Source organism: Mercurialis annua, linkage group LG5 (assembly GCF_937616625.2).
Source record: "Mercurialis annua linkage group LG5, ddMerAnnu1.2, whole genome shotgun sequence".
Classification (NCBI taxonomy): Eukaryota; Viridiplantae; Streptophyta; class Magnoliopsida; order Malpighiales; family Euphorbiaceae; genus Mercurialis; species Mercurialis annua.
In genome coordinates this window covers 13606538-13750716 of record NC_065574.1, presented here as the reverse complement: position 1 = coordinate 13750716, position 144179 = coordinate 13606538, and the positions used below count along the sequence as shown (strand labels likewise).

Sequence of the window (144179 nt, the reverse complement as noted above, 5' to 3'; positions counted from 1 at the left end):
AATTAAACACTTAAACTTAATCTAACCCTCACAGCCACCAGACACCCTCACCGCCGGACACCCTCACTGCCACCTGAAAATTACGCCGCCGACCGGCCATCAGTCACACTGAGAACAAATCGTTCTCAGGGATTGAGAACAGACTCTGTTCTCAGCAACTGAGAACGAATACGTTATCATCTGTTCTCGACTAAGAACAAATCCGTTCTCGTCTGTTCTCATCTGAAAACCGGTCTGTTCTCTAACGAGAACGGGTCTGTTATCTAACGAGAACGGGTCTGTTCTCTAACGAGAACGGGTCCGTTCTCAGTGACTGAGAACGGGTCCGTTCTCAGTGACTGAGAACGATGATAAGGACACCGGTGGGGGCGATGGCGGAGGTGTCCGGCGAAAAAGGGAGAAAACGGAGGAATCTGGTGGAAAAGAATTAAGAGTGAAGAAGAAGATAAAAAGGAAAAAAATTCTAAACTTTTATAAAAAAATAAAAAAATTATTGAATTTTCAAAATTGTAAAGACATAATTGAAATTTAAAAAATGTGAAGGATTAATTTAAAAAATAAATAAATTTTAAGGGTCTTTTTAGATTTTTTACATTTTTTTTGTTGAGAGTGTAACTCACTTGCTGGAGTGAGAGTGGGGAGGGGCTGATTTAAGCGAAAAACGCAAGTTGCGTTGACCCAAAACCGTACAAAATGACTCATTTGATATTTCGTGCCAAGTTGAGGGAGTGATTGATCCTTTGTACAATGAAATATAGATCGGTGTTTCAATTTGCTGAATATTAAAAATTTCTACTGTTTTTATTAAATTTTTAAAGCTTGTGTTTTGCCATCAATCCTAAAAAAAACAATTAAGAAGAAGAAACAAACGAAAAAGAGGGCTATTAATCACTCATGGCCCCTGATTTTTGGGTGTCAGTGCACAAAACCCCCTGATGTTTAAAACGGGCACATGATCCCCTGATCTTTGTGGCGGCACTCACAAAACCCTCCGAGGACGAAAATACGCCTGGCGCCGTCATTTTTAGTCAACTGTAATTTTTCAGAAAATAATAATATAACAACGCCACGTCATCTGCCACGTCAGCAAAATATCTTAAAAATTTCAAACACCCAAAATACCCCTAATTTAATTTAGAAAAAAAAACAAAAAAATCAAATCAATCCAATCTAACCTAAATCATTGGATTAACCCAACAGCCGACCAAACCACCACTCCCATCAACCACTGCCGGAAAATTTTATGGTCATCTCTGAATGAATGATGACCGGAAAATTTTCGGTCATCCAAAGCCTTGGATCTGTTCTTGAAACAGATGCACATCGGATCTGTTCAAGAAGAACATATCATCGAGGATATGTTTCAAGAACAGATCCACAACGAGGATGACCGGAAAATTTTCCAGTCATCATTCATTCGGAGAAGATGACCGAAATTTTTTCCAGCGGTGGTTGGAGTGGCGGCGGTGGTTGGGTGGTTGTTGGTTGTCGGTTGTCGAGTTAATCAATTGGTTTAGATTAGATTGGGTTGGTTTTTTGTTTTTCTCTAAATGAAAATAAAGGTTATTTTTGGTGTTTGAAATTTTTAAGGTATTTTGTTAACGTGGCGCTGTCAATTTTTTTTTTAAGAATGTCAGTTGATAGAAAAAGACAGCGCCATGGGTATTTTCGTCTCAGGGGGTTTTGTGAGCGCCGCCACAAAAATCAGAGGGTTTTGTGTATGTTTTTAAACATTAGAGAGTTTTGTACACGGACACTCAAAAGTTAAGGGTCATGGGTGATTAATAATCAAAAAAAAAAAGAGATGGAAAAAAATGAGAAGAGGTAGAAAAAAATATGAGCAATAAAATAAAAAAAATAAAAATTATTTTATAAATATAATTAGACTTTTTTAAACTATGCCCTAAAAATAGAGTACAAATGAATGGAAACCGGAATTCGATTGGGCCGGATGTAAGCAAGTGGTGGCCTCTCTAATCTCATAACAGAAAACACGACAGAAACAAGAAAAGCCTCGAAGTGAAGCTGAACCTAAGCACTTGCAAAATTATAGTACCAACCAAACAAGCAGTTGATGGTGTAACACAAACTTCTCACCGCCATATCCTCCCCTAAATTAATAAGACATAAGCACAAGCGCTTGCCCAGATTTTTTGTAATGGACCCATCTGCTTCACATATCTGAATTACTCATTAAGGTTTCTAATTCTTCCTTAATTGCTTTGATTTTGTTGGAATTCAATTTGGATGTGTTGTAATGATGCCAAAATGCTATGTTGTTTATTATAGGGTTCTTGGTATACTTACTAATATGTTTACTTACAAACAGGGCGCACCTAGGAAGAGCTTATGGTTATTATTTTGCATCTTTGAAAAAAATATGAATATATAAGTTTATAGTATAGTTTTTCCGCCTTAAATTTATAGCATTGCTCATCTTATAATTTATATTTTATCGATTTTGCCCATCTTACAAACTTTAGTACAATCTTGCCCACTTTACGAAAAATTTCTGGGTCTGCTGCTTACAAATATGCTGTAAAGGAAGTTTCTTTCTACCAAATGTCTTTGAGTAAGAGAGCAATGAATTTGTTGTCTATGTATGATGAAGCTCATTTGAATGGGAGACTACGACGAAAGAGAGTGGTGTCTTGTTTCCTAGGGTAATAATCTCAGATGGATGCATTTTTTGATCAAATTCTGTTTTCCTTGATATGGAAAATACTTTGAAATGGAAGTAATTAAAAACGCTGGCTAGTTCTTTCAATTTGCATTTTTCGGTTTCGAACTTCTGATATACTTCTTTGACATTCATGCGTATTTTTTGCTACTTTAGAGTATCTGCCAAACTGTCTTTCAATTTAAATACATGTTACCGATGTGCTGGTGTGATCCTGAAATTTTAATTCAGGAATTTGCGCAATCGATATAAGTATGCATTTATATCTTGTTATGCAACAGGAATTGGAAGTATAAAGCTGCAATGTATGCAAAGAGAATCAGCTGTAGATATCAGAGATGGGGTTCAGTATTTCTGCCGCCTAAGCATTGGATCAGGTCGAACTGCCAGGATCATGCTTGTTATCGACCTTTTAGCTATACAGCTAAAGTAGGAGCACCATCATCAAATATTACTTTTATCAGAAGATGTGTAGTAGATTCGTTTAAATCACAAGGCACTAGCCGCGAGTTTAGTTTTTCTGGTTTGCATTCAAGGCCTAATGTATGTTTCAGTACTAGACAATTACGATCATACAGTTCTGAAGGTGATGGTAGGAATGCCAGTGAGGATAAACAAGCATCTGTTAAAGATGGAATCAACTCTAATGGTGGAAAGACTCGCTGCCAAATGGCTAAAGAAGGAGTTCAATCTGCGCATGCTCAACTTGCAGAACAAGATCAAAGGGAATGGCTTACAAATGAGAAGCTTACCTTAGAAAGTAAAAAGAAGGAATCCCCTTTTTTGACTAGACGTGAAAGGTTTAAAAATGATATTTTGCGCAGAGTTATTCCGTGGGAGAGAATACCTGTTTCCTGGGAAACTTTTCCCTACTACATGAAGTAAGTCCTGGTTTTTGTTTTCTTGGGATACATGATATTTTAAAATTATCAGGCTTTACTGCTACTATATTTTGCATCTTTTAAGAATATGAACTTAATACCATGTGCTGTCTTGCAGTGAGCATACCAAAAGTGTTTTAGTGGAATGTGTTGCTTCCCATCTGAAACACAAGAAATTTACTGCTTCTTACGGATCTCGCTTGACATCGTCAAGTGGGAGAATACTGCTACAGAGTATTCCAGGTGAATCAATCATTCTGAAATATATCCACTGCATTACTGCTTACTCTGAAATGATTGATTGTTCATTCAAGTGTATAAACTTCCATGTTGATCAGTTTGCCATCTTCAGGTACTGAGCTTTACCGGGAGAGAGTAGTCAAAGCTCTTGCACGAGAACTGCAAGTTCCATTATTGCTTCTTGACAGCAGTGTTCTCGCTTCTCATGTAAGATCAGGCTAATTTGGGAATTTTACTAGTGATGTTCTCTATTTCTTATGTATAATTGAAATATATGATAATGATATTATTGATTGTGCAGGATTTTGGTGATGATTGCTCATCTGACTATGAATCAGATGATAATGCAGAATCTGGGGAAGGGTGTACCTCAGAGTCAGAAGTAGATGATGAAAATGATGCAGGTAATGAAGAGGAATGGACAAGCAGTGCTGAGGCAAAATCAGACTGCAGTGATGATGATGTAGTTGATGTGGAGGCAACTGCTGAAGCAGCTCTCAAGAAGCTGATTCCCTGCAGCCTTGAAGAGTTTGAGAAGGTATGTATTGTAATTTATCAACAGTGAGGATATTGTATTTTCCTGGTTGGTGGTGCATATCTCTTATTTAGGGGTTACTTTGTTGCCATGGCTGGAAGTTGTTGCCAGCAAGCTATTGGATGAACGGAAAATTCCTTTCTTTTGTTCAGTTTTCAGACATTATGATCCGGGAAAAATTGTTTGTGTTTGAAGCTAGCAGCTTACCCTTCTTTACATCTTCCACGCCTCTCCTAATTCATTTAAATTCTTAAAGAAATGACAAAGACTGTGTCAAGGAGGAGAGGAACACTAGTTCAGTTAGTAATCTTTGTACCCAATGTGTTCTTCTAGTATTCCGTGGTTTTGAGTAATTCCAGTTGGGAGTATTAACCTTATGAATTAGAATGCAAGTTCTCACACCCTAAAATAGCTTTATTTAAGTTTAAAAGTGGATATGCCGTTCAGACCTTTTATGAAGAACTAGATCATAAACTAGTCTAACATGGCCTCTAGGAGTATGAATGTCAAATATGGAAGGTAACAAAGCAAATTTACTTTGATTGATGCTTTGTTCGCCTCAAGTTTCTTTTGCTTTCATAACAGTAATATTAATATTTTTTGATTTGCTTGTAGTGAATTTGAAATAAGAAAACTACATGAAGCAAAGTTATAAATTGCAGAAAAGCAACTAAAAATTAACTCTTATTTTTTATTTTTATATTTTCTTTTGGACACAAAAATCATCCTGAAATGCTAAACTTTTCTTCCCCCCTCAGTTTTGCCTTATACTTTCTGAAGCACAAAAAGGATAATATAGTTACTTCAGAAAGTTTGTCAAACAAATCCTACAGTGTGACGCCCTTCATTTGAAATATAGAGTTGGATTTGGCAGTATGTGAAGTAGAAGGGGTTGGTGGTAGGAAAGACATTATAGCTCTTGGGATTTCTGCTTCGCTGTGAAAGGTAAGCAAAAAACGATAAAAATGACAAGCAGAAAAGGTTTAACATTGCAATTTCTCTATGCTAAATCTCCATTCTCCCTAATTTTCTTTTGGTGATCGGTTGAGTTCTCCCTGCATATAAAAGCTTTATTTATATTTTATGAACTGATAATTCAAGTCTTTGACATTCTATATCTGCCTAAAAATAGAAAAAAACCATAGAAGATCCAAGTCTTCCTACCACTTTGTATTTATGGTATTTCTATCTTGTAAAGCTTGGAACATTTGCGTTCTCTGTTTTGATATTTATTGCTACTTGTACTAAACTGTATATTAAAATTTTGTTTATTGGTTTGGAATTATGTTTGTTGCAGAGAGTCTGTGGAGAATCTGACAGTTCCTCTGAAACATCCAAGTCTGAGGCTGCTGAGCCCGCTGAAACCCCCAAACGGCCACTTAAGAAAGGTGACGATCTGCTTCATGTACTGACCATAAATTTTTCTATTTTCTACTTCAAAACTCCTTAATATACAAGATTCAATTCCTTTATTGTTAAAGTGTTCGATTAGTATTTTTTAGCTATTTCCCTTTAAAATGAAAATTGCAAAAGTAATTCAGCATTTTTTGCCTTTTCTCCCTCGGACTTCTCTATTTTTTGGTTTAATATTTGAGTCTGCTGTAATCTTTCAGGAAATAGTTAGGCTCTTGATAAACTTAATAATTACTTGGTTATCTATTTATTTACTGAGACTGATATAGCCTTTTAAGTGGAGCTCCTCATCTCTCTATCTGACATTATTGAAAATATTTCACAGTTGCTTGCTTCCATGAAGGCAATGCATTTTTGGCACTATAAATAAATCTGCACTGAGTGTTTGCTTAAATTACTGAACTCTACATCATGTGATTCTGGATTAATATGATGAAGAATTTAATATAATTTTACTCTATTGTCCTATGACGAGTTGCTAGTTAAGTAAGGTCAATGTTTATCATGTTTTGAACCTCTTTTTCTTCCTTCGACAAGTTCTTTATAATTATGCCAGGATGTAGAGTGAACTGTTTAAGTTTCTTTTAGAAGAGTCAGGATATAAGTGTTTATCTTGATAAATCCTGGTTGGGTTGGTTTATGGTTCAGCATTAGACAAACTAAAGCCATATCGTCTGATGGGACTATACACCAAGGTTTCTTTATTCCTTTAAATATTGGTTTGGGAATACAATGATGATGCTATAGGTGACATCCTGCTTGTGACAGCTTACCTTGCCATTCATTAACCTATAGCTTCTTAATGTCCCTCTCTATCCTTTTCCTTTCATGTGTTTTTGTTATATTCTTAATCTATCTATACTATCTATAAAAGCACGGATGGGGAGGGGGACATACACTTTTACCTAATAACCCTTCCCAATTTGTTACCAATTCATTACTTAATTAGAGGTTTTATGGTAATTACCTAAATAGTTATCTCTATCTATATTACAATTTTAACCTTCAATAATTAACAGTCAATAACATAGTTGTCAAATCGAGATTCGACTCGAAAATCGAAATTATAATTTTGTGAATCGAGAATCGAGAATCGATTCGAATCGTAAGATTCGGCTATTATAAATAAAAATAATATTTAAAAAATAATATATATAATTGTGAATATAAAATATTATAATAAAATAAAATACTCTAAAATAAACTAATATCATCTAATAGAAAAATTAAATAAACTAAACTAGATTATCAATAAAGCTAGTTCCTATAAGATTGTTATATTAGAATAGTAATAGGATTGTTATATTATAAAAATAATAGAATTTATTCCTAAAAGAAAAGAATTTTAGTATTTTTATAAACATTGCTTCGTAAATTACAACACTTTTGCTTTAATAAGATATAAGTTTTTTAGAAAAAAAAGACTTGATTTGACAAGTCAAAATATAAAATATGAATAATTACCTCTCCTACACAAAAAGTACTTCTATTTTCTCCCTCCTACACAAAAAGTACTCCTATTTGCTCTCTTCCACGTTTTTTTACTAATTCCAATAAAACTCTACTACTAAACAATATAATATAATAAAGTAAAAGAATCACATCATTATTCATCTTCTTCCTTAATGTTTCTTCTTCTTCTTCATCCTTCATCCTCCATTTTTATGCAATCGAATTCTTTTTAAACAAAATATATGGAGTTATGTGTTAAGAAATTGCTGTTTTCCGTATTTTTCTTCCCTTTTTCACGAAAAATGTATCAAAAATATGAAGTTTTAACTGAATCGGTTGTATCGTCCGAGTCGACCGAGTCGGACGATTCCCAACCGAGTCAGCCGATTCCCAACCGAGTCTAGCTCATCTCCGATTCACCCATAGAGTCGCATCGTTTTTGCTGTGACTCGGCTCGACTCGTTCGAGTCGACTCGTGACTCGGACGAGTCTAACAACAATGGTCAATAATAGTTGTATACAAGTCTAATTTCCACAATCCTAATACAATTATAATGTTGAGAAACTAAACGAATTATCAGTTCTTAACACTGGCGTATTATAATTTTCACAATCCTAACATGCCACCGGTTTCTTAACTTTTCTTTATGTTCCAAGTTAATATTAATTATACATGGAATATATAGGTATAATTATAATAAATTTAATTTATAATGTAAATTATAAATAAATGTTATTAACGTCAATTAATATATTAATAAATATTTGACGAGTCACATTACGAGCCATGTGTGAAACACGTAAAGCGACACTAGTGTTATAAATGTACTGCAATGTATCGGCAGTTGTAACAGTGTCTGGTTTGCTATTATTATGGACATTGAATGCGTGAATTGTGAGTGGAGCCTGTTACTAAGCAGCATTTGTTACCTAGCTCTCATGGAGTTACTTTTACGTTTTCCCTTTAGTTAAGGTTGTTGTTATGCTTTGATTCCAGGGAAGTTTGAATCTCTGCATATATATAACTGTTGTGACTCAAGTTGGTTATGTTCTTTAAATTTGTTTGTTTATTTTGGTATATACCCTCAATTTGGTTAAATTTTGGGTTAATTGCAAATTAATACACGAACTTTACCCTAATTTGCAATTACAACACGAACTTTGAAATTTGGCAATTTAATACACCAACTTTCATTTTTTTGGCAAATTAGTACACCGACCAATCATACAACAACACGTGGCTTTATATGACAATGTCCACGTTAGCGTTTTTCCAGTTCGGTGTATCAATTCGCCAAAAAATGAAAATCGGTGTACCAATATGCCAAGTTTTAAAGTTTGTGTTGTAATTGCAAATTAGGATAAATTTTGTGTATTAATTTGCAATTAACCCTTAAATTTTAGACTATTTTTTCTTGGGATGTCTTAGTCTGTGTGCATTGAATTTCTTATGTCTTTGCTTCATCCTTTGCACCAGGGGATCGGGTGAAGTATATCGGACGGTCTACTGTTATTAAAGATGATAAAAGGTATTTACAGTCCTTTTTATGCTTGTAGAAGTGGCATGTAGATGAAGGTTGATAAATTTAAGATATAGGCACATGCAAAATTTGTCAACATTGTGGTGCACAATTTTATCATACATATCCTCTCATATCCCAATTGGGTCTCTTAGTACCAATTTTCTCCAGTAACTTAACGGAGGTTGTTTAATCCACCCCAGAAATTTTATCATTTATACTTGTTAGAGGCCCTCTGGTAATGGTCATGGTCCCAAAGCTGAGTCATTGATCAATGAAATCCAAGAGTTGCAGGCTTAATGGACTCATTCAAGTCTGTCAGCAATGCTGAAGGTGAAAGTAACAATAAGGGAGAAAACCATAATTAAGCTGTTAGACAAAACTGCAAATATCCAATAAAAAATAGCAAGAACACACTTATATTAAAAATATCGAGATTGATAGTCTCGGAACGACCGTTGTGCTCTTTTGGGGTTTTCATTCAATCATTGCTTGTGAAATACCTGCTGGCCTGTTATCTGGACCATTGTGGAATTTATTGTATGTTACCCGTTATGGACCATGTAATTTGACTTCTACTTCTTATGTGTTAATGTCCTGTTAATACACACATATATATGAATATGATGATAGGAATATTTGTCTTATGCATCTAGCACTTTTTTTAAAATATTGGTTTCTTTTTCTATGGTCAGGATAGCTTTCCATACCTTTGCTTTTGAAGCGCAAATAATTCATTATGTGCCAGTCTATTAGAGACAAAATATTTATTGGTTTGATATTGAATATTCTGATAGGCAATCGTATCTTGACTGATGACAGGGTCTTGTCAATGATCTATCTTCAAAAACTATTCTAGCATAAACTTATCAACCACCTAAACTTTGACATCACAGGATCATATTGGGCAAGATACAAACACATGATGGTCTGAAAAATGCTTATACCTTGGTCAATGGCAGGTGGGTTGGTAAGTTATCTTGATATTTAGAAGAACCCATAAATGCGATTCTAGTCTTGGGATAAATGTGGAAATTCTTTTATCCATGGTGCTTCATTTTCCATACAAGTGGGTCCTTGATTCGTCCTTGGTATTGCTGGATATGTTTTTTTTGTTGCAGAACTATTTTGAATTTGGGGTGGGATTATGTGTTCACAGACCTTTAAAAGTGCAAGTGATTCTTGCATTGTTATCTTGATTTCAGGAACCAAGTATTTTTGACTTGACTCCCTCCTACAGAGTGTTCATGGGTATGATTAAGTTGTAAAAGTTATCTGTATCTCATCTGAAAATTTATTGAATTACCAAATATTGATCTAAGAATTATTCGTTTCTGTAGCTGTTCAGGGTATTATCATTTCATTGGATATTTACTTAAGGTAGAATGCAGTTGTCATTGTTGCCTATAATATTCGGGTCTTTTGGAAAAGAATCTTATTACTGCTTCGGCTTACTGATTTTTAAGGCTAATGACTTAGTTTGTGATAAGATGACTCCAAGGATCATTTATTTAAGGATATTAAATAAGGAAACTGGTGCTCAACTCTTGAAACAGATATGTATTGAGCACGCATCTCCTTATTGCATTTATCTAATTCTCTATTGCCAAGAGGTGGTGGAATAGAGGAGGATGCCAATCTGAGATTAACTAAGTACCACCTTAGTTGAAATGGAAGATTTATTGGATCTTGATTTCACTAGCTATGCTTATGCTTGAGTGCCTGAGAATGTTGGACCAGGGAAAATCAAGAGTCAATATGCACAGTAAGGTTAACATTATAGAGACGATGATTCTAAGATGGATTTTCAAAAATGCATGACTCATCTGTCTAGGTAATGAGTGCATTTGGAAGAAGCTGAGACTGGTAACTATTGATAAAGAAAGTTGAGGTGATTTATACATGTGCATCAAATTACATGTTGCACATGTACTAAAGGTCGAATATATAAGGGTTGTGAAATAGAGCAAAATGAGGGGGCATATGTGAGGTGATGTTGGGGAAAAAAGAGAATGAAGTAGTGCCTTAGATCTACTTGAAAAATCACAGGTTCTTAATATATTTGAGTAGAAATATAAGCTCTGTAATGTACCTGACAATTTTATAATCAAGGGTTAGTCAAGTTGGATTGAGTTTGTTTATGTTAGTTGCTAGGCGTCTGATTGCTTTTTAAATTAGCATGGCATGTCACTGAAAGTAGATGTCTGGAAAGCGGAAAACACCAAGTATACGGTGCCATCAGTGCTTGCATTTTCCTTAATCTTAGTTAACTATGTTACTTAACAAATATGTTCCCAATCACATATGTCTAGAGAGAGGGACCGTTCTTGTGGACTTGTCAATGATCAATTGTAGATATCTGGTCTGTGCTGCCAGCATGTAGTAAATCATTTCTGCATGCCTACTCTTAACCTCCTTGCTTTGGTTTGTTCACCTCAGCTAACATTTGTGGCTAGGGGTGTGCAGTATTCGGTTAAAACCGAATTAACCGACCGAACCAAACCGAAATTTTAATTTGGTTCGGTTTTTGGTTAATTCGGTTCGGTTTCGGTTTTCATTTTCAAAAAGTTTGGTTAATTCGGTTCGGTTCGGTTTTGGCTATGGAATTTCCGAATTAACCGAACCGACCAAAATAACCGAATTATATATATTAATTGTGTTATTTTTGTAATTTTTTAAAAAAAGTTAAGGTAATTTTGTAATTTTTTTAGAATTTAGTTACTAAAACCCCTAAAATTGTACTTAAATTATAAATTAGTATTAAAATTATTGTTTTTTATTTTATTTTTTATTAATTAATTTTAAAAAAATTTGGTTATTTCGGTTAACCGAAATAACCGACCGAACCAAAATATTATTTCGGTTCGGTTTCGGTTCGGTTTTAATATAGTTCGGTTCGGTTTCGGTTTTGGAAATTTCTAATATTTCGGGTTCGGTTAATTCGGTTTCGGTCGGTTCGGTGACCGAACCGACCGAATGCACACCCCTATTTGTGGCCATGATGGCGTTCTTGTTGTGTTCTTGCCTAGACTTTTGTTTAAGTGAAACATTCCCTGCTTAAATGCAAGCTTTTAGCGATTACTAGAAGTATGAATGTACTAATTTGACAATTTTGATCTGCAAAAGTAAGTGAATAAGATGTTTTAAGTTTTCTAAGGGTTCATCTTGGAGAATTAACTTTTCTAAATTTTCAGCATGTAAAATGTTATTGTTTGAGTTATGCTGAGTGGAAGTTCTTGTGGCAGGTTGATTTTATGCTAATGTGTATTTGGAATCGGTCATATTACCGGAGACTTTAATTAGATACTATAAACGGAATCTATTCTAAAACATTCAACTCTGAGTTTGGACTAGTAGAGAGTTGATGTTTGCACTGGAAAAACACTACTAAAACTAAAGAGTAATGCATTTACTTCAAAAAAATTGCAGTATACATCAGAATTTAATTGGAGTTTCTTACATTTTCAGGCCTTTACCAAGTGGTCAACGTGGGGAGGTATATGAGGTGAACGGAGATCAAGTTGCTGTAATTTTGGATATCATTAGTGATAACCAAGAAAATGGACAGAGGGATGAGAAGCTTGAAGAGCAGCCTGCAAAACCACCTCTTTATTGGATTAAAGGTAATATTACTTGCATCAAGGATTACATTACTGATGTAAATGGAAAAAGAAAATGTTTACCAACTGCATGAAATACTCTATTGTATTTTCATGAACATTAGGAGCTTGTTAGTGCAACATCAGAAACCAGGATGTTATATTGCCTGCCAATGATTTTCAGATTAATTATTTGTTTTTGTTATTGGTGTTATTTTGGACAGACTTGAGCTCATTTATTCATCTTCATTATGTGTAACATGCTTGGAAGAAAATAGATTCTTTGAACTGTCTGGTTAAATGCAAAATCTGTTTTACATTCTTTAATGTTCCTTGCATTTGAGCTCCTGCATGACAAAAATTGATGTGCGAATGGATATATTTTATGATGGATGAATGATGGAAATCTTATCAATGGAATAAAAAGAGAGTGATTACAATAGGATGATAAGGGGTTCTCGGTTCTCCTAGGTGAAATGGTTTATACAAAAGAGAGAGATAACTAATGCAACAGTCATAAAGAAAAAAACAATTCTCCAAAACATCCAAACCCTCAATTGAACAAATGCTTTTGAGATTCTAGATGTTGAACACTAAGGCTTAGAAAGATTTGTAAAACAAAGTGACTGGCTCCTAAAAACATACTTGGGATACATTTTGCTGATAGTATTTCAAAAGAATATACTTGGACTTGTGAAACTTCATGATTCTGGTTACAATGCTTAGCTTATACTATTGCTTTCTTGCATTCCTTTATACAGTATCTGATGTTTATGAGTTCACTGGTGTCTATTTCATTTCCACATATATGTAGCTTTTATTTCTTGTGATTTAAAACTATTTAAATTAGGTTAGAAAAGTTTCGAGTATGATTTTGCAGGGTCCTTTATCAGATCAGCTCTACACTCTGTTTCATTGTCTGTCTGTATGTTAGGGTGTGCCCTCCTTGTTTGTCTCTGATTATACTTATTAAAAATATATAAAGATTTACAGTTAAGTCAACTGTATACAAATATTGTGTCTCCTGACATGTGCCTCTCTTTTATAGCTAAGAACGTTGAGCATGATCTTGACATGGAGGCAGAAGACTGCTACATTGCGATAGAGGCCTTATGTGAGGTATGAGTTGCTCAATAATTTTACATTTCTGTCCATTTCCAGCATTCTTGTATGATCCTTGTGAGTTGGTGTTCGACTCTCCCCTCTTTGCAGGTTTTACGGTCCATGCAACCCCTCATTGTCTATTTTCAAGATTCTTCTCTGTTGTTTAGTGCACTTTCTAAGTCAAATCGCAAGGATTTTGTCCAGAAGGTGCAGGAAATGTTTGATCAAATACCAGGTCCTGTTGTATTGATGTGCGGCCAGAACAAAGTTGAAGATGGTTCAAAGGATAAAGATAACATTGTAAGCTACAGAGTTTTGTACCAACTTAGACACATGCATGTTTAAACCATTAATTGCATTGATTTGTGGTCTAAGCATAACATTCTTTCCTTCTTTTTCCCTTGAATAGACGATGATTCTTCCGAATTTTGCTCGTCTAACGAAGCTGGTAAGTCTTGCAAAATTTTCTTTAAGAGCAATATGGATTGAAACATTCAATACCATGTGCTCTTTCCATTCTGTGTCTAGCAATTTCTGCTTCTTGTTCTTGTCTCCATGTAAGCAGTAAATTCGAACTCGTATCTTGCAGCCTCTCACTTTGAAGCACCTTGCTGAGGGATTACGGGTGACAAAGCGGTCAGATGACTGTCAAATAAATAAGCTTTTCACGAATGTTTTGTCCATTTATCCCCCAAAGGTTAGTTCTATCTAGCTCATCCTAAACTGTAAACTTTGAAGTGTGTGTTCTAGAAGCTGGAAATATATCGTATCACAATATGCTTCCTTTTATGTTTCTTTCAATGAATCTAACCTACTTTCCCTCTCCACTCTGTTACTTTTTGTTTCAATTGATTTGACATTGATCTAGGAAGGGCTAAATAAAGTTCTTTGATAGTTTTTAGTAATTAGCAGTTTTTTTTATCAGAGTTAGAAACTTTGAAGTCATTTGGAGGCTCTAAATTTGTGTTTTGACAGGTTAAGCTCACCACACAGACAAATTTAGACAACTTTGTTGTCTTTTGTTACTTGTGTGCAGCTCTGGTCCAAGTAGAAAAAACATCAAGTTTGAGGGGAAATACAGTGTTTTGAAGTTTAGAAGTGCTTCATTGTGGGCAAGTGGGACTTAGTGCACCTCAGATTTGATGTAGAACCTCTGCTATTGCACCATACACATTTTTATTAAATCCAAATCTTTTGAATGCCTTAGCGGCAATGATTTTTGTACAAAGAATTAAGAACTAAAAGATCAAGTTTCTTAAGCCTATACTAGTTAGGATTCTAACATGAATTTTCAGTATCAATACTAGAAAGATTTTTATTATGAAAATTTGAAATATTCCTAAGTATAATAAAATTAATAGATAAAAATAAATTTGAAATTTCCTAGATAAGAATTTATATGACAATTATGAAGTCTAAAATTAAGAATTAAATTCTTAGTCTTCCTTTTAAGCATGCTTTATTTTGCAATGACATCAAACGAAACTACGATTGAAGATTATGCTGGTAGTGACTGTATAGTGCAGGAAAAAATAATTATCCTGTAAGCCTGTAGACTTCTATTGTAATTAAAAAATAGGGCTTTTATGATTTCTTATGATATTGTTTTATTGGTTTTTACATCTCTTTAATGGTTAGGCATTTTCTGTTATCAGTATCATATTTCTTCCTTTTCTGGTTTTGCAGGAGGAAGATCATCTTAGAATATTTAATAAACAGATTGAAGAGGATAGAAGAATTGTTATATCAAGGAGCAATTTGAATGAACTATATAAGGTATATGGTTAACTTCAGAGGTCTTTAAAATGAAGGTTACAATTTGAGCAGTTAAATTTGGTTTATAGATTATAATTGGTTTATGGAATGAACTTTCTTGCATGCAAGTTGATGTTTATACTCTGTTGTGAATTATTGGGAGTTGATGTTTTGAAATTACTGATTTAATTGTAATGCAGGTTCTTGAAGGAAATGAAATGTCTTGCATAGACTTATTGCACATTAATACAGATGGAGTAGTACTCACAAAACAGAGTAAGAAACTGAAACCTGTTTTAAACTAATTTCAGAAATTGCTTACAGAGATACTTCTATAAATAGACAAATTGCAAATGGAGCAGTCAAAGATAAGTTTTTACTTGAGTTGGTATGAGATTACCTTGATACAAATAAAAGCAGGCTCATCTAAGTTTATTTTGTTTTAGCGATCATTTCTTGAACTGTATTCTTGTAATGTAGCTATAAAAGCCATTTATTAGTGATTTAGTTTTGGCTAAATCTCATAGAAAAAAACTCATTGTGTTTTTAGAGTTGGTTTCTATTTGTGACATTAAGAACATTAAGTAATTCTTATGCTACTGTCAGATCCGAGAGGCTTTAATATTCTTATTAAAATCACAATTAGCCATGTCACGTGATGGCCATGACAACAATTTTTTACCATTAAATATATAAGTGCACGTTGAAATTTTGTTCCTTTAATCTGCTCAATTTTTATCTACAGCATTGTGTTCTTGTGGACTTTCTGAAAAATTTACTTGCTGCAATTGCAGTGTAATCAGTTGAATGCAACTCGCCATAGATAAATCTCTAGGAAAACTTATATTTCCATAATGTTTTTAGTCAATGCTTAGTCAAAAATTGTGTGCTTAAGGTTGTAAAGGATTTAAAAAAAATTCAGACCAAATCTCAGAGAATGCATTTGAAATTTACCTTTTAATAAACGTATCACAAGTGCACTTGAAATTTATGATGCATGATGTTGAATTTTTTCATCATTCGGTAATTCAATTCAATCAAAAAGATAATTATCATAATTATTAAAATTTATTGCCTTTTTCGATACTATGTATATGGGTTTTTCTTTGTTAATCATATTTCTTGCAAAATATTGCTAAAGGCATTTTATATTTTGGTGTAAAAAACAAATTATTGGTTGGTTAATTTTTGTCTCTGTTCATGTTACAAAAAGGATTTGTGTCTTTGGTGTCTTGTGTGCTGATAAGTCTTACCATTAGTTCGGAAAAAAGAAGAGTTTGTTTGAGAAATTTGAGTGTAAGAGTGGTGGTTGATCAATTTCCTTGTGATACATCATATTTTATTGCAGAAGCTGAAAAAGTTATTGGTTGGGCTAAGAATCATTACTTATCATCTTGCCTGCTTCCATCTATAAAAGGAGACAGATTGCTGTTGCCTCGTGAGAGGTATTCATTTCTTATATTTGTATGCCAATGTGATATCGTTTTGATGCTGACTGTGCTTTTTTTATGTGAAGCCTTGAAATTGCTCTTACAAGGTTGAAGGAGCAAGAAACTGTATCTGAAAAGCCATCATTGAATTTGAAGGTATGTGTTGACACTAGACATTTACTCTTCTTAGGAATTTCTGAAAGCTTTGGATACTGTTCTTGTTTCTAATGTGTTTCAATTTCACCAGAACCTTGTGAAAGATGAGTATGAAACCAATTTTATTTCAGCAGTGGTTCCTCCCGGTGAAATTGGTGTCAAGTTTGATGATGTTGGTGCTCTTGAAGATGTGAAGAAGGCATTGAATGAACTAGTCATTCTTCCGATGAGTAGACCTGAACTTTTTTCTCACGGAAATTTGTTGAGGGTAATGGCTTTTTTTGTGGTTTTTACTGGTGATGGTATCATTTTCAGTAATTGATTACATAATTTCTTTTTGCAGCCCTGCAAAGGTATTTTGCTTTTCGGCCCTCCTGGTACTGGGAAAACTCTTATGGCAAAAGCACTTGCAACAGAGGCTGGCGCAAACTTTATCAGCATTACTGGTTCGACTCTTACATCAAAGGTGTGCCAAAATTGATGCTGTATTAATTCAACTGACTCGTGTGTTTTAAAATCTATATTGCAGCCCTGAATCACATTTAGTGTGTGTTTGCAATTATTCTTCACCCTTGGAATCATTTCTAAAGTTAAACATAACTGTAGAGTTATTTAGAAAAACTGCCGAATAGAGTTTGAGAAAAGTTAAATTCCAAAGACGTACTTTTGGAGGGTATGATTTTTTTCTAAAACAAACAAAAAAATGAAACTCAGTTCTGAAGCTGGTTTGTATGATTTATATGCTTTTCTTAGCTAATTAATGTTTCACGACCTAGGTAACATTGCAGATTAGCTGCCACTCTTTTCATGTATAGAGAGATAAAGATCCACCTAGACTTGCAAAGGATGAAAACCTGTTTCCTAGCTTTGTAGAGAAGAGAACAAACATGTTATAAGGCTTGGCATACTTTTGTTTTAGTTTTTCCATCGATGATATACAATGGCATTAAACAGGCATAAGAAAAGCCAATCTCGTGATGACCCCTTGATTTCAAAAGAATCATTTGAAGCCTTAGGTACGACTCCCCACTGGTTTTCGGTCTAGCAAGGGGTCATCACGAGGCCCATGCTGCCAAATCGATCACCAAAATGGCACAAGTATATCAACTTTATCCAAAATGGCAACTCATATTCACTGAATTATATTTTGGGAAAATGTCCTGAATTAATGGATCTTAAATTATGAATGATATGAGTTATTGTAATTCTCTTTTAATGTCTGGAAATTAAAGTCTTTTGTAGATGCATACCATGCTTTATTATAAACAAGAGGTCATGTAGATAACTTTCAAAGTATAACCAATCATATGGATGCATTATCAATACCTAAATTGTGAGCAAAATAGGAACTTGGAAATGTGTGTGATGGCGATTATTATTGTATTCATATATGATAAATCACAATATATGTTCAATAGCAAACAAGGAAGATGTGTTACAATACTTCTGAGTGAGGAGTGCTTTAGCCAAACAGTTACAATGAGAGGAATTAAGTTGTAGTGAATTTAACTTGTTGACTTAAACTAGTTAATTTCCTTGATTTATCTTTGATTAACAAAAAAAAAAGAGGACGACTTGTGGATTTGCAGTGTAAAAAGATCTAAAATTTTTCAAACCTCCATAATTTCTGTCTTTCTGTAATTTTCCATTTGTCTTCGTAATTATATAATACATGTTTTTGCTTCTTCCCAATGCAGTGGTTTGGAGATGCTGAAAAGCTTACAAAGGCCTTATTTTCATTTGCCAGCAAATTGGCTCCTGTCATTATATTTGTTGATGAGGTTAGTCATTCTCTCTTGCATTAATATTTTGGTCATTATATCTAAGCGTTTAAGACGTGTCCATAAGTACAAGTTAGGACAACATTTTATAATCACATAGTTTGGTTGTTAATTCTTAGAATTTTGTAGCTGTTTTGGTTTTGCTGGATGGTTATATTTTTCTTATAACTAAAAAATGAAAATGACGGAATTAAAGAAAAAATGTACAGACATCCATATGTACGAATATTGGTGTCAATCTTCGCTTCTTGTAGAAATTTCATCTTCAATTCTTGTAGAAATTTTTAAACAAATTTTTTTTTGAAATGGATTGCTCAAGGCCATTATGAATTCCCACTATCTTTCTTCACATGGCTTAAATTTAATATTCTGTGGTAGATTTGTTAATTTAAAATTTATCAAAGTTTTTTATACTCTCCCAGTTTGAGGCGATTTCAATCAACAGATCTTTAACATTTTAACTTCTTTGGTAGTTGTTTCATATTAAAGGCTTGGATCAGTCGCTCTAACATTGGGCACAATGCTGTGTACTGGAATCTATATATGTAGGTTGACAGTTTGCTTGGCGCACGTGGTGGTGCTTTTGAGCATGAGGCTACTAGAAGAATGAGAAACGAATTTATGGCTGCATGGGATGGATTGAGGACAAAAGACAGCCAAAGAATTCTCATTCTTGGTGCCACAAATCGCCCATTCGATCTTGATGATGCTGTGATTCGCCGCTTGCCAAGAAGGTGAGGCTGGATGATATTTATTTTTTTAATACTTGGGAGTGCCATGTTCAACAAAGGCAGCAAATATTTCTTGTTGTATGCTGTCATTGATTGTGATGATATGGTTTCTTATGGAATTATGTTGGACCTGATTAGAATATACGTGGACCTACCGGATGCGGATAACCGTAAGAAGATCTTGAAAATAATTCTTACAAAAGAGAATCTAGAACCTGAATTCCCATTTGACAAACTTGCAAACGCAACGGAGGGATATTCTGGTAGTGACTTGAAGGTAATCCATTACTGATGTAGGTTAATGTGACTTGGTGATTTGTATTTGACATTTCTAATGTTCTCATTCTTTTGTTTTGTAGAACCTCTGTATTTCTGCAGCATATAGACCAGTCCAGGAACTTTTGGAAGCAGAAAAAAAGGTGAATATCGCATATATGCTCCCTTCATCCCAGTTTGATAAAAAAAAATTCCGTACTGACCTTTACTTAATATAATGAAACTCTCCTTTTCTAATTTTTAGCTATATAATTAGTAGTTGAGTGCCTAAAAAAAATAGTTGTTGAGACTTGAGAGTACCCTTGCTATTTGACTTGGTATTATCAATTAAGTTAAAATGTAATTGACTTTTTGACTAAGCAATAAACGTTTTTAGCTCATATAGGGGTTTTCAAAATAAAGGATATGGTAATTTAGGAAGAATGATAAATTAGCTAAAAGTAATTAAGTTTCTTGATCCTTGTCAAGTTAAGAAGGAAGGGATATGTTAGATCTCCTATCATGGCTTCTGAGATGTGACTAGCAAAACTTCTGTAGTTCTTGTTTTTGAACGACTTGGTTGGATGATGTGTTACAATTTGATATTAAACATACTTTACTGTCTTATTTCCTTCATGTGTCTACCCTTTAAATTCTTATTTTTATGTCGATGTGAAAGATGGTGACAATTGGTCCCCGAGAAGTTTTGCTCCCTCATGCTATATGAAACACGAACATGCCAACATTTATGATTTCTTTCCGGAAAGTTCTGTATCATAAGGATTATAAAGTGAAAAATGGGTTATGTATTGCCATGCAGGTTCACGGTGACGAGAGTGGTGTAGCTTCAGCCATAAGGCCACTAAATTTGGAAGATTTTATCGAGTCAAAAGCAAAGGTAACGAATGGATTTCGATTAGATTAAGCATACTAATGCTGTTTGTGTTGAAATCCAATGATAGTAATTGGAATGCGTTTCCATGAAAACTGAATATAGGTTGGCCCGTCAGTCGCCTTCGATGCTTCAAGCATGAACGAGCTCAGGAAATGGAACGAACAATATGGAGAAGGTGGAAGCAGACGAAAATCACCCTTTGGTTTCTGAAGTTGATGGAGCTTTCTCAACATTCATTTACTTTGGGGAAACCGAAGTAAGTTCATGTTCCCGCTGCAGTGAATACATTGTCAGGAGGGGAGGGAGGCATTAATGCCGCGTAATCGAAATCCTCCGTCTTCCTCTCAACTCTCTGGGCGGATTTCATCCATATGCATCAGCTGTTCCAAACATTACATAGATCTAGTTGATGGAAAATCAGCCTCAACAATTTTTTACACTCTGATGCACATTGTTGTCTTAATAACGTAGCAGTAATTTATTTTTATTATTTTTTCTGGTTGCAGTTCCGCCAGACTTCGACATTTTTGAGATGTTATAGATTAGAAGCAGGCCTATTGCTCTTTGGTTGTAACATTTTGCCTAAAATATGTTATAACCCATGCTCGGAGACGAGAAAGATGGAAGGCCGAGTAGTAATCAAATTATATAAATTTATTTTAATTCGGTTAAATTGATTAAATAAGAACGTATTGAATTTACTAAACTTTGAGACGAGGTTAGTTATGTATATAGTGTGCACATAAATCAATAAGTTTTTTCAAATGTTAACTGTAATAGGTAGAAAAAGGCAATATTTACTTTATTGAAAGCGAAATAACCATCTATATTTTTTTCGAATGTCTTTCACTTTTAAATCTGTTAACAATTTAGTTCTTCTGTCTATTTTTAGTGTTAGGTAATCAAATTAAAGAATATAGGAGTAAATTAATTTCAAATTTGAGGGACAAAATCATATACAAAAACAAACATGAGAGACCAAATTGTTTTTTTAAAATTAATTTTTTTTAATTTAATTCTCTAACTCGTTTGTCTAACAATAAAAATGGACAGAAGAACTAAATCGTTAGCGAAAATAAAAATGAAAGGTCAAAACGTGAATTATGACACATATGTGGATTTGACAGTAGTTTGCTCTATTAATTTTTAAATAATTTCAAACGCATTCCCACTAGAAAATGGGAATCTCAAAACGCAGCGTTTAATCCTCTTCTTAAACCCACCGCTATTCAATTTTCCGCTACTTTCCTCAAAGCCAAACTGGACTAGAAGAACTAAGAAGAAGAGAAGAAATGAGTAGCAGTTCAGCGTTAAGAAAAAAAATTCAAAAGAAATTCAAAATACGAGGCTATACCCTAAAAGTCGACGCTCTCGACGAAATTCTCTCGTTCGTGAACCGCTTTCCAGACGCCGAAGACGACGCCGTTGATGTCCTCTTAGACCGCCTTCAGTCCGAATCACGTAACTATCAGTTTTCTCTCTTATTTTGTCGTTTTTATTGAATTAAACTGAATAGAATTAACCTAGGTTTTACCAAGGCGCTCAGCAGTGTTCGGCTAAGTTCGTTGGTTCAATTATGAATATGTGATTGTGGATGCAGAAAATGTGGGAGTGAAGTCTTCCATAATAGATAAAGAGCCGATACAGCGTGTTATCAGCAAGTTAGTGGAAGCACTCGACACTGTTGAAGAGAGCACAAGTGGTTCAGTTTCTACTGCTACTGCTGCTTCTGCTATTCGTGTCGTTGATGTTTTTCTGGTCCCGAAGTTTAAGTTTGATCCTATCAAGAAGCAGTTTTATCAGTAAGTTAGTTTTGTTTTTGTTTCTGTATCCTCTGCATTAATTTCGAAATTTAACTCTGTTATTAGCAGCCAGCTCACTGTAGTGTAGAGATATTTTGGAATTCTATGGTTTTTGAATAGATGAGTATTGTGATTCATTTATAGCTTAATTGCTTTCAAAATTATGAACTTTAGTTAACACGAATTTTTAATATTGACAATCTGATAAATGAACTGTTATTTTGTTTACAATTCGAAACACCGAACAATTTTCCATTTTTAATGATGATGTGGACACCGGAATAAATATTGTTACCAAAATTGAAAGTTCATTTTATAATTACAAAACACGCTAAGTTTGTAATTTTTATAGCAATTAAACCTTCATTTGATTATAACATGATTGGATTGATTATTGTCGAGGAAAGTCGATTGGAGATTTGCACTAAGCGATTTTAGTTTCTTTTTGATTTGATGTTTTTTCAGTTTTTGTACTATAACTTGACCATGCTACAGCATTTGGAAATGCTTATAAATTTCTTTTTTGTTGCTTCTTCGTTTTTCCTGCTTACTAATAACTGTTATCCATCTTAATGAAAAGGCATACAGGAGGGCTATCCATTCATGGTGACTCCTTTGCAAAAGCTGCTTTGTACAAAGATCGGTATCTTTTACTTTTCCAACGAATATGTCGTGATCAGCATTTTTCCAAGCCTGCATTTGATTCTGAAATTTCCGATTACGGAAGCTGTGAGGTGCTCTCTCTTTTAAGAACCTAGTGACGTGATAATGCATCAAAGTAGAAATATCTGGCTTTTAGGGTTACTGGTTTATTGTATATATTCATATAATGTCTTTTTCGTGTATTTTCTAGATAGCCCCAATTCAGTCTTTGGTTGGTCAAACGGGAAGGCGGTGGGTCATGGGAGTGATATCCCAGTTGGAGGATGGTCATTTCTACTTGGAAGATCTTACTGCATCGGTGGAAGTTGATTTATCTAAAGCAATATCCTTCTAAATGTGTCTTATAGTCTTTACAAATCCCTTTAAGAATACTGATTTCATGATGTTGACCTCTCTCTTATATAATTATTTTCCATGAGACTTGAACTTAAATTATATTCCCTTTTCTTTACATCCATTAAGCATTTGGACTTCTTCTCTTAGGTATGGTTAAATTGATATCTTTTCTTTACATTTGACTCTAATGTATTTTTGTGATGGGACAAGCAATGAAGTTATAGGCTTATAGCATGAGTGAGTCGAGAAATGTGAACTGTCTGCATTTCTACCCTTAACTGGTGGCATGCTTGTGGTATTGTCAGCTTATTGATCTTTAGATATCTTCTTGCTTTGTCATTATCATGAATGACTATGAAAATTCAAAAGATAGACATCTGCTTTCTTAGACATGCAAAATGATGGGAAGCGAACCTCTCATCTGGAATAAAGTGATTTTGTGACATTTAAGAGAGACAGTGAATTCGGGTTAAATGTTATTTGTTTGCTCTCTTTGCAGAAGTATGGTACATTATCAGTACAGATGTTGACATGAATAGTTGTTTTCTTTTTCTGAACTATGATAAATCATTACTGTGAACTGTATGCTAAATAATTGTTTTCCTATATAAGTAATACAAAATAACTGCAGGATTTTTAGCAGAAAACACAATAGTTGTTGCAGAAGGTGAGATGCTCTTGGCTGGTGTTTTTCAGGTTAGTATTGTTTTTTCATGCACACATCTTTATTTAAAAGATCTTTGTTTTCATAATATATCCAACTTAGCTTGTCTTGATTGTAAGATTCCCATGCTTCAAAGAAGATAATACCAAGAAAGTTTTTTTTTCTGTTAGTCTACTAATAGGTTTTATACCAGCTTTTGAGACATTAGAATACGTTAATATGGTAAAATATTGATCACTTTTTGGGAAGGTCCTCTGTTAGCGATGTGTTTGTTGCTTTGCTAACTTTTTCAAAGAGGAGGTATCTTTTTCGACTTAAAATACTTAAAGAGTGGTTATGCTTTTTAATATGTTGAGAGCAGTAGTATTGATTCCTATGCCATGGTATTTGTATAATCTGCTTTTAGTGGTCTTTTCTTTGGGTGTACTAGAGGTAATTAATTTTGAGGGTATCTAAACTATCGCTTTTTTTGAACTTTGGTGACCAAACTTTGATTCGTTCCGATTTTGTTACTTTTGTTTCGTTCCAATTTGGTTATCAAACTTTGATTCGTTCCAATTTGGTTACCAAACTTTGATTCAATGCAATTTGGTTACCAAAAAGTTTGATATTTAATAATTATTATTAATCTTTAAATTTCTAAATCTTTTTTCAATTATGTTTTAATGTATATTTTTGATAGCGAGTTTCTGAGAAGGTATCACAGATTAGTATTTTCAAGATTAATCAATTTAATCTTCATCCTGATTATTTAATTTAATTATTAATGATATCTTAATTGATAGCAATTAAGAATTTTATTGTTTGAATATGTTAATTAATTTAATAGAAGTTACCAATAATTACCTCCATTCCACATGTTTGCTCAGATTAGTAGGGAATTTGTTTTTAGAGATCAGGTTAGTATCAATAACTACCTCCATGATTGATATACATGAGCATCAAAAATGAAAGATTATTAGAACATCTTTTAATCAATGCTAAAATAGGATATGTCATCTTTCAATCAGTGCTAGTCTGAGGCCGAACGTCATTGTTGATAAGTCTGGTCCTCAAAGATATTATTTATTAGTGACTGTGAAGCCCTCTTGTACATAGCAATATTAGCACATCTTTTCACTGCTCAATTTAGTTTAACAGAGTAAAAGCAATCACAGAAAAAATTCCATAACTGCAAGTGGTATCAACTCAATAGACACTTCTATACTGATCTCATTATCTTGTCACAACAAGTTAATTACTAATTTTCCAAGCGAGTGCATACCATAAACATGAGCAATTATGCATGTCGAGAGACTATATATATATATATGATGCAATGTTGAGTGGCACACCCAAGCCCATGTCAGCAGATCGCTGATACATTTGACATGATTACTCATTGGCTACACAGACTGCAAAAATTTTCAGATTAATATATAAGAAACAATTATTAACAGAACAACAAATTTGCTACTAACCTGAGCAAACATGTCAAATTGAGATCAGAAGGATTCTAAGCTGAAAGAATATGGCGGCATGGGTGGCAATAGGGGTGGGGGATAGGTGGGATAGCGGTGGCAGTAGGGGTTGGATATGGGTAACGGTAAGGTTGGCAATGATGGGTGGCTGTAGGGGTGAGGGATCAGTATAGGTTAGCCTAAAAATAACAAACATTTAGGTTAAAACTTAATTACAATTTTATTTAGATTAAAAATTAGATATAATTACTTACATTATTTTTTTATTATGATATTATTATTAATTACTGTAAATTTGATATTATTAATAAGTAAACTGATTACTTCGATTTTTTTAGATATTTTTGTCAAAATGTTATAAATTTGCCTCTTTTGATCTTTAATGTTAAGTTAAGGGGGTAAAATAGTCCTTTAACCGATGGGCCTCGCATTCATTATTCCTAAAGGTCGGTTCAAACATCAATTTGATATATATATTTGTTCATACACCAATTTCTCATTTTCGAACTAGTTTAGACACCGAATATATAATTATATATATAAGGCTTATGAGCCAAAAGAGGAAATAACGAGTTGTATACAGCCGTATTAATGCAGATAACTTAGCTGCTCCATATGGCAACAAATCAACAACATCTATACAACTGTTTATAAAATTCAGCAGTTAATCAACTGTAATAATCTAAGGAAATGAACATTAATAACAATCTATTGATACATTTCTGTATTCTTGATTGCTGGTATAATGCAGGACTTTCAAACTTGAATTGTTTCCTTGCTTTAAATAGTAGTTTATATAAATTGTCCACTAGTATTATATATGCATTGTGGTTGGCCGGATCTGGCTAAATCTGAATATAGGCTTGAGGGTATGGTTATGAACACGGTCATTTTTTTTATCTGTATGTATAACAACAAAATAATGCTAAAACAAACAAATACCATTTGCAAGTTTCATGCGAAAAATAGGCAGGACTATCATGTGCTCAAATATCCTATGTAGCAGAAATCTCTTTCATAGGATCATAACATAAGGGCGTCCAATGCAAATAGATGAGTGATCATAGAAGTTCCATCTGAATGACAGCTCTTTTACTATTACAAATGATAATTTTGAATGGCACACGATTTTGTATGGGATGAGGTATGAATATGGCTAACTAATATATTTGGAGTCTCTGATGGTATATCTGCCCAGGCTTGTGATAAACTTGTATCTGGAATTATGCCACACAATCCTGAATATAACCGAATCCCAGTCAAATCCATACTTAGATGTGAATCAAAAAAATTAATGGGTAAATTATACACAGTTCTCGTCCTCAAGAATCTCTGCTTGTGCGCTGCTTTCTTATGTAATAGTACTGTTATAATTTTGACATAGGATTCTCTCTCCAATGAGATTGGTTAATTTGCTGAGCACAATTTTGTTGAATATTAACTTCGAATGGTTGCATTATAGCGTCAGCTTGAAATTAATAACCACTTTTAGTTGTTTAGAGTTTAATAATTTATCAAGAAATGTTAATAGTTGCTTTCTCACGCAGGTACTTACATGCGGTTTTCCTCCATTAGAGGATCGAGAGAAATCACTAAATTTACTTGCACAACATGATTTCTTCGGAGGTGGTACTTTCACGAAAGAGGAAACTGTATCCTTATAAGCTTACACTGATAAAAAAAAATGAGGATCTTTTGTACTGGTGTTCGACATTTTTTGGCTTAATATTAGAGCATGTCATACTTGTAGCGATCTTCCTATACATTTCAACAGATAGGACTTGAAGAGCTGGAAAACAAGGCTGTTAATGACATGTTTGTCATACTCTCCGACATTTGGCTAGACAGCGATGAGGTGATAACAAAATCCTTTGAATTACATATGTAGTTAGATTTGGGGCTGGCTTGGTGTTGGTGGTTTTCTAGTGTAGCTCCGCCTGATCATGATATCGTCTTATCCTAAGAGAAGGTTATGGGAAAGCTTGAGATGGTACTTGACGGCTTTGAGATCCAAGAAGTCGTTCCTTCCTTATTTGTTTTTATGGGGAATTTTTGTTCTCGTCCATGCAATCTTTCCTTTCATTCGTTTTCAACTCTCAGGTGAGGGAGTTTTGGGTGATTTACCTGTCTTGGCTGCGAATAAATATGGTGACAAGATGAACTCAACTAAATTTAATGAACATATGTAGGTTACAATTTGGAAAGTTGGGGAAAATGATTGCAGCACATCCAAGGCTTAAAGAACAAAGTCGATTTCTGTTTATTCCAGGTCCTGATGATGCAGGTATGTAAAATGGTTTTGATGCGGTACTTTCAAGTTTCAACTCTTTCTAAAATGCTTGACATGAGACTACGGAAATGTTTAACTGTTTCAGGTCCGTCAACAGTTCTTCCCCGGTGCCCTCTACCAAAGTATCTAACTGAAGAGCTTCAGAAGCACATTCCAAATGCCATTTTTTCAACTAATCCTTGCAGGTTCTCCTTAATAATTGACTAATTATATAAATGTTATATTTGTTTTTCCCTCAAGATCCATTTTGTTTTAACGTTCTTTTAGAATTTGCATTTCTTAGATTTTGAGGGCAATATAGCAATGGGAATTTTGACATGGAAACCTAGTGTGCTCGCTGCAGTTTTTGTCTTGTGCTTAATTCCTCATATATTAATGCTTCAAAATTTAAATGCAGGGTCAAATTCTATACTCAAGAAATCGTATTTTTTCGTTATGATCTGCTTTATAGGATGCGTCGGTCATGCTTAATGCCTCCTTGTACAGAGGAGACTGCTGATCCCTTTGAACATGTTTGCTTCTTTCTCCTTCCCCAAACATAATGATGATGTGCAGTTGAGCTTATTGATGAATGAAACTTATAGGTTTTTACTTCTACAGCTGATCGCAACAATAACCCATCAAAGTCATCTCTGCCCACTCCCTCTTACTGTTCAACCAATTATCTGGAATTTCGATCACTGCCTCCATCTCTATCCATCTCCACACACGGTACTGCTATATCCTGTGTTATCCTATGCTTAATTTATCGAGTATTTGTTTGTACTCGAAGAAACATGATAATTTTTTAGATATATCAATTTATTTTTTCTTATTGAAAACTATTATGATCCATGAAAATTCGAATGAATAATCATTTCACGTTTACACAGATTGTTTTAGGTGACAATGGGGAGCAGAAGGCATTCAAATATACAGGAATCACTTGTTTAAATCCTGGATCCTTCTCCAGTGAAAGCACATTTGTAGCATATCGTCCTTGCACCCAAGAAGTTGAACTATCTGCTCTGTGACCCTAGGAATTAGTTGATATTTAGCAGACCATTGACTCTAAGCACTAAGTTAGACTGCCACCTTGTTCAGATGAAATATTACTTAAAATATGAAGTCTGGAATTCCTCCTAATTTAAGCCCCCCCACCAGTTACTTCGTGTTGTTTTTTTTCTACTTTTTTGTTGTTGATAGTCTTGGTAAATATATACCATAACTTCTCCCATTTCTGATTACCTTGTAGCAGTTTGAGGTATTTATACATATTACTTTTACTTGTAATGCACTTGTAGCTTGTAACGTGAGAGTTGGTATTGTGATTTCTTAATAGAAGATTTACTTTTAAACATAAGGGAAACCCTTAAAACTACCCGGAAACCTTGTCTAATTTGTAAAAAGATGTTCTAGATTCTTAGGCTAATAATCACCGACTAGATTTTTGGAGGTTTGTATGATCCTCCTCTAAGGAATAGACATGGAAATCAGTTTCTAATTCTTTTGAAATTTTAACTCTTTTACTTTTTCTGATCTCTGGTTTTGTATCATAGTAATCTCATTATTCCTGACCACAGGAACATTACTAGATGATTCGCTCCCACTATTTTCTAATTTAAAAGAAAATTTCCGTTCATAAAAATCAGCATCCACAGATTCAATAATCACTCGTGCGGTCAAGTCATAACATGTATAGGCTTTGTTATTGACTGCATATCCAATGAAAACACATTCATAAGCTCTGCTTGCTAATTTTATTCGTTTTGGATCAGGAATCCGTATATAGGCTAAACAGCCCATAATTTTCAAATAAGACAAATTTGGTTGTCTTTTCTTGAGAATCTCATAAGGTGAGATCTTACTGTTTGATTTAGAAACTATGTTGAGTACATAACAAACAGTCAACAGGATTTCGCCCCACCAATAAAAAGCAACACCATAAATCAATAAAATAGACACTACAGTTTCTGTAAATGTTCTATTTTTTTCCTCGGCTTTACCATTCATTTCAGGAGAATAAGGTGCTGTTCTTTCGTGTACTATACCATGCGAGTTATAGAAGTCTATAAACAAGTTTGATTCATATTCAGTACGATTTTCTTATTGAATTGATTTTCAATTTCTGTAACAAATAACTTAAACATGTCAAGTGCATCACTCTTATTTTTCATCAAGTACACAAAAGTAAAATCAGAACAATCATTAATAAAAGTGATGAAATAACGTTTTCTATTTTTAGTTAATGTTCCATCAAGTTATTACAATAAATTAAATCAAACGGTTCAGATTCTCTAATAACATATTTATGAGACGTTTTAGTTATTTTCGATTGACTATGAAATTCATAATTTTTTTTTATTTTAAAATCATTCAAATACATTTTAGGTATTAAACTCAAAAAAAAATTCATATAAAAAATAACTCTATTATCAACATGATAAATTTTAGTATGCCAAGCATTAAAATCACATAGCATATAAGCAGACGGCAAAATAATATTTAAATTAACAATTAATTTAAACATATTGTCAGTGGAAAAACCTTTTCCAATAAATAAAGCATCCTCAATAATAGTATAAACACTGTCTCGGATAGTTTGAATAGCTCTGGCTTTATTCAGGAGAAAATCTGACACACAACATTTTGTTTTTTTTTTCTCTCATATGAGTGTGCAACACATCCTCCAAAATCAAACTCTTTTCTGAAATAAACTTCAGTTCTAAATCGCCAAATCTGGCAGGTTTAGTGTTGTGGGTATCACCCAACAACACTTATCTTTATTAGCAATATATTTTTTAAACATAACACTGTCATAGCAGAAATGGTGTGATGCGTCTGTGTCTGCCCACCACCCACCAAATCTACCAATAAGGTTGATCTTTGAAATCATCATACTCGTCTTTTCAATCAAGTTAGTCTCTGATTCAAAACTAAGTTTGTGTCATATGACATGATTTATCACAGTTGTAACTCACAAGCTGGTCATTGTCATTTCCAATTAGTGGATCTTGTTTCATCATAAGTTTTAATTTATAATTAAACTTTGAACAAAGGATCACTTTACCCCCTGAACTTGGCGCAAAGTATCAAAAACGTCAAAATTAGCAAAATGGGGTCACTTTTACCCTGAACTTGTCAAATTTGGTACAAAAACCCCCCTCCCCACTCTCACTTAAGAGAGTGAGATACACTCTTCGATTTTCAAAGTGGTTTTCGGTTTCTTAAGGTGGTTTTTGATATAAAAAGGTTTAAAATGGTCCTAATTCTTTTTAAACCATTTTAAATTAATACCTAATAATTAAAAAAAAAACAATTTAGTCCCTCTAATCAAGAACTTAAAATAACAAATTAACCCTTTAAATTATACATATATAACAAATTAACCCCTAACTTTTTATAATTTAATTAAAAAAAAATTAAAGAACAGACCCACGGGTCTGTTCTTGACGACCCGTGGATCTGTTCATCACTTCCATTAAGGAAGTGAAGGATTTCTTCACTTCCTTAATGGAAGTGAAGAAGAGACCCATCTGGGTCTCTTCGTCACTTTGACGAAAGAGACCCAGATGGGTCTCTTCCTCTTCACTTCCATTAGGAAGTGAAGAAAATTAAATTTTCTTCACTTCCTAATGGAAGTTATGAACAGACCCATCTGGGTCTGTTCATCTTTTTCGTTGAAAAAGATGAACAGACCCAGATGGGTCATATCCGCTCCTCGAGGAGCAAATTTCTGAGGAGCTGTTGCTCCTCTGAGAAGAGGAGCAGCAGCTCCTGTTTTCCGGCGAGGAGGCTCGCCGCAATAAAAATAAATAAAAAAAGAAGTTGAAAAAAGTTAAAAAAGGCCCTTAGATTAATTAGAATTTAATTGTTATTAATTAGTGTTTAAAAGTGATTAATTAGAGTGAATTAGGTTTAATTAGTAACCCACTCTCCAATTAAGTGCCACGTCAGCATAAGGGGTGTTTTTGTACCGGTTTTGACAAGTTCAGGGTAAAAGTGATCCGGTTTTCTCAATTTGGACGTTTTTGATACTTTGTGCCAAGATGAGGGGGTAAAGTGATCTTTTGTTCATTAAACTTTCTAATAGAATCGTTTTGTGAAACAAGGACAACTTCACGATCAATATTTTGTTTTCGCAACCTCTTCAGAATTCATGGCAGCAACTGTTAAGGGGCACGTCTAAAAATTGTTGGAACAATTGCCAGTTGAAACATGAATTTCCGAAAAGGCTGAGTCGCGGATTAGGTCACTCTCTTTTAGACGTTTCGTGGCTCAACTCGGAGGTGCAAAGCTAGCTATCAACCATATCGTACTAGGATAAAACAACAGAAAAATACTGCCACCACTGCACTGTCACGATCCAAATTATTGAGCCGAGACCGACGCTAGGGAATGGGAGTTGTAGCTCCAAAACCCGTAATAAGCCTAAAATAATAAAAACTTTTTCGCAAATAACAACCATATAAAGACTAATCACACGGAAGCAAATAGATAAACATATATACAAATATATACATTAGTCGTTCTGTCAACATATGGGCTCTAACTTCCGTACCACGTACGTACTGGCCCCACGATACTATATACATACTGGTGTAACTGGTCATATCACCGGCAGCTGGCGTCGTGAAACAAAATACAACAAACGTAGCCTATAAAAAGATATGAATAGAGACAGCAAATATAACAAACAGAATGCACTGCTGTCAAGGCCACGACTCTGTCAACCTACTGCAGCTCTACGGAAGTCAGGAACTATACATACAACTGACAACTTCCGGACCCAAAAAGGTGGACTCTAGCCAAGTCCAGACATATGCACCTGAAATGTTTAAAAACAATGGGTCAGACTATGCTGAGTGAGATTACAAATTACTAACAGTATTATAAAAATAACATCGCATTTAAAACAACCATTTATACGATATACAATATAAGCCAAGCATTTGATCCAATCGAAACCCTAATCTTATAAACAATCATGAACTAGGACTTCCTAGTATTCATATGTAATACCCCAATTATTTTAAGATAAATAAGTCGTGCCACGTGTCGTAATTTCCGATAAGTTAAGTTAAGAAGAATTTAATTTAATTTTATCGGGAATTTAGAATAATGTTTAGAAAGCGGATTAGCGGGATTTAAAGATATAACTTCAAAAATTAATATAAAATAGAATATAAATCCCGAGCTAGTAATTATTTCGCCAAAGTCCGTGAAATAATTTATAGTATATGTGGTAAAAATCTCGAGTCGATCGGACGCCTTTTAAAATTTGGACGCGGATAGGTTTTGGACTAATTTGTAACTTTTGAAAAGTTTCAAGGACTAAGTTGCAAATTAGCCAGGATATATATGATATCAAAACCTTCATAAGGAAGGTTACAGAAATCATATCATCAACTTCATCTTTTCATTTTCTATCGACGAAACCACCGTTCCGTCGCTCGATCGTCGTTTCTCGTCCGTTTCTGACGTTTCTTAACTCGAATTGATCGTATTCCAGTGGTGTATCACGGTAAGCTTGACGTTTTATCGTTTGGACGGATATATTTTGAGTTATATCGATTCAAAGTTTTAGGCCACGAAACGATTGTATCGTTTTATCGATTATAGGATCGTTTTTGGATGTTTAGATGTTAGAATACGCGTTTTGGTTGAGTTTGGAGCGTTTTTACGTATATAGCATGTCGGAAACCCCGGAAATCGATTCCGGAGGATCGTGTACGATAGTACACGATCGTGTACTTGTGGTACACGAACGTGTACCATCCATGGTACACGAACGTGTACCAAGGTACACGAACGTGTACCAATATATGGTACACGACCGTGTACCAAGGTACACGAACGTGTACCTCCCTGCACGATCGTGCAACCCCCCCCCCCCCCGACCCTCGCATCCCCGATTTTTCGTATTCCTATTGAGTTAGTTTAACACTCGTCGCCGTACGCGCATGCCGAGAATTGAATGAAAAGTGATGTTCGATCCGTGAGCGAGTACGTGTGTGTTTATATCTCGAGTCTAGAATGTCTATCGAGTTAGACTCTCACTCGAGTTATGTTTGTCTGTTTCTTAGGTCCGGCAAGGCAACCAGCTACCGGACAAGGAGCTTGACGGAGGTCGCGTAATAAAGTTTTTGGGGGAAAAGCAAGCAGTGAGTTTATATGTGTTTACTTTTGATGTATTGAAAATGCATTGCTTTTAAACGTAAAATGATTTATATGAATTGCATAACACGATTTGTTATCGAAAATGCTTTGTATGAAATACATGCATCATTATCTTGAAACCAGTATGGATCCGATGAAACATGCTTTCCTATTGGGCGGCAATAGGAACTACGTGATCACTAGTTAAGTTCAAGTTGTATACTCCTTCGGTTGTGTTTGAAAATGTTTTGTTTGTTTGAATACGAAATTCATATCGATCGATCGTTGGACTTTGAGATGGACAGTCACCTTGGTTGAACTATCCCGGGACTGTACCAAATGGTATTGGTTGATCTGGTTGAACTATCCCGCAACCTACCAGCAAGATTAAGATATATCGTTTTGTTTGAAAGAAAGAATTTGGTTTTGATAATTCGATGAATCAAGGATTAGGGTTTCAATCGGAAGTTATATTTGGATGCATATGAATGAATGATTTATTGCATTGTTTTGTTTTATAGAATACTCAACTGTAAACTTATGAACTCACTCAGTTTCGACTGACCCCGTTGTTATAACCATTTTTCAGGTATATAGTCTTTTGACGTGACAGGCTTCTATTCTTGCTTCAGAAGTCTGCTTAGAAGTATGTATAGAAGAAGTATGTATCAGTAGTGCTGCAGTAGACCAGTCCTAGATATGTATATAGTTTTGTCAAACGGTCTAATGTATATTTATACTCTGATGTTTGTAAACTTGAATGGCGTCACTGCGCTTTAAACCGTTTGTTTTTGATATGCGAAACAGGGCAATGCTTGATGTGGCATCGCATTGTAAGACCCTAGTTTCTATTGATGGTTTTTCAGAAAATGTACATAGATGTTTAATATCTTATCGTTAAAAAGCTTTTCTGAAAACACTTACTTGTTTATATCGCAATAAGTTTGTAGTGGTTTTAGGCTTGCTACGGGTTTCGGAGCTACCACTCCCATTCCCTAGCGCCGGTCGCGGCTCGAGTTTCGAGGATGGAAATCGGGTCGTGACAACGTTGGTATCAGAGCAATGGTTTAGTTTCCTAGGCCATTGCCTTATGTTTTGTTTGTTATGTGATCCTAGGATTGACAATGCCTTTAGGTTAAGATAGGAACTACTGCAGCTATAGGATTCGAATTATGTCATTGAATTGTCTTCGTTTGTTTTCGCGCTTTCAACTCTTATCTATAGGATGTGAGTTTGTTGTACGTGTGATCGATAGTATACGGATGCCTCTGTTTGCATATATGATTAGTTTTGCGCTTGGAAGTAAGAATATGTTCATCGTATGATTGCTGATCGGGGCGTTGTTTGCTTTGGTCAGGATGGCTGGCCAGAGACAAACTAGATCGCGTAGCGCTATGGCACGAGCAATAGCTGGAGAGGCTCAAGATGAGTCTTCTGTCCAGGGTGGACAGCAGGAACCGGCTGGAGCAGCTGGAGGAGGCAGAGGGCAAGCTGCCAATGTGCAAGAACCAGTGCAGGCACCAGGAATGCCTCAACCAGTGAATTTTGGAGGATTTAATATGGAACAGTTTTTAACTAGAATTGCGACTATGGCAACAACTCATGTGGAGAACCAGACTATGCAACGGGAGCAATTGCTGCAACAACAGCAACATCTAATCGGGAATGTGGATAGAGATATTACTTTGGCTTACATGTGTCTTAAGCCAACTGAATTCAACGGTACTGGAGATGCGTTAGATTTTCTGGACGAAGTGGAGCGTAACGCTAGACGTCTCCAAGCTAATGAAAGGCATTCTATTATGATGATAGAAATGTCGTTGAAAGGACCAGCAAAGGATTGGTTTCAACGTGTTATTCAACCGACTATGGATCAGATGACGTGGGCCGAGTTCGTTAATCGCTTTAGAGAGTCCTATTTACCGTACTCAGTGACTGAGCTGCATCGTGATCGATTACTGAATTTGGAAAAGGGAGATAGGTCGGTGCAAGAGTATGTTACGGATTTTACAAGATTGAGCCGTTTTGCACCAGACCTGAATGTGGATCCGGTTAGAGTAAATACGAGGTTTGTAAAGGGATTAGGACCCGAGTTCGTGAGCTTGATGTCGAGTGTGACCAGAGATTTGGTTCAGCTTATTGATAGTGCTCAACAAATTGAGTCTACCCTGATTAGATACGGGAGACTTCCAGATCCCTCTGGTCGAGTACCGACTAGAAATGAGAATGTGCATGTGATGCAGAGTGCTCCAGTGCAGTCTCATGATGGAAACTTCCCTAGACCTCAGCGTAATCGAGAACGTAAAAGAGCTAGATATGATTCACAAGCTAATACGTTTGGAGAAGGATATAGTGCAAGGACAACAAGTGATGCAGGAGTTGAACCTCCTATTTGTGAGACCTGTAACAAGAGGCATTACGGAGTGTGTCATCTTGTCTCAGGAGCGTGCTTTAATTGTGGTCAATATGGTCACTTTGCTAGACATTGTCCGAGACAGATACCTCAAGGCTCAACGACCACTGTGATGCAACCTTCCTACAACCAACAGAGGACTGCATATCAGGCAGCATCTGGATATGGTCAGACAGGAAGTACTTTTACCGGCCAGAGAGGCCGTGGATATGGAAATCGTGGAGGAAGGAATGGTGGAGGTCGTGGTGCTGGTCAGACTTCACAGGCTGGTGGGGGTCAGGCCAGAGTTTTTGCTTTGAATTCGCCAGAGGCGCAAGAGTTTGACGATAATGTTCAAGGTACCTTTTATAACTCTTATGGACGTGTTAGTTTCTTTTGATAGGTACGTGAGCTAAAGTTATAAATTCGAGGACGAATTTATTATAAGGTGGGGTGAATGTAATACCCCAATTATTTTAAGATAAATAAGTCGTGCCACGTGTCGTAATTTCCGATAAGTTAAGTTAAGAAGAATTTAATTTAATTTTATCGGGAATTTAGAATAATGTTTAGAAAGCGGATTAGCGGGATTTAAAGATATAACTTCAAAAATTAATATAAAATAGAATATAAATCCCGAGCTAGTAATTATTTCGCCAAAGTCCGTGAAATAATTTATAGAATATGTGGTAAAAATCTCGAGTCGATCGGACGCCTTTTAAAATTTGGACGCGGATAGGTTTTGGACTAATTTGTAACTTTTGAAAAGTTTCAAGGACTAAGTTGCAAATTAGCCAGGATATATATGATATCAAAACCTTCATAAGGAAGGTTACATAAATCATATCATCAACTTCATCTTTTCATTTTCTATCGACGAAACCACCGTTCCGTCGCTCGATCGTCGTTTCTCGTCCGTTTCTGACGTTTCTTAACTCGAATTGATCGTATTCCAGTGGTGTATCACGGTAAGCTTGACATTTTATCGTTTGGACGGATATATTTTGAGTTATATCGATTCAAAGTTTTAGGCCACGAAACGATTGTATCGTTTTATCGATTATAGGATCGTTTTTGGATGTTTAGATGTTAGAATACGCGTTTTGGTTGAGTTTGGAGCGTTTTTACGTATATAGCATGTCGGAAACCCCGGAAATCGATTCCGGAGGATCGTGTACGATAGTACACGATCGTGTACTTGTGGTACACGAACGTGTACCATCCATGGTACACGAACGTGTACCAAGGTACACGAACGTGTACCAATATATGGTACACGACCGTGTACCAAGGTACACGAACGTGTACCATCAAGGTACACGAACGTGTACCTCCCTGCACGATCGTGCAACCCCCCGACCCTCGCATCCCCGATTTTTCGTATTCCTATTGAGTTAGTTTAACACTCGTCGCCGTACGCGCATGCCGAGAATTGAATGAAAAGTGATGTTCGATCCGTGAGCGAGTACGTGTGTGTTTATATCTCGAGTCTAGAATGTCTATCGAGTTAGACTCTCACTCGAGTTATGTTTGTCTGTTTCTTAGGTCCGGCAAGGCAACCAGCTACCGGACAAGGAGCTTGACGGAGGTCGCGTAAAAAAGTTTTTGGGGAAAAAGCAAGCAGTGAGTTTATATGTGTTTACTTTTGATGTATTGAAAATGCATTGCTTTTAAACGTAAAATGATTTATATGAATTGCATAACACGATTTGTTATCGAAAATGCTTTGTATGAAATACATGCATCATTATCTTGAAACCAGTATAGATCCGATGAAACATGCTTTCCTATTGGGCGGCAATAGGAACTACGTGATCACTAGTTAAGTTCAAGTTGTATACTCCTTCGGTTGTGTTTGAAAATGTTTTGTTTGTTTGAATACGAAATTCATATCGATCGATCGTTGGACTTTGAGATGGACAGTCACCTTGGTTGAACTATCCCGGGACTGTACCAAATGGTATTGGTTGATCTGGTTGAACTATCCCGCAACCTACCAGCAAGATTAAGATATATCGTTTTGTTTGAAAGAAAGAATTTGGTTTTGATAATTCGATGAATCAAGGATTAGGGTTTCAATCGGAAGTTATATTTGGATGCATATGAATGAATGATTTATTGCATTGTTTTGTTTTATAGAATACTCAACTGTAAACTTATGAACTCACTCAGTTTCGACTGACCCCGTTGTTATAACCATTTTTCAGGTATATAGTCTTTTGACGTGACAGGCTTCTATTCTTGCTTCAGAAGTCTGCTTAGAAGTATGTATAGAAGAAGTATGTATCAGTAGTGCTGCAGTAGACCAGTCCTAGATATGTATATAGTTTTGTCAAACGGTCTAATGTATATTTATACTCTGATGTTTGTAAACTTGAATGGCGTTACTGCGCTTTAAACCGTTTGTTTTTGATATGCGAAACAGGGCAATGCTTGATGTGGCATCGCATTGTAAGACCCTAGTTTCTATTGATGGTTTTCAGAAAATGTACATAGATGTTTAATATCTTATCGTTAAAAAGCTTTTCTGAAAACACTTACTTGTTTATATCGCAATAAGTTTGTAGTGGTTTTAGGCTTGCTACGGGTTTCGGAGCTACCACTCCCATTCCCTAGCGCCGGTCGCGGCTCGAGTTTCGAGGATGGAAATCGGGTCGTGACATCATAAGTAATAACAATTTCTTAATCCTGATGGTAGGCTACGGGATAGCTCAACCAAGCCAACCAATACCATCTGGTACAGCCCCGGGATAGTTCAACCATGGTGACTCGCACCAACACTTAAATCCAACGATCGATATGAGTCCGGGATAGTTCAACCATGACGACTCGTTAGATACAGGCCACGGGATAGTTCAACCATGCTAACCTTCGTATCTTTCACAAATAAGTTAGTCTAATTCTACTTGTTAAGACTTACCCGAAACTGGTGATCACACAGCCTATTAACACCCAATAGGTAGTTGTTCCCTCAGATCGCACACCAAATTCTTATACTTAAACAATCAATCAACGATATAATATACAAATCAAATCATATAATATGCGATAATAGTATTTATAATATATCAAATGAATTTTATGAATAATACACGAAAATAAAATATAACTCACTTGGACCGTTATCCAATCTACTATGTAATCGATACGATAATAAGCTTGTATTAATCCAAATCTGTCGACCTCGTAGTTTTCTGATACATCTGTTACATGTTTAGATCAAATACACGTTTAGTATATAAACGTGAACCTTGTAAACTAAACCCTAAGTTATAGACTTAGGTTAAAACAATCTTATTTCGTATTCGTCTTCTTAATTCCAATAAACTTTTAATTGACTTCTTATTCAATCGATATGCTTATACCGATTTTTTAACTTATCATAAAAACGTCCATTTCTATTATGTTTCCATTAACTTTTCATTCATGTTCTTTGTCATTTTCAATCATGTTTCGAATGCTCGACTAAACTGGTTTGAACTTTCGAAATGCCACGTTGGAGTAGGGCGTTTCAAGCCCTACGTGCATGGGAAGGGGCGGCCTTGCCCCTTCCTCATGTCGTGCCCTCCCCTAGCTGAATAGGGGAGGTTCGCGACGCGACCTGCCCTAGCGCGTCGCGCCAGGGCTGGTTGCAACCCCTCGCGTCGTGCTGGGGCTCGGCGCAACGCAATAGGCCAGATTTGGACTTGTCGCGCCGTGCTGATACCCAGCACGTCGCGAGGCACCTGCTGGACTCGTTTCCTGCAGGTGTGACAACTATTTTGACCCCGGGAACTCCTCGAATCCCTTCCGACATGCTAGCTCACGATAACTACACAAAACCCTACTCAAAGCTAGTCGAAAACACCAAAAACAACACGATTTCTACAAGTTCGATTCGACCGTTTCATAACATAATCAAAACAGACAACAAAACTTTGAAACCTTAAACCAAAAACTCATCCTTACCTTGTTTTGAAGCTTAAGGAAGATAGAGGATTGAATTCTGGAGAGATCGATATAAAGAACGCGCGATTCAGACGAAAAACGATCAAACCCTAGGCTTCATCACTTTTCCTTTGTTTTCACACTTCTATAACCTTCTTCTTTTTCCTTATGATTATGAATTCATATGAATTCAATATATATCATGGCTAAATAGCCACTTTAATCCCTCATTTCATTAATTTAAACTATTTCTCTTTCAAACTTATCCTTTTAATCAAACAGTTAATTACTCGCTTTAACTCAATTATATACGTATTATTTATATCCAAATAAATAATACTAATCCATAATTATAATTTTCCATCGATAATCTTTTAATTGCAATTCCCGAGAATTTACTTATTATTACCAATTTGGGACCCAAACTTTACTTTAACAACTTTTCTTACCGTTTTTTTTAGTCCCAAATTTTATCCTTTAATTAAATTCCAATATCAAACTTTCCGTATTAGAATTCTTAAAACCGACCTACTCAGGTCTTGTATATCCAATCACTTTTTCCGTATTAGAATTTTAACCGACATTCTCTTTTTCCATGTGGGAAAAAATGCAACTTTTAATTTTTTTAAATGTTTCACACATTAGTGTGTTCACACACTAATGTCAACATTTACTAATATAATTTAATTAATTACATGTATTAGTAATATAGTTCAATTATGTTAAATGATTAAACTCATTAATTTTTCAATGTTATGGGAAACAATCAGATGACTTCTGAAAAAAATTCAAAAAGAATTAGTGGATGCTTGTGCTATAGAAGTGAGAACTACCATTATTAAGGACATTGGATATCATGTTTTCTCACTTATGGTTGACGAATCTCGTGATAACTCAATAAAAGAACAGATGATGATTATTGTGAGATATGTTGGTAATCATTGAGAGATTCTCGTGAGGTTTCTTTTAGTGGAGCATGTAGCAGATAATTCATCACATACATCAAAAGAAGCCATTGACAATTTTCTTTGCAAAATATGAACTTTCAATATCTAGACTGCGAGAGCAAGCATATGATGGGAATTCAAACATGCGTGGATAATTCAACGGTTTAAAATCATTCATACTTAATGAGAATCTTTTTACTAAGTATGTTCATCGTTTTGCTCACCAACATTAATTGGCGGTTGTTGCTGTTGCACAAACCATCATGGTTAAAATTTTCATCAGATTTATAATGAGTTTTCAATAGAAATTTCTTTTATATGCACAATCTTAGTGCACCAAATTTGTTATTGTTATAGAAAACAGATCAAACTCTCTCCAAAATTTTGAAACTTATAACTGTTTTGGTTTTGTAATTTTGACATCTATTTTTAATGGAGGCAACATTTTATAGTGGTGGTGGTGGCGGTGACAGTTAATTATTTTTTGGTTATACATGTTAAATTAACTTAATTTTTTTAATTAGAATTTATAAATATTAGTTAACAAAAGAACAAAAATCTGATGTTGAAATTTCCATATGGCAGAATTGGTATACAATTCAAAACCATACATAAAATTCAAATATACCAATTTTCTACGTGCTCCTAAGAGCATCTCCACTCTAATGCCAAATTACCTCACAATACTATAATTTAGCATTTAGTATAAAAAATACATCTTCATTGCACTTCTATTTCATGTGCTAAATTTAGCATATGCTAAATTTTGTACCAAATTTGTTAGAAAGTTTAGCATATGTCAAATTTTATTATATGTAAATTATTTACAGATTTGCCATCAATAATGATAATCACTTATAAAATCATAAATTTAACATTTAATTTAGCATTTTGCAATGGAGTGAATTTCAATAATATGTGCTATATGTAGCATTTTATCTTATTTTGTGCTAAAAATAGCATAAAAAATACAACATGCAATGGAGATGTTCTAAGCCTTCTCCTTACTAAAATGGTATTCAGGGTAGCATTTTTACAACTATTTTTTTTCTCTCTCTCAATTCTTATTATATTTAGAGAATTAAATGTTATTTAATTTTTTTTTTAATTTTAAACTTTTTGAAAGAAATTATTTTTGATTACATTTCACAATTCAAACGCAGAAAATAAAAATAAAATAATTATTATTCTCTTTGTAAGGTTAAAATTTTTCTTAAAGACCTTTTTGTGTGGTTATTGTCCTCCTTTTGAGGTTATTATCCTCCTTTGAGGGATTAATATCTCTTTTGTGAGGTTAACTATTTTTTTAGGTTATTTTTCCTCCTTTATAAGTTATACAGGTACATTAATGAAGACATTTATCAAATGATTTGATGAAGATCAATTAAGAAGCAGCTTTCAATCTTAATGACTGGATTTATGCGGTTGGTATAATATTCGCATATTATTTTAAATTTTATTATTCATTATTGTATTTATTGCTTTTCATGTATGACACCTGAATTTGAGACTACAATGTGATGTCTAAAACATAAAGAAAAATCAGATTTTCGAACACAACTTATAGTTATTTTAAGGATTAATTTCTAAAAAAATCACGAACTTTACACGAAATTTCATTTTAATCATGAACTTTAAAAGTTGTCATTTAAAGGCACGAGCTTTCATTTTGTTTCAAATCTATCGCCAAAGTAAAATCCGGTGTATTTTATCGAACCAAAAATTCCTAATCCTATATAGTCTAACTAATTGATAATAAAATTTAATGTCGATTTATAATTTGGGTCTTTCATTAATGGTTTATTGAAGAATTTAGTCAACAAAAATACACTGAAATGATAGATTTGAAACAAAATGAAAGTTCGTGTCTTTAAATGGCAACTTTTAAAGGTCATGATTAAAATGAAAATTCGTGTAAAGTTCGTGATTTTTTTAGGAATTAACCCTTATTTTAAATGCCATTCGCTTATATATATACAATCTTTAATTAGACTTTGAAGATTTATTATGTTTTTTTTCACCATATTAATATAAACTTTAATTTTGTCAAAAAAAAAAAAACGAATGAAGGATCACTTTACCCGCCGAACTTGGCACAAAGTATCAAAAACGTCCAAATTACCAAAACCGGATCACTTTTACCCTGAACTTGGAAAAACCGGTTCAAAAATACCCTATGCTGATCTGACACCTTAATTGGAGAGTGGGATTCTAAATTTAAAATAATTAACTCTAATTAACTTAATATAATTAAACATTTAATTTTAATTAACTTAAGTTAATTAAATATTTAACTTAAATTTTAAAAATGATATATCCATCGGGGTTTTCTTTACACCACCACCACCGCTGTCCCACTTCCTCCACCTCCACCAACCACCACCAAAAACCATCAACCCCCGCCCAAAACACTACCCGCCATCGGTTCGTCGGCGTGAACCCAGATCTGAGCTCGTGTCTGCTGAGAGACGAACTGAGTTTGTCTCTTTGACGAACCCAAATCTGGGTTTGAGAGTGTCTCTGTTGAGAGACGAAATGAGACGAACTCAGTTCGTCTCAGAGACGGTTCGTCTCTGTTGGAGACGAAGCTCCTCGTCTTTGTCAGAGACGAACTCGTCTCTCACAGAGCGAGCTCGTCGTCTCTGTAAGAGACAATGATGAGCAGTTGCCGGAAAAGATTTCCGGCAGTTGCTCATCAAAATTAAAAAATAAGATTTTTTTTTGCAAAAATTACAAAAAAGCCCTTTATATTTTTAGTTAATATAATTTTGATATGTAAGGTTTTAAAATTAAATTATTTTTTAATTATTATGGACTAATTTGTACAATGTTCAAAAAATTAGGATCATTTTAAACCTTTAGCCATCAAAAACCACCTAAGAAAAAAAAACTACCACCAAAACTGGAGAGTGTGTTTCACTCTCTTAGGTGAGAGTTGGAGGGGGGGGTTGTATCATTTTTACCAAGTTCAGGGTAAAGGGGTTGTATCATTTTTACCAAGTTTAGGGTAAAAGTGATCCACTTTTCTTAATTTGGACGTTTTTAATATTTTATGCCAAGTTCAGGGGGTAAAGTGATCCTTTGTTTAAAAAAAACATATGGTAAACATTTAATAACTTATTTATTTATTTGACAATTTTTGTAATTTATTTTTAATTTATAGTAAATATTTTGTAAACTTATTTTATATTATGATTAATGTTTTTAATGGTTTATTCTGTCAAAGTAATCCCTGTTAATCGCATGTGTAAACCTATGGTAAACTAAATTTGACAGATTAAAATTTATAAATTGAAATTTAATTTCATATATCTAGAAATGCTGATGATAAATTGATAGTAAACTAAATATAATAGTGTTGGACCACGTCCTTTTGATATTTCTAATTTTGACCTTAGACAATTAATTTAAAAGTTTTAATATTGTTTATTAGTGTATAAGAACCTAACAAAACCATCGTGGATCGATTCAGAAGTTTATGGCGATAAAAAATTTCACAAAGCAACAATTAAGATTTCGCGTCCGTGATATAAAGGAGTCGCGGGCGCGACACATATGAGTAATGGGTGCGAAGATGATGGCTCACGAACGTGACACAATGGTTGCCACACACACAAAAGGGACTAATTACCGCGTGGGGATTCAATAATTATATGTAAAACTTCCCTAACAGATAAAAAAACATTTGGATGGAGCTGATCAGTATAACTGGCCAAAAGGTGTGTCGTGGGCACGACGGGCAGTATCACGGGCGTGACACTACTGATTCCAGCAAAAGTGAAGTCTTCACTTGAAAGACTTAGATGAGAGTTGTTGGGGTTATAAATACCCCTCAACCACCACATTTATGCAGTTAGACACTCTAAGAACAATAACTATAAACAATTAAATACTACTATTTATTTATTTATTGTGCATTAATTGATTGCTTTTTTTTGTTGTTGATTATTATTATTGATTAATCATTTAATGTTAGTGGGTTTGTAATTAGTATTAAAAAATCACTTTGTGAGTTTGAGATTAGCTCTAGAAAATCTCTTTGTAAAGTTAGATGTTTAGCTTTAAAACACCAACCCATTAGTGGATTAGCAAATTTCAATCTTTAATTGAGTAGTAAAGCAGAATCGGTTTGTGATTTGAACCACTCTAAATCTCTTATGTTTTTATCTCTAAACCCTAAATCTTTGTCTTAAACTTTTAAAAATCGCCATTAAACCTAATTCACCCCCTCTTAAGAATTTCAAATAGTTTATTATAACTTTGTAATTGGAAAAGTAAATTAATATTAAACTTGATTTTTAGTATACTAAAAGTAAACGATAGTAAAATAATAGTAAATTTGTTTTTTCTAGTAAATTAAAAGTAAACAAACTGAAACTAATTTTATATATGTTTTATAATACTGATAGTAAACTAAGCAATAATTACTTTAATTTTATAATCCAAAAAAATAAACTAATAATAAAAGTTTTTTTTAAGTAAATCGATAATGAATCAATAGTAAATTTATTTTTTAGTAAATCAATATAGTAAACTGATAATAAATATAAATTTATTTTTAAATAAATTTATTTTTATAAATAAAAACCATATTTCTCAATTTTTAAAATTCAAACATATTTTTGTAATAAATTTGGTCAACTTGTATTTTTTAAAATATTTTACACTTTTATGGTTATTTTCAAAAAAACCTCTAGTATTTACTTGTTATTTTGCGGGCTTTTTATATAAAATACTGATTTTGGCAGCCCATTTACTTTTATACAGTACAAGTTAAATCTTTACTTTACCTACCTCATTTTCTTACTTTAATAACTTGTACTTCAAATTTCTTTTTTTTATACGATTTTTCTTATTTCTCTCAATCATTCTTCTTCTTCTCCATGATTTCTTTTGAGATGTGAAAGAAATTTTCCACGATTTCTGCTCTTTCGCTTCCGCCGTTCCGCCTCTGCCGTTCCGCCTCCGCCGTTCCGCCTCTGCCGTTCCGCCTCTGCCGTTCCGCCGTTCCGCCTTTCCGCTTCCGCTGTTCCGCCTCCGCCGTTCCGCCTCCGCCGTTCTATTTCCATCGTTTCGTCTTTGTCTCGCCGCGCCATCTTTCTTTTATCTTTTTGATTTTAGATCTGAAATTTGTTGTTCTTTTTTTTTCATTTTCAGATCTGTAATTTGTTTATCTTTTACTGTTTATCCACCATTAAACATGTATAAAGAGTATATTTAAAGAATCTAATACTTATTTCATGTTATGTAGAATAATTTTGTGATTTTATATAATAAAATTCTGTTGTTTTCTGCATTTTTTGTGTTTTGTTGTATTTCTGCGTTTTTTTATTCTGCAGAACGATTTATTGATGATGATTGATTGCTGAATCATTGTAATGTTACAGTGTTGTTGATTTTATGTTGACTTTATGTTGATATTATGTTGATATCAACTGATTTTTTTTATTTTAACATTGACAAATAAGATAATATTGTCAGTGAAATAAACTTTTGTTGGATGAAATGAAATTGTATTATAACCGGCTTTGTCGAAATTTAGTTAGATATGAGAGGTGGAAAACGGAAAAAAATTATACAAGTGATATTGAAGGAACTGTGCGGCTGCTAGCTCATCAATACAATAATATAAGACTAATTTTATTTTTCTTTAAATGATTGAAAAATCAAAATATTATCAACAGTATATCAACAACATATCAACATAAAATTGAAAATCAAAAAAAGTTGAAATACTTATCAACATAATGATAACAATAAATCAACAACGAATCAACATAAGGAATAAAATAAAATATAATTTTTTGAAAAACTGTGACAATTAACAAAATATCAACAAGAAATCAACAACATGTCAACATAATAATGCAAACATATAATTTATTTTTCTTTCAATGATTGAAAAATCAACATATTATCAACAGTATATCAACAACATGTCAACATAAAATTGAAAATCAAAAAAAGTTGAAATACTTATCAACATAATGTCAACAATAAATCAACAACGAATCAACATAAGGAATAAAATAAAACATAATTTTTTGAAAAACTGTGACAATTAACAAAATATCAACAAGAAATCAACAACATGTCAACATAATAATGCAAACATATAATTATCTAGTATCAGTTAAATTTTATTTTATTTTATTTATTTCGCTGACAAAGTTATCTAATTTGTCAATTTAAAAAAAAATTCCAATGTTAAAATCAAGGAAATACTAACTGATTATCAACACAAAATCAACAACAAATCAACAACACTGTAACATTATAATAATTCAACAATCAACCATCATAAAAAAATCGAGCTGCAGAATAAATAAACACAGAAATACAACCAAACACAAAAACAAAATGCAGAAATAACAAAAAATTATTCCATATAACCATAATTGTATATTACATAACATGAAATTAACATTATATTCTTGAAATATAATCTATATACATGTTTAATGATGAAAAAACAGTAAAACAATTTTAGATCTGAAAAAAAAAAAAAAAAAAGAAGAAGAATGAACAAATTGTAAATCTGAAATCAAATAGATGACAAGACGAGCAGAGGAGATGATGGCGTTGGCGAAGATGACAACGGAGACGATGATGAGAACGATGACGAAGGAGCGTAGGAATAGAGGACGGCGAAGCGGAAGACGGCGGAGAGGAAGAGAGAGGAAGATGAGCTGAGAGGAAGAGAGAGAAATATGAGTTGAGAGGAAGAGAGAATTGAATGATGAGGAGAGAGAAAATAAATGAAATTATGATGATTGTGCTATTAGGGTTGAATATATAAGATCCGTATAAAAGTTAGAATCAGCTCCGTGTATGGTAGTTTAGTAAGTGAAAAATATGACATGTATAAAAGTAAACAATTAGTCAATGTAGGTTGTTTGTGTAAAAAACCCTTATTTTGCCAAACATATCTTTTGGAAAAGCCCTTATAATTAGCCCTATCAGAAAAGGGCTTATAAAATGGGCCGAAACACTACCGTCTCATACAAAAAAGTGTCTAAAAAGGGTTAGCGCACAACAATTTTCTTCAACTCTGTTAAAAAAAAATCCCAATGGCGACAACGAGCGTGGTACCAGCGGGAAGAAGCGCAAGGAGAGCTGCGGCGGAGGATGATAAGTTGATGTTCGAGACGACGGAGGGAATCGAGCCCATCGCCAGCTTCGACGAGATGGGCATTAAGAACGATCTGCTCCGTGGAATTTACGAGTACGGTTTCGAAAAGCCCTCAGCCATACAGCAGAGAGCTGTTATGCCGATGATAAAAGGCCGAGATGTGATAGCACAGGCTCAGTCCGGTACCGGAAAGACTTCTATGATTGCTCTCACTGTTTGTCAAACAGTTGATACCGCTAGTAGAGAGTATGTACTCCTTTTTTAATATTACTAAACCCTAATTTTGTTAATTGCTTGTTTTGGGTAGGTAAAGTGTTGGTTTTTTGTTGTTTGTTAATGATATAGAAACCCTAGTTTGAATTAGGTACTTGGTATTGAATGATTAATTTTAGGTAAAATCCATCCTGTGGTCCTTGTACTTTACAGGTACTGTAAACTTGTTCACGTTCAGGTCCCTCTACTTGCCCAATTTCGATTCGCACGCCCGGACTCGAAGACAAAACTTTGTAAGTAGAGTGACTGGAGGAAAACAGAAAAGGGCATGAAAGTCAAAATTAGGTAAGTAGAGAGACTAGAAGAAAATAATTTTACAGTAGGGGCTTTGTGAACAAAAGTGGTAAAGTATAGGGGCCTCGGGATGAGTTTAGCCTTAATTTTAAGTACACCTGAAGATTTATGTAGAGCATCATTACGTTTTCTTTCACCTTGTAAAAGAATGCCCTAGTTTATTTTCTAGCTTAAATAACAAAGAGGAGTTTATTTAATGTAGTTTACAGATTTATGAGTTTGTGCTTTGTTTGCCATTATATCGAGTTCTATTTTCTTTTAACAGGGTGCAGGCATTGATATTGTCACCAACAAGAGAACTGGCTTCGCAGACTGAGAAGGTGATATTGGCAATTGGTAGTTACATTAATATACAAGTACATGCTTGCATTGGAGGCAAAAGTGTTGGTGATGATATCCGAAAACTAGAGCATGGTGTTCATGTTGTGTCGGGAACGCCTGGAAGAGTCTGTGATATGATTAAGAGAAGAACATTACGCACCAGGGCCATTAGGTTACTTGTTCTTGTGAGTTGATGAATTTGCCTCTTGTGATTTTAACTGCTTCCGTCTGTTTTAAATATCATACGCTCCGAGTCTGGATGTGTGGTGCATGTCCAATCAGGATAGTATGTGAATATATTATGCGTGAGAGCATCTGTTGAAATTTTCTTCCTATTATTGTTATGTCTTGTAGGATGAGTCCGATGAGATGCTTAGCAGAGGTTTCAAGGATCAAATCTATGATGTGTATAGATATCTTCCTCCCGAACTCCAGGTGCTCATTTTATAATCCAATACTTTATCCCATGTATATTTATTCTGATTATGTAGCTGGTATTCTTCATATGCATGTATGAGATTATTATTTGTGATCTTTTTTCCTACCATCATGAATGTAAATTTGGTGTTTGTTTAATACATGTTCTTCAGTTTTTTCGCATTGTGTTCTTCATTGATTATTTGTGTTCACTAGGTGCTCGATCTAATTTAAAGCAGTGTTATTTCTATTGTGAGATTTGATTTGACATAAACTTTGGTAAATGTTTTCTGCTTATTGACATGACAGATTTATTTGTACAATGTTGCTACTATGGATTTGGGTTTTTCAGCTGTATGGTTATGAAACCTGAAGTGACCATATGTCGAGTATTGTGAAATATATATTTGGAAATTGTTAAAAACATGATAATTAGCTCTATTTAAACTTTAAAAGTCGTAACGTAACTGAGTCAACCTAGTGTTGATTTGGCATGATATCTGATTATATTTTTGGCAGGGTAAAGAAAACTAATAAGTAATAACTGACACGAAACATGGAATTTATATATTAAATTCATGTGTGCTTTTGCAGGTTGTCTTGATTTCTGCTACCCTTCCTAATGAAATTTTGGAGATGACAGGCAAATTCATGACAGATCCTGTAAAGATTCTTGTGAAACGTGATGAATTGACATTGGAGGCAAGTACTTGTTTGAGCTGTGCTTGAGCTTTTAACAAGCGAGAAAATTATTTGATACGATCTTGATTTTTGATCTGTTTTTATGATGGCAGGGCATCAAGCAATTTTTTGTAGCAGTTGAAAAGGAAGACTGGAAATTTGATACTCTGTGCGACCTTTATGACACTCTTACCATCACCCAAGCAGTTATATTCTGCAACACAAAGCGAAAGGTAATACTGTTAGTGACCAAATTTTCTTTCTGCTATCTGACATGAGATTTTTATTACTCAAGTGTATAGACTTTGGATTTTATAATAATTCTGTTGAAAATCCAAGTCTCTACAAACAGATTTACCATTATTATTCTGTTACCCAGATGAATTAAGTGATTTCTGTGTTTTTTGATAACTAGTTTTTTCTGGCTTACACTAGTTTGTTATGAGTGGGTTGCCTACAATCTTTCTGTGGCTGCATGTCTGTTGTCTGTATAATTTTTTGGACTAATATCTAATTTTTATGATATGTAGGCTGTAGCTAGATATTGAGTTATACAAAATTAGACATTCATTATTAAAATCTATTTGAACATAATCTGTTCAGGTGTGGATATTAAAATTTTATTTGAACATAATCCGATTAGTTGTGGAGGCGGCTTTTCTACTGTCATTCAATTTTTGTTGTTTGCTTCAAGTTTGAACTGGGTTTTGGTGCATGATGCTATACTATTCTTATGGAATATGAACTGAGTTGAATTCTTAGGAAATCAAACCTCTTTAGTGCTGATTGCAATTCAAGTAATTAATTAATGACTTTAAAAGTATTTGATTCTGTTGAGTCAGGACCAATTTGAGTTAAAATCAAGTGAACTTAATATTCTTTTGGATTTAATTCATTCTAATGCTGTTGTACAGGTTGATTGGCTAACTGAGAAGATGCGTAGTAGTAATTTTACAGTCTCATCAATGCACGGAGACATGCCACAGAAGGAGAGAGATGCAATTATGAAAGAGTTCAAGAATGGCGATACCAGAGTCCTGATCACTACCGATGTTTGGGCCCGCGGGCTTGATGTTCAACAGGCAAGTAATCTGATTTTATTTTTCAATTCAGCGTGCATCTTCATTCAGTTATTCGTAAATGTAATACATGCAGAAAGTCTAAATAAAAAACAAATAAATCTCAAGATATTGCCTCATGTGTTTAAGTTTCCAAATACCCCACTATCTCCTCTTTGACGTATATAGTTACTTTTCTGAAAAGAGTCAGTTTGGAATACCTCGTTAAATATATATCTGTTTGCATAAGATTGAATACTGAAACTCATTTTCACATTCCTGGCATCGGAAAAGAGAAGTGGAAAAGAAAGTTTATATAGCTTGAAGTTGTTCTTTTGGTGTTTGGAATTTTTTTGTTTTTCAGAAATAAGGTTCAATGTTAAATATCAATTGCAATTATTAAAGAACAACTCTTTAACTAAAAGACTCCATGATGAAAATATCTTGAATTTGATTACAACAAATGTCTCGGTGATTAAATAATTTTAATTCTGGTAAATTCCTTGTAACTGGCAAATTCTTAGTCAAAAAGACTCCAAGTCTGCAAAAGGAGCATGATTGCAGTGTTTTGCATCTCTTCTTTGTTCTTTTGCTACTGGGTGACTTAGTGCTTCTCATTTGTATTTTGCTTTTTTAGTTTTTTCAACTGTATTCTCGGAGGTATCCATCTGCTATGTTGTCCTTATTGTGCCAGTTTATTTTTCTCCTCAGGTTTCTTTGGTAATTAATTATGATCTTCCAAACAATCGAGAGCTTTACATCCACAGGATTGGTCGTTCAGGTCGTTTTGGACGCAAGGTATGTATTTTATTTTTGTTTTTGTTTTTGTTTTGCATAGATCGGCAATATGCGTTCTATTATAGTTGTTTTTCACTGACCTGTCATGGCCAAATCTTGATTTATGATGCAATATTTTGTGCATGAAATACTAGCAGATGCTTGTTCTACTTTATTATGATATGGTCTGATGGCTTAAGGTGCTTACCTGCTTGATTATTTATTAGTAATTCAATGACTTGTGTATTGTTTCCAGGGTGTTGCGATAAATTTTGTCAAAAGTGACGATATCAAGATTTTAAGAGATATAGAGCAATACTATAGTACCCAGATCGATGAAATGCCGATGAATGTTGCTGATCTGATCTAAACACTTCCTGAGTTGGATTGTATTGCCATCGAGATGGCGTTTGAAGTTTGTTTATTTGGCATTATCGTGCTCCATATCGAGAATGATTTGTATAATAGTGATTGGTGGATTGGCTTGTTGTGTCTGAGTTTTGCGTGACAAGAAACAAGGTAGAGTAGCATTAACTCCTTTTTGTGGTCGATTTTTTTTATCCTTGTTTTTACTCAAGACGGATTCTATAATTTGATGAAAGTAAAGTTATTTTCCAGGTTTTTCTTTTTCATTTGGATTCATTGAAGTTTTGAGTAACAACAATTTGTCTTCTCTTACTATCTGGCTACATGTTTGTTTGTAGGGGTGTGCAAAAATCAAACCAAACTAAATAACCTAACTGATAATTTGGTTTGATATTGTAAAAAATATAGTTTTTCAGTTCGGTTTGGTTTGAAATGTTAAAAGTTTACTTTATTTTTAGTTAAAACTGAATAAAAAATCAAGTGGACTAATTTTTTGAGTCTGTTGGAACAAATTAAAATTTTATAAACTCGTTTCAGTTTGATTTTGATAAAATTAGAATGATTCTAGTAGTAATTTTTCCTTCAATTTGTAAGTAATGATCAGTTAATACATAAATTAATTTTATAGACAATCATTCTATTTTGACAATTTACCTCCTCAATTTATGAGCTATGTTCCTTAAATTATCAACTTGCACCTCAACTTGCAAATAATTTGTCAAAAACTGGGTTAATTATCTATAATTAGCAAATTTATGACTGATGTCCGTAAAATTAATTTATGTGTTAATTGCTTATTGTTTAAAGTTGGGTGGGGGGGGGGGGGGGGTGATTGTTGTTTAAGTCAAATTAAATTTTCAGCATTTGTGTGACGTCACTGCCATTCTCTTAAAATATTGCAAGAAAGAACATGTCATTTTTTTTGTCGAAAAATAAGATTTCATTAGATGAAATAAATCGACTACGAAGAGTCTTAATAGTCACGATATTTAAACTAGAGATTACAACAACTTTACAAGGGTTTTTAGCTACTAAATTTAATAAACTCAAAAATACCTAAATCTAATAATAGATCTAGCTAGATGAGTATAAAATTACAATATCTAAATAATTATAATAAAAAGTCCTAGATATATAACAAAGGGGTACTGGCAAAACAAACCCTAATATTTTATTTTTTTGCGATTTAAGCCGAACGTTTAAAACTTTACGAAACAAATTTTAACCTTTTCAATTTTTTCAAATTGTAGTCTAACCCATTTTCCGACCATTATTTGCTTATGCGGCAGCCATATTATTGGTATATTAAATCCCAACGTTTTAAAATTTTGCAAATCAAATCCCAATGTTTCATATTTTTGCAACTTGTATCCTAAAAAAGATGCAAAATAGCTAGAATTAGAACTTGGGCTACAATTTGTAAAAATTGATAAAAAGGTGAAACGTTTGGATTTGCTCCATTAATACCCCTATAACAAATCTATAAATTAAAATAAGTTGTGACCATTTAAATTTGTAATATAAACTTCCAACTCGTCAAAGTATATCAGAGATGCTGAAAAATGCTGAGATGTCTACTTAAACTTTCCATTTGATGAAGATTCAAAATATCACCCATGTATGATAAAGAAGATAAAGTTAAGAAATAGAAGAAAAAATAAAAAATAAAAATAATCTAAATTAAAAACTCATCTATTTGCTAGAAATTGTAAATATTGGAGGTGGAGGTGATTTTAGACAAGTATAGTAAAACAAATCACCTCCCACCGTGAAGTGCGGCTAGAATTTGGACAAAGGAAGCTAGGGTTTGGACAAGGGAGTTGAGAGAGTTGAGGGGCTGTCCTATAATCCCCCGTTCGTGTAATTGATGTCGCCCAATTAAGGAAAATGCAATTTAACCCTCCATTTTGTACCATCTTCATTGTCCCTCCTTACGTGGCAGCATTTAATTCGTCCAAATCCCCTCCAAAATTGTATATCTCAAAAAACAACTTTTAATGCATCCGCTAATTTTTTGCCATGTCAGGTGGGTCAAAAAAGGTGGGTTAAAAAGGAGGGTTATATAGCATTACTCTGTATGTATATAGCAAATAAACTACACTACACATTTATATAAGGCCTAATTACTTAAAAACACCCTACGTTGAACTTTTTTTTCGTTTATACCCCGACTTAGGAAAATTTTCATTTGTACCCTGTTTTGGGTTTTTCATTTTCATCTCTACCCCAACTAAGGGTACAATTGATAATTTAAATATATAAAAACGTTAATAACAATTAAATAAAAAGATTATATCATATCTTTTCTTATTTGGAACAATACAAAAAAGTCCTTTATCTTTTAAAAGATTCAAATAAATCCTACTTAATTGTTTTTACAAATTTCATTAAAGAATTAAATTATTTAAAAAAATATTTCCGACATAGCATCATACTCCTCCGATTATAACCCCGTCACTAATATTTTTTTTGAAAACATTTAATTTTTTTTCTCGGTTCTCGTGCTCCTCCTTCCATAGAAGGAGGAGTACGAGCTGCTCCTCCTTCAATGAAGGAGAAGGAGTTCGTACAACGGAAGAAACCCGGAAAAAAATATTAATATATTTTATTTTACATAAATTTATTTATTTTTATTTTTTAATTTAATAATAATTATTGATAATTAATCTAAATTAAATATGTATTTTTAAGGTAAAAGGTGTTTTTGTGTAATTAATTACATTAACATCTAATTAGAATATATGCTAAAAATAAAGGATTATTTTAACCTTTTTTCAGATGAAAAAAAGATCAATTTAGTACCTCAGGGTAGAGGTGAAAACGAAAAACCCAAAATAGTGTACAATTGAAATTTTTCCAGGATCGGGGTATAAACGAAAAAAAAGTTCAACGTGGGGTGTTTTTAAGTAATTAGGCCTTTATATAAAAATCTTATTACAAAAGTTGATTGAGATTTGGTAGATATAAAAAATTTACAGATAAAAACAAAAAGAATTTTTCTTTAAACACAATTTTCTTTTCAAATTGAAATTTATAGAATATATATGATTGATACTCACCAGACTTTAATAAAAAACATAATAAAATAATTTAAAATAATAACAAAGCTAGCCAACTTTGACCTAATTTGCAATTACAACATAAACTTTTAAACTTGACAATGCCGGTAATGAACTTTGCACTTTTGGCAAATCAATACACCGATATTTTTTCGAGACATTTTTGCTGAGTTGGAAGTCGGGATTGACACGTAGGCTGACAAATTAGGTCGTCTTCCTTTGTTATGAGCAAGACGACCTGAGAGCGGAGGAAGGCGACCTGGTCGTCTTCCTCAGAACGACTGTCTTCCTCAGATCTCTGAGGAAGACGAACAACTCGTCTTCCTCGGATCTCTGAGGAAGACGACCTGTCTTCCTCCGTTCAAGTCGTCTTCCTCAACGGGTTCATGTCAGATTTTTTTTAAATAAAAATTATTTTAAAGTTAAAAGAATTATTTAATTTTTCAATATATTTTTGAATATATTTAATTGATTTATGTTGAATAAATTATTATTATTATTTTTTAAAAAAAATTAAGCAAGATAGTGGTTTTGTCCTAATTATAACTATGAGGACCATTTTGAATATTTATTGAAATTTGAAATATTAGAAAAAAGGTTAATTTAATGTTTAAGGGTGTAATTAAAACTAAAAGGTGGGAATTTTAATATTTGAGGGTGCAATTGAAAATGAAAGATCGTAATTTAGGTATATTTGGTGATTTTGCAACGTGAGCGTGCAAACAAATTATGGGTAAAAGGTGGGAGGTTTTTAAGGGAATAAGTTACCTGATATTAATAAAATTTCAATATATTTTAATTTGTATACTGTTGATATAATTTTAATATATTATAATTTAATTTTTAGTATACGATTTAATGTGATTTTGATAAAAAAAAATTATTTAATATTAATAAAATTTCAGTATGTTTATATAATATTGGTATAGTGTTAGTATACTTTTAGTTTATTAATATAGTACATTATACCAACATACACCATATATTTATAATTATTTTTTATTTTTTAGTAATTTTGAAATATTTTTAGATCAACTAAAATTTTTATAAATAAAAAAAAATCAACATGTAATTTTATAATTATTTTCTTTTTTTAATAAATAGTATAATTTCCTCCAAAATTAAAGGGTTTTTTTTTTGGAATCTTTTTTTTTTCAAGCCTACTTATTAGTTAATATGCAACAGTAAGAAATGACAGAAACGAATTCACTACAAAGCCAATACTAACAAACCATAGCCTCTATCATCATGAAACTCAAATCATCATAAAATTTCAAACGGTCATAATTCGAACATATACAAGTCAAAATTACTACCTATAAAGGGAAGCGGGTTAAGAAAAGCAACCCTACCCGAGAAGCCGAAAGCAATGATAGCAATTAAAAGAAGCTAACACTGGAAAGCAAAACAAAAAAGAAAACTCTGGCAGCTCCAAAGCAAATAGACAGCCACCTAGTCCTTTGAGACATTCTGAATACATAGAGCACAGCACACTCGTCGCATCGATATAAACAGGCAAACCGATATATGAAATAAATAAAAAAAACAATATTACTAAAACAATCAAAAAGGAATTTCCTAAAGAATAAGATGTACATATTGGAGCTGAGAAATGGATTTACAAAACAGTGTTGATGTGAAGAGCTTTGAGCAGAGATGTAGCCATTTGTTTGACCAATACTTGGCCGCCTGAACTCTGCCCATCTCTGCGCTCCTCTATCAAATTCTGAAGTTTCTGTGGCAAATCATTCTCCACAATTAATTGTTTTGGCCGAGGGTGATGCTCATAGACAGCCTGTCATAATGAACTTCAGTTAGCAATTTATAATGAAATTACTATCATAGTCAGACGACAACAAAATACTAAACCGGATTTAAATGGACCTCTTGACAGATTTGAATGCAATGCTTCATCATATATTGCTATTGTGAGAAACACATATTTTAATGTAAAGACATCCGAAAAAATCAGTGCTGAATAAAAAGACAAACTTAAGAGGCAATGACATAAGCTATACTAAGTCTACCAAATATTACATTCAGCTAAAGAATGACTAGTGGTAAACGGTATAGGAAGATGGGATAGTAACAACAGTTCCCATCCATTACCTAGTAATTTTACAGCGTCGTCCCCTATTTATTGAACAATACCAGCAGGCAGAACAAATAAAAACCAAGACAGAAGCCTACCCAACTACAATAAAAGCATAAATGCATGTAACACTCGTCTACATGTTATTTACCTTTTCAACACGGATACATAACTTACTCCTATTTAGTAGTATCACCACAGGACGAGTCGGTTTGATTCAAGTCGGTTTACTATATTAAAAGGGAAAGAAAAATATGGAGGACAAGTTTAGGTTTTCACCTTTATTAGTTTAAGCAAATTCAGACGAGCAATGGCATCTTGATGGTCCAGCCTTGCAATGAGTAAGGGTGTCAAACCATTAACAGCTAATGTAGTATTTATCCGGGATGATTTCCTGCAATCACACGATTAATAAGTGAGCAACAAAGACACAAATGGAGAAGCTGGTAGTCTAAAGAATTTGATTCTGAAAGGAGAAAATGTAGGTGTATCATCTTCTAATGAGCTAGATGAAGAAAAGGAATCAATGGATATATAAAAACAAGACCAAGCTTTCTAGCTGATCACAAGTATTACAATGACACGGTGACACAACTAGAGTCTTATCAAATGCCATCCTAGTATTACCATTATAATTTACAGTGACATGTTGTTAACGCTTTCTGAACCAACACAAATGGTGAATTAACAAAAAATATCAGACAAGAACGCATCTCAAAATATTAGAAAAAACACATTAAAAGACAATGTCACTGTTAGAAGTTAAAACAATCACTACATTCGAGCAATAGAATAAGCACCAGATACAATTTTAAAGAATGAGAAACAAATATGAGAGCTTTTGAGGCCACATACGTGATGATTTTCAAGAAAGGCTCCAAAATGTGAACAAATTGTTGTTCAGGACAGCTTTGGAAGAACTTCACTAATTTCTGAACTGCATCCTTTTTCAACAAGGCCTGTTCTACTTTGCGATTGTCATTGTCATGAGCCAAGCAAACAGCAATTGAATCTAAAGCTGTCACTGACCAATACATATCATCAAGCAGGCCTAAGTACACCTCCAATCCACCATGGGCCCTTAATTGCTCTCTTGAATTACGGGAGGCATGAGCCATATCACACAATAAAGGCAATGCATACTGCTTTAAATCAGAATCAGTCACAATAATATTCATCAAGTGTGGAATTATTCCATTTTCAGCAGCTTGTTCCTGTCTCCTCTTATTTATCTTGCAAAGATTAAATAGCGAATTGAGGACCTTCAAAAAAAAAAATGGGGAAAAACAATGATGTCGACTGCTGATACTATTTAAAGCAGTAATATGGCAGCTCATACATGTACTTGTGTTTACAATTCAGTGCTCTAACTAGATAACAATTGACATAAAACATAACTTTACACATCAGTTGCAATATACTTTGGTGTAAAACACATACTGTTCTCAAGACAAACACCAAGAACTTGCTCTGTAATTGAATAAATTCCATGGGAAGAGTGTTGGCCCAAGTCACAACAGTGACCATATCATATTAGTGTGACAACCAATTGGCTTATGCTAAGGTCCAATCTTCTCCACTTATATGCCGCATAAATAATTATAATTCTTCTATAGGGAATTATATTCCCCAACAGGAACACTAATTTGCTACTACAAACCAAAGCTTTGATCATAGAACAAATTATGCTTCTTTAGCCAAGTACAAGGCTCAGACTTACACCAATAGTTGACCTATCATTTGCTATATTAACAAATGTAGGAATACATCATTGGCTGTTGAAATCAGTAAAGATGTTAATATATTCACAAAGTGACTAATAAAAATTGACTTCTACGTTAACTTTTGAGCACCTGATACAACATCAATCTAACTTTACGAGTAGCTTATAGCAAGCCTCTAAATGCTTCTTTTAGGATTAAAATTATAAAGACTAACCTCATGATGAATTTGTTGTACGAGAGGTCCATCTTTTAGTTCAAGGTTTGGGATCAAGAACTTAATTGCATCAGCCCGCTGAAGATTCTCTAAGCAATTTGGATCAGTTGACAGATAATTTACGCACCTGAGGATCTGCAAATTGACATGGAGCAACCAATTAGGTAGCCTAGTTAGCAGATACATATAAAAGAGATATAGACAGAAACCCCCAGACAACATTATGATAAGGCCAAAAGATATATTCTCACATACCTTTAAGAGAATGGGTGGCTCAATTCTGTTGAACATCTGAAAAAGACGGCTAAGCAAACTTTGACTGCACATATAGGATTTTACAGTTGTATCTGCTTGAGAAAACTCAAGCAGAAGGTCCGCCACCTTTTCCAGATAATCCCTGGCAACTTCTGCATTCATTGTTGACACCATGTGGGAAAGTAAGCCGGATGATGTTGCGCTCCCTGCTCTAGCATTCAAAACACCTGAGCCAGACAATACACCTGACGTTGTTTGTGATGCAATACCAGACGTGGAAGCAGCTCCATCATTTGATCCCACTGCTCCCACTTTTTTGTTTACTGTCTTGTGCGAAACTCTAGGTGTCGAGTCTAGATTTCCATTTTCTCGTCCACGCCCAGTTACCTCTGCAAAAATTAAATCAGTCATTCACCTTCGAAGAAATGAATATCAGACAGTCGTTATATAATTAGTGTCACTAAACATAGAGAAACTAGATATAAAAGTATTTGAAACAGATTCACAAGCACAAAGCAAAATACCAATAGGCAAAAACTTCTAGATGTACCTTTTACTACAAATACATTATTCCAGTAAAAATATAAAGGGCATGTTAATGTCCTAACAAAAAAATTAAACTTCTTTTGGTGCTTCTACTACTAAGAACATTTCGAGTACAGCATGAAGGATGTCGATCTACAAAAGATTCAATAAGAGTCAACTGCTTACTTCATTCATTGAATATAATTCTAGCTAAGAACTTTCAACTCCTTGCTTCATTTTATAAATTCCAAATAGGCAAAGAATAAAATATGAATAGTAGTTACCTGCAAATTCTGCCATCAGAAAATCTAATTCACCATTTGTTTTCTTTTCACTAGCATGTAATAGAGGTAATATACTTTCATGTCTCTCCAACCCAGAGATATAGCGTACATACTCCAACTGACCAGAGAAAGGTCTTGAAGGTGGTTCCTTTTCCAACAAGCTTAGAAGAGGTCGAACTTGCTCTGGCTGAGCAGAGACCATAGAAGGAAGACCATTCGATGCACCTTCAATCAACTTTGGAGGCCTATCTGTAGATGTCCTGTTAACGGAGCCAGTGACTCGCTGCTGCCGAGCATCAATATCTACTCGAGATTCTTTCATCGCCATAATTCCAGCTTTTTCCAAAGCAACTGAAGTTTCCATAGCCACACTGCTTGACTGGGGTCTGTCAGTGTCTGTGACAAGGTATCTTGCATCTGGTTGAATGGCATCCAGCCTTGGAGACTGCGAGGTAGAAGCCCGGGAAGGTTCTTGAGTTCCCGTGGACAAAGGATGTTCAACCAATCCATGCCTAACCTTCAGGATATCAGGCTGATCAGATGCAGGAAGTGTTGCCTCACTCTGAACAAAAATAGGATGGCTGGGATCCAATGGACCAGAACGTGGTCGTTGAACTGAACCATCCAAAGGAAATCCAGTTGCTAGCCTAGTTGCCTCATTCAAGCTGTAAAGAGTATTGATAAGCCTCAGAAGTATTCCATTTTTTGCAGCTATTCGACAGAAGTCATTTCTTGGGGTGGATCTCTGAAGCTTAAAGACTTGCCACATGCCATCAATAGCAAGATGAACTGTTTCCCTGGATGTCAATACCAAATTAGTGCACTTGGTAAGACTAACCTGTTTATCATATGCATTCCATTTAATTATCGGTTCTACAAAACATACAAATGGTAGTATTAATTACTTCAACAGATATATTTGTTCTACCATTTAATAATTATTTAATTTTGACAAAATTCTGAAATATACATAAATATATAATGTTAGTTTTTGTGGCTTTTTCTAGAGTTACTTTGTTAATTTTACCATTGGATTAAAGTAATTATAACTCATATGATGGTGAAAAGTGAACAAAATAAGACAACCCCTAGGTTTTGTACCTTGGCAACCAAACTGAGATAGTTAAGGATTCAAAGCAGCATTACCAAAATATATTGCATCCAAGTGGAAAAATCATATAGATTCTAGGACTCAGTTTCTCTCGTAGCAAACTTCTTCCCTTGGACAAGATTTTGCAAAAAATAATTATATTTTGTTGTTTGGTTGAAAATAATTTTTTTGGCCATTGCAGATTAATTAGTATTGACTTGAACAACTCCAAAATATCTTGCCATTTCTAATGGATTTGTAAGGATGTGATTTAGAAAGCTCAGTGCCTATAATTACTCTCCCGCCCCTCCTAAGCTCTCTATTTCTTTCACTGCCTTTTCATAGTTCTACAACAATTTTCTTTGAATGCCAAAAATGAGCTACATGAACATTTGTCCTTTCCAATAAGTTAGGTATGTTCCTGCTCTTCATAAAAAAAGTAGCTTGAGTTGTACAATTATGAGATGAGAATTGGAAGAAAATTGCCAAAAATATTTGAGGAATTCGACAGTTCAAAACCGTACATTGGAAAGCCTATCATTAATAACATGCACCAAATTGCCATTACTTCCGAGGATAATAAATACTACTTTACAATAATAATAATAGTTGCATCATAAATTACAAACCTGTACTTAGCATAGTCAGCCTCCAGAAATCCAACCAAAATAGGTATCCCACGGCAGGCAATAAACATTTGCAGTGTCAACGGGCTGCATCAAAAGGTCATCATTCTCAACTCTCATCCAGGATCTTCACATAAATCATTTTCAAGGATTATAAAAAAACATGAGAAATCACCTTGATTGGCAAAGCTGCTGCAAGAAATTGGCTGCCTCCATACGAACTTCCCGAGGACGATCAGGTCCAGCGAAGCTCATTACAACTGGGATCTGTCATGCAACTCCAACAATAAATAAGATTGGATAAAATTCAAAAAATATTCTACTCCACGACCTGTGAAAAGAATAAAAAGATATTGGGAGAGAGACCCAAAAATAAACATAAAATACGTTTTCAGGCCCAAAGCTTATAAACAGTTACACAGCCATCACATTTGAGTGCAAATATGATATTAAAACTTTACCTTGACTTGTTTGACCACATAGTCTGGACTAGAATGCAACTCCCTTCGTCCCCTTTTAATAGAAAAAGTTACTTTGTGCATGAAGAAAAGTAGGTATTTTTAGTTAGTTTATTTTATGTTTCTAAAATACCCCTTCTTTTAAGGGAAATACTCTCCATCAGGCACACTATAAAGAGTATTATATACATTAGTCCCATGCATTGAAACTCAAAATTAATAACTTTATGGTCAACAAGTCAAGATAAAGTTTTAATATCATATTTGCACTCAAATGTGATGGCTGCGTAAAATGACACTCTTTTTGTGGTTTCTTAAAATAATGACATAGTCTGGACTAGAATGCAACTCCCTTCGTCCCCTTTTAGTAGAAAAGTTACTTTCCGCATGAAGAAAAGTAGGTATTTTTAGTTAGTTTATTTTATGTTTCTAAAATACCCCTTCTTTTAAGGGAAATACTCTCCATCAGGCACACTATAAAGAGTATTATTTACATTAGTCCCACGCATTGGAACTCAAAATTAATATATGTCATTATTTTAAGAAACCACAAAAAGAGTGTCATTTATATTTTAGGAGTAAGAGACAGAAAAAATGACCATTCAAGTAATAGGAAAATGTACAACTCTTATGAATTTCTAAATTAAGGTTCCCCACTAGACTTGTTTCATGGAAGAGAGCAGAAAATCTTGAATGTGCACATTACTTACAAGGCCAACAAGACAAGCATTTTCCTGAAAGTCTGTGTTTTCTTTTATGATCTGATTTATGAGTTGAAGAACAGAGCATATGACCTGCAACAAAGATCAAATTTTACACTCACAGTTATCAGTGAGTTTGCTTTAAATAAAATTCAAAACAATAAAAAATTACCAAATAATGAAACATTTATCCTAGTCGTCGTACCCGAGTTTTAGGAACTTCAAGCAACTCCATCAGAGGAAGCAATCCATGTTGGGTAATAAAAACAATTTTCTGCTCAGAGCGCTGGTGAAATATAACAATAAGTTTCTGACATGCAGACACAATCACATCTTCTGATTCCTCAGGTCTTAACGATCCAACTAATCTGCCAAACTCAACAGCCTACCAAGCAAAAGTTAGAAAAAGTTAAGAAAATGCTTCATAAGTCTCCCTGTTTGAGTGTGTGTGAAAGAGAGAGAGAATGTAATGAAGATTTAAATTAAAAAACTTCTTCCAAGTTCTCTTTCTGGGATTGAATAAACAGGAATTTTGTTGTCATTGGGAAAATTTTAAACTCCTCATAATTGCTGTTCTTCAGCTTCATAGATAAGGCTGTTTAGAGTTTTATATGCAAGGTGGTAGCCTAAGGTTCTACATCAAATAGCCACAGAAGAGTAGCAATAATTAATTCTACAACTTCATGAAGCAATAGCCAAGTGAAAACCAAATCCTACAATCACTGGGGGTTTGAGAAAACAATAAAAATAAAATAAAAAGCAGCACAAAAAAATATATATTGAAGATAATAGAAAAACGAAAAACATGTACTCTCTTAATCCAGCCCATCTGGTTTGTGCAACACAGTCAACTTGACATTATGTTCTGATCTCTTAAGGTAAATGCAGAAATGAGTAAATTCAAGAAAACAGTATGGGGCAATGAGATATATCTGACGGAGATAACGAATTACCCACCAAAAATGCGAAGTGAGTTACCCATCAAAAAAAAAGTGAAGTACAGATGAACTTGAACAATGTCCAGAAGGATTTGAAAAAAAATAAAAAAATTAAGAAAGTACGCTACCTTCCCTCCTTGTTTGGAGGAGGGATGATAACTGGAGGGAGAAGTTCTAATTGATTTGGTGAAAAACTTCCAAAGCCGTCAAACCTCCAGCCAAAATTTCAATAAATATGATACTGCTAGATTGGTATCCCCTTTCAAAACCAAACAAGTCCGACATCCCCATTCTTGCTGAACTGAATGTTAACATTTAGAAGATAAAAGCAATCTCAGAGAGAACTGAAACACAATCCAAATAGGAGAAAATGGAAAAGCAGTCTACCACATAGATGGCTCGCTACAGAAAAGAAGAGTGATAGAATACTGTTGAGATTTATAAGTTTAGGGTCTTATTAGGTAAAAAGATATAGGGACTTATTAGCAATATTGTAAAGTCTATATATATGCCTAGAATGTAAATTAATAGATACAAGAACTAATATCAAAAGAGAGAACAAATTCAAGATGGTATCAGAGCCAAAACCCTAGCTGCCGCTACAGTGACGCGGCTGCTACAGTGACGCGGCTGCTACAGTAAAAAAAAGGGGGGGGTTCAGTCTCGTACGATTGGTGTGAGAAAATCAGATACGAGTTAGTTCGATGGAAGAAATTCTTAAGAAGCTAGATTCTGCGGATGTGAAGACTTTGATTGAGCTCTTGAAGTTGTCGAAAAGCGAGGAGCTAACACGCTCACAACCTGTGAAGTTGGATCTCCCACCTGTAGATCTAAAACTCGATGGACCTGCCACATACTTGAGCTGGTCGCGTAGGGTCAAAGGGGCTCTAGCAGGAAGGAGCCTTGAGGGCTATCTGACGGGAGATAAGGTAGAGCCGGGAAGAGATACTGCCGAGTGGTCAGAGTGGAATGCCACTCACATGTTACTATACACATGGCTGCTCAACTCGATGGTTCCTTCTATTGCTGCCACAGTGGATGGCATTGAGAGTGTGAAGGACATCTGGGGAAAGTTGAGGAGGACATACGCTGGGGCAGGTAACAACCTGAGGGTGTTTCAGATAAAGCGAGAGATTGATGCTGTTGTTCAGGGAGATAGGACTATTCAAGATTATGCCATAGATCTAGAGCGCTTATGGGCAGACTATGACCACTTCTCGCCCATGGCAAGCTGTAATGATCCTGCGTGCAAGAGTAGAGAGATTTTTGCGCAAGAAAGGACTATGCAATTTCTGAAAAACCTCAACCCAATGTTTGAGCAGAGGAGTGGAGTGTTGCTAGCCCAGACAAGGATTCCTCCATTGGAGGAGGCTATTGCAGCCATGATGCAGGAGGAGAGTCGCATCGGATTGCAGGCTGTAACTAATGGACCACCGGGAATTCGATCGGCATTGGTAGTCTCCAACTCGGGTAACACAAGTGCACAGGGGGAGACCCGAAGGTGCTACAACTGTGGTGAAATAGGTCATCTGAGACCGGCTTGTCCAAGGCCACCTAAGGAGAGAGAGTCAGGCGGACGTGGACAGTTTGGAGGCCGTGGTCGTGGCCGTGGTGGCCGAAGAGGCGAAAGAGGAGGCTACCGAGCAAATCTGACGATAGCAGAGGATGGTGGAGAGACAAGTGTGGCCTTTACCGAAGAGGATGGTCAGCTCTTGGAAATGCTGAAGAAGAAGCAGAGAGCAGCAGGTGATAAGGACAAAAAGAGTGTGATCGAGGACACATACACCTCGTCTTCATCCAGGGGTAACACTGCTTCTTATGCTCACTCAACTAAAGGTAATTGTGATGCACATGCTCTTGCCTCTATATCCACTGTAAGATCACCAGAATGGATAGTAGATTCTGGCGCATCTCGGCATGTTTCAGGAACTGCTAGTGAGTTCTCTTCCTATACTCACTTAGCAGTCCCAGAAAGCATTCAGACCGCTGATGGTACTGCTCAGCCTGTGGTTGGTAAGGGTACTGTGAAGGGTACCAATTCGATGACTTTGTCCAATGTTCTGCATGCTCCTTCCTTTCCTGTAAACCTTTTATCCATTAGTGCAATTATACTCCAACTGAAATGTGTCGTTTCTTTTGATATTCCTAAGGTGATCTTTCTAGAGAAGGGGACTGGCCGGAGACTTGGGACTGGCACGTGGCATAGTGGATTATGGTACTTGGATAGAGACGGGATGGACTCAGCCTTAACATCCATGGTGGAGAGTGCTAGAGTAGAAACATTTGGGAGTAGTGTGGAAGATGTGTTGTTGTTACATCACAAACGCATGGGACATTCTTCTATTAGTCTGTTGAGTCGATTGTACCCATCTTTATATGAAAAGGCAAATAAGCAAAAACTTGTGTGTGATGCTTGTGAGTTTGGCAAATTTACTAGGAGCTCTTATGTTAGTTCTGGAAATAGGAGTTCTTTTGCTTTTGATTTGGTACATTCAGATGTTTGGGGACCTTGTTCTACAAGTTCTATGCATGGCTATCGATATTTTGTGACTTTTATTGATTGTTTTTCTCGTGTTACTTGGTTGTATTTGATGAAAAATAAAAGTGATGTGTTTGGCTGCTTTAAAGACTTTCACAGGGCGATTCAGACTCAATACAGTGCAGTAGTGAAGGCATTCCGGTCTGATAATGGGACAGAGTATACCAACAAGGCGTTTGAGGAGTACTTGTCAGTCCAAGGAATACAACATCAAACCACATGTGCATACACTCCGGCACAAAATGGAGTAGCAGAGAGGAAAAATAGGCACCTTTTAGAGGTAGCCCGAAGCATGATGATCTCGATGAATGTTCCAAAGCACTTATGGGGACAAGCGGTCTTGACAGCTGCTCAATTGATTAACAGGATGCCCTCAAGAGTATTGGAGTGGCAATCTCCTTGTGAGCTGTTGAAAGGAGATAATGGCGGAATCCTTCCATTGAAGGTATTTGGTTGTGTATGTTTTGTGAAGGACAACAGACCATCGGTAGGAAAGTTGGATCCAAGAGCTGTGAAGTGCGTTTTTGTGGGCTATTCGGCTACCCAGAAGGGGTATGTTTGTTGGAGTCCAATAGAGAAAAGATTGTTTGTGAGTATGGATGTAAATTTTAGAGAATTTGAACCATATTACACCTCGGAGGTGACCTCGCCCTTTGGAGACTCGCCAGATACTACGTGTATGAGGCGAGAGGGGGAGAGTACTGACCATGGGAGATTAATACATGTGGGAACGATACCTTGTCCTGTTTTGAGGAAAGAACCCTCTGTGGAGCCGGAAAATGAGAAGACTGAATTCAGAGGTGAGGAGATTGATAAGGAGATTGAATCCAGAGGTGGTGAGGTTCGAAATCAGGGGGAGTTGAGGGTGTATACAAGAAGGAGAAAACAAGATGAGGAAGCACTCGTACCCGCAAGTCCCTTGTCCCGGTCTTCCTCGACTCTTGAGACACCTACACCTACATCAGACTCTGATCATTCAGGTGATATCATTCCTCTCCCTTCCTCTCCTAATCCAATTACTTTGAGGAGGTCCTCTCGCAACAATGCGGGACTCCCTCCAAATCGCTTTGGTTATGACATTGCTCAGTTTGTCTCATACCCTAACATATCACCTATATATGGAGCATTCATTGCATCATTGGACATTGTCTCTATACCCAAGTGTTGGCAGGTAGCTAAGGAAGATCCAAAGTGGAAAACAGCCATGCAAGAAGAACTTGGGGCACTTGATAAAAACAGAACATGGGAGATAGTACCTCTACCAGCAGGGAAAAAGATAGTTGGGTGCAAGTGGGTCTTCACTGTGAAGCAGAGCCCAGAAGGGCGAATTGAGCGCTACAAGGCACGGTTAGTGGCGAAAGGATATAGTCAGACATACGGAATCGACTATGATGAGACTTTTGCACCAGTGGCTAAAATAAGTACAGTAAGGACGCTTGTCTCCTTAGCCGTGAATGGTGGGTGGAAGCTGCACCAACTTGACGTGAAGAATGCCTTTCTCCACGGTGATTTGCTTCAGGAGGTGTACATGGAAATACCACCAGGTTTCGACACAAATCAGACGGTTGGCAAGGTATGTAGATTGAAGAAATCCTTGTATGGATTGAAACAGTCTCCTCGAGCTTGGTTTGACAGGTTCAGAAGAGCTATGGTGGACATGAGCTATCAACAGATCAATGCTGACCATACAGTGTTTTTTAAACAATCTGGTGGTCATATTACTATGCTTGCTGTGTATGTTGATGATATGATTATTACTGGTGACGATGAAGAAGAGATTGCTCAGCTGAAAGTGAGGTTGGGTAAAGAATTTGAGGTGAAAGATCTTGGACAACTAAGATATTTTCTTGGGATCGAGGTAGCTCGTGGAGCAGAGGGGATCGTTCTATCTCAAAGGAAGTATGTTCTAGACCTTCTTTTAGAAACAGGCATGTTGGGATGCAAGCCTGCAGTATCTCCAATAGATCAAAAGTTCAAGTTAAGTGCAGATGCAGGAGAACCAGTTGATCGTGAAAGGTACCAGAGATTGGTAGGCCGACTGATCTATCTGAGTCATACTCGTCCAGACATCTCATTTGCGGTGAGTGTAGTGAGCCGTTACATGCATGACCCTAGGAAGGGTCATATGGACGCAGTGTATCAAATTCTGAGGTACTTGAAGAGTGCACCTGGAAAGGGGTTGATTTTTAGAAAGAATGGTCATTTAAACATTGAGGGGTATTGTGATTCTGATTGGGCCAGTTGTGCGGATGATAGAAGGTCCACCTCAGGATACTGCATGTTTGTAGGAGGCAACTTGGTATCTTGGAAGAGCAAGAAACAGTCGGTAGTGGCGAGATCAACGGCTGAGGCAGAGTACAGGGCCATGGCTTTAGGAGTCGCCGAGATGTTGTGGTTGAAGGCTCTTTTGGTAGAACTAAAGATGGACCAAGGAGCTCAAATGAAGTTGTGGTGTGATAACAAGTCAGCAATCAGTATTGCCAACAATCCAGTGCAACACGACAGAACCAAGCATGTTGAGATTGATAGGTTCTTCATCAAAGAGAAGCTCAATAGTGGAATACTGGAGCTAAGTCATATATCAACTGGAGAGCAAGTGGCTGACTGTCTCACCAAAGGGCTTAGTTCATTAGATCTATCTAGATTATGTAACAAGATGGGCTTAGTGAATATCTTTCGCCCACCTTGAGGGGGAGTGTTGAGATTTATAAGTTTAGGGTCTTATTAGGTAAAAAGATATAGGGACTTATTAGCAATATTGCAAAGTCTATATATATGCCTAGAATGTAAATTAATAGATACAAGAACTAATATCAAAAGAGAGAACAAATTCAAGAAATACCTTTCCTATGAGTTCTCCCCATAAAAGAGTACATCAAAAAGAAGCTGGTATAAAGCACATTGCATATCAAATAAAAGAATCATTAAAATTACATAGACAAGTTCAAAATATAAAAATCTTCCACCTTAGATAATTACATACAGTTCATAAGAGTAGACTATTTAAGTACCTGAAGGGGGAAAAGATTTTCCGCTGGCAATTTTTCATCAAAAACCTGACAATCAAAGCACATGAAAAATAACATACTGTCAACGACTCCAAACTACTTATCAGATATCCATAAAAATTAAAGATAAAATTGCAAGTCTGAAGACATACCAAACCATTAATATCAATCACGTCATCCTTTATAACATCCAACATCAGGCGAATCAAGTCATTTGACTGCCCGATTTCGCCCTCCATTTGCTTTTGGGCTATGGTAGCCCTCAACTTTGTAGCTAGATCATTTTTCCCTTCATCAGTCACAGATGCATTTGCTTGGTTCATATGCGACGTTGACGCAGAAGTTGAAGCTTCTGCCACTCGATCATCAAATTTTTTATCAAGGGGGTGAAATAAATCATCAAGTGAGGCATCTCCTGGAGGATCACTGAATCTACTAAGTTCGTTCCCTCCCAATGTGACTGATGTCTTTGCAGCCTTCCAAAAGTCATTTGCACAGAACCATGAGATTTACAATTTTTGTTGCCAAAAAGGGAGGGGGAAAAGGAGAAAGAAAAGGAGGCAAGTGAAGTAAATGTTCAAGGTGTCATGGGAACTTACAACCATACCACCACAGGCACAAACAAACAACGAATGACAACATGCTCAAAGTGCAAACAGAAGTGCAGTCTAAATGAAGGAATTGCCGTCTAAATGTCCACAAGTGTGAAAAATTATAACAGGGAAATAGGAAATAGCAAACATTTCTATTTTAAAAGGATTGCTTGTACATGAGTTTGGTCAGGAAATTGTAAGTATATTCAAGGCTGGTGAAAATATGAAAAGAGGCGGCAAATAAACCAGTTGCTTCATTAGCAGCAACAAACAAGGGCCACTGGAGTGAAGAATATCCAATCATTCATCCAATTATCCACAACAGTATAAAGTTCATGACCATTAGATTGAAAATAAAAAGCTTTTAAACATTACGCCTTCGAGAAATTAAATGTGGATACTAGGGAAAATACATGACCATATTCTTTTTTTCTCTATGCTTTATCTATAGCCATGCCAAAGCAGCAAGTTTCCCTGACAATAGGCCTCAACTAGGTTTTACTTCAAGAATCAAAAGCAGATTCAGGGAGAGAAAAAGAAAATAAAAAACTGGCTTGCTAAAATTTGTAACCTTACATATATGAATAGTGTCAGATGAATCCTTATTCTTGTTCCTATTAAGTATATTTAGTTCCACATCTTGACAAAGGAAATTTCTCATTCCTCTTGGAAATAAAAAATAGTTACGTTTTATTCTTGTGCGATTGCCTCTTATTCCTCAGATAAAAATCAACACAGCACAACACAATAGTTAAAAAGAATTAAAAGCATCATTCAAGCACTACACAAATAATAGAGGGCTTGTCTGCATATATCATCCTATCAAACCCTGTTACACCCAAAACCAAAGCAAATAAAATGTCTTTTCCTATTATGATCCAATCCTTTTTAAGAGGATAGTGGACCATATATTTGTGATAGGATGATGCATTATCTCTAGCAATTAGCCCAACATAAAGGAGATGTAAACAGAGTGAGTTACTGTATTTTAAGAATTTTAATTCCTAGCTATTTGCTTTCTCTTTCATTTGAGGATTTTCAGGCAGGTACATAACCTTATCTTGTTTTTAACATTACCTAGTCTCTTGGAAGGATGGTACTAAGATTCAAAATAGTGATAACCTGGCTAAAGCGGATCATATACTTGATCTGATTTGATTGCTTAATCAAAGTGGTAAATATATCAACAATTGAATGACTTCATATCAACTTTACTTGCAGGCCTCCCAGTGCATCAGGTATGCATTCAGTATATTACTAATCAGCCAGAACAGAAAACCACATTCGGACATGTAAAAAGTGTCTGAAAACCAAGTCAACATTAGTTAATACTTTCCATATGTAGACATCTAAGGAGGGATTGAGGGAATGGAAGATAGACAGACAGAAGCATAAAAGACAGATAACAGATAAATAGCTACTGCAATTCGCCAACAATTATTTTAAAGAAACAGATATAAAAAATAAGTTTTCACCTTTTGAAGCCCATTGTCTTGACTTCTTGAAGAAAAACCAAATGCTCTATTCTCGGAATGGGCGGAAGTACCTTTTCCTCCATGTTTCCTGTCCACACTTTTCCTTCTTGCTTTGGGAGATTCAGCCTCACCACCATTTACAAGATTCTCATCCTCGTCATGCAAATGAGTTGAGCCATGAAGCGAAGCATAGGCAGCCACTGCTTTATTTGCAGATGGTTTGCTAGAACCAGTTTGCAGAGATGTCTTTTCATGGATAGCTAAGGTGGGAACTTGATCTGACTGAACATCATGTTCTAACTTATAAGTTCTTTCTTCGACACCATCACAATTTAAAATATGATCCTTGTTAGACTTGCTAGCAACTGCAGTCTCCGTTAATAATTGTTTCCTAGAGTCCTGAAAGTCAAACCAAAAAAATTGAGAAAGTGGTAAAAATAGTTAAACTTATCAATCATGCAATATCAGGGAGATAATAACTTAAAAGCATGTTTTGTTTTTCTTGGCTAGCAACATAATACAGGATAAGATGGAAAATGTTACTCCATGAAGAGGTTTGAACTAGAGGGTCTTACAGTTTCTAAGTCAGCAACAACTGCATCGTTTTTCTCTGAAGAAGGGTTTTGACCGGTGCTCTGATTATCTCCATTCAAAATTTCTGAACCCACTGAAACATCTTCTTGTGCACTTCTATGACAATCAAAGAAATTGTGATATAAACATACTAAACCAGCTCTTTGGAAACAAAATAGAGAGCTACATACAAATCAAAGAAGAAAAAAAGGTCAAGTTATCACGGGATTGGTCTTAGCATATCACATGACACCGGAAGAGTGTAGCACTCAAAACTCCCTCAAGTTTATGCAAGACAGATCCCAATGGAGGATATCTTCCCACCTTGAGAGATTCCCACAAGTATTCAAACATCAAATGAACAAGAAACTTATCAGTAAAGAACAATGTCACCCCTCAGTCATGTCTTTAATTGAGCATGGAACTTACCCAGCATTTCCAGACATAAGTCATAAAATAGTTCTCTATTACACCACATTTCCTTGTCCTCACATGCCCCGAATTGCAAAATACTTATTTATTTGATAATTTTCATATTTTCAAGCCTGTATAGTAGTTATAAAATGTTTTTCAACCATCCTTGTGCATTGTTTAAACCCCGTCAAGGTGTACCTTGGTCTACTACAATTTCGCCTCCCACCTAGGCTTAATGAAAAAAAAGCCAAACTTTTACGACTTGTTACAAATCTATCCAAGGCTTTCAAAGTTTGTAAATCTATCCCAATTTGATGATATCGTTGCAAATCTATCCAATCAATTTAATTGTCCCATTTCAGTTGAATTTCCATGCTAATACTTAAGTTAGTAAAATCAATTTTCCAAATTGCAAAATTTAACTCCTAATTCAAAAAAAAAATCAGAAACAACAACAAAATTCAATATCAAATTCTCTATCTTTTAGTGGTTGAAGCAAAAAAGAAGCAAGTTTGAAACTTTAAATAAACAAAAAAAATGGGTATTGTACTGAGGTGAAAGATTGGAAAATTAAAATTGATTGAAATTTTTTGGATAGAATTGTAACGAAATCATCACATTGGGATAGATTCGCAAAATTTAAAAGCTTTATAAATTTGCAAAAATCCGAAAAGGTTTTGACTTTTTGGCACCATTAAGCCTCCCCCTTAAGGCTGATGAATCACAATAAAACCAAAATGACGGTGCCCAACTAAAGTGTGAGGGCCACATGTTGAAAACAGTAAATTCAGAAATAACTAATTAATATTTCTATAACAGTTAAGATTAACTAAATAGAAATAGATAAAAATATATAATCAAACTCTCCGCAAAGTAAATTTTGAGCCTCAAGAAAAAGCAAACAATAACATATCAAATAAAATAGCACTGCCTAAGCAAAAAGTAATCAATTTTCTTTAAGACCAAGCAATATTATTGTGTTATAAATTATTTATATCAAATAAGCATCTCACATTGCTCCAAAGAAGTTCAAAATTGATTATAATTGCCAAAACATAAGGATGGAAAAATAACAGTTAAGACCACAAGGTTTTAGAAGGTAGTCCTACTCCTACTCAATAAACAGCCAAAAGCAAGAATCATGGCAGAGTTAACTGACAGAAGGAAAAAGTGAAGTTGACCAAATATCTGACCCATACAATTTTTGTTCTCAATAATTTCCATTTATCACTATGCAAGCATGACAACCATAAAGGTGTATTACAAAAACATTTTCCCAGGTAGTATTCAATGTGAAAAAAATCACTAAATACATGCCAACCATAACGGGTTGTTTTAGCTTCCAAAATTAAGCTCAGAACTTTGATGGTCTAAGGATATTAGATGCATCAAAACGGTCAGAAGTCCATAGACGAACTGAGTGTAATTCATATTAATACCTCAAAAGCTACTCAAAATTGCAGAGAGCTATTTAAAGAATCTTTGAAGAAGATGAGAAAATTTCAAAGTGAAAATTCTACCTTATTGATCCATTATGTCGGAAAGAGTTCAACGTACGCCTAGAGTTCTGTATCCAAGGGTGAGAAAGTAGAGTCTTTGCATCAGGCCTCAACCTAGCATCCTAAAATGTCAAGAAAAAATCATAAACAATTAATAGCACAATAGATACAGAACTTATCAGTTAAACAATTAAATTATCAATTAAGCAATTAGTAATTACAGAGTGCCAGTGACAGACTAATGATAAGAACTTGACCAAATATGAAGTAGCATAGGCAAGGAAGCTAGCACTAAAAACGAACCCCAAGCATCAATACGATCTTTCACCAACCACTTCATTGGAAGTTTACTTTGGTAACAGGCATGCCATGCACATCAAAAGTGTCATGAACCTATCCCAGATGACTATAAGATGGCAGCAGACACTGCAGTTTATCACGAACCTACTCACATTTGATATTTTCTTCATTTGCCTGGGAGATTTATCAGCTTACTCGAAATTAATTTGCAAAAATACCATTTAAATATGCACCAACTTATGAAAAATCTCAAATGGGCTAAACTTATTAGTTAATTATTCAATTTATTAATATTATTCATGCCCATTAAATATTGCAGGTCACAGAATATCAAACGAATCAGATTCAGCAAGTCTCTGGACCTTGCTTGAGTGTGGCTCCAGAAACAGGTAAGCCTTACAATTATTATATAGGAAACTTCTGAAAAGAACGGGATGATTACCTTTTTGAAGCACTGGTGCAGAAAATCAGTTATATCAGGGGACAGGCTATCCGGTATTGGAGGACGGTCGTCCTGGAGAAAAAGCAACTCTATGATCATGCACTTAAATCTATTTCAAGAAACATGTAACAATAAAACATACTGAAATAATTCTCCAAATAACCAACCAGAACAAAAAGGATAAAATCCCTTTTACCAAAAATACTATTGAATCTTCTGCAGTTAGAACATTTATAATTTGCAAAAAAGAATGACGATAAACATGGGATGCTAAAAACAATGGAGAAACTAGCGAAAATGGCAAAATGACCCAAATGATCAACAAGAAGCCATATTTATCTTTATAAATAAAGACAAAACACGAAGGAGAAACGGCAACATACCTGAACAATACGAAATAAGGCTGGCATAGGCTGCAAATCATAGTACGGAGGCACACATGTAAGAAGTTCAATCACAGTGCAGCCAACACTCCATATATCGGAAGCAGCACAAACTCCCGACATTTCAATAACCTGAAAGAAAATCAGTTCCAAATGAACAAGGCATTCAAAACCTTCATAACTGCAGTATATGAATTAACAGTGCTAGAGAAACGGGAGTGAGAATCAGGATATAAAAACGTAGAAGTTAACTCTTAAGTCGCAAAACCTATAAATAAATATGAATCTACCAGTTTAAGCATTCAACAATGAAAAACATAGGCAAGAGAAGAACTCAAAATGAATGAAAATCCATCTATCTTTACTAATAGCAATAAAGGGACACGGAAAAAATAAGAAAGCAATCGATAGAACCAAATCAGGCTCTTTTTTCTTGAAATAAGGAGCGAAAAAGTTCTAAAATGCAAAAGAAACGAAATCAAGTACACATGATATATGCTAGTGCAAACCCTAAGAAATGCATATGAACAAAAGAAAACAGAAGAAGCACTTAGACCCCAAAAGACAAAAATCACAAGCCCTGCAAATGAAACCATAATAACTAGTCGAAAATGCAGCTTCTAAAACACTGAAATACAAAAAAAGAGAAACAAATACCTCAGGGGCCATCCAATATGGTGTTCCAACAACTGAATGCGTATTAACATCAGCCTCAGTTAATTTTGTCGCGACACCAAAATCAGCAAGTTTCACAAGGCCCTAGAAAACATAAATCGGGACAAGCAAATAATTTATAAATACTAGTATCAATAGAAGTTGTACAAGAAAATATATCATCTTTAATTCAACAGGATAAGTCGGCAGTGCGACAGAACTGCTTATGAGGGAGTTGAGCACAGAAGGTTCTTGATCTTTTAAGTCATCTTTGTTAATATTAATTTTTCACAATCAGATTAAATTTGCAGGATGATAAGCAAAAAAATATCTTGTGTACACTCTTCAGATCAGAGATTTGATAAGCACTGCCATTATTTAGCATTCATGCTGTATAGCTATGACTTTTACAATTTACAAAAGCTCACATGGAGAGAATCTAATACATCTAATAGCTTAAAGACAATCAAATAGAGCAAAATTTACTTCAAATCAGTACCATCTGCATTTCCTTCATCATTAAAACTGAGTCCCACACAACACAATGTTTGTTATTTATGAATATGTACAACCAGTAACAAGTCTACTTATGATCACAACTCATCCAAATAGAGATCCAAAAAACAAGCAAATAAGAGACAGCGACATAGAGACTCAAAAAGTCTCATTTCTTCTCAAACCACCGTAACACACTCAAGAGAAATAAAATTCAGCAGAATCTCACCAAAAGGCAACTGACAAGTTTGAAAATTTGTCATTCAACTTCAAAAGTAGCATAAATTGCTTTTCAATCCAAAGTTAATGTTTCTGCTTCCAAAGTAAACTTTTTAACACCGTTAGGGATGGAGGGTTTCTTTTGGAACTTTTTGAAAGTTTAAGGTTTCTTTTGTACCGAAAAATACCATAGGGTTTATCTTGTCCATTACATGAAAGGTTGAGGTTTTTTTAGTAGTTTTCCCCAAAAAGATATCATAAGTTGATTCTTTAATCTAGAAATGTAATATTTATTCTCATGAGAGTGGTGGAGAGCATACGGTTAACCAGTATCATCAAAATTCAAACATGAGGTAGTTATTATAGGTCCTTCGTTCTTTAGGTATTCAGGTCTTCTAGTGGCTTACTAGAATGTTTCTAACAGTTTTTGAAATATATAATTGTCGCGTTCAACAAAAAGAACAGTAATATATTCTTTGGCAGCTTCATGTCCACTTGCAATTTTGGGAATAGACATAAACTAACAGTTCTAACTTTGTCCCCAAGCTTTCGCCTAGGCTGCATTCTTACCTTAAGCAATTGCAAAGGAACTTAAAATGCTAACCAAATTGGATTCTGAAAAAAATTGCTTTGTACAGAATTGGGAGCTCCTCAAACTGTTTCAATCTTTCTAGAATAATTAAATCATAGGATTTGGAAATTCAAATCTAAATTAAAATTTCATTTAAACAAAAATATCAGAACATTTACCTCTTTAGTTGTCAATATATTTGCACCCTTAATATCCCGGTGAATTACCCCCTGCTCATGTAGATAAACCAAGCCCTCCAAAACCTGTTATCATTAGTGTAACATTTATTAGTTTTTAAAGATAACACAAAAACACAGCATTCAACCACAAGTTCAAAAAAGCAACCTGAGCAATATAAACAGCCACCAGTGATTCTGGAAAAGGCCCAAATTTGTTTGGCTTAATAATGTTTGCAAGTGAGCCATTTTCGACATACCTATAACAATAAAATACAGGAATAACAGTATCATGAAGACCGAGTTTTAAGTGGACCCTGGTTTATTTGTTCATTTGGAAGGATACATTAGCTTACTTACTCAAGTATAATGTGAAGATGAGTCTTTGTCTTCAATGATCCAAGATATTTGACAATGTTTTTATGGTTTAAATTCTGCAACATATGAAAAACGTTGGAAAGAGCATTAGGTACATATTGATATTAAAACACCTTATAAAAAATTCAGCATCCCTAGTTTTAGCAGCCTGAATCATGAGATAAGCACAAAAATTATCTAAGACATGCAGGAATGAGCATAACATATGCAATGTTGCAGCAAAGAGAAGGCCATTTGACATTTATGAAGCACGAGATCGAGGACCAAAAAAATCCCCCCTTCCATCATTCTAACTTATGGGGAAAAAGTGCATTTGGGGCACAATAGTTTTAACATTGCACCAAATCATCCAGTACAAGGCTTCCCAAGATTGAAGGTCAAAAGAGTGAAAAAATCAAGATAAACAGATTTCAACAGTTCAAATTCTGCTACATATGGATTATGTTAAAAAAAGCTAAAGGAACATATTGATACTACACACACCTTATAAAACAATTCGGCATCTCTAATTTAGCAGCATGAATCATGAAATAAGCACAATGAAAACATTCAAGGCATATGTAGGCATGATACAGCAAAACAAAGGAATTTGAAATAAAGCACTGGAGGAGTAAGGACTTAAGAAGTCCTCCATTCCGTCATTCCCAGTTATAACAAATATGCATTGGGGCCCGATAATTTTATCACTGCACCAAAAAAATGCCATATACTAAATAATGCATCCAATAAAAGGCATCTCAACAAGGTCAAAAGAGTGGAAAATCAAGATAAACATATATCAATAGTAAAATGAAGGTGTACAGTTAGAAGCATCAAATCAGTTTGAAAACAGAAAGATGTTTTTAAAAATACTCTCGGAATTGCATTTTAGGACCACCAAGAGAATGGTTGGAAAAATATAATACAAGAAACAAAAATAATAAAAGCAATAGCAATAAATAGCAAATATACCTTCAGTAAATCAATCTCTTGCTGAACCATTAATCCACCCAACAGAAGAAGTGTATACAAAACAAAACCAATAATTATTAGTTAAATTATAATACATAGCAAAGACATTATATAGGAAACCAGTAATTAGAAAAAAATGCTATTCTTATCCTTTAGACATATTATAGAACTTCCTAAGCAATGACTATTACATACATAATTTCATTGCAATGCCTAGGAATTCCATTCCTAGTAGCATGGTTTCAAATAACCGCCTCGTTAGATAGCAGTAAAAAAACGGTGACAGAAAGCTTAAAATCCCTATAATATAATCATTGTAATGCAACAGAACAGCCATTATATAAAAGAATTTTAAGCTTGTCATTACCGTATTTACTATTTTCCTATAAATAATGAGCACTCTAATTGTTTGTTCTATGCATATTTGATTATATGGATTGTGAATATGAAAAGATTATATATTTTACCACATGCTTAGCTTAGGGTTCTAGATTTCATCGAGGCATACAATATATGACTAATCCCAGCAATTCACTGAAGAAGCATTTGATATTTGACCATCAAAGGTTGATCTTTGGCGATCAAAGAATCTTTGCTAATATTGTATTATCTTGTATTTCTATTATGAGCATATTTTATTTTATTAAAAGCATGATAGCAGAAATTCAATTATCTTTTAAAATAATAAAGTACGCTTATAAATTTTTATGATTTTTTATTAGATATTCATATATTTAAATTTCATTAACTCCTTAAAATATGTTAACTCCACATGCTTTATAAAGGTTTTTTAGAGCTTTGCGCCACGGCAGACCATTATGTAAGAACCATTATTGATTTATTTCTACTGCAAATAGCCACGGCCACAATTGCAGCCGTTACCGCAATTTATATCCATGCATAGTAGTATGATAAATATTTAGGAAGCCCTTTCAATAGATATTTGTGGCTCACCAAAGAAGTGAAATAAAGAAGGCATCAAAGAACTTGAACCAGTAAAATTATGACAAAGTAAAAGGTCTTGTTGAAGAAGTATACAAAGACTTAAAGTACGATACGAGGTTATTTGAAACAAAATTAAGTTATTCACTTGCATTTTCAAAACAAGATCAAATTGATACGATATGTCAAGAAAGATTTTCGAGTCTTAACCAATTTTCAAAAGCTATCTAAGCGTTCATAATGCATAATGAGTTTAACTAAATCAAATAAACATAGCAACTAGGACTTAAACCTAATACTTAACCTATGTTAAATAATCAAGCCAGTAACAATCAAAACATATAAAGATTTAGGCATAATAAAGTAAAGCAAAAACTAAATTCAAACCATGATTATATTAAGATCCTCTTGAGCAATATTCTCCAAGGAAACTTGTTTAATCGCAACAAAATCTCCGTTCTCCAAATCCAATCCTTTGTAAACTCGACCGTAAGCTCCTTTTCCAATCTCATCTCCAAGCATCTACACAAACAATAACAGCACACATAAAAAAACCTGAAATTCTCATCTCAGCAAAGCTAAAATTGCTAAAATAATCTTCATTCAACTGTAATAACACGCATTTCAAAAGCAACAAGTTATTGCGAACAAACACAGCCACTAGAAAAAAAAATCAACAAAAATTCTAAAATTCTAAATTCTAAATAACAAGTAAAAAGTAGAGTTTACAAATATTGTAATGAAAGACTCACATATTTGTTGTCGAGTGTCTTTGATTTGTGAAAAGCAGTAGAAGACGTCGGACGAGACATTTTTGCTCCTTTTTCTTTCGTATTTGGTGTAGAAATGATGATCAATAAAAACCTAACGAATTCTTCTTCATTGTGCTAACGAAGTGCTTAGGTTTCGAAATTGTTGTCGCCGATTATCGACGGATTCCAGCGGGAAATGCCAGACATCCGACGAGGACGAAAGGGAAAGTAATAGACCTGGAAAAAACGCAGCAAATAAGACGACTGTGATGTTTTTTTTTTTTAATTTTATGTGCCTGTGGTACCCATGGTTTAATTGGAAAATTAAATTTTAGATTTTAATTTTTTTTTCTCTTATAGAATTTTAAATAAATCCACAGATATGATAATATGAGTACTGTAATTTTTTTTATCAAAGAAAATATGAATAAATTGAACCTTTAAACTAACATAATTAACTCCGCTAATCATATCTCACTTTAAAAAAATAGATAATATGAATAAATAAATATCCAACTGGGTATGGTTGTCCGGAAAGGAGCAGGAGGCGAGATTCGTTGAATATTATGTGAGTTTAGCTCTCTCTCGTGATGTATTATTGGTGACTTTAATGATATCTTGTCTATTGATGAAACGAGAGGGGAAGCGGTGCACCCGAGTTGGCTTATTAATGGTTTAAAGGATGTTGGGGCTCCGGGTTACCAATCCACTTGGCTCATGGTAGACGAGCTATGGGAAGAGTGGAGGAGAGGCTTGATCGTGTCCTTTGTTCCGATGAGTGGATAGAGATATTCCTGGCAGCATATGTTTCAAGAAGTGGCAACATTAGATCACTTGCCCATTTTTCTTACGTTGGATCAGCAAGTGGTCTTTTCCAAGCACAAACAGTTTCGCTTAACAATGTGTCTTGTTAATAAAGATTGCTTGGAGATTATTTCTTCAGCTTGGAGCAGCAATCCCGAAAACGAGTTAACTATTAAGTTAAATGGCACGATGGAGAGCTTGAAGGGATGTGTTGGTATATGGGTCGGGTCGCCCATGACGGATTGACCCGAACCAATTACCCAATATGGGTTTACATGGGAGAGTGTTGCAACCTTTAATGAAAGGTTGCAACTCCATGAAAGGTTGTAACTTATTGGAAAGTTACACCTATTCATGGCACCCAATTGATGTTTATATATATCATTATATTACATATCAAACAAGGTTGGTTGATCATAAATACACTCTCTAAATATACACAATAAAGATAGTACACAAGGTGGTGAATTATAAGTATTATTCATAGTAATAATACTTGGACTTAGTGACATAATCAATCATTCAAACTTGTGGAATCAACAAGAGGTACGCCTAGAACGATTCTATATTTTTTCCGCATGTTCCAACATTGGTATCGGAGCCTATAATGTTGATTTCCATGTTTTGTTTGATTAAAATTTATGATATTTGAAAAATGAATTTTCTATGTTAAATGCATCATTATTTGCTATACTTTGTGTGTTTTTTAAATATCTAATTTTTGTGTTTCATGATGTATAATGCATATATTATTAAAGTATGTTGTACAAGATTTAAAACGGTATAAAGAACACGAAATTTGGATTAGTATAGTAAAAGTTATGATGATTCAAAGTTGGATAGTTAAAAAAAAAAATTCAATTCTGGAATTTTTGAAATTTAGTGTTTTTCCAGCAACTTTGACGTAATTTTTCGACCAATTTTATAACTGATAATTCGGTAAAAATTACGTATATGAAAACTACGTAACGTCATCTTCAAAATGATATAAAGATCATCTAAAATGGATTAATGTAGTGAAAGTTATGAATTTTTGTACATACCACCATGAAAAATTGAAATCTGGAATTTTTCACTCAAAGGGTGCAACTACTGAAGATAAAGTGTGATTTACACTCTTTTTAATGAAGTTTGAGATTCACACCCATATCAAATGATGTCGGAATTAAAATCCGATTGCACCGTTGAACTCAGAATAGCCATAAATGGGGGGGGGGGGGGGTAGGAAAAATTTCGGAGTCTGAATGAAAAATCAAGGCGGCGCATGTATGACACGCACCGCACGCGTGACTGGGACTGGCTGCATAAGCAGCCAGTGCATTGAACAGCCCCACGCGCAGTGGAGGCGCGTGAAAGCCCTTCCGGGAGTCGAAAAAATTCTGAAACACCACTGAAAAAATGTAAATTTAATTTCTGAATTTTTGGTATTTTTTTTTTATTTTTCCGAAATACTTATTATTTAAATTTGATTTATTATTGAGTATTAGTTCAAAATTCAAAATAAATTATTCTTGACAGAAATTAAATATAGAAAAATATTTAATATATTTCAGAAAATATTTTAAATATTATTGAGTTTCAGTGGGAGAAAAATATTGTTCTACCTATGTGTTTTATTTTTTTATAATCATTTACTTGATTAAATGCAATTTTTTTTTGAATTTTCAATTGGAAAATTTATAAAAATTGTATTTAAGTGTTGGAAAATTATTTTAATTAATTTAATTTTCTAAACTTAAGTAATGCCCCTGTAGTTTTTGGTGAATATTTTTTGAGTTATGGTGTGTATAAATTTTTTTAAATTGGATTTTGAGATTTATTTTAATAAAAGTCTATTTTTCCTCAGATCTCTCATGAGAATTATGTCTCGTTTGAGGAGATTTGCGAGACTCGAAAAGTATAGGAGAGATCATTGGAACAAATGGGTTCCTGACATGAGCAGAATTCAAAGAACTCATATAGCTTTAAGGTCTCAAACGGGAAAAGATAGACTGCGATTATTGAAAATTAATCTCGCAAACTATAAGATGGAACCGAAAAGCGACATTATTGATCATATTATAATTGTTAATGGAATGCTTCAAACCATAACTCATAGTGGAGAAGTTTTAAGTAACAGGCAAAAGTATAAAGGCTTACGTAAGACACTTCCAGAGTATTTTCAACAGAAACTTGATAGTTTTTGGTCGGAAGAATTTAATGAAGATTTAAATCATTTTAGTAAAGATTCAAAAGACATGTTAAATGAAAAGACCGATATTTATGAAAGATTGGTCTATCTATTTTTAGATGATTATACTTGGAAGAATTTGAACAAGTCTTCGACTTTGCCTGTTAGCTCCACTTTAAGGACTTCTAGAAATCCAGTTTCTAGCTATCCTTGGTTAAAGAATATGAGTTCTACTATTTTGGAAATGAAAAAGGTTGAAGAATCCATTCCTAGAACAGTTAAATATGGATAGTATAATGTATTTTATTTTGGGTTGTTGTTTTATTATGTTTGTTGAAATATTTGTGAATTTTTTGTATATTATTCCAATAAATATTTTATAAATGGGCATTCTTTAATTGGTAGAATTTGTTGTTCTCATCTAAGAATAAAATGGCGCAAATTTAAATTAAATTAAAGAAAATTTAACATTTGAATGATGAATTTGATTGGGAACATAGTGAACTTTTGGTTCTAGTTCATATGAATATTTTTTTTAATTTAGTTTGAAATTGCGACTAGATAAATATGATGATGTGTATGATTGCATAATAAATTAATTTTTGCATTAAATATGTCTCTTTGTAGTTATTATTGAATTAAAATGGCTTCGAAAAACATCATAGCTGAGCTCAATAAGGGTGAAAAACTTAATGGTGATAACTATAACATATGGCATCTGAAAATGCATTATGTACTTGAGGAGCAAGAAGCTCTCGATGCTGTTAATAATGCAATGGATGAACCAATGGCTGATGAGGTTAATGTCCACGATGCGCAATTTAAGCGTGACATGGCTTCATACACTATTTGGAAGAAAAAGGATTCAACTGCAAGAGGAATCCTTATAAGTTCCATGAATGATGATTTGGTGTATGAATATCAGCAGTATTCTACTGCTAATGCCATGTGGGTCGCTTTGCGCGAGAAGTTTGGAGGAACTACTGTCTCCAAACTAAGGCAGCTGACTATCAAATTCGACACTTATAAGAAAGTCCCTAATAAGTCAATGAAACAACATTTGAGGGATATGTCGAATATGATAATGGAGTTGAAATCAGCTGGACATAACCTCACTAATGAACAGCAAGTCCAAGCAGTCATTCGATCTTTGCCTAATAATTGGGAGCATATGAAAGTGAATATGACTCACAATGAAAATATTAAGACTTTCGGTGACATCGCGCGCCATTTGGAACTTGAGGATGAGCGCCTTGAGGCAGCTAAGCCTAATATTCAAGCATATGTTGCGGAATCTAGTTTCAAACAAGGTGGTAATAAGCGCAAGTGGTCTAAAAAGAGTTGGAAAAATAAAGGCAAAATGGATGTAGCTGGATTGGGACCAAAAGGTGGAAACAAGCACCAAAAGCGCAAAAGAGGAAAGCGCGGTGGCAAAAAGGATAAGACTAAGTCGACCTGTTACAATTGTGGCAAAATGGGTCACTTTTCTCGTGAGTGCACTGAGCTTAAAAAGGTAATGTCTTATCTTACTTCTTCTAAAAGAAGTTTTGTTTCTAAAGTTTTTGTTTCTAGTACTGTTTTGCGAACCGAATCTCATCCTATGTGGACTGTAGACTCAGGGCAACCGACCACGTAGCTAGAGACAGAAATGAATTTGTGGAGTTTCGTCGAATTCCGAGTGGCTCTAAATGGATATATGTTGGCAACAACGCAAGAGTTGAAGTCAAAGGAATTGGTACATGCAAATTGATTTTGCAAGAAGGCCGAATTCTTTATCTACATGATGTCCTTTATGCTCCTGAAATCCGACGAAATCTGGTCTCCGTTATTGCTTTGTTGAAATTAGGATTTGGTTTATATTTTCAAGATGATTATGTTAAGATTTCTAGTGGTAATTTGTATTGTGGTTGTGGATTTATTGTGGATGGTTTTATGGTGTTAAACACCAAATGTTATTCTAATAATAGTGATGTTTGTTTTTCATTATTTTCTCAATCTAGCAATCATGATATGGATGCTTGTTTATGGCATGCTAGATTAGGACATATTGAGCAAGACAGAATGAATAGATTGGCACGTGATGGTCTTTTAGGATCAAACACGAAATTCATTTTGCCCACTTGTGAGTTTTGCTTACAAGGAAAAACAACTAGAAAACCATTTGGAAAGGGTAAACGAGCTGAATTTCCTTTGCAACTTATACATTCGGACATTTGCGGACCAATGAATGTTAGAGCAATACATGGTGCTTCATATTTCATTACCTTTATAGATGACTTCACTCGATATGGTCATGTCTATTTGATCTCCCATAAATCGGAAGCATTAGATTGCTTTAAAAAGTATTTAAATGAAGTCGAGAATCAATTAGATAAAAAGGTGAAAGCCTTAAGGAATGATCGAGGTAGAGAGTATCTATCAGACCAATTTAAAAAATTGTGTGAAGAAAAAGGTATAATGAGGCAATTAACTACTCCTAGAACTCCGCAACAAAATGGTGTTGCCGAGCGTAGGAATAGAACTTTGCTTGAAATGGTTAGGTCTATGATGGCTCAAGCTAATCTCCCAGTTCATTTTTGGGGTGATGCATTATTGACAGCAGTCTATGTACTTAACCGAGTACCTTCAAAATCAGTATCCTCAACACCTTATGAGTTATGGGCTAAAAGAAAACCCAATTTGAGTGAGTTGCGTCCTTGGAGATCTGCAGCATACATTCTTGATTCTTCCCACAAATTTGGTAAATTAGGACCAAGAGGGAAGAAATGTATCTTTATTCGATACTCTGAAAACTCAAAAGGTTATGTTTTTATTGGTGAGGATAATGATGGAAGGAAAACTGAAATTGAGTCCAGAGGTGTCACTTTCATTGAAGATAATTTTCCTACAAAGAAAAATGTGGATAAAGATTATCATCTTTATGAGATTCAAGAAGAAGGAGAAGTTGATTTAAATCAACAAATAGTTGAACCTCAAAGTGAGGTACCTAATCCTATTTTTGATAGTGGGAGCACACAAGGGTTGCTTCACCCATCTCAATTGAGTGGGAGAGTTGAGGAATCTGAACCAATTTCAATTGGTGAAGACGATAGTTCTCACTTACGAAGGAGTATACGTTCGAAAACTCCAAAAAGGCGTTTTGCTATAGAAAATGAAGCCTATATCGTTACTCCTACTGATGATAATGAACCCAAAACAATAAAAGAGGCACTTGAGTGTCCTGCAAAGGAACAATGGAAAGTTGCATTGGACGAAGAAATGAAATCTATGAAAGTAAATCAAGTTTGGAACTTGGTTGACTTACGGCATGGACGCAAAGCCATTGGAAACAAATGGATTCTTGAAATAAAGCATAAAGCGGATGGTTCCATTGATAGATACAAAACTCGCTTAGTAGCAAAAGGTTATACTCAACAAGAGGGAATAGACTATGAGGAAACGTTTTCACTCGTAGTCAGATTTTCCTCAATTCGCCTTATTTTGGCAATTGTGGCGAATTTACATTTAGAATTGCATCAAATGGATGTTAAAACAGCTTTGCTTAATGGAGAACTAGATGAAGAAATCTACATGGAGCAGCCTGTAGGTTTCGTTGTTAAAGATCAAGAGCGCAAAGTATGCAAGCTCCAAAGATCAATTTATGGCCTGAAACAGTCATCGAGACAGTGGTACCTTAAATTTCACAAGGCTATTTTAACCTGTGATTTTAAGATGATTGAAGAAGATCACTGTGTTTACATCAAAAGATCTGAAGAAAAATTTACAATTCTATCTCTTTATGTTGATGATATTTTGATTGCTGGAAATGGCAAAGAGTATGTCATAACCATTAAGAAATGGTTATCCACAAACTTTGACATGAAAGATATGGGCGAGGCAGACTACATATTGGGAGTTAAAATAAAAAGAGATCGCTTTAAGAAACTTTTGGCTCTGTCACAAGAGGATTATATCCAAAAGGTTCTTGAACGCTTCAATATGAGTATTTGCAAGCCAGTGGATACTCCAGTATCAAAATGTGATGCTTTAAGTATAACAATGTGCCCTAACAATCCACAAGAACAAAAAAAGATGTCCACTGTACCATATGCTAGTGCTGTAGGAAGTCTAATGTATGCTATGATGTGCACTCGCCCAGACATATGTTTTGCTGTTGGGCTAGTCAGCCGGTATCAATCCAATCCCGGACGTGAGCATTGGAAAGCGGTGAAAAGGATATTCAGATATCTAAAAGGCACCAAGAATTATTGTTTATGTTATCAAGGATCTGAAATGCGTCTCATTGGATACTCAGATGCTGATTGGGGAGGAGATCTTGATCAACGTAAATCAACTTCTGGTTTTGTTTTCTTACTTAATAAAGGCGCCATCTCTTGGTGTAGTAAGAAACAAACGAGCATAGCTTTATCAACTATGGAAGCTGAATTCATAGCATGTTCTACAGCTGTGCAAGAAGCTGTTTGGTTAAGAAGATTTTTTGGAAATTTGGGTTTTAAAAATGAGAATGAAGGTGCTATTACACTTCATTGTGATAATCAAGCAGCAATTGCTTACACCAAAGATCCAAAATTCCATAGTAGAACCAAACACATTGATACCAAGTATAACTACGTTAGAGACATAATCGCCAAAAGAGAAGTGGTAGTACAATATATTTCTACGCATCAAATGGTAGCTGATCCCCTTACTAAACCAATTCCAAGAGATGTATTCCTTGCACATGTTAAATCTCTTGGATTGCGTAGAATTTAGATAATTGTATTTATCTATAAATATTTCGTTGAGCTTGTATTGTACTTATAAGACGTTTGCAAAAATGAGTATTATGTTTTTTCATCATTAATTATTGTTACATCATACACATCACATATGTTATTTGTTAAAAGCTCAACAAGGATGTCACACAGATTTTAGATCGGCTCACTCACACGAGCGGTCTCCTCTAGCGCTAGATGAGCGAGTGGAGATGAGATATAATGTTAGGATTATCGCCTCAAGAAAATGAGATGAGGTTATATACTATATTTATAACCGTTTTTGGATCGCCCGTATCCAAATAATCTGTGATAGCCGGATGTGATTTCTCACTATTACCTGCTAAGAGTAAGAGTTATGAGAATTCAAGTTAGGCGTTAAGAAATGACTGAACTAAGATCCTTACAATATTCTGCTTGACATCAAAGATATAAAGAATATTGTAGCGCATGATTCATACCATGTGTGCTTGGACGACCAAGAAGGTAGTGGGAGAATGATTCCCTGCTTCTTCACTGTGTGAGACCATATAAGGATAAATATTTTCTTTATGATTGTACCCTTATACTTTTTACTACTATTTACGTTTTATTCGTGGTGTTTGCTATCTTAGCTTGCTACCTATGGTTATGGATGATTCTACCTATGGAACATGTCTAGAAAAGCAACTATGTATGAAATTGTAAATTTTGAGTAAGAAAGGAAGATTTGATTCAATATGTTCATTGGCGCCAATCTTGTCATGTTTTTAAAGAAATGTGACTTGATAATGAATACACAAGTATATATGTTCTTTAACATGCTCTGTGAGGGATTAGAGTTTATCATTTCAAAAAGGATAAATCTAGGGTACTGCGAGAATAGTTATAATTTATTTTTAAGGGTAGAAGCTGTTATGTTATTCCTAACAGATGCATATCTATAAGCTCCCGAGTGCAGGTATACTCGCTAGGTCGCACGACCTGTGTACTAGTATGAAATTGTGATTATATTTTTTTGTAAGAAAATCTTGCAATGAGGTATAAGCCGTCATGTGCGAGTGGGAGATGTTGGTATATGGGTCGGGTCGCCCATGACGAATTGACCCAAACCAATTACCCAATATGAGTTTACATGGGAGAGTGTTGCAACCTTTAATGAAAGGTTGCAACTCCATGAAAGGTTGTAACTTATTGAAAAGTTACACCTATTCATGGCACCCAATTGATGTTTATATATATCATTATATTACATATCAAACAAGGTTGGTTGATCATAAATACACTCTCTAAATATACACAATAAAGATAGTACACAAGGTGGTGAATTATAAGTATTATTCATAGTAATAATACTTGGACTTAGTGACATAATCAATCATTCAAACTTGTGGAATCAACAAGAGGTACGCCTAGAACGATTCTATATTTTTTCCGCATGTTCCAACAGGATGGAATGGGGAAAGGGGTCCGAAATATAAATCCCGCATTTGTTCTTTATGTGGGCGGCTTGGAAATTTACAGTTTAGAGTTGATGGTGAGGATTTACAGAAGTACAACAGGTTGGCTAAGGAATTTCACGTTCTTCTTAGTGAGGAGAAAGTATACTAGAAGCAAAGGGAGAAACGTTTCTAGATCTCTAATGGAGATGCTTATACTCGATATTTCCATGATTTCGCTTCAGCTAGGAAGCGGTTTAATCGAGTGACAAGGTTGCGGGACGAGGAGGGCGTGTGGAGACTCAAAACACGAGGTGGACGGTATTTTTCTTAGGTACTTCGACATTTTATTTTCTGAATCTAATTGTGAGTCTATTGAGTTTGTTGATGTTGTGCCTCGTGTGTCTAATGTTGAAAATGAATTTTTAATGTCCTCTATTGTAGAGTTGGAAGTTAGGAAGGTGGCTTTTAATATGATGAGGATAAATCTCCAGGGTCGGATGGTTTTAACCCGACTTTCTTTAAATCTTATTGTAATGTGGTGGGTTATGATGTAGTTAATTTGTGTAGGTATCTCTTCGTTAAAAGTTTTTTAAAAAAGGCTTAAATGAAACTACTTTAGTTTTAATTCCTAAAATGAGTAAACCGGAGAATGTCGTTGACTTAAACTTATATTTCTCTCTAATGCGGCGTACAAAATCATTTGAAAAGTTTTGATTAATAGAAGTAAGAGTACGATGACTGAAATTATTTCTGAAAATTAGAGTGCTTTTGTTGAAAATAGGCTCATAATTGATAATTTTTTTAGGGTTAATTACATATAAAATCACCACCTTTACAAGAATTTTTAAAAATAACTCGACTTTTAAAAAGTGTCAATTCAGGGCACCACCTTTCATTTCTTTTCAAAAACAACATCGACAAATTTAGTGGCGTTTTTGCTGACGTGGCAGGCCCATCAGGTGTCCAAGTCAGCGAAATTATACCTAAAAATGTGCCAATGTTGTTTTTGAAATGAAATGAACGGTGATGTCCTGAATTGACACGTTTTAAAAGTTGAGTTATTTTTGAAAAATCGTGTAAAGGTGGTGATTTTATATGTAATTAACCCATTTTTTTATTGCATATGAAATTGGTCATTACTTGAGGTGTAAGAGAAAGGGTAAGTTGGAAATGGCGGCTCAAAAATTGACATGAGTAAAACTTATGACAGAAGTTTGATGGGTTAATTTGGTCATGTATTGTTTATCTTCAGTTAGGTGATAGGAGTATTTTACTCCTATATTTAGGGTCGATTTTACTCGGTTTTCATCATGTGTAGTATTGTTTTTATACATTATTTGGCGTTTTTACGTTTAATAGTGTTTGTTAGTGTTTCAGTGGAAATTAGGTGAAAACCGACTATTTGGGGCAAAATTATGGTGGATTGCGTGTACGAGTAAAAAGCGTAGCTTGCGGACGAAGGAATTGAAGTTCACGAACGAGATTGAGGAAAAAAGGGGTTGTTCCCGTTAGAAACAAAGGTTTCACGAACGAAAAACATGCAGAATGAGCATGAGTCCCGAACGAAAAAGCCTTGTCCCGTTCGGGACTCAAGAAGGAATCAGATCTCAAAGCTTTCGGTCTACAGTTTTTTCGAACGTGAAAGAGGCTTCCGTTCGGGAAAGAAGAAAATTGGGCATGTCACGAACGGAACTATGGCTTCCCGAACGGGAAAGAAGGAAAATACACGTGCAACAGATTTTGAGTTGGACTGAAATTCCTCCTCCAATTACAATTATAATTCCTATTACAAATTGATTTGTAATACGAATTAGAAGACTCCGGAACTTCTCCTACTATATAAAGACCTTGTACTAGACTCAATTTAGTACGTAGAATAATTTAGAATACATTAGTTTTAATTATTTTCTCTTAGATTAGCGTTTTAGTTTTCTGTTTCTCAGCAGTTTATAAGTAGTTTATAATTAGTTTCTGCAAGACGATTGTTGAAGATTTCAAGCTTAATCAAGACGATTCTTTCCGAAATTGACAACTCCGGTATTTATTGTTTAATTATGCTTTCTTCTTCATCATCCTTCTTGTTTTGTTTCAGTTTTAATATGAGTAACTAAAACCCTTGTTCGAGGGTTGATATGAACTTATAAATTGGTAATTATTTGGATTGGATGGATTAGTGTTAATTCGTGTCTTAATTATTAATCTTATTGCTTGGATTAAATTAGCTACTTAGTTCATGAGTTTGTGTTTAGTTAACTAATTGAGAGATTGTTAATTAAATAGACATAGATAATTAAGAACTTAGAGGAAAACGCCGTGAGAGCGGGTTGGAATTTAGGTAGTCGTTGAGTTTGCTTCATAATTATAATTTGATTATTTAATTCAGTTTTAATATCGTGAGAGCGAGTTAATAATTGGCTAGTTAATTAGGTTGTAATTTTATTCGGATCTTTGAGGCTTGAGAGGGCGGGATTCGGTGCTTTAGAATAGCTCGATTCACGATAAAATCACTAAAAAATCCTATTCCATAATTTTACTTATTTATTTGGGATTATCAATCCTTGAGCTTTTTAATCTTATTGTTTTAAATCATATTTTATTATTTGTTTTCAGTTTATATTAGTTTAATTAAATTACAAAACCCTATTGATTTTTCTAGCTAGCCGATTAAAGAATATTTGAAATTAGTGATTAAGTCCATTGTCTCTGTGGGATCGATACTTGGTCTTCCAAGTTATATTACTTGAGCGATATCGTACACTTGCGATTATTTGCCAACAAGTTTTTGGCGCCGTTGCCGGGGACAATTGCGTATTTAATAAATTAAGAGTATTATATTCTTGATTGTGTTAGCCTTTATTTTCTATTTTTTTTTGTGTTTATTGGATTTTACGTGGGGTGTTCTTGTTTTTGGGTGTGCAGGAAATTTGATATTTGTTGGTTTATCCTCAATTTGTTTTTGGTGTACCTATTTTGGAAAGAGTAATGGCATGGAATCAAAATTATATGCAGTACCAAAATTTTCAGTATAACTGTGAAATTTGTGGGGATTTTGGCCATACTCGAGCTGACTGTCATGTACTCTATCCAGATTGGAATGGACATGCCAACTATATGGGTGATCAATGGCAAGCTAGTGAAACTTATGGTTGGAACGATACTTGGGAGAACTTCAATGAAAATTTGAACTTTAATTCAAGTTATCACCCACATCAAAACGAATGGGATTTCAATTCCAACTTTGATAATGAACCACAACAATCACCGGATTTTCAGCAAAATTGGAATGTGGATGAAGGAAGCAAGATTGACGAATTCATTGAGGAGATGAGAACCGGTTTCCAAAATCAAGCCGCGGTCAACCACCGTCTTGAGACGCAAATTTCTCAATTGGCTATTTTGATTCAAAATATAGCTCAAGATGGTCTACCATCTACAAAAGAATCAAATATAAAAGAGCAAGTAAAAGTAATTGAGCTTCGAAGCGGAAAATCACTTGACAATCCATATGTTACGAAGGTGGTTCAAGTTGACGATGTACCGATCAATAGTGAGGATGAGATGGCTGCAATTCCATATGTCAATGCTTTAGTTGGACATCATCCAACAAAGGTACATGTAGAGGTCGAAAAAGAACAGTGTGCGGATGGCGAACTTGATACTCCGATTTTCCACCCAGTTACAACATCCATGAGCTTAAATAATGAAAGTGGAGAGCAATTTGGTATTACGGTACTCTACGAGGAATTTAATAAAACCTTTGATTTCAAAGATCCTTTCTTAGAAGGATTTTATTCCGAGTATGATGGAAATAATACTAAATATATGAATATGATTCATACTCCTCATGTTCCCTACTATAATGTACACGCATACTCTATATCATCCAAGTTTTATTCGAAGGAGCCAACAAGAAAAAAAAGGGAGAAGATGCTACCAAGACGGCTTCCTCATGTTAGGTTTTATTTTTAGCAACCTTACGCGAAGAGTCAAGCTTTAGACTCTAACTAAAGCGCACTTGGGAGGCAATCCCAAGAGGTATTATTTTCCTTTCATCTTACACTCATGTTTTTCAATTTTTTTTATTTCATTACACTGAGGACATTGCATGAAATAGTGTGAGGATGGGGGAAAAACATATCGTTTAGTTAGGATTTTTATTTATTTATTATTGTTTGTTTATTTATGTTTTCTTAGGTTTAGTTTGTTTTTTTTTATTATTATTGTTTTTCTTGTGTTTTTGTGCTTTAGTAGATTGTATTAGGGTGTTTTAGGATATTCGTAGTTTAATTCAATGTCTTGTATCGCTTTAATCTTTGTCTTGAAAGTATGAAAAAAGTGTTAGTTGATTTGGTGTTATCTTTGATTTGTCAATTTTAGATTTCCCCGAATCGATGAATGTATGAACACGACTTCTTAATTCGACAATTTATAAGTGATGCTTGCTTAATGACTTAATAATTCGTTGACATAATCCGATGAAATAAGGGTGAATTCAAAATTTAGACTTGTTCAAATCGTTGAAACATAATTGAATAACTTGATGCGGATTCATGACATGTCGATTATTTATTTTTATAGTCGTTTTTAAACGTTTGGCATAAGTAGCATAATTTTTGTAGGAATTGAGTTTATGGCATAACACTACACACTTTTGAGAGTTTTTGAGCCTAATTTCCTTGTTGTGAGTGTTGATTTCATGTTTTATTCCTAGAACTTGCTCGGTGTCCGTTTAAAGTTACACGATTGAGTTTTCAACAATTAGATGATTATGGCAATTAAGTATAACCTTTCTTTTAGACCACTAAATAGACTACCCTTATCCCTTAGATTACACCAATTTGAGCCTTAAACCTTTTTATTGTTTTTACCATATTTTACCCTTTACCGTTCTATGCTTTACCTCTTTTGTTTACCTTATCGACTTTATATATTATTTGTTATGACTATGATGAATATAGGTGATTAATAACTCGAGATTAGTGAAAAGAGAAAAGTGAACTACATTGTGCTTAAAAGATTAAGATTGCGCCTTGAAAAAGATTGAAAAAAAAAAAGAGATAAAAATTTGCAAGCAAAAGCTTCAAAAGAAAAAAATTCTAAGATTGCAAAAAGCAATGAGTAGAGCGTGAATTCAAAAAAAAAAAAAAAGAAAGTTATAAGTTCACATAAACGCAAAACCGGAGTTAGATCAACCTAGAAGTTAATAGTAGTAATAAATAGTGTATTAAGTTGATAATTAGCCTTTGTTCTATCCTTTTTACCTACCCTTTACCTTAGCCACATTACAACCCAATAAAAGACCATATGATTTTTGTTGATTACCGAATCAAGTAGCGGAGTCCGGGATTATGAGCAAGCTTATGGTGAGTATTCATGTTTTCAATTGTGAGCTTTCTTTGTTATACACCCTACTTGTTGAAATATTGATGCCATTAGCTTAGTTTTTACTAAATTGTGCTATGATTTGCCTAAGTGAAAAATTGATTATTTTCCATGTCCCGCAAGTGATAGTGAAGCTTGAAGTGTGATTCAATTTGACCTTGTACTAATGAGTTAGTAACCGTTGTTATATTGAATTATGTCATAAAATTATTATTGTTATTTGATTGCATCATTATTTAGTTGTCGGTTTTAGAAGGTTGTTTTTCATATTATTCATAGGGTCGGGGATTTCTTTGATTGATTTGTTGTTAAGTTATATGCTAAGGATTTCTAACATATTTTGTAGAGTAAGATTTATTTCTTGCTTGAGGACAAGCAAAGGTTAAGTGTGAGGAGGTTTGATAGGAGTATTTTACTCCTATATTTAGGGTCGATTTTACTCGGTTTTCATCATGTGTAGTATTGTTTTTATACATTATTTGGCGTTTTTACGTTTAATAGTGTTTGTTAGTGTTTCAGTGGAAATTAGGTGAAAACCGACTATTTGGGGCAAAATTATGGTGGATTGCGTGTACGAGTAAAAAGCGTAGCTTGCGGACGAAGGAATTGAAGTTCACGAACGAGATTGAGGAAAAAAGGGGTTGTTCCCGTTAGAAACAAAGGTTTCACGAACGAAAAACATGCAGAATGAGCATGAGTCCCGAACGAAAAAGCCTTGTCCCGTTCGGGACTCAAGAAGGAATCAGATCTCAAAGCTTTCGGTCTACAGTTTTTTCGAACGTGAAAGAGGCTTCCGTTCGGGAAAGAAGAAAATTGGGCATGTCACGAACGGAACTATGGCTTCCCGAACGGGAAAGAAGGAAAATACACGTGCAACAGATTTTGAGTTGGACTGAAATTCCTCCTCCAATTACAATTATAATTCCTATTACAAATTGATTTGTAATACGAATTAGAAGACTCCGGAACTTCTCCTACTATATAAAGACCTTGTACTAGACTCAATTTAGTACGTAGAATAATTTAGAATACATTAGTTTTAATTATTTTCTCTTAGATTAGCGTTTTAGTTTTCTGTTTCTCAGCAGTTTATAAGTAGTTTATAATTAGTTTCTGCAAGACGATTGTTGAAGATTTCAAGCTTAATCAAGACGATTCTTTCCGAAATTGACAACTCCGGTATTTATTGTTTAATTATGCTTTCTTCTTCATCATCCTTCTTGTTTTGTTTCAGTTTTAATATGAGTAACTAAAACCCTTGTTCGAGGGTTGATATGAACTTATAAATTGGTAATTATTTGGATTGGATGGATTAGTGTTAATTCGTGTCTTAATTATTAATCTTATTGCTTGGATTAAATTAGCTACTTAGTTCATGAGTTTGTGTTTAGTTAACTAATTGAGAGATTGTTAATTAAATAGACATAGATAATTAAGAACTTAGAGGAAAACGCCGTGAGAGCGGGTTGGAATTTAGGTAGTCGTTGAGTTTGCTTCATAATTATAATTTGATTATTTAATTCAGTTTTAATATCGTGAGAGCGAGTTAATAATTGGCTAGTTAATTAGGTTGTAATTTTATTCGGATCTTTGAGGCTTGAGAGGGCGGGATTCGGTGCTTTAGAATAGCTCGATTCACGATAAAATCACTAAAAAATCCTATTCCATAATTTTACTTATTTATTTGGGATTATCAATCCTTGAGCTTTTTAATCTTATTGTTTTAAATCATATTTTATTATTTGTTTTCAGTTTATATTAGTTTAATTAAATTACAAAACCCTATTGATTTTTCTAGCTAGCCGATTAAAGAATATTTGAAATTAGTGATTAAGTCCATTGTCTCTGTGGGATCGATACTTGGTCTTCCAAGTTATATTACTTGAGCGATATCGTACACTTGCGATTATTTGCCAACATTAGGTATACTAGCATTGGTGACTGTGCTAATATGGAGTCTATTATCTCGAGTAGAAGTTTGAGACAAGAAGATCTCATATCTCCATATTTTTTCATTACTTGTGAAGAAGGTCTCAGCCTTTTGCTTGCTCATGAGGAGGGGACGGGTAGAGTTCATAGGGTGGCAGATTGTAGAGGTGCTCTGTCTATTAGCTACTTATTCTTTGCGGATGATTTCTTTCTATTTTTCGCGCTTCTTTGGAGGAGATGACTGATGTGAAAAGAGTGCTTGATGTGTGATACCCCGTATTTTCAAATTTGATTTGTCGGTTTGGTTATCTGTTACAAATTGATTGTTTTCTTTCATTCGTTGTTCTTTTGCGTTTCGACATATTCTTGTTATGTTTCCGACTTGATTCTAGATTGATATATGTGGAAAGTAACACATGTGATACCTTGGTAGTATCTTTTTGAGTGTCTCAAATGTATATCTTGAGCCCTTATGTGTTCGAGGTTGATTCGATTTGTTTTTGGGTATCTATTGAAACAGTGTTCGAGTGTTTTCCAAATCTGTCATGCTTTAGTAAAACGTCCATATCTCTCAATTGCACCGTCAGATCGGGGACCCGTTCGGATATTTTGTTTCTGAGAGGATTTACTAAAATTTGGTTGGTTAAGATGGTTTTGGATGTCGCGGGCGCGACTCGGGCGCTGCTAGGTTTTTGCAAAGTCTATATTTCGACTCCTAAACCCTAAAAACGACTTATTACACTGAAAACTCTACATTTCTTCATTCTAACAAGTCCGGGTGTGATTCCATTCGTTTAGAACGTGATTTTACATTCGATTCGCAAGATCTTTTGCAATTTCTACGTTCGTGTTCTTCCCGAGTGCTTGGTTATTCGAATTGAGTTTTGTCCAGACCTATTATTATTGGTTATTTTCACTTGTTATCATCTCATACGTCACTCTAGAGTAAGCTCTACAATCATTTTCATTTTGTGATTTATTTATTGCGATTTGTGCGTAGAAGTGCAAGTTTTTAGGATTGTTGGTGATTGGAATCGTATGAGTGTTTGGTTGAGTTGTATATTCTGAATAGTGTGAATGTACTGATGGATTGTGCATGTATAATCTTATGTTTCATGAGTTGAAGGCATTTGGGTATGATTAATCAATGTTAGGGTGAATTCTAGCAATTTTATGAATTCTGTTCGAATTGATGGTTAATGGTCATGTTGGATCTATTTTGGGTTGAGATTGTATGAATATGTATGTTAGGTTGCTGATCTAAATGTTTTGGTGGATAATAAGTGCTGATATTAAATTGTATCGTTTGTTCCATATGTTATTGCATAAAATGGTGAATTTATGGTTATTGAGCATTGTAATCGCTTTATTATTTTGTCACGACTCCGTTGGTGTAATTCAGTGAGGTGGAGGTTATTTTACACCAATGAATAAGTGCCACCTCAGCGTCGTGTATGAATTTGGGAAAATGTGGAAGTTCATGCATGAAAGTGACAAAATTTAAACTGCGTGATTAAAATGAAAAAACATGTAAAGTTCGTGATTTTTTTGACATTAACACTTATTATGTTTATATAGTTTAGGATCAATGGTAACATATTTTGATTCGTTGGATGCCTAATTTGTATCGGTTGGCATGTTTAGGCAATTTATAGCGAAATTGCGTAATTGTCTGATTAAATGATTTTGGCATGAGTTTAGATCTGAGTTGTTTTGGAATATTGTATTCTTGCATGATATACTAGTGATCTAAATGAGTTTGGGAGTTTGAATCATAATTGTTTTTGTATGTGTTGACTTAGTTTGAAAACTAGCTAGTTTTACGCTAAAATATTTTGTTTATGGACTTGATGTCTTATGATGACTTAGGATTTGATTTGCCTCAATATTATTGGATATAGCATGTGCATAATCTAATCTAAGGTGTTTAGATTTGCCGATGTATGTTTAGACCCATTTCGGACTAAGTGTTACGAATGCTTTATTGGCTTGATTTTTATGCAAAGCATGTTAATGGATTCTAACTTTTTTGCTATGACATTTGTTATATCAAATGTGATTAGTAAGCACTAGGGCTGTTGTATGTTGGATGTTGGTCTATTTAAGAACGTTTATCCTTTGGGGACTTTATCGAACACTTTGTAAGCATGGTGCTATATTTGGATTTTTGTGTTGAATTTGAGTTCCCTTATTTTCTAAATTGAGATTTTGGTTTATTAAAGTGATTCTGACTTTAAACGGATTGTTTTACTTTTGCTGGATGTTTGCTTTGGGTTATACTTGGGTCGCCCAATTTGTGAGTATAGGCTTGGCAGTTGTGATAACTCAGCTTACTCACCACTTTGGTTTTAACTTGATTTATTGATTTTAACTAAGTTATTTGAAAAGGATTTCCGGATTATGTTTTCAAAGAGGGAACTCAATTTAACTTGATTACTGTATGACTTTGCCATTGGATTGAGTATGAGTGATTACTCTGTGTTTGGGTTATGCTTTGGCTTGATTTAAAGTTTTTGTTAGTCCTATGTGGTGTCTATTACTCTATAGAGTTAGGGAATGATTTCAATTATTATTTATGTTTTCTTAGACTCGTTGATTGTTCGTGCGTCAGAGTTGAACCAGGTTTAGTGCTTGCCGAGTTTTGTGTGGGATTCACAAGCAGTAAGTTTATTGTTATTTACCGCTTTATTATGTAAATTGTATATTTTATATATATATATATATATATATATATATATATATTGTATACGCAGCTTTCGAACTGTTTTTCGACATTATGGATCTGAATTGGAACGGGCTACTCAATGGGCATCATCGAGACTGCGTGCGTACCGGTATGAGCCTTTGGTATTTGAGGTAGGTTGAAGATTCGTCTCGCCTTAGTGAGGGAGCCAGTGTAAGATACGTCTCCTGAGACTCACATGATTTATTTAAGTGGCAGTCGGGGATCGGTTATGAAGATACGTCTCACCGACACGACAAATTGTTTTAGATATTTGTGGTTTAGGGTTTCAATGCTTATCCATAATGATACAATGTTTTTTTAAAATGTTTTAAAGGTTTTTCACTTAATAAATATAAAAAGTAGGATGAACTCATCTCAGTATATCTGATTCCCGTTGTTTCCCTATTTTATAGGTTTATGATTTTTTAGCATACTTGATTGATCTCCAGTTTTTACGTTTCTTTGGAGGTCTTATTTCTATTTAATAAAGATGATCAAATTATTTAACTCTTAAACTGCAGTAGTGCTAGTTTTATGTCTTTATTATATTAAACTTGTTGTTTTGTCGGATTGGTCCAACTATTGCTTCATGTTGGCAAGTTCTTAGTTTGGAGTCTTGGAGTGTTGCCGAGCATTTATTATATATTATTTATAGGAGTAATATTATAAAAATTCATAAATTTTACACGTTTTCTCAATTTAATCACGCCTTTTAAAATTTGTCATAAAAATACACCAACTTTCATTTTTTTTCCAAATCCATACACGGTGTTGAGGTGGCACTCTTCATTGATGTAATTTGTTGAGGTGAAGGTCATTTTTAACTAATGAATCAATGCTACATCACCATAATGTATGCATTTGAAAAATAAAATGAAAAATGGTGTATTTTAATGACAAGTTTTAAAAGGCGTGATTAAATTAAAAAAACGTGTAAAGCTGATGAATCCTTATGACATTAACCCTTGTTTATATTACTGCTAGACTTAGATTGGAGTCTCGGTTGCCTCCGAGCGTTGGTTTTATGCAGGTTATCTGTTTTGTATGTCATCCGCGAGACTAGTTACAGATTTCGGAGCTACCACTCCCATACCGGTCACGATCTATGAATTTGGGTCGTGACATGATAAGTACAAGAGGTTGTCGGGGGTGTGCAAAAACAGAACCGAACTAAAAATAGTCGGTTCGGTTTTAAATTATGATTTTTTTATATACTACGGTTTGGTTTGGTTTTAAGTTATATAAAATCGAAAAACAAAAAAACTGATATATTTAAATTTATTGATTTTTTTAAATACTATTATTTTTTTAAAAATAAAACTACTTCCTTTCATATTTAAGTGCGATAGTGTATAATACATTACAATTTGACTTAAATTTAATTTTTAAGTTTAATTTTTTTATTTGTTTTTTTAATTTTTTGAATTTTTATGAGTAAAACTCTAAAAACGTATTATTTTCCTATTTCGGTAAATCCAAATCGGACCGATAGTTTTTGTCTAAGTTCCGACTGGTTTTTAAATCTTTAAAAAACCGACCGGTTATGATAATTTCACTTCCGAACCGAACTAAAAACCGAATGCACAGCCCTAACTGTCGGGTCAAAAGGTAAATTTTAAAAATCCAAGATTACGTTTAGCCTGAATGTTTTAACGGAGGAAAGATTGAATATATCAGTGATATGTGTGGAAGAAGCGAGGGATAATGGTAAATATTTGTGTCTCCCTTCTTTGGTGTGAAAAAATAAATCGACTATTTTTTTCTTTCAGGGACATAGTATGGAATAAGGTGAAAGAGTGGAAATCAATTTTTTTATCAAGAGGCGGTAAGAGATCTTGATTAAAATAGCTGCCGAATCCATGGCTAATTATGTTATGAATGTCTTTTTAATTCCTTTAAGGCTATGTGAGGAGTTAGAAAAAATGCTTAATTCTTTTTAGAGACCAAGGGATTAAAAAAAAGGTATTAGTTGGGCATGATAGAATAGCCTTTGCATTCTAAAGAAGTTTGGTGGAATGAGATTTAAGAAAAATTGGGAATTCAATATTGATATGCTAGCTCGTCAAGCGTGGCGCTTTATTAGTGTGGAAGATAATTTGATGGGTACTTTTTAAGGCAAATTATTTTTCTATTTTTACTTTCCCTGAGGCAAAGTTGGTCCGAATTCTAGTTATGTTTGGCGTATCATCTTTGAAACCCAACCGGTGATGGTGAAGGGGTCTACAGTGAGGATCGCGAATGGAAAAAAATCAAAGGTGTGAGGAAGCCCGTGGTTATAGGTGAAAACAATGGGTTCGTCACTACCTCAATGCCAGGCAATCTTGCTCATGCCAAATAAGTCTCCTAGAAATGAATGGGAATGCGTAGTACGTGTGATTAGTAAAATATTTTCAGCATTCCTATTAGCAATATGAATATCGAAGATGGATGGCTTTTGAAGTTCGATAAGAAAGGTAAGTTTTCCGTTAAGAGCTGTTTTAAGGCTGTTTGTGGTGAAATTAATGGCCAACCAGATGTCTTATGGAAAAAGATTTGGAAGCTCTCGATTCCCTTACATATTCATAATTTTTTATAGCGAGTATGTGCAGGTTTTCTTTCTATGATGGAGGCACTTGCTAGTCGAAAAGTGTTCGTGTTCGATTAGTTCTCGGTGTGTGCAAATGGCGTGGATAATACAAGGCACCTGTTTTATTTACTCTCGTTATATGCTCATTGTTGGCGAGTTATAAAGGTTTCGCAGTTCTCGAAAGGTGGGTCTATGTCGAATAGGATCTCTAGGTGGTTGATGGAGTTGGAGAAAGATGAGAAAAATATGGTTGCTTTTATTTGTTAGCAGCTATGGCAAAACATGAACAATGTTGCATTGAACACAAATTTGGGCATTGTTGATTCAGTGTTGGCAGCAGCGAGTTCATAACTCTCATCATGGAAGGTTTCTCATTCGTCGGCGTTCCAACTGAGATCAGCAGATCTGTTCAAAGATGATGGTTCGGTTTAATGGCGTCCCCATTCTAGGACTGGGTAAAGGCTAATGTAGATGCAACATGTTTCTCTGGAAACAGAGGAATTGGCATAGGTATAGTTGTAAGGGACGAGAAAGGAGCTTTGATCCGAGCAAGATATATCATATTGGTAGTAATTTAAGCTTGCTATGGATTCCGGAGCAACCACTTCCGTTATTTAGCGCCGGTTGTGACAAGTGGATTCAGATCATGACACTATTGTTCGACAACTGGGAGGTCCTCGACATCTTTCGGAATTGAGGATAAAGAGATAAATGCGCTTATTTCCTGAAATTATTACATATTGTAATTTATCACTCCTAGTGATTTCATTTTCATAAAATTTAGCATTTTCGGTTTCCATAATTTTTGTACGATAATTAGGACACATATATCCTTTAGACTTCTCAAGATAACCAATAAAGTTGCAGTTTTATCCATATATATTTTTGAGCAAATTATTTTAACTCCCCTCACATATGATATAATTTACAATTTCGTCCCTCTTTTTTACAAAGCAAACGGTAGAATCCTCTACTTTTATATTCGTTGACATTTAAATCATTTTGTTTATTTCTAATGCTAGTTAATAAAGTTAAAAGACTTAATTCAAAGATTAGATTTTATTTTAGTCTTTAAACTTATTGTTAATATAAATACAAGTAATGAAATTATGTTTTTTTGAGATTTAATGACCTAACAAATTTTATTTATTTGGGAGAAAGCTAAAAAATGACCCTAATGTTGCCAACCAGGCTCTTTTTTTAATAAAATATTTATTATTATTTTTTAATTTTTTTTTAAAAAGTAAGAGAAGTAAGAAAATTAAAATAATTAAAAAATCAATGAAAATAAAAAAAATATAAATTGAATTCACTAAACCATTAAATTTCATAAAAAGATATTTTTTATTTAGACTTAAATGCACCAAGAATCACCAACTTTCGCGTGTCTTTAGTATTTAACATAATCTTTTAATTTTGGGAAAAAAGTACATGAACTTTCAAAATTTTGTAATTAAAGACACCGGCACCGTTTTGGATGCAAAACAACACCGTTTTACATAAAAACGACGCCGTTTTGGGTGTAAAATAACACTATTTTTCAACGGAAAACACACGTGGTCTTAATTGCAAAAAATTGAAAAGTTCATGTTAAATATGCCAAAATTAAAAAATTATGTTAAATATCAAAAACACGCGAAAGTTGATTTTTGGTGCATTTAAGCCTTTTATTTATATTTGTATCAAAAATAAGTTTAAAGGCTAAATTGAAATTAATGCTTCTCTTAAATCTTTTGACTTGATTAGCTAAAACCAAAAATAGACAGAAAGACTAAAATGTTAACAAAAATAACAATAAAAAACCATATCGTTTTATTTTCCAATACGAATAATAAAATTGTGAATTAGCTATATGTGAAGGTTGTCCGGATAATTTTCTCCAATTTGTATCATAGAAAAATGACAACCCTTTTCCTATAGCAATGTATGTCAAACTTGTAAGTGTATATAAACAATATATTTGAGCTCAATGTAGCTCAATACTTTAATCAAATATACAAGTGTCCAGGCAGCTTCTCTTCGTTAGGGGATTCATCGTAAAGCTTGCCGATTATTTGTTTCCCTTTAAATGATATATATGAACTAGTCAACCCGTTCGAGATTATATATTACCATTTCCTCTAGAGCTGATCGAAATGCACCTTGAGGCAGACAATTTAGATTCTGAATTGCAAGATCAGCTTTCTCTTTTGCTAGTTCTCGCGCTCTTTCCAATCCCCCGCACTGCTTCACTAACTCAATAGCTTCATCGAGCGAACCAGTTTCGCAAAATTCTGACTCGATAAGTTCTCTGAGTTTAGACTCTTTCTCTAGAGCGAAGATAACGGGTGCAGTCAGATTCCCTTTTGCCATGTCACTGCCTGCGGGCTTCCCTAGCTGCTCAGCGGACTGAGTAAAATCAAGTATGTCATCAACGACCTGAAATGATAGCCCGAGATTCCTTCCATATTCATACATTTGTTCAGAAATGTTACTGTGCACCCCACTAAAAATAGCTGCTCCTTTAGTACTAGCAGCTATTAAAGAGGCAGTTTTATAATAGCTCTTCACCAAATATTCCTCTAATTCAACATCACAGTCGAACAAACTAGATGCCTGCTTTATTTCACCACTTGCAAAATCCTTAATAACCTGCCAAGGAACCACTAGATCTGTAATGAACTACAGTTTTTAAAGAAAAAAGATAATTACTAACACTCCGTGTTGCACATAAACTTTTTGAGTTTTATATTTCAACGTTTCATTTCCATTTTTGAAAATGCATTTGAAACTCAAAAATTCTATCTTGATAGCATGTGCTAGTAAACTAATGGGTTTCACCATTTTGCATATCCGACATTTTAGTTCGATTTAGAACTCATTTTCCCCCCATAACTTTTTAGTTTCATTTGCTGACCTACCTGGCTGATAAGCTTTATGACTTCAATGTTCTCAAGATTTGCTAGGTACCATGAGGATTGAGCAAACATGAAGTCCCCGGCCAGTATTGCCACCCTTGTGCCATACAGTTGATGAATTGTTTCCTTTCCTGCAAACCATCAGATGTGAAACCAAGTGGGAAAAAAAGTAGTGACATTTCGAGTGCTATATATAGTATGATGCCATTTGTTTTACTCGTCAAGCTTTCATTCGATACAATTAAACTTAGCTACCTACCATGATAAAACTTTACGTGATTGAAAATTAGTACTCATTAGATATTTCATGTAATGCATGAATTCATCACAAATACAATTTTATTAGAAGTAGAGAACAGGACATTGAGTAATTGTCGAATCTAAACGACTCGAGAATTCCCTCACAACTTTTTTCCTATGTTGCACAAAAATGTAAATGCCGAAACAAGAAAAGTTGAAATGGAAACCGGTGAAATGATATTTTTTACAAGAATAAACTAAAAAAATATAAAGTTTTAGAGTTTTAAAAGCGTTTATGAAAATAGAAACGAAATGCTGAAACATCAAAAGTTGACAAGTTTCGTACAAGATAGCTAAAACTCGTGTTAAAACAAGAAATTAAAACTGAACTTCAAGAATCATACAACATGATGTGCAAAATAATTGAGTGACATTTTCTTGTGTAGGCTACAAGACTAAATCATTACACGGACTAAGGCATTGACCTGCTACATAGCTTCCACAATCAGCCCCCAAATAAAAAAAATCATATATAAGGATTCAGTAAGCATCTTAAATTCTTAATAATTGCATATAAACTTATAATCTATCAGCGTAAAGCAGAAGCACAAGCCTCATATTCTGATGCAAAATTGTAGTGCATGTCACTGAAAAAATATTGGAGCTTGAAACAGATCTAGACATGGCATTTTTTTTGTGACTTCTGTAATTTTCTTCCCTATTACAACAGTGGTACCAAAAAAATGTTTTAATCACTTTCTCGCTTACCTCTCCGCATGTCACTTTCATCCAACACATCATCATGTATTAAGCTTGCAGTATGAATCATTTCGATGATCTCTGCTAAACGCCGATGCTTTTGTGTAAGTTCCCTGCAGAAGAGCGTGGCAATATAAATTTTCTATTCCATTCCAAATTGTGTAAAGCACTTGTTAAACAGTCCAAATACAACTCACTTTAACCCTGCTACTTCTGCTGTGGCTCTTGCTACTAGAAATACTAAAGCCGGGCGCATCCTCTTTCCACCAGCACCAAATATCTGCTCAGCTGCTGACATTAAAACTGGATTTTCTGCACCCACAATCTAGCAAAACATCAAAATTAGAGATGTAAGAAATGGATTTGACATAGTTTGATTTGTCTACAAATGAAACTCTTATAAGCTATATCAAATTACGAAACATTTATAAGCGAGCAAAATTGGGAATAATGGAGCACCTTATAATTCACTTGCATCGACTTTTTCTGCCCAGAAAATCAAGAACCAATATGGCCTTGTTCCACTTGGACGAAAAAGGGAAGCATTGCCTACTCCTTAGTTCTTACTAAAGATATTTCCTAAACTAACTAGTGCTGAACTCAGAAAATCTTGAAGAACAAATGATATCATTTTTATCATTATTTGTCGCTAGGTGACATAAAGAAAGCACATAGTTTTCAATATTTTACAATCCTATGTTAATATGCTTAAATAAATTCTTTATAGACCAAAAAATTCCCCGTGAAAACAAAGAAAAACAAATACTAACAATGATGTACTGTCTTTATGGCTTTCTCATTATTCAGTGGCTGATTACCATACCAGGGTTTGTATGCTATTTTATACTCCCGTTAATGTCACTTTTAACTACTCACAACTAAGAGGAGAATGAGCATAGAAGAAAAGAGACAGTTTTTCTGAAGTTTACCGCTAAATCATTGCCATGTGAATGGCTATAACTATAATTGTAACATTAGCGAGGCAGTTTCTATTCCATTATTGGAGATAAAAGGTGTTTCCCCATATAATTCAAATAAGTAAATGGTAAGCCTAATATGATTGGAAATATTTCAATATAGTCAAAAGTAAACTAGAGTACAGCACGATTAATTTTTAATGGCTCCTGTAATTGAGGATATTTCTTCTAATTCTAAAATACAAGACAATGACTAAAGGCAGTTGATGAGAAATTATTACGCTCAAACAATAGAGATAAAACACAAGATCAGCTAGAGATAAATAAAGCAAACATAAGGTCCTTGGTTGTAACGGAGTGCTGCTTGTTGATGATTTTCATAGTGAACAAATGTCAAGAGAATCTAAAAAAGAATTTTCGGTATATGAAGTTATCGAGAAAAACCTATTGAATATTCTAAACAAGCGCAGTTATATCACCATATATTAATAACTATGCATTTTCAACTCGCAAAAGCCAACTTCTCGTCAAAAAGTCCTATGTCCTCCATAATGTAACAATCACTATCAGCATAAACAACAGAACTTATTGCATCTGTCAACAAGACACTACGGTTTACAGAAGCAACAGTTCAACTAGTAAAAAAATCATCAACCTCCATTTTCACTTCCATAGTAATGCTGCTACAAAATTCATACTGCAATAATTTTAGCCACAGGTCATTTAGCACTAATTGCCTTACTTCGTTTTCTGTCTTTGAATGAGAAGAAACAATTTTTCTTATTCATAAACTGAACATCTTAAGAGCAAACGTACGGTACCCACAGCTGCAGATACTAATTTCAATTCTATGAATTACAAAAAAGAATTACACTCGAATCATAAATTCATCTGAGATTTTAATGAAACAGAAAATAAAATAATGAACAATAAAATATTAAAATGATATGCTCAAGACTAAGCAATAGTAACAAATTAAGCATAGATGATAAACTGCATGGTAAAGTATAAAATTACTTTATTTTAAAGCATACAACACCAACTATTATTTAAAACACATAAATAAAATAAATATAATGAGCACTCACCAACCGGAGGTTTTGGTTGAGAGTCCGGAGATCATCAGCAACCATGTCAAACAAGTTTTTCACTATTACTTGGCCTCTTGACTTCTTCAAATTCAACAGTGTTGCAGGACCTTGAGACAATCCTGTATCTAATTACAAATTTAAAACAAAAAAGTTCTTATATTAATGTTGTTTCAATACTGAATCACTGAATTCTTGTCATGTATACAGTCATAATACTAAAAATATACTCCTAAAAATAAATTATTAATCGCACATGACTAGATATTAGTAGGAGCGTAACTGAGTCGAGTCGACCCGGGAACTACTCGAAATTTACTTGAAACAATTTGATATCAATTAAGTCAATCTCGAGTTTAAACTACTCGAATCTTTTAACGAATCGAGTTTCAGAATCCAAATACTCGACTCTACCAGCTTGCAAACCTAACCGAGTTTTAAATATTTCATATTTTTATCTATCATAACTATACAACATATTTATAATTATATCTTTATTCAAATTCTAAAACTTACTTTTAAATATTTATACATATAATCGAGTATAGCCGAGTCAAATTCAATTCTCAATTCCGAGCTCAAGCTCAAACCCGTTTCAAGTCGAGTTTCAAGCTTCGAAATTTAGAAGTAGATTACTTTACATCACTGTATAGTAAAAAAGACACTGGTGAACTGGAGCTACACTAGGACATAATAATTGTAATTAATACAAGATAGATAGCTAAAAATTGTAAAGAACCAAACATAAACGAATTCATGAAAGCCCCACCAAAAGGGAAATATTAGCCTAACATGTCAAAACAAATTATGATTAAGAAAACTTAAGAAGTACCATTAAGCATAGTGTCAGGGGTCTTGGTAGAGGAAACTCTACATCTTGCAGTGTCTCTTCTAGCAGCATAGTCTCCATGGCAGCTCCTGAAAACTGCTGACTTTGCACTATTCTTGACTGAATATCTATCTACTGAAGCATTTGAAGAACACCCACAAGCTGCTAAATCAAGTACACTCCTCCCAAAATCTAGTCTCTGACATGTCACTGACATCATTTGTCTGACCACCCAACCAAGATGACACTCAAAAGAATCACTCTTTATTGGCAAAACTTTCAATTATCCAAAAATATAGAACTGGGTTTGTTGTCAAAATATGAGTTTAAAATAATTAGTGGCTCAAAGGGTGTTTGAGATTATAAATTTGCGTTAAATGGGTACTGCAGTTATGTATTGAGTTGAGTGGATCCAATGAGACCACATAGGATTGTGTTTGATTTGGATTTGAAAGAGCGGAGACCACTCATTCTGTTTCTGGACACAGTACAGTGGAGTGTTTGTTTAGTAAAGGGCATAATTACTTAAAAACCACTCACCTTAAATATTTTTTTCGTTTATACCCTGACCTAGGAAAAAATTCATTTATACCCTGACGTATGTGTTTATGTTTCACCTCTATCCCAAAGCACTAAATTAACCTCTTTTCATTTAAAAAAAAGTTTAAAATAATCCTTCATTTAGAAAAAAATTCATTTCTAATTAAACTCTAATTAGCTTAGGTTAAAAATGAAGAACCATTTTAAACTTTTTTCTTAATGAAAAGAGGTTAATTTAGTGCTTCGGGGTAGAGATGAAACATAAATACATACGTCAGGGTATAAATGAATTTTTTCCTAAGTCATGGTATACACGAAAAAAAAGTTCAAGGTGGGTGGTTTTTAAGTAATTAAGCCCTTTAGTAAAGTGTAAGAAACGCCCTCGTATTTTGTGGGTAACAATCAGCAACTCAATTGATAAACTAGATTACTAAATACCGCCCTTTTTTATTATCCACCGCACCTACACTTTATCTTTTTGCCTTTTTTTATATTTATACAAAACTAAAACCTCTCAATTCATTCAAACTAAAAACCATATTCTACGTGGCTGTCCCCCTTCAACAGGCTGTTTCCGGCTGCGACCGGAAACGTTGCAGCCGAATTTTTAAAAAAAAAATGTATATATAATTAATTTTTTTTATAATTTTAGTTATTTTAAAAACTTAATCGATTTAATATTTACTGAATATTAGTAGTATGACTTAATATTTTTTCGTACGGCTGAATCAGAATCTATTACCGAATCTTTGTAACGCTCACCTCGAGCACATCTCAAAAACTTTCGTTTTCTCCCGTTCTTATGAGACGGAATGACTAACTCAAACCCAATCTGCATAGCAATATTCTTAGCCCAACTAATTGTTACAACATCAGTATCAAATCCATGTTCTGAAAAAAAAAACTGATCGTTGTAATCAATTACGTTTAACAATTTATGAAATTGCGTTTAACATAACTAATTACGTTTAACAATTATAAAATTGCGTTTAACATAAATAATTACGTTTAACAATTTATAAAATTATGTTTAATATAAATAATTCGTTTAACAATTTATAAATTTTTTTAAAAAAAAAATATAACCGGCAAAAAAGGAGAACGTCCCCGAGGGACGTCCCTCCAGAAGGAGGGACTTCCCACGTCCCTCCTTTTGGAGGGAATCCCATATGGGACGTCCCTCCTTGTGGAGGGATGTCCCTCCGGGACGTCCCCCTAAAATTTAAAAAAAATTATTTTTTATTTCGGAAAAACCGGAAAAATTTGTTTCCGAACGTCGATAATTGTTACCCGGCAAATTATAATCGTTGTCTGTCATTTTAATCGACTTTTTACGTATTTGTTCGAATGAGTTGGGAGAATGTTTTGGTTTTGGCTTTACTAGAAGGGCGAAAATGTCTTTTGTAGGGGCGGTGTTAAGTAAAAAGAGGCGGCGAATAGTAAAACCCTTTTAATGGCTAAACCCATTTTAGAGTCCCTAAACTAAACGATTTTGGTTCATACGATCTCTCAATTTATTTTTGGTTTATTGAGTATTTAAACGGAGATTAGTTTAAGGATCTGATGAACCAAAAAACAAAAATTTAGAGACCCAATGAAGTAAAAAATGAATGTTTAGGAACCTGAAAAAGTCAAATAGAAGTTCAATGGTCTGATGAACAAAAACCGTATAATTTAGGAATGGCTTAATCCATCTAAAATCCCCTGTACTTTACACTTTTTTTTCATAGGTTCTTATACTTCATTTTTATATTATCTGATCCTTCTACTTACCAATTTTTGGTTTTCAGGTCCTTTTTGAGTTTTTTCCAGTCTCTCTACTTATAATTTTTTTTCCTCCAGTCCCTATACTTACAATCTTTTTTTCCTCCAGTCCCTATACTTACAATCTTTTTTTTCCTCCAGTCACATAAAAGGACTGGAAAAAACTCAAAAAGGACCTGAAAAATAAAAATAGGTAAGTAGAGAAACATATAATACAAAAATAAAGTATAAGGACCTATGGAAAAAAAGGTGTAAAGTACATGGCTTTTAAATGGGTTTGGCCTTTAGGAATCCCAAAATAGGTTTAGTCATAATAAATTGGTTTTATGTTAGTATTAGGCTAAATCCATTTTGGATCCTTAAATTATGCGATTTTAATTTATGAGGTCCCTCATTTTCTATTTATTTTTTCGAATTTTTAAACTTTTTACTTTTTGGTTTATTGGATCCTTAAGTGAATCTCATTTGGTTTATTGGACCTTTAAGTAATCTCATTTGGTTCATTGGGTTTTTAAGTGTTTTTTAAGTGGATTTTCACTTAATAACTCAATGAACCAAAAAGTGAAAGTTTAAGGACCTGAGCAAATCAAATAAAAAATGAGGAGTCTGGTAAACTAAAATCGTATATTTTAGGGATCCAAAATAAGTTTAGCCTTAGTATTATATAGGAGCCACTAATTTTATAAGCATATTATTGTGAGACTCAACACATATGTTATAATTGACAATTTGATACCTTTTGCTTGAAAATTAAAACAATTTTGTATCCCACTTTCAATTATGTTAACCATTAGGAGCTTTTGTTAGTTCTATTAAAAATTTGTTACTCACTTTCAAACAATTTGGTTCTCCGCTTTCAATTATATTAACTATTTAGTACCTAATTTTCAAACGATTTGATACCTCACTTTTAATTCCGTTGACAATTTGGTATTCAAATTTAATAGAAGGTTGTAATTATTTGCATAATTAAAAATGAGATATTTAATATTTGATTTTAAATAATAGATATCAAACTACGAATTTTGACATATGTTTTCAATATATATATATATATATATATATATATATATATATATATATATATATATATATATATATATATATATATAATTGAGCTTCGAACTAAACTTTAAACACTATGGATATTTTGACAAGTTGAATTTTAGAAAATCTCTTTATGTTAAATTGATTTACAATTTCATTAAATATTTTTTGTTAATTTATAGTAACATTAATATTTATAAATTATTGAAACAACTTAATGCTCTGTTCAGTATTTGAAGTGATAAAGCTCCTGGAGCTGATGGTTAAAGCAGTCACTTCTTTAAGAAGACTTGGGATTTAATTGAGAACGATTTTTGTACTGCCATTAGAGATTTCTTTGAGACTGGGATCTTATTGAAACAGCTTAATGCTAATGTGATTACTATCATTCCCAAGACAGAAAATGTTGAGTGCTTGAGTGATTTCAGACCTATCTCCCGCTGTAATGCATCTACAAGTGCATAACCAAGATCATTTCTGCTAGATTAAGTGGATGTCTTGAGTACTTAGTAGACAAATCTCAGTCTGCTTTTGTTCATGGCAGAAAATTGGGGACAATGTTCTTTTGCTCATGAACTTGTTCACAATTATCACAGAAACAATGTAAAGAAGGATTGTGCTTTGAAGATTGATTTGAGGAAAGCTTATGATTCTATCCACTGGGACTGCATTGAGGAAATTCTTATAGGGCTTAGATTCCCTGAAGTGTTTATTAAGTGGGTCATGACTTGTGTGGGGTCTCCTTTCTACTCAGTGATGGTGAATGGGAATCCTGAAGGTTTCTTTCCTCGGAAGTGTGGCATCAGGCAAGGGGATCCTATGTCTCCTTTGCTTGTCCAAGGCTTTGAGTTTAAATTGTAACAATGATTTTGATTTCCATTCAGGGTGTAAAGATTTAAAGATCAAGCACATTAGCTTCGCTGATGACTTGTTTGTCTTTTGTAAAGGCAATCTCAGAAGTGTGAAGCAGATTGCAGATGTGCTTAAGCCTTTTAATGATGTTTCTGGCTTGCAAGTGAACAATCAGAAGAGTTGCATTTACTTCTGTGGAGTGGATAATGATGTAAAGGAGAATATTCTGAATGAACTGAGTTTCAAAGAGGGCAGCCTTCCTGTTAAATATCTTGGTGTGCCCCTTATTGGTAAAAGGCTATCTAAAGGTGACTGTCAAGGCCTTATTGAGAAGTTCACTAAAAGGATAAGCCATTGGACTGTTAGGCACCTAACCTATGCAGGTTGGTTGCAGCTTATAAATGATGTCTTATTCAGTATGCAGGTGTATTGGTGCTCCTTGTTTATCTTGCCCATTGCTGTTATTAGGGGAGTTGAAAGAATGTGCAAGAACTTCCTGTGGAAAGGGGCTGTGGATATCAAGTATGTGAATTTAGTTGCCTGGAAGTCTGTCTGTATGAAGAAAGAAGAGGGTGGTCTGGGAATTAAAGACTTAGTTCTTTGGAACAAAGTTGATGTGGTGAGACACATCTAGGATCTAATCGTAGTTAGAGAGTCCCTGTGGACCCAGTGGATTATCAAAAATAAGCTAAAAATGCTTAGCTTTTGGGGTATCACCAAGCCTTTACTGGCCAGTTGGTCTTGGAGGAACCTGGTTAAGCTAAGAGACAGGGTTAGTGATTGCTACTGTTATAAGCTAGGAGAAGGTAATATTTCTTTCTGGTATGATCCTTGGCTAGATGGAAGGGCCATAAAGGATATCTTCCCTGAGATCAATCCTATTGACAGTGATGTTCCTAGGAATGCAAAGGTTAATGATTTCTTTAGAAGAGGGCAGTGGTGTCTGCCTTTACCTATGGATGATAGTACAGAAGAGGCATGGGACTGTATCACTTCAAACTACAAAATTGTGGAAGAGCAAAAAGATTGTATTGTTTAGAAGCATAGAAAGAATGGAATTTTTACTATAAAAACTGCTTGGAGGTACTTCAGAGTAGAGAAGCAGTCTGTTTCTTGGTGGAGAAGTTTGTGGAAGGATGGTTACATTCCTAAACAGAGCTTTATAGCTTGGATTGCCCTGAGGAGAGCTTTGAGAACCAAAGATAAGTTAAAAATCTGGGGATGTACTGTAGATGACTGATGTGTCCTGTGTAATAGCAATGTGGAAACAGTAGAGCATATCTTCTTTGACTGTCCTGTTTCTAAAAGTATTCTGAGAGATGTGCTCAAAGCTTGCTGTATTAATAGAGATGTTTGCAGCTGGAGAGGAGAGTGCTCTTGGTTTAGTATGAAAGCTGTGGGAAGAGGCTGCCTGGCTAAGGTCATAAGGACTGCTTTCATTTCTACAATCTACAACATATGGAGAGGTAAGAATTGCATTGTGTTTGATAATACTGTGGTGGATGCGGTGATGATTAAGAGCTGGATCAGGTTTGATGTTATGCTAAAGATGTATGGTTATAGGAATAGCTCAGATAGTTTTATGTGTATATATCAGAATTGGTATAGATTCTGTAATTAGGGTTTGTCTGGGTTTTTTTGGCTTAACAACTTGCTTTAGCCTGTTGTGGTGGTAGTTTTTTTTGGGTGTTTTGCCCCGTTAATGCAATTGGTACCTTTTACCAAACAAAAAATATTTATAAATTATGAGATATAAAAAGTTAAAAGTTATATAAATTTTTAAAAGTCTGATGCTTACAAAGTTCCAAAACCAATTATTATGGATATTCTAATAAGTGGATGGACCACAAATTGCCAAATAGCAAATTCATTTGATTTATAATTATTTTATTAAATATTTTTTTTCTTATTATTATTAATATTAATATTTATATATTATGAAATATTATTAGCAAAAACTGCAAGTGACGTTATCGCACAAGTAATATAGTCCGGAAGTACGGATCTCACAAAAATAATGGACCTTATAAAGAGATTTTGTTTATTACTTTGATCGTTAAGCAACAAAAGGTTGAATATTTTTATGACTAAATTAAACGATTAAAAGTACCAAACTAGCAATTGAACTAAAGTAATTAAAAAATAAATAAATTAAGATTCAAAATAATAAAATTAAAATGCTCAAGGGTTGGTACTTTCATATAATCATCAATTTCATGGATATTGAATTTTTTTGGCAAACTAACAAGAACCAAACTATTCCAAATCGATTCTCGCTCTCTTGAGCCTCTAAGAACGATAAAATCACTAATTAATCAATATCTAACTCACTCTCACGACATTAAACATCAATTAATCAATTCAAAGACAATTATTAAGCAAACTCAACAGTTGTCTAAATTCTAACTCGCTCCCAAAATATTATAATTTAGATTCCTAGTTATTTGGTCTATATAATTAATAATTTCTTAATTCATTAATTAAAAACGAATCATGTTTTAGGTGGTCAATCTAAAATAAGCATTAAATCCAATAATTAAAACATGTTGAAAACGCAAATTCATTCAAATCCAATTTATCAATAAATTATATGCCCATATATGATCAACTCCCCAAACAAGGGGTTTAGCTACCCAATTAAAACAATAATAAAGTAATTAGGTGAAGAATTAAACATTATTAAATTATTATTACTTGAAATTGTCAAATCCTGGTAAATAAACTTCGATAATAATATAAATCTTCGAATCCTATCTCAAGAACAATAATAATAAAGGGCTGGAATTTTAACTAAAAGCTTTGAAACTAATAATATTCAAACTCTAAAACTGATTTACAAAGTGGTATATATAGTGTTTGTTATTGATTAGGAATAAAATCAACCTAAACCAAAAGCAATTAGGAAATATACATTAAACTAAGCCTTGAAAAAGTGTATTTTCAGACCAGCCCATGTCGGACCGTATGGTCCTAAGTGGATCGTTTGTTCCTAAGCTTAACAAAAATTTCTATTATTCAAATGGAGTTTGGACCGTACAGTCCCAACTGGACTGTTCAGTCGTAACTTTTGCTACATAACCACCAATTTCAAAATTTCATAACTCGAAGTAGACACTTCCAAATGAGTTGGTTTAAAAACCTTTAGAATGCTTAGGCTGTATACTTTATTTCTTGTGAAGAAAATAAAGTCAATTAAAGTCTCGAAATACTTCAAACTTGTCAATTAATGTAGCGGGGTCAGACTCTCATGTTTGCAAATGTTCTCTCCGCGTCTATTTGCTTCGAAAACCTTTAGAATGCTCCAATTAAACCTAAAACTCATCGATTTCCATGTATGTAACCTGGAACACTCAAATATAATAATAAGATTCAAAATGCTTAAATATAACAAACGTACATAAATGACTCAAAAAACAACGGCAGAATAGGAGTAATTCTACCCCTATCAAACATGCTCACACTTAACCTTTACTTGTCCTCTAGTAAGAAAAGAATCTCGCCATATAACATACCCAACAATCTCGCAACACAAATTAAACACTAGTCTAAAACATATTGAAATCATGATGAATTGAATGAATAGAAGCTTCTAAAACCGATAACTATCAATGATGCAAACAATTGACAAAGGTAATTCAAACGACATTATCCGATTACACCAAGAATACTATCGCAATAGCTCAATCGATATACTAAATAATATGATTTAAACACTACCATTTGCGAGACATGTACGATAATCAATTTTCATAAGTTAGACATTTCATGGCAATAATCACATAACACCTAAGTAAATGACATTAAATTCTCACAAGTTTTCACTGAGACATTCACTTGTTTAAGGTCAAAACACAACATTACGCTCACAACTGTATACATACACATGTACCATAAACTTGCTCAGAGTCTCGGACTCCAATACTTGGCTCAGTAATCGACAAAAATCAAATAGACTTTTTCGGATTGTAATGGGGCTCGGGATTAAAGGTACGTAAAAACGATGTAATTGGGTAAACTCCGTTCGATAAACTGTCTATCATATACTTTAATACTTTAAGGTTGATCTAGATGGATTTTTTTCTACTTTGTGAACAAACTTCTTCTTTTTATTTGCCTTTACTTCATGCATTTTTTGTAATCACATTTTTTACTTCTTTCTTTTCATAATTCTTGCAATTTTTCTAACTCTTTTCTTTTCATTCTTTCAAGTTATCTCAAGGCATAATTTTTTGAGTAAGCACAATCTAGTTCAATTTTCTTATTCACTCGTCAAGCTAGAATCACCTATTTGCACAAATTTATCAACAAAGAATTTATCAAGCCAATTAGGATATCAAATGAAGTTAAATGAAAAATGGTAAAAATGTGTAAATTTGAGTGTAAATCAATGAAAATATTAAGGGTCAAGTTTGTGTAATCTAAGGGGATAATGGTCTGTCTATTTAAGTGGTCTAAAAAATTGGGTAAACCTAAATGCCAAAATCATCTCAATGTCAAAAATTCAACCGTATAACTTTGAACGGACACTGAGCAAGTTCTAGAAATAATGCATGTATTTAACTCACACAAAAAGGAAAATAGGCTTAAAACTCTCAAAATATTGTTCTGTCATGCCATAGATTCAAATATGACGAAATCAATACCAATCATGCCAAAAATTGCAAAAAACGACTAAATTTTCAACAAAATACCAACACGCCATAATTCCGCATCAAGATAATTAATCATGCTTTAAAGATTACGATAGGCTAAAATTGAATTCACTTTAATCTTATCAAATCATGTCATAACAATTACATTCAACTAGGAAAACATCATTAACTATTATCAACACTAGAAACTCATTCAAAACATGGCCTCAATTGGTATTTTTCATCAAATTGTAAAATTACAAGCATGCTTAGTCGCAAATCACAAGCCAAAGGTCAAGTAATACCACTATGCATAATTTCAGAATTAGATAACAAAAAATAACACTAAACCTAAAAAAAACATAAATAAACACACAAAAATAAAAAAAATGCAGGAATAAAAATCTTAACTAAATGACTTTTAACCACAATTTACTTTGTCTATAAGAATTAATACAAATTGAAGTTCTAAAATCCTAATGATAATTGTAAAAGATAATCATAATCCTAAAACTCTATCACTTCACACACTTTCACTATTCCTATACATCTACAACTATGACTAACAAACTTCTAACATAACTTAGACTCTAGCCAACCTTAAGCTACCTCTAATCACTAGAAATAGGACCCTTCGACAGCCTAACTAGAGGTCGGCAATTAATCACCCCAAAAAAGTACGATCAAACCTTAAATTAGAGAGCCATATCCGAACCACACAACCCAACACACGCACACAGTCGATTCCCAGTCTAGAAAACAAGCTAAAAACGCTTTAATTACTAAAGAACGCAGAGTTGCACATCGATCCGAAGCTGGATTCCGCATCTGGGTCACCAAAAAACAAGTAAAGGACTCAGAACGGTATTTCTGAGAACCCACAAACTCTCTCGTCACTTTTTATGCTTCTTAAACTATAATTTCTTAATTTGTTATGTTTAGGATGCATGCTTAGATGGTTCTATCTATTTTTGTCATAAACTGCTATAATTGCCATAAACTGCCATAAATGTCTAAATTTAATATTCTTGCCATGATGCCATGCAAAACTGATTAGAAATATGATATTAGGTTGTTTTAATACATTTCATGACTCAACTCCATTTTCTGTTTGATTTCAGTGCTTATAATGCATGAAATGTGTGTTTTATGCTTCTTTTGCCATAAACATGCTCTTTGTCTAATTTCTTTGATTAATCATCAAAACCGTGATGTTTATCTAATTTAGGATGTTTTAGAACTTGTATATTGCTTCTAGTTCATGTCTATATGCGCGTTTCAGAGTGTTTTTTCATTAAATTCTGAGTCGAATGACGGACTGCCGCGTTGCCTTTGAATTGTCGATGCCGCTAGAACACACTGCCGCCGCCGGGAGTATAGAGTGGTGCCACCGCCACTCCTAATGGTGCCGCGGTGGCCTCCATTTATTCAATCCATAATGCTTTCCAGATCTTTCAGACTTCGATCCAATCATTTTTTTCATGTTTCTGGGTTCGTTTGAATTCAGAATTGAGTCCCGTTTGAGCTCACGAATTTGTATTTAGTTGTAGAATTATAATATCTTTTGTAATAGGTCAAACCCAATTTATTTCGAGCCTCATAACCCACAATTTAATATGCCACGCCAACCGAGCCTCGAAGCCCACAAGCGATGAAACCAGCGACTTCCAAAAGCCATTTCGAGTTCGTTTGAATTTGGAATCGACTACGGTCTGAACTAGTGGATTCGTGTCGATGAGATGAAGAACTTTCATGTTCTAACCAAATCTTGATTTATACCACACCAATGGTCAAAACACATCGAGTGCCAGACATTCCGGTCTACAAGGTTAAAAAGTATTTTTAACCTTGTATGTTTATCACCTGCATAATGTGTATGTTGATACTATTTAAAAGTTTTCCAAAAACATGCCAAATTTAATCATTAATAGGCTAAAGGACTAATCACGTTAACTTAGTAATCAAATCCAACAAATCACCTAGAAATCTTAGGGTTACCATGAAAATGTAAATATAGGTTGTATAGGTAATTCAAGATGACTTAATAAAACCAATCACACCTGGAAATCCAGTTTTAGGCCTTGTTTATGTAAAACGATCCAGATCATCCATTATCATATACATGATAGATACCACTAGGGCTAGATGTATGCTTAACATTATTTGCTACCTGCCTCACATGCCAGATCGAGTCATATGCGCATCTTATATGTGTTCCTTTATTGCTTTCGTACGTGTTTAATTTCCAGCAAATTATATCGTGAACTGTATGAATATCGAGATGAGATATAAAACGAATATGTCCGGTAAATAAACGTAACTAATATGCCAAGTACATGAGTTTCGGTAGTTAGTCTATGAACCTGGTCTTTCGGTCCGGCATACGTTTATCTCACCCATATGCGAGTGAGGTTATCCAATCGGTAGAAAAGGCATTTTATAACTGAGCTAGATGACGATTCCATATTTTTCAAAACCTTTCCAGAATAGAGGTCTACCATAGCGGCCCTAAACCCGTTCCGCTCACAGTCAACCATCCTTCTATTTCTCCCGCCCAAAATTCATTAACCCTGAAGTTCCATGCACATAACTTGAACTTAACTAACTCAGTTTCTTCTTATATATCTGTAATACCCCAAAATATTTTAAGATAATTACGTCGTGCCACGTGTCGTGATTTCCGATAAATTAAATTAAGAAGAATTTAATTTAATTATATCGGGAAATTTGAATAAATTTTAATAAGTCAATTAGCGGAATTTGGGGATTTAACTTCAGAAATTAATATAAAATAATTTATAGATCCCGTAAGGAATTTTATTTCGCCAAAGTCCGCGAAATAATTTATAGTATTTATGGTAAAAGTTTCGAGTCAATCGGAGACTGTTTAAAATTTGGACGCGAATAGGTTTTGGACTGAATTGAAACTTTTGAAAAGTTTCAAGGACCAAAGTGCAAGTTAGCCAGATATATATAAAAACCCTTCAGATGAAGGAATCATCCAGACTTCATCTCCTTTCCATTTCTTTCGATCATAAACGGCGATAACGTACGGTTCGTCGCGCGGTTTTTGCTTCTCGTCCATTTTCGACGTTTAATAGCTCGAATTGATCGTATTCACGAGGCAAATCACGGTAAGCTTGACGTTTTACCGTTTCGTTGATTATATTTTGAGTTATGTCGATTCAAAGTTTTATGCCACGAAACGATTTTATCGTTTATTCGATTATAGGATCGTATTTGGGTGTTTTGAAGTTAGAAATAGCGTTTTAGTTACGTTTTGAGCGTTTTGGCACGATGGAGCATGTCGGAAAACGATTTCCGGGCAAAAGCCCGTGGCTGTGCGTCCCACAGCCGAGCTGTGCGAACGCACAGCAGGACTGTGCGAACGCACAGTCAATGGACTATGCGAACGCACAGTCAACTGTGCGAACGCACAGTCAGGTGACTGTGCGAACGCACAGTCATGGACTGTGCGAACGCACAGTCTGCTAGGACTGTGCGAACGCACAGTCACACCGTGCAGACGCACAGTCCCCTGTGCAATCGCACAGGCAGACGTACGCACGCACAGTGTTTTCGTCTATCGACCTAGTTCTTCGAGAAATTTTATACGCGCATATCGAGACGTGAAATGGGTTAGTAATTGATTAATGTGAGACATTAACCTAATGAAGTTAAAAGTGATATTTTATCCATAAACGAGTTTGATACCGTTTATCGGGATAATCACGTGAGAGGCACGATGATTAATAAAGCTCAGTGTGTCTAGTCTTGAGTCTAGAGTCAATCTTAGAATAGGATTCTGATGTCAGTCAAATGTTTGAAATTGTTTTAGATCCAGCAAGGCAAGAAGGAGCTGGACCAGGAGTTCGGGAAGCTTGACGTTCTAAAGCCCCGACGTATTTTTGGATAAGCGTTTTCTGTGAGTTTATACGATTTGCTTTTAAAGTATTTAAGCAATTATTTTATATTGCTTTGTGTTTGAATTTCATGTTTGGTATGCGAACTCTTTTTATGAATTGCATATGTTTGATTTGAAACCAGTATTGATCCGATGGAACGTGCTACCTATTGGGCGACAATAGGACTGTGTGATCACCAGTTTTGATATGACTCAGCTGGGAGCTGATGATGAATATGAAATTTACGATTGGGTTATGATTTAGATACGCAGAGTGAACTCGGCTACGGTGTAGCCTGGAAGTCCCCGTATCTAGTGGCTGGGCCACCAGCGAGTTGGACTCGCAATTGATATTTATGATTGGATTGATAGATTGACTATTAGTATGTTTGAGGATTAAGGTTTCAATCGGATCTTATACTTGGTCGCATATGATTGATTACGATTTTACGTTTTATTTGAATACTTATTAGTAAATGTATGAACTCACTCAGTATATCCCAATATACTGACCCCTCACAGATTTCCTTTCAGGATAAAGACGCTTTAAAGCAACGGACTTCTATCCTACTTCCGGAAGTCTGTATTTTTGAGTATGTAAAGAAACAGTACTTTACTCTTAGAGCTGCAGTAGATAAGTATTTTGTGAGTCAGCTGTAATATATAGTTTTCTGTAAATATTACTTTAACGTTTTAAAGTTTTAAACGTTTTACGCTTGCTGCGTTATTTATATGTGGTGACTGCCAGAGGATATGTGTGCCTGGCATGTGTGCTTCTGCATGACACGTGTTTGCTTATGTCATGCATGACGTTTACATTTATAATTGCGAAAAATTATTTTACGTTTTTAGGCTTGCTACGGGTTTCGGAGCAACCACTCCCATTCCCTAGCGCCGGTCTCGGCCCTGAGATTGGGTCGTGACAAAGTTGGTATCAGAGCATGGTCCAGTTACCATTGCTTATGTTAGAAGAGTGATTGGTTTTTATAGGATTCTACTGCAGCACATAGGACTCGAGTCTTGTCTTTGTTACGTATTCGTTTGATTTTCAAACTTTCAGCTTTCCCTCTAGGATGTGAGTTTGTCTTACGTGTGTGTTCGCTTGTGATGAGATGCGCGTTTATTACGGTATGCGTTTGCAATATTATGCGGTTATGTGGCTAAATAACGCTGTTTGTCTTGGTCAGGATGTCTGACCAACGACAAGAAGTAGAGCGAGCTGCCGCTGCAGCACGTAACGTTATAGAAGGGGCGCATGACGTCCATCCAGAAGCTCAAGATGAGTCTTCTGTTCAGGGAGGAGGTGGTGGCCAAGAGGCCCAGGCGCAGGCACCTGGAGTGCAAGCGCAAGCCCAGCAACCTAATGTTGTGGGTTTTGATCTGAATCAGTTTCTTACGGGAATTGCGGCTATGCAAGCCAATCAGGCTGAGGTACAGAATATGCATCGTGAGCAGCTACAGCAGCAACAGTTACGCAATGTGGCTTTCACTGATCGAGATATCGTTTTGGCTTATATGCGCCTTAAGCCAACTAAGTTTGACAGTACAGGTGATGCTCTCGATTTCCTCGAAGAAGTAGAACGTAATGCTCGACGCCTGCAAGCTAATGAGAGACAGACCATCATTATGGTGGAAATGTCATTGAAAGGACCCGCGAAAGATTGGTTTCAGCAGCATATTCAGCCAACCATGGATACTATGACCTGGGCTGAATTTGCAAACCACTTTAGGGAATACTTTTTACCATATGCAGTGACAGAGAGTTATCGTAGCCAGTGGTTGACCCTGAGTAGAGGCAATCGGTCTGTGCAAGAATATGTGACGGAGTTTACCAGGGTGAGTAGGTTTGCACCAGACCTGACTACAGACCCAGTCAGAGTGAACTCGAGGTTTGTAGAGGGTCTAGGAGCTGAATTTGTGAGTCTGACGTCTGATATCGGAAGAACCCTAGTGCAACTGATTGATAGTGCTAGGCAAATGGAAGTTTCTCTGATTCGTTTTGGAAGAATTCCTGACCCTTCCAATGTTGCACTTGTGAGAGATAATACGTTTCGTAGCGTACAGAGCGCACCTACCCGATCATATGCTGGGAATTATTCTCGACCTCCATCACGTCAGCAGAGAAATAAGAGAGCTCGATTTGGAACTGGAGTCAGTACTTCAGGCACTGGATTTAGTGCCAGATCGATGAGTGGCATGGGAGGCGGAGTTCCCATATGTCTGAACTGTAATAGGAGGCACTATGGCGCGTGTTACACTGCTAGTGGAGCATGTTTTAACTGTGGTCAACGGGGCCATTTTGCTAGAGATTGTCCAAGGCAGATGCCCCAAGGTTCGATGACTACTGTAGTACAGCCTTCCTATCAACAGCAGAGAACTGCGCAGCAGATAGCGTCAGGATATGATCAAACAGGAAGTACCTTCACTGGCCAGAGAGGCCGTGGCTATGGAAATCGTGGAGGAAGAAATGGCGGAGGACGCGGTACTGGTCAGACTTCGCAGGCTGGCGGGAGTCAGGCCAGAGTCTTTGCACTGAATCCTCAGGAGGCTCAGGCTTCCAATGCGGTGGTGCAAGGTACCTTTTCTATCGCTTCTCAAGACGCTCTAATTTTATTTGATCCGGGCGCTACGCATTCGTTTGTTTCACCTAGTTTTGCTAGTAAAATAAGAGTGCAACCAGCGTATCTTAGGAACCCTTTATCTGTAGCTACTCCAGTTGGCGAGAGTGTGGAAGTTAGTATCATTTATCCGTCCTGTCCTGTGAGAGTTCAAGAACGAGATTTGTTAGTTGACTTGATTTTACTCGAAGTATTAGCTTTTGATGTCATATTAGGAATGGATTGGCTAGCTCAGCACTACGCCAATGTGGATTGTCGAAAGAAGATGGTGACGTTTAACACGCCTGGAATTGAAGCAGTTTCAATTCAGGGTGATAGAATGGAATCTTCTGCAAGTATCATTTCAACTATTAAAGCTTATAGTATGTTGAAGAAGGGATGTCAAGGATTTTTAGCGATAATACGAGACACAGAGAAGAAAAGTATAAATTTAAGTGGTGTGCCAGTTGTGTCAGAATATACAGACATTTTTCCAGAGGAATTACCTGGATTACCCCCAGACCGCGAGATTGAGTTCTGTATCGAATTGGCTCCTGGCACGAAGCCAATATCGATACCACCTTATCGAATGGCGCCAGCAGAGCTCAAAGAACTTAAGGATCAATTAGAAGAATTGTTTGATCGTGGTTTTATCAGACCGAGTGTATCCCCATGGGGTGCACCAGTGCTATTTGTGAAAAAGAAGGATGGATCGCTTCGATTATGTATTGACTATCGACAGCTGAACAAGGTGACGATTAAGAATAGGTATCCGTTACCTAGGATCGACGATTTGTTCGATCAGTTACAAGGAGCGAAATACTTTTCCAAGATTGATCTGAGATCAGGTTATCATCAGCTAAAGATTCGCGATGACGATGTTCAGAAGACTGCTTTCCGAACTCGATATGGACATTACGAATTTCTCGTTATGTCATTCGGATTGACGAACGCCCCAGCAGCCTTCATGGATTTGATGAATAGAATATTCAAACCGTACTTGGATCAGTTCGTGATCGTGTTCATCGACGACATTTTAATCAATTCAAGTACAAAAGCAGAGCACGCACAACATTTGCGGATGGTACTACAGACGCTAAAAGAGCATCAGCTTTACGCCAAATTCTCTAAATGTGAATTTTGGCTAACGGAAGTGGCTTTCTTAGGTCATGTGGTTTCACAAAGCGGCATTAAGGTTGACCCAAAGAAGATTGAAGCTGTGATAGAATGGAAACGACCTGAATCAGTTACGGAAGTTAGAAGCTTCCTTGGTTTAGCGGGATATTATAGACGATTTGTACAGGACTTTTCGAAGATCGCTGTACCTTTGACGAAGTTAACTCAGAAGAACGTGAAATTCAACTGGACGGATCAGTGTGAACTCAGTTTTCTGAAATTGAAGGAGTGTTTAACGACGGCACCAGTCCTAACGTTACCAGAAGGAACGGAAGGATTCACAGTTTACTGTGACGCGTCAAGAGTTGGGCTAGGATGTGTCCTTATGCAACACGGTCGAGTGATTGCATACGCTTCGCGACAGCTCAAGAAGCACGAAACGAACTATCCCACGCATGATCTAGAGCTAGCAGCAGTGATTTTTGCATTAAAGATTTGGAGACATTATTTGTACGGCGCTACGTGCGAAATCTTTACAGATCATAAGAGTCTCAAGTACATTTTTGACCAACGAGAGTTAAACCTCAGACAGCGGAGATGGATGGAGCTACTGAAAGATTACGACTGCACGATACAATACCATCCAGGCAAGGCCAACGTAGTGGCAGATGCCTTAAGCAGGAAGTCAGCTGGAAGTCTCGCGCACGTTACAACGACATGGCGGAGGCCATTAATCAACGAGATACATACGATGTTTAGCCAAGGAGTGGAGTTCGAGATCTCATCTCTCGGAAACCTAATGGCTCAGTTAACGGTACGATCGACGTTGATTGATCAGATCAAAGAGTTGCAAGCAGACGACCCTCAATTGACGCATCTAATCGAGGAAGTTCAACAAGGAAAGAGTCAAGATTTCAGTATCGTCAACGGAATCTTGAAATACGGCAGTCGAATGTGCGTTCCAGATGTGGAAGACTTAAGACAGAAGATCATGGAAGAGACTCATGGAACGATTTATAGCGTTCATCCTGGTTCCACGAAGATGTACCATGACATCAAATCAACGTATTGGTGGAGCGGAATGAAGAAGGATATCGCAGAGTTCGTGGCGAAATGCCCGACTTGTCAGCAAGTCAAGTTGGAGCATCAACGGCCTTACGGATTTCTTCAACCATTACCCATTCCGGAGTGGAAGTGGGAGCAGATCACGATGGATTTCGTAATCGGACTACCCAAGACACAGAAAGGTTTTGACTCTATTTGGGTAATCGTGGATCGTTTGACGAAGTCAGCGCACTTCATTCCTATCAAGACGACTTATTCTGCAGCAAAGTTAGCGGAGATTTATATCGCTAAGATTGTGAGCCTACACGGAGTTCCCGTGTCAATCGTTTCCGACAGAGGTTCTGTATTTACCTCTCATTTCTGGAAGAGTTTACAAGACGCGCTGGGAACGCGATTGAATTTCAGCACTGCGTTTCACCCTCAGACAGACGGTCAGTCTGAACGGACGATTCAAACGTTAGAAGATATGCTTCGACTTTGCGTATTAGACTTTGGAGGTAGTTGGGATACGTACCTACCCCTAGTCGAGTTTGCCTACAACAACAGCTATCATTCAAGCATCAAGATGGCTCCTTACGAAGCATTGTACGGACGAAAGTGTCGATCTCCTATTTGTTGGGACGAAGTCGGTGAGCGAAAGCTCACTGGAGCAGAGATTATCCAGATTACGTCAGAGAAAGTTCCGTTAATAAAGCAGCGTTTGAATACTGCTTCTAGTCGACAGAAGAGTTACGCGGACCCCAAGAGGAAGGATATCGAATTTCAACTCGGAGACTACGTGTTTCTCAAAGTGTCACCGATGAAGGGAGTAATTCGTTTCGGAAAGAAGGGTAAATTGGCTCCGAGATATGTCGGACCATATCAGATCGTGGAGCGTATAGGCTCAGTTGCCTATAAGTTAGACTTGCCACAGGAGATGTCGCAAGTTCATCCTGTCTTTTATATTTCCATGCTTCGGAAATATGTACCAGATCCTTCTCGAATAATTCAACCGCAAGCGGTAGACGTGAGCGAGGAACTAACATACGAAGAACGACCAGTGCAGATTGTCGATACCCAGATACGACAACTGCGGACGAAGAGAATCCCTATGGTGAAAGTTCTTTGGAGAAGTCAATCTGTAGAAGAGTGCACGTGGGAGACAGAGGAGGATATGAGGCAAAAGTACCCATATCTATTTACGCAAGGTACGTGGCTAACTTTTAAATTCGAGGACGAATTTATTTTAAGGGGGGGTGAATGTAATACCCCAAAATATTTTAAGATAATTACGTCGTGCCACGTGTCGTGATTTCCGATAAATTAAATTAAGAAGAATTTAATTTAATTATATCGGGAAATTTGAATAAATTTTAATAAGTCAATTAGCGGAATTTGGGGATTTAACTTCAGAAATTAATATAAAATAATTTATAGATCCCGTAAGGAATTTTATTTCGCCAAAGTCCGCGAAATAATTTATAGTATTTATGGTAAAAGTTTCGAGTCAATCGGAGACTGTTTAAAATTTGGACGCGAATAGGTTTTGGACTGAATTGAAACTTTTGAAAAGTTTCAAGGACCAAAGTGCAAGTTAGCCAGATATATATAAAAACCCTTCAGATGAAGGAATCATCCAGACTTCATCTCCTTTCCATTTCTTTCGATCATAAACGGCGATAACGTACGGTTCGTCGCGCGGTTTTTGCTTCTCGTCCATTTTCGACGTTTAATAGCTCGAATTGATCGTATTCACGAGGCAAATCACGGTAAGCTTGACGTTTTACCGTTTCTTTGATTATATTTTGAGTTATGTCGATTCAAAGTTTTATGCCACGAAACGATTTTATCGTTTATTCGATTATAGGATCGTATTTGGGTGTTTTGAAGTTAGAAATAGCGTTTTAGTTACGTTTTGAGCGTTTTGGCACGATGGAGCATGTCGGAAAACGATTTCCGGGCAAAAGCCCGTGGCTGTGCGTCCCACAGCCGAGCTGTGCGAACGCACAGCAGGACTGTGCGAACGCACAGTCAATGGACTGTGCGAACGCACAGTCAACTGTGCGAACGCACAGTCAGGTGACTGTGCGAACGCACAGTCATGGACTGTGCGAACGCACAGTCTGCTAGGACTGTGCAAACGCACAGTCCCCTGTGCAATCGCACAGGCAGACGTACGCACGCACAGTGTTTTCGTCTATCGACCTAGTTCTTCGAGAAATTTTATACGCGCATATCGAGACGTGAAATGGGTTAGTAATTGATTAATGTGAGACATTAACCTAATGAAGTTAAAAGTGATATTTTATCCATAAACGAGTTTGATACCGTTTATCGGGATAATCACGTGAGAGGCACGATGATTAATAAAGCTCAGTGTGTCTAGTCTTGAGTCTAGAGTCAATCTTAGAATAGGATTCTGATGTCAGTCAAATGTTTGAAATTGTTTTAGATCCAGCAAGGCAAGAAGGAGCTGGACCAGGAGTTCGGGAAGCTTGACGTTCTAAAGCCCCGACGTATTTTTGGATAAGCGTTTTCTGTGAGTTTATACGATTTGCTTTTAAAGTATTTAAGCAATTATTTTATATTGCTTTGTGTTTGAATTTCATGTTTGGTATGCGAACTCTTTTTATGAATTGCATATGTTTGATTTGAAACCAGTATTGATCCGATGGAACGTGCTACCTATTGGGCGACAATAGGACTGTGTGATCACCAGTTTTGATATGACTCAGCTGGGAGCTGATGATGAATATGAAATTTACGATTGGGTTATGATTTAGATACGCAGAGTGAACTCGGCTACGGTGTAGCCTGGAAGTCCCCGTATCTAGTGGCTGGGCCACCAGCGAGTTGGACTCGCAATTGATATTTATGATTGGATTGATAGATTGATTATTAGTATGTTTGAGGATTAAGGTTTCAATCGGATCTTATACTTGGTCGCATATGATTGATTACGATTTTACGTTTTATTTGAATACTTATTAGTAAATGTATGAACTCACTCAGTATATCCCAATATACTGACCCCTCACAGATTTCCTTTCAGGATAAAGACGCTTTAAAGCAACGGACTTCTATCCTACTTCCGGAAGTCTGTATTTTTGAGTATGTAAAGAAACAGTACTTTACTCTTAGAGCTGCAGTAGATAAGTATTTTGTGAGTCAGCTGTAATATATAGTTTTCTGTAAATATTACTTTAACGTTTTAAAGTTTTAAACGTTTTACGCTTGCTGCGTTATTTATATGTGGTGACTGCCAGAGGATATGTGTGCCTGGCATGTGTGCTTCTGCATGACACGTGTTTGCTTATGTCATGCATGATGTTTACATTTATAATTGCGAAAAATTATTTTACGTTTTTAGGCTTGCTACGGGTTTCGGAGCAACCACTCCCATTCCCTAGCGCCGGTCTCGGCCCTGAGATTGGGTCGTGACAATATCTATGTATATTATATTTAAATATAACTAAAACGATCAAATATTTACTCCCATATTATAAAATAATTATTTTTTTCATACTAATTATTTTTTAAATAAACATTTTTTTAATAAAAATAATAAATTATTGCTTTTACACTTTACTACCGCATTCTAATATAATTATTTGGAAATAATTATATATTTTTAAAAAAAATATTTTGTAAAAGTATACATTTTTTAATTAAATTGTTTCAAATATTTTTTTAATTCATCAATTTTTTTAATAAATAATATTTTTCAATAAAATAAATAATTATTTTTTAATAAATAATAACAATACTTTTAACGACGAATTGTCTAATTCTTCGCTAAAAGTGATGAAATAAATGGCGGAATAAATGTCGCCATTTATTCTAATGAATTTAGCGACAGATTAAATTAGCGACAATTAGTGAATTCGTCGCTAAATGCGATTTATCCCTCCATTTTAAGCGATGGAAATTTCGTTGCTAAAAATGGCGAGATGAATCCTGCTATTTTTATTTGGGATTTAGCGACATATTTAAAATTCCTCGCTAAATCTGTCGGTAAAATGATTTTAGCGACGGATCAAAATCTGTTGCTGAACTCCGTCACTAATCCAATGTTTTCTAGTAGTGAACCCACAAAAAAAATGCTCGAACAAACTAGAACAACAAACAATTAACATTGAAGAATTGATACACAAAGAAATTGAGAATATTTGAGTTGTCGAGAGCTTTAAATGTTTGCAATTAATGTTCTAACCAAATTATATGAGTTAAAACAAGTATTTAAAGGCTCTTAGATGATGTGTCAATGTTCTACTGGTCCAAGCCTAAAACTTTCCGTATTTTGACTTTAAGAACTTCATTAATGAGATTGCAGAAGGCTGTGGACGATCGTTCAAGAGGAGGTGCACGATCATTTAGCTCCAACGGTCAAAAAAGATTTGAATTTTGCTCTTGTGAACTATCGTTCAAAAATGTGAATGATCGTTCATAACAATTAAATGATCTTTCTTGAACTTGTTCAAACCTTTGAAATACCAAAAGATATATTTAAAGTGAACGATCGTCCAAAATAAGATGCACCATCGTTCAATTAATGAATAAGCCAAAACTTCAAGGAACTGAAACGACTTCGTTTCAAATAAAAGTGAACTGTCACGACCCAAAATATTGAGCCGGGACTGGCGCTAGAAAACGGAAATGGTAGCTCCGGAACCCGTATTTATACTAACTGTTCTGTTAACCTCGTGGGCTCTAGTTACCGCACCCTGTACGAACTGGTCTCACGGTACTATATACATCAGTTAGTATACCAAACGTATCGCCGGCACCTGGTGCCGTGAACAAAACATAAAACACGTAGCCTACAAAAATATAAACAAGACATCAACTAATATATACAATCAAAATGTACTGCTGTCTAGGCTACGACTCTGTCGACGCAGGACCACTACTGCAGCACTAAGGAAGTCAAAGAACTATACATACATAGCTGACTTCCGGATCCCAAAACTGGCTTCTAACTAGGCCCAGACGCTAAGCACCTGAAATACATCAAAAGTGAGGGGTCAGTATTTGGAAAAATATTGAGTGAGTTTGCATTTTACTAACGGTATTATTATAAAAACATAGCATCGCATTTTAAGAAAACAATAACATAAAATAATACATATAAATAGGTAATTGATCCGTTCGAAACTAATATCCTAGCATGCGATACACCTTACGAATATTCAAATCATACTGATCCAAATGGTCCGACCCGGGAGTGTTCACACTCTACCTCGTCGATCGCGACCTATCTCTTAATCCTAAAGTGTGAGTCCAACTCACTAGATACGGGGACTCCAGGTTACACCGTAACCGAGTGCTCACTCGTATCGAATTCATTGTCCAACTTCGAAATTCATATTCATATTCATATTAATATTCATACATGTATATATTAAATCATCTCTCATATGCAAACACACTAGACTGACTCGATTCTGGTGATCACACAACCTATTGACACCCAATAGGTAGCTAGTTTCTTCGGATCACATACTAGTTCCTCGTATATAAACTTGATAGAAACATATAACATTTAATCAAATCATATATAATGCGATGTGTATAACAATACACGTATATATAAAATATAGTATTAAATAACTTTAATATGTAATACACGAAAGTAAAGTGCAACTCACAGTGACCGCTATCCACTCTATAATGAGGTCGATGTGGTGGTATGCTCGTACTAGTCCGCGTCTAATGCCTTCACTGCTCGCTCGTATGTCTGATACATATTAATTAACGTTTAATAGTTAGATATTAATTTGGTGTTGTAACATGTCTAATACTTTGAAATTCTAGGGTCTAGTTTCATTCTTATTCTTATTTACGTATTCGATAACTTTTAGTCGTATAAACGACTTAACGAATACCGTTTCTCATACTCGAGAATCGTATAACGTTCTTAACGTTTCCGCTATCATTAACTATCAAAAACGTCGAGCTAATTTTGAGACTTATGATTATCGAAGTTTGAAATTCATCTTTTAGAGTCAAACACTCAAAAACGTCAAATACTTAGGTCAAATACGATCCCCATACACGTCGGTACGAGTCGGGGTGCACGTGCGTGCATCTCGGCGGGTGCACGTTCGTGCACCCGTGGTGCACGGTCGTGCACCACGTGCACAGCCCCAGAAATCTGATTTTCCGGGGTTTCGTCACCATCCCGACGTGCTACACACACTTACACTCAAAACCCGTAACTCTGTTTTCACCAAAACGCTAAAATCAAGCTAATATCGATAAAAACTCAAATCCTTAACATATAATTCCAAACAGCCCCCTATTACTCAAATTCAACATCCAATCTCGAAGAATTACCTTAAAACGAAGCTTGAGATTGATAGAGGATGAGATTCTGAAGAGATTACGGCAAAAATCACTCGCATCGGACGTCGAACGGATAAACGGCAGCGAAACGATCGGGAACGGTGGAAAACAACGTTCTGGAGCCTTCTTTCTTCCTCTGATTCTCATTCTTTCATATTCAAACCTTTATATATTAAGGTTAAAAGTTTACTTTAATCCCTCTTTTCTTTCTTTGTTACAATTCATCCTTTAAACTTTTCTTTCGTTCAATTTAGTCCATAGTTAAATCAATAAATACTTTTATTAAGACTTATACGTATTATTTATATCCGATAAATAATACGAATCCCGATATTAATATTTTTCCGTCAAAACCCAAAATTTCCATTTTGAAAAATCATGGCTAAATTACCACTTTAGTCCCTGCACTTTATTTTGGGGCTTTTCTTGATATTTTTCCTTTTATTTCCAATTCTAATCTAGATCTGAAGTATAATACTTTATATCCCATCATTATTTTCCAAAACTGACCAACTAGAATTTTATTTACTTTAATTGTTTCGGGAAGTTTTTCGATACCGCCACTCCGGCGACTTAAAACTGGACACGTGGTCCAATTAGATAATTATATCTTTTGGGGTATTACATGAACGATCATTTAATATAGTGAACAATAGTTCACAATGCTTAAAATAACTAAAACAAGAATTCCTACAAGAAAGAGAACGACGTTAGAATCATAATAATGCCACTTGATTGTTCAATTAGGATTTAGAAGTGCACATGGTTCAACACAATGCGGTCTATTTTCTCAAACTAATTTTTATTTTAATTTGGCTTAATTGCTAGAAAATCATTAATTTTAGCGCATTTTGCATATTTAACATGAATTTTTAATTTTGGACAATTCCGAACATGAACTTTCATATTCTTGCAATTAAAACACCGGTTGAATTTTCGACTGCAGGCTGCTTATGTGGACATCATAGCATTTCCACATGGGAACGATCATCACCACCTAATAAACACATTGTTTTGGCTTAATTGCACGAAAATCACCAACTTTAACGTTTTTTTGCATATTTAACATGAACTTTTAATTTTGGCAATATGAGACATAAACTTTCATATGCAAATCAAGACACCGATTGTTTCTTTTTATGTGCTTTTTATTCATGTGTTTAATTTTTTTTATAAGCTTTATGCTTAATTATTCAACAAATTAATTTTATGAGGAAAAAATAATTTAAGAGCACTACTCCTTTACATGTTAGTCATGACATCTCTCTCCAAATAAATAAAAAATTAACAAGGATTAAGTTCTTTAATTTAAAATTAATAAGAGGAGTTAAAATAACCAATTTGGAAACGTTAGAGCTATTTTTAATATAAAATAAGTACATAAAAAGCATGTGTGCTCTCCATCAAAAATATTGGGATCATTTTTTACTTTTTTTCATTGTTTAAATCACAATTGACATGTTGTAAAAATATTTATTTTATATAAGCTAAAATTTTATTTTCAAATTCTTTCATTCATATTATATAAATTGACCATTTATCTTCACATTACAGAATATTCATTTTTTTTATTCATCAAAATAATTATTAATTGTTTTTATGAAAAATACCTTTATTAATTTTAAGCAATTACATGTGTAAAAAAATAAATAACTAAAATAATTTGTGATAACTTCACATAAAATAAGTCGTTTGAACAATTATGTTCATAACGTTATTCACAGTCCGTCTTGCAAAACAAATATAAAATTGCATTTTAACATAATAAGAATCAAATTCTTAACTTTATAATTTAACAAAAACGGTGCTTTTATTGGCTGGCGAAAACCGTTCCCACATGGCATGCTCCGATGTAAACATATACAGCTTGCAGTCGGAAATTCAACCGGTGTTTTAATTGCAAAAATATAAAAGTACATATATGAAATCGCCAAAATTAAAAGTTTATGTTAAATATGCAAAAGACACTAAAACTGGTGATTTTTCGTGCAATTAAGCCCAAACAGTGCGTTTATTAAGTGGTAATGACCGTTCCCACGTGGCATGCTCTGATGTCCACATAAGAAACTTGTAGTCCGAAATTCAACTGGTGTTTTAATTGCAAAAATGTAAAATTTCATGTCAGAAATTGCCAAAATTAAAAGTTCATGTTAAATATGCAAAAAACGCTAAATTTGGTGATTTTTCGTGCAATTAAGAATTTTAATTAATTTTTTTACTTAAATTAGTAATGACAGTTTTTTAACCTAATTAGCATTAGAAATAGATTTAAAGCAAAGTCAAACAAATGTATCTAAAAAAATCTAAAGTGGAATAAACGTAGCTGTTTTACTTTAAATTTCTTATTTAATTTGTTGCTGGAGTCAGAGTATGATGAAGATCTTGACTCTTCGCGTCTGTAATTTAAGGAGAAAGATGCTGATTTAATCGATTGAAAGTGACCGGAGCTGATAATAAAGAAGCACTCTGCGTGTCTAAGTTAAGAGAGAAGAGAGAAATCTGAGATGAGAGAGGACATAATTTAATGATTAAGAGAGAAATTATTTATTGTAATTATGAAGTTTTAAATCTTATGATAGAGATTGTATAAATGTTATTTTTTCCTCTATGTACCGTATTTTAGCAATGGGAAAGTCGGCACTGTATTTTTGAAAACCAAGTTACAATTTTGGTTTTTTTCAAAAGAAAACCCTTCTTTTATCCAAATAAGAAGCTGAACCTATCAGATTGTTAACTTTCTCTCCTTCTCTCTAACATTTCTCCTAACCCTAACAAACAACCAGCGCCGCTCATATTTTGGGAAGGTGTTTTTGCCAAAATCATCTCCCTACCCTCTATTTTCTCTACTTCTACTCTAAATAAATGATATTTTTACCATCTATTATCAATTATTGTAATAATTTTAGCCTTCTTGATTTCTACCTTTCATGAGTTTTCTTCCTCTGTTCATAGTGAGCTATGTAAGATTTCCTACTTCGATGTTTCGCGCTACAAGTTCGCTGGGTGGTCCTTCGTCTAGAAATCGACCAGAACAGGTGTTTCACTGAAACTCGGAATTTCTAACATCTTAATTTTTACGGCTTAAATGATATTCCTTTAGATTTGTTATAAATTTAAGATTTTTGCTGTAATTTTATATTTGTAAATTGCCCACTTTGGCTAGGTTTATTTTTAGATCTAATTTTTGTGGAGTTGTATTTTGGATGATACAATTACTGTCGAGTAACTCTAATATTTTGTTATTTCTGACCTGTTTATTCGGTTAGAATTGAGATTCTTGAAGTCGAATTTTCATCTATGAATGAAATTATATTTTGGGTTAATGTCAAAAAAAATCACGAACTTTACACGTTTTCTCATTTTAATCACGCAGTTTAAATTTTCTCATTTTCATGCACGAACTACCACCTTTTCTCAAAAACATGCACGGTGCTGAGGTGGCACTCATTCATTGGTGTAAAATGATCTCCACCTCAGCAAATTACACCAATGGAGCCATGACACCTCAGCACCGTGTATGAATTTGAAAAAAAGTGATTAAAATGAGAAAATTTAAACTGCATGATTAAAATGAGAAAATTTAAATTGCGTGATTAAAATGAGAAAACGTGTAAAGTTGGTGAATTTTTATGACATTAATCCTTATATTTTTGGCAAGAAAAAAAGAAGAAGAAGCTGAACCTTGTTAGAATCTGAATTGTTATTAGGATTCTTCTATGAACACTTAGGATGTTTCATTATTTGTATTACATATTATTTATCAACAAAAACCAAAATTCATGTTTTTTATATTTCTTGAATTGAATATTATTTAGGAGTGACATAAAAATTTGATCTCGTTCGAATTTTTTGACCTTTAAATAAACACTCATAACTTTAGGTTAATAGTTTTCAAACCGAAAACCTGCGTACTTTTTGGACCAAATCTTTTAAAACATTAGTTTAAAAATTGGCTAATCACCTCAAAAACTACCGACCTTTATTTTTTTTCAATAGCACCACGATCTTATAATTTCGTCAATTGTACCATATTTTGTATTTTTACGTTTCAATAGCACATTAAAGCATCAAACATAACTCTTTTTATATGGATAAAATTTAAAACAAATCCTTCATATTTTTCGAAAGTTTTAAATATCATATAATGTATTAAAATTATAAATAAAAACCATCTTTTACACAAAATTAAAAATAATTAATTAAATCAATTGAATCCGACGCTGCCTCCTCAAATCCACCACCCACCCGCTTCCGAAGACGAGTTGTCCGTCTTCCATGGAAGATGGACAGTTCGTCTTCCATGGGTCTTCCATGGAAGACGAGCTCGTCTTCCCCAATGGAAGACCCTGTTGGTCTTCCATGGAAGACGAGCAGTTCGTCTTCCATGGAAGACGGACAACTTGTCTTTGGAAGCGGGTGGCCGGCGGCGGTGTCGCATTTTGATTTAATTATTTTTTTTAGTTTTGCGTAAAATATTTAATGGAAAAAAAGATATGTTTAAATGTATTTTAAATTAAGAAATCTTTTTGAATTTAGCCAAGTAAAAAAAAGGTATAGAATGATTCTTGTATATTTTTATTTTATAAAATTTAATCCTTATAACAATTAAATTATCTATTTTTTTAAATTTAGGATGCAATTGAAACATAAAAATACGAATTAGGGTGCTATTTATGAAATTAAAAGGTTGTGGTGTTATTGGAAAAAAGAGAGTAAAAGTCGGTAGTTTTTGAGGTGATTAGCTTTAAAATTTGAATTTCACTGAAATTATTTTCCTACAAACACACGCCTTCTTCGTTTCTGTGATGTTTCGTTGCTTTTGTAAGGTCTCCTTCACGTGTGGTTCCTCGTGCACTTCAAACGGTTATACCCGTATTTGCAGAACTCTTATAGTACTATGTACTCTCTACTAACTCACTTCAGTGCTAGACTACATATATCTAGTTTTAAAAGTGTTCAAACTCCCAACCAAGTCAATGAATCTGATCAATAAACTGAAATTATAAAAATATATATCATCTCAATTTTTGTTTGATGAATTTTTATGGAACAAATTATGAAAAGAAAAATAATTATAATATTTTATCAGTTTATTTTATTTTTTTTTAAAAAATACACACTTAATCTAACCTACTAGTACAGTTTGATCTGTTTTTTTTTTCTAAAACGAAGATCTAGTTTAAAATATACTAGATTTTTATAAATTCAATTCCATTTAATTTGAAAAGTTTAAAAACAAATTATTTTAAAGTTTCTGTATATATCATAATTCATAATTTCATTTTTTTTCTATTTGAAAATCTAACGGTATGGTACTCTATTTTTGTTCTCATCAACTATTTAATTTCTCCGTTGATTTTTGGCGTTAGTTAACTAATACCATTAATAACTAGAGGGACTAAACCATTGATGGAAACAAAAGTGAAGAATTCTATTGTTTGAATTTTAAAAAAAGAGGGACAAAAGTGTGAATTATTTTTTTCTATATGGAGGGCCTCAAATTAATTTGCTCTAAATAAAATTAATTACTCTTGGACCTCCCACATATATCATAATTAATTAAATCTTTTAACTCAGTTGACTAACACAAAAAATATATGGAGAGACTAAATCGTTCACGGAAACAAAAATAGAAGACCAAATCGTTTGATTTTTCAAACATAACGGACGAAAGTGTGAATTATAATATATATGGGGGTCTCATAGTCATTGCTCTCTAAAATTTTAACTCTTTTCAGTTTGAACAGAAAATACCCTTCTTCTTTTTATTTATATTTAAATGGCTTTTTAATTATTATTTTTTCAAAATTTAACTATAATATCTCAATCTTCTGAATTTAGTGTTTTATTTTTTTATTTAAGTAAGTAGTTTTAATAATTTGGTGTTCCTAGCTAGTTTTACATATTATTAAAATTAAAATGATCCCAATATCCTCAATTTACTATAAATTAATTAATATTTCTTATTTATTTTTAATTTTTTATCTTTCTCTTTTCGTATATTATTATTTTCTTAAACACCTTATTCAATTCTTATGTTAATTGATATTTATAAATAAATAATAGATATATACCTATTTGAATGTTTATTTTATTCTTTTAACAAAAGAAAATAATTCTATTTTATCTATTTATTCTTGTGAATGGAAAAATATTGATGTTATTTTAAAAAAATTGAAGTAAAAAAATTCAATTAATAATTAATAATGAATAATGAATAGAAGGAATATATGGCACAAAATGCAATGAACATCCCTAAATAGAATAGAACTCAAAAGGGAAAAAAAGAATTGAATAAAGTGTTATTAGCCATATATAGTTTAATAAGGCATAAAGTATAAAAAAATCCTCGACTTTTTCTCAAAATTACAAATCAGTCTTTTTATTTTTGGGCACAATTAAATCCTTGTGTTTTTAAAATTGAACTATTAAATTCTCATTGTTTTAAAATCGAACAAATAAACCCTTTTGGTTTACTTTTGGGACATCTACCCTCTCAAATTTTTGATAAATATTTTAAACATTAAAATTATTTTTGAACTTTTTTTCTATATGATTATGACAGTCATGTGAGCCATTAACGAGTGTTTTTAATGGTGTTGGACGAAAGAGATTATTTGTTCTATTTGAAAATAAAAAGAGCTTAATTTTACTTAAAAAAATAAACGGACCGATCTGTACTTTTGTAAAAACTATTAGAGTTTTTTTTATTTTTTGCCTTTTATTAATTAATGTGGAAGTGACATTATATCATTAATTAGTGCTTTTCACTATGCAATTAGGACATACATATTGACAAAAACATGCCCTTGTAAAGCTATGTATGGACTTGGAAAACATTACCTTATAAGACTATAATTAATTATAAAAAAAACATCACCATTTTCTATTATTTGCATGATTATCATCCGTATGAAAGAGTATAGATGTAAGTCAGAGAAAGGGCACTAGGCCAAATGGATGCTTCATTGACCCCTCTTATTGTTTCTAACTGCCAAAAGACAATAATTATCTTTATCAGTTTAAAATATATTTTTAATTAAAGTCAATACCAAGTTGTTTCTTCTCTATATTAACCCAAAAATATTCTTCAAACCCCATTCTATTTATCTCTTTAATTTCCTTTTCCTATCATTATAGGTAAACCATGGAAAATATAGGGAGGCCAAAACACAAGTGTAACCCTATCCCATCTCCTACTTCAAAGCTAGCCATGCACAGAGATTCTCATGTAATAGCCAAGCCTGCTGTGCGCATAATTCACATATTTGCACCAGAGATCATCAAGACCGATGTTGCCAACTTTAGAGAGCTTGTTCAGAGACTCACCGGCAAACCTGGTGATCTTGAAACCGGTAGCCGGAGGAACACGAAAACGGTAGGAAACTCGCCGTGCTGTAAGAAACTGATGACGACGCAGACGACGAAGAAGAAGAAGATTATTACTACAAGTGATGAATCAAACAGACAAAAGATGCAGCTTCAAGATTATGGATTGTCTATGGAAGATGAACAAAGTGAGATATGGAGCGGTGGTGAGAGTTCAAGTAATCATCTTCTTGATGGGTTTGCAGATTTTAATAGTTTTATACATAATTTGAGTCATAATGTTTCATTAACAACTTCTCAAATAGATGTGTTTGGAGATTTGCACTTTGCTTGACAGCTTGGGTATTCATGGATTGTACAATATTGTATTTGTCTTTTTTATTATGGGATGGAATTTTCAATTCATAATTTCCTCTTTTATTTTTTCTTGTGCATCTCAATCTTTCACATGGATATGACTATTACAAGACTACTACAAGAGATAATGTATTTGATGATAATAATAATTTTGCAGCTAATTTTTTTTACTGCTAAAGGATATTTTGAAATAACAATTTTAAAAGTTGTTGGTTTTCTCTCTCTTCCTTTTTCTCTGAGCGCAAGTTAGTAAACGGTTTTGCTAACGTACGCTTCTGCTTCAATGGCGAGGAAAAGAACTCAGAAGAAGATTGTTTCTAAAACTCAAGATGTGATACTGGAGACTGAATCGATTCCTGTTGATGTTGAAGAATTGGAAGCTATGGCTGATGAGGTAAATGTGACTGAACTAATTCAATCGAACACTGCATTTGAGACTGTTAATATTGAAGAAATCAAAAATGATGTTGAAGTAGATGATAAACCTAAACAATGGAGTGCGCTGTTCACCGGTAATCGAGCTAAGAGTGAAAATAGTGTTCTGAAATTCATTCCCCCTGTAATTAACAATGGAGAACGTGTTGTCAGTTTTAATTCTTCAGAGGTTGCAAAAGAGGAATATAGATGGAATAGATCGATTGTTGGCTGTGTGTATGGGCTAAGACCTATTTTTGCTAGAATCTCTGCTTATGTGAAAAATAGATGGGGAAATTCTGGATTGATCAATATTTCTAGGGTTAATTCTTCTATGTTTCTGTTTGAATTTGGTTCGGAGAAAGAATGTGATAAGATAATCGCGGCTGGCCCCTATACTTTTGATCAGAGACCTTTTCTCTTGAAAAAGTGGCAGCCTAGAATGTCTATGGATCCTTCAGAGATTAGATCTATTCCTGTTTGGGTTCAGTTACCAGGTTTACCTTGGGAATTCTGGTCAAATGATATGCTTAGTAGAATTGGGAGTTACTGTGGAACACCTCTTTATAGTGATCAATGCACTGTAAGCAGAGTGAAGTTAGGATTTGCTAGAATCCTTGTAGAAATGGATGTTGCAGGTCCTTATCCAGAAAGAGTGACTCTTCAAGATGAAAAGGGCAATAGTTTCAGCCAGAAAATTGATTATGAATGGAGACCTCTGAAGTGTGATAATTGTAATAAGCTTGGTCACTCAAAAAACAATTGTAGGAATACAATTGTAAAGGATCAAGAAAAGAAGAAGAAAGTGGTTGAAAAGATAATTGAGGATGAGATAGTTGCTGAGATCAAGTTGCCTGAAGAAGAGAGTGCTAACAAGGAGATTCACAGATCTTTTGATGTGTTTGGTTTAAAGCCAGCTAGTTTAAAGCCTGCTAAACTAGTTGAACAGAGACTTACAAAATCAGCTACAAATGAGGTAACTAAATCTAGACCTAACATCTTTAATGTTTTGGCAAATTTGGATGGTAACAATGTGAGTAGTGATGGGAAAAATCAGAATCAAGTTGGAATTATTGGTGATAACAGGAGAGGATGGAATCCTGCTAAGCCACTTAATGTGGTAAAATGATAGCTACATGGAATATTAGAGGTCTCAATAATTTTATTAAGCAATCTGAGCTAGTCTCCTTGATTAGATCTAGAAAGCTTAATATTATTGGGATCCTTGAGACTAGGGTGTCTAAGAATAATTTTGAGAAAGTTTGGAGTAGTTTAAAAAAAAGAATTCCTGATTGGGATATTCTCAGCAACTATAGTTGTAGTGAAATGGGTAGAATTTGGATTATTTACAACAAATCCAAGGTGAAGGTTACTGGTATTGTCTTTCACAGACAGTTCATTCATTGCAGTATTGAGTGGGATAGTAAGAACTTTTTCTGTTCTTTTGTTTATGGCTCTTACATTGCTATAGAGAGAAAAGATCTGTGGGATAATCTTATCCAGATTAGTCAGACTATGAAAGGGAGTTGGCTGATTACGGGAGATTTTAATGCAGTAATGAGTAACTCAGATAGAATGGGAGGGAATGAGGTTGATGTTAATGCAGCTGAATAGTTTCAAAATTGGATTCTTAGTTCAAATATTAATGAATTAAGCCATGTTGGAGAGTATTATACCTGGTGTAATAACCAAATGGGGGACAACAGAATATGGAGGAAAATAGACTGGTGTTTTGTCAATGAGCAGTGGAATAGGACTTTTGAAGGATCTCTGTGTAATGTGCTTAACTCTGGCATCTCTGATCATACTCCTCTAGTAGTAAGTACTGATAGCAGTAGGTTTGAGAGGAAAAACTCCTTTAAGTATTTTAATATTTGGAGTGAGCATCCTGATTTCCTTAAGATTGTTAATGAAGTTTGGAAAATAAAGATCAATGATGTTGTTATGTTTCAAGTCTATGAAAAATTAAATATGTTAAGAAAGAGGCTTAAAGAACTTAACAGAAAAGAGTATGACAATATCTCTTCAAGAGTTTCTAGAGCTAGAGAAATGTTGTTTTCTTTGCAATTTAATCTTCTGCAGGATCCTTTTAATGAGATTTTACATGAAGAGGAGAAAGCATGCAATATTCATTTAGGAAAGCTTTTAAATTGGGAGGAAGAAATGTATAGACAAAAGTCCAGGGTTATGTGGATCAGAGTTGGTAACCAGAATACCAAATTCTTCCACAATTGTATGAAAGAAAGGCAAGAGAGAAAGAAGATTGTGGCTCTTAAGCTGAATGACACTGATTGGAGTTCTAATCCTGTTGATATTAAAGAAGCTATTCTTAACCATTTTAAAAAGTTCATTGGTTCTGCTCAGTCCAATAGAACTTTCGTGGACCATAGAATTTTTGAAGAAGGAGGAACTCTTGGCCAGGAAGACAGAGATCTTTTGGAGGGATACTATAATGATGATGAGATTAAAAGTGTCATTTTCTCAATCAATGGAGATAAAGCCCCAGGTCCAGATGGGTTTGGGAGTAATTTTTTCAAGAAAAGTTGGAGTGTGATAGGGCAGGATATCTTACTAGCTATTGGTGAGTTTCTGAGAAATGGAAAATTGCTTGGTCAAGCAAATGCAACAACCATAGCTCTCATTCCAAAATCAAGAATCCTGAAGCCATTGGTGATTACAGACCAATATCTTGCTGCAATGTCTTATATAAAAGCATCTCAAAAGTTTTAACTAACAGAATAAGAAGGGTAATGGACAAGATTATTAGTCCAGTTCAGTCTGCCTTTGTCCCTAACAGAAGCATTGTTGATAATGTTCTCCTGGCGCATGAAATTGTCAGAAATTACCACAGGAAAGCTGATAAGTCATGTGCTATCAAAGTGGACTTGCAGAAAGCTTATGATTCAGTCAGCTGGGATTTTATTAAAGAAGTTCTTATTGGCTTCAGGTTTCCTTCTAATTTCATCAAGCTGGTAATGGTTTGCATTAGAACTGCAAAATTTTCCATCTCTGTTAATGGAGAGTCTGTTGGTTATTTCAATGGGGGCAGGGGTTTGAGGCAAG

The 144179-nt window shown here is 34.6% G+C and overlaps 8 protein-coding genes and 1 long non-coding RNA gene across 12 annotated transcripts; 6 read left to right on the top strand and 3 right to left on the bottom strand.

Annotated features, from left to right (window-relative positions):
• The first annotated feature begins 1948 nt into the window (after positions 1 to 1948).
• LOC126680824 (uncharacterized) lies at positions 1949 to 21100 on the top strand. Of its 2 annotated transcripts, XM_050376041.2 has the most exons (25): positions 1949 to 2198; positions 2962 to 3561; positions 3680 to 3804; positions 3914 to 4008; positions 4103 to 4339; positions 5634 to 5724; positions 8679 to 8730; positions 9618 to 9683; positions 12190 to 12344; positions 13369 to 13439; positions 13533 to 13724; positions 13834 to 13872; positions 14014 to 14121; positions 15111 to 15200; positions 15380 to 15455; positions 16528 to 16624; positions 16696 to 16765; positions 16857 to 17033; positions 17109 to 17231; positions 18463 to 18546; positions 19096 to 19280; positions 19416 to 19554; positions 19637 to 19696; positions 20353 to 20430; positions 20530 to 21100. In XM_050376041.2, the coding sequence occupies exons 2-25, from the start codon at positions 2984 to 2986 to the stop codon at positions 20635 to 20637; spliced, it is 3096 nt and encodes a 1031-aa protein (XP_050231998.1). In that variant the 5' UTR covers positions 1949 to 2198; positions 2962 to 2983; the 3' UTR covers positions 20638 to 21100. The 2 variants fall into 2 exon arrangements, with proteins under 2 accessions (XP_050231998.1, XP_050231999.1); XM_050376042.2 differs by lacking the exon at positions 9618 to 9683 and having other exon boundaries at positions 1950 to 2198.
• A 573-nt stretch (positions 21101 to 21673) lies between these two features.
• LOC126682854 (DNA polymerase epsilon subunit B) lies at positions 21674 to 28984 on the top strand. Its single transcript, XM_050378618.2, has 13 exons — positions 21674 to 21888; positions 22028 to 22229; positions 22810 to 22963; positions 23083 to 23215; positions 23848 to 23924; positions 26900 to 27004; positions 27127 to 27207; positions 27322 to 27452; positions 27542 to 27636; positions 27728 to 27827; positions 28040 to 28154; positions 28243 to 28353; positions 28515 to 28984. Exons 1-13 carry the CDS (start codon positions 21720 to 21722, stop codon positions 28653 to 28655), a joined length of 1614 nt encoding a protein of 537 aa, XP_050234575.1. The 5' UTR covers positions 21674 to 21719; the 3' UTR covers positions 28656 to 28984.
• A 19067-nt stretch (positions 28985 to 48051) lies between these two features.
• Positions 48052 to 52616, top strand: LOC126682313 (eukaryotic initiation factor 4A-3). Its single transcript, XM_050377954.2, has 8 exons — positions 48052 to 48424; positions 49011 to 49251; positions 49421 to 49501; positions 50078 to 50185; positions 50278 to 50397; positions 51079 to 51246; positions 51934 to 52020; positions 52256 to 52616. Exons 1-8 carry the CDS (start codon positions 48117 to 48119, stop codon positions 52367 to 52369), a joined length of 1227 nt encoding a protein of 408 aa, XP_050233911.1. The 5' UTR covers positions 48052 to 48116; the 3' UTR covers positions 52370 to 52616.
• Positions 52617 to 56670: 4054 nt separating this feature from the next.
• On the bottom strand, positions 56671 to 80979 carry LOC126680009 (MAP3K epsilon protein kinase 1-like). 2 transcript variants are annotated; one of them, XM_050375034.2, is made up of 24 exons: positions 80696 to 80979; positions 80331 to 80465; positions 79002 to 79022; positions 78033 to 78106; positions 77842 to 77932; positions 77676 to 77759; positions 76215 to 76316; positions 75558 to 75689; positions 75175 to 75246; positions 74454 to 74554; positions 72522 to 72636; positions 71947 to 72345; positions 70031 to 70354; positions 69882 to 69926; positions 63599 to 63778; positions 63403 to 63486; positions 62410 to 62501; positions 62238 to 62321; positions 60519 to 61315; positions 59710 to 60098; positions 59455 to 59589; positions 58372 to 58778; positions 57796 to 57910; positions 56671 to 57219 (listed from the first exon to the last, which is right to left on the bottom strand). In XM_050375034.2, the coding sequence occupies exons 1-24, from the start codon at positions 80753 to 80755 to the stop codon at positions 57043 to 57045; spliced, it is 4215 nt and encodes a 1404-aa protein (XP_050230991.1). In that variant the 5' UTR covers positions 80756 to 80979; the 3' UTR covers positions 56671 to 57042. The 2 variants fall into 2 exon arrangements, with proteins under 2 accessions (XP_050230991.1, XP_050230992.1); XM_050375035.2 differs by having other exon boundaries at positions 72522 to 72633.
• A 7497-nt stretch (positions 80980 to 88476) lies between these two features.
• On the bottom strand, positions 88477 to 89051 carry LOC126679732 (uncharacterized). Its single transcript, XR_007640971.2, has 2 exons — positions 88885 to 89051; positions 88477 to 88763 (listed from the first exon to the last, which is right to left on the bottom strand). It is a non-coding gene; the product is annotated as an uncharacterized LOC126679732 (long non-coding RNA).
• Positions 89052 to 104235: 15184 nt separating this feature from the next.
• LOC126682384 (solanesyl diphosphate synthase 2, chloroplastic-like) lies at positions 104236 to 109674 on the bottom strand. Of its 2 annotated transcripts, none has more exons than XM_050378040.2 (6): positions 109180 to 109674; positions 108348 to 108469; positions 106540 to 106667; positions 106352 to 106455; positions 105347 to 105474; positions 104236 to 105077 (listed from the first exon to the last, which is right to left on the bottom strand). In XM_050378040.2, the coding sequence occupies exons 1-6, from the start codon at positions 109394 to 109396 to the stop codon at positions 104529 to 104531; spliced, it is 1248 nt and encodes a 415-aa protein (XP_050233997.1). In that variant the 5' UTR covers positions 109397 to 109674; the 3' UTR covers positions 104236 to 104528. The 2 variants fall into 2 exon arrangements, with proteins under 2 accessions (XP_050233997.1, XP_050233996.1); XM_050378039.2 differs by having other exon boundaries at positions 108348 to 108475; positions 109180 to 109672.
• A 2403-nt stretch (positions 109675 to 112077) lies between these two features.
• LOC126681507 (uncharacterized) lies at positions 112078 to 114013 on the top strand. Its single transcript, XM_050377048.1, has 4 exons — positions 112078 to 112089; positions 112891 to 112984; positions 113072 to 113305; positions 113412 to 114013. Exons 1-4 carry the CDS (start codon positions 112078 to 112080, stop codon positions 114011 to 114013), a joined length of 942 nt encoding a protein of 313 aa, XP_050233005.1.
• Positions 114014 to 114073: 60 nt separating this feature from the next.
• LOC126681506 (uncharacterized) lies at positions 114074 to 115000 on the top strand. Its single transcript, XM_050377047.1, has 3 exons — positions 114074 to 114412; positions 114472 to 114518; positions 114637 to 115000. The coding sequence occupies exons 1-3, from the start codon at positions 114074 to 114076 to the stop codon at positions 114998 to 115000; spliced, it is 750 nt and encodes a 249-aa protein (XP_050233004.1).
• A 20699-nt stretch (positions 115001 to 135699) lies between these two features.
• On the top strand, positions 135700 to 140753 carry LOC126682861 (VQ motif-containing protein 25-like). The gene is made up of 2 exons (XM_050378626.2): positions 135700 to 136051; positions 140157 to 140753. Exon 2 carries the CDS (start codon positions 140164 to 140166, stop codon positions 140677 to 140679), a length of 516 nt encoding a protein of 171 aa, XP_050234583.1. The 5' UTR covers positions 135700 to 136051; positions 140157 to 140163; the 3' UTR covers positions 140680 to 140753.
• Positions 140754 to 144179: the final 3426 nt, after the last annotated feature.

What these genes read in the sequence shown, in the direction of transcription:
- LOC126682313 (XM_050377954.2), top strand. Translation starts at nt 48,117, where the DNA reads ATGGCGACAACGAGCGTGGTACCAGCGGGAAGAAGCGCAAGGAGAGCT. An exon ending in CCATTAGGTTACTTGTTCTT is followed by an intron (nt 49,252 to 49,420) that starts GTGAGTTGATGA and finishes TATGTCTTGTAG; the next exon opens with GATGAGTCCGATGAGATGCT. An exon ending in GTGATGAATTGACATTGGAG is followed by an intron (nt 50,186 to 50,277) that starts GCAAGTACTTGT and finishes TTATGATGGCAG; the next exon opens with GGCATCAAGCAATTTTTTGT.
- LOC126680824 (XM_050376041.2), top strand. Translation starts at nt 2,984, where the DNA reads ATGTATGCAAAGAGAATCAGCTGTAGATATCAGAGATGGGGTTCAGTA. An exon ending in CAAAGGATAAAGATAACATT is followed by an intron (nt 13,725 to 13,833) that starts GTAAGCTACAGA and finishes TCCCTTGAATAG; the next exon opens with ACGATGATTCTTCCGAATTT. An exon ending in GTTCGACTCTTACATCAAAG is followed by an intron (nt 17,232 to 18,462) that starts GTGTGCCAAAAT and finishes TTCCCAATGCAG; the next exon opens with TGGTTTGGAGATGCTGAAAA.
- LOC126682854 (XM_050378618.2), top strand. Translation starts at nt 21,720, where the DNA reads ATGAGTAGCAGTTCAGCGTTAAGAAAAAAAATTCAAAAGAAATTCAAA. An exon ending in CCGATTACGGAAGCTGTGAG is followed by an intron (nt 22,964 to 23,082) that starts GTGCTCTCTCTT and finishes TGTATTTTCTAG; the next exon opens with ATAGCCCCAATTCAGTCTTT. An exon ending in TTTTCAACTAATCCTTGCAG is followed by an intron (nt 27,828 to 28,039) that starts GTTCTCCTTAAT and finishes ATTTAAATGCAG; the next exon opens with GGTCAAATTCTATACTCAAG.
- LOC126682384 (XM_050378039.2), bottom strand. Translation starts at nt 109,396, where the DNA reads ATGATGTCAGTGACATGTCAGAGACTAGATTTTGGGAGGAGTGTACTT. An exon ending in TCAACCAAAACCTCCGGTTG is followed by an intron (nt 106,668 to 108,347) that starts GTGAGTGCTCAT and finishes ATGTTTTGCTAG; the next exon opens with ATTGTGGGTGCAGAAAATCC. An exon ending in TCATAAAGCTTATCAGCCAG is followed by an intron (nt 105,078 to 105,346) that starts GTAGGTCAGCAA and finishes GTTCCTTGGCAG; the next exon opens with GTTATTAAGGATTTTGCAAG.
- LOC126680009 (XM_050375034.2), bottom strand. Translation starts at nt 80,755, where the DNA reads ATGTCTCGTCCGACGTCTTCTACTGCTTTTCACAAATCAAAGACACTC. An exon ending in CATCTTCACATTATACTTGA is followed by an intron (nt 77,933 to 78,032) that starts GTAAGTAAGCTA and finishes TTATTGTTATAG; the next exon opens with GTATGTCGAAAATGGCTCAC. An exon ending in CCTTATTTCGTATTGTTCAG is followed by an intron (nt 75,247 to 75,557) that starts GTATGTTGCCGT and finishes CTTTTTCTCCAG; the next exon opens with GACGACCGTCCTCCAATACC.
- LOC126681506 (XM_050377047.1), top strand. Translation starts at nt 114,074, where the DNA reads ATGCTTAGCTTTTGGGGTATCACCAAGCCTTTACTGGCCAGTTGGTCT. An exon ending in AAGAGCAAAAAGATTGTATT is followed by an intron (nt 114,413 to 114,471) that starts GTTTAGAAGCAT and finishes GAGGTACTTCAG; the next exon opens with AGTAGAGAAGCAGTCTGTTT. An exon ending in GAGAAGTTTGTGGAAGGATG is followed by an intron (nt 114,519 to 114,636) that starts GTTACATTCCTA and finishes CCTGTGTAATAG; the next exon opens with CAATGTGGAAACAGTAGAGC.
- LOC126682861 (XM_050378626.2), top strand. Translation starts at nt 140,164, where the DNA reads ATGGAAAATATAGGGAGGCCAAAACACAAGTGTAACCCTATCCCATCT.
- LOC126681507 (XM_050377048.1), top strand. An exon ending in CCGCTGTAATGCATCTACAA is followed by an intron (nt 112,985 to 113,071) that starts GTGCATAACCAA and finishes TGTTCATGGCAG; the next exon opens with AAAATTGGGGACAATGTTCT. An exon ending in GGTGAATGGGAATCCTGAAG is followed by an intron (nt 113,306 to 113,411) that starts GTTTCTTTCCTC and finishes ATTTCCATTCAG; the next exon opens with GGTGTAAAGATTTAAAGATC.